This window comes from Uloborus diversus, chromosome 4 (assembly GCF_026930045.1).
Source record: "Uloborus diversus isolate 005 chromosome 4, Udiv.v.3.1, whole genome shotgun sequence".
Lineage (NCBI taxonomy): Eukaryota > Metazoa > Arthropoda > Arachnida > Araneae > Uloboridae > Uloborus > Uloborus diversus.
In genome coordinates, this window is record NC_072734.1 from 103,256,746 (window position 1) to 103,383,220 (window position 126,475).

At 33.9% G+C, this 126,475-nt stretch overlaps 1 protein-coding gene across 1 annotated transcript; it reads left to right on the plus strand.

Moving 5' to 3' along the window:
* The first annotated feature begins 62,242 nt into the window (after positions 1-62,242).
* On the plus strand, positions 62,243-118,863 carry LOC129219640 (cullin-2-like). Its single transcript, XM_054853907.1, has 21 exons — positions 62,243-62,379; positions 67,130-67,257; positions 68,397-68,505; positions 70,495-70,589; positions 71,732-71,831; positions 76,093-76,175; positions 88,047-88,143; positions 89,243-89,353; positions 91,118-91,280; positions 95,793-95,917; positions 97,284-97,391; positions 102,526-102,588; positions 103,632-103,760; positions 104,320-104,406; positions 104,494-104,640; positions 108,133-108,210; positions 110,382-110,448; positions 111,702-111,898; positions 112,830-112,934; positions 116,103-116,222; positions 118,384-118,863. Exons 2-21 carry the CDS (start codon positions 67,145-67,147, stop codon positions 118,513-118,515), a joined length of 2,229 nt encoding a protein of 742 aa, XP_054709882.1. The 5' UTR covers positions 62,243-62,379; positions 67,130-67,144; the 3' UTR covers positions 118,516-118,863.
* The last annotated feature ends 7,612 nt before the right edge of the window (positions 118,864-126,475 follow it).

The following is a 126,475-nucleotide window of genomic DNA, read 5'->3' on the forward strand; positions in this document are numbered from 1 at the left end:
GTTCTGAAACAACTGTATCACTTCCGTCACACAAAAAGGTTGCAGATCAGAATTTCAAAACCCTCGCATAAAAAGTTTCACTTCAAAAATTCCAAAGTATCCACGCTATATTCGCAAGAACGACCAGTGAGAAGAGATGAAATAGAGGGAGTGAAGACTTTCATTCATGAAACAAAGACCCCATGTCATGTGATGGATTTTAAAACAAAGCATTGGAAGAAATCGGGTTTCTTTTGCTTTTTTACGCAAAAACGTGCCCAACTAGGGATTTCAATACCGAACCAAAAATTCAATACCAGTATACGGTATTTTTGAAACGTGATACCGGCATACCGGTATTAATACCGGTATTTGAAACTTCTTAAAAAATACTTGAAAAACATTGTTTTGTTGCCACATTTCATAACTTCGTACAGAAATTGTATTATTTACGAAGTGAACAGACATAAAATGATGGAACAAAAACTTCATAATAAAAAATCAATAACAGTAAAAAAGATAATGCATCTATTGAACTGTCTCTAAGCCTGGAACGCATTTTAGTGCTCAACTTTCCTACAGTTGAAAATATTCTTTTGAGTTCACGCGGGTCGGTGGTTCGTGCTTTTGAAGCCACAGTTTTACATCAATAAATTGATTTTGGTCCTGTGTCATGGAAAAAGAAATGTATATTTAAAACATAAGTAAGTGTTAAAAATTTAAATTGAAAATTCTAAAATTGAAACTATTTATTATTTTCAGCTAATTCCGAAAATATACCGGTATTTTATCTTACCAAATACTGCTACTTCAAAATTACAAAATTGCTCGAAATACCAGTATTCGGTATACCGGTATTGCAATCACTAGTGCCAACCATTGGTCGTTGTTGAGTCACGTGACTTGTGTCCTTGGGTCAGCTGTTGCTCTCTCCATTTTAATTCGTGCTCTAAGAGAATGACCCTAGCTCTATATGAACTTCCCTCTCCTTCCAGATCTCTAACATGACGAAATACTTTTCTGTACTTAAGTAACCTCAAGTGATCTAACAAAATGCAAAGGCCAAATGCTAAATTTGAACTGATGCAAGTTCCTCTTAATTATTATGAACGAAGCAGTTCTATTTTATTGTTTCATCCAGAGAACTTTCCCCTTAATCACTAAGTTACACCATCAAAATCAATTTAAGCACCAAAGCGCAAGACTTAATTTATTTAGAGAACATAAATCTTCCAATGGTACTTACCGAAGGATTAATTTTAAAGTAGAACATCTATTTGCTTGTCAGCTATTGGAAACTACACTGAGCTTAAATTTCTCGATAGTATTTAATTGTTGTGAAACAAAGTAACTCTTCTGTGCATGATATAGTTTAAATCCTCATATCAAAACTTATATTAAGTATCGTGAACAGATGTCTGGTCTAATAAACATTTCAAGAGGTTGCCCAAGTTGTGATTGATCGGATTCGTTTGAAATTTTGCATGAAACCTCACACCCGATGATAATGCAATATTCGATGATCAAATTACGAGTCGTATCCGGAAAGTAAGTACCATTTCGTTCTAATGCCGCTGCAGCGCTGCTGTCGGCGCTCAGTGAATGCGTACTTGTTTCCTCTGTTAATCGGCTACAAACTCGCGCCATTACGGTTGATTTGACTTGTGTTTTGCGTTTACTGTGACCGTATATAATGTTTAAAAAAATCGATGATCCCGCCGACTGTGAAATTCGCTCTGTGATCCGGTTTTTGAATGCAAAGAACGTTAAGCCATCCGAAATCCATCGTCAGATTACAGAGATTTACGGTGAAAGTGCAATGATTGATGGAATGGTGCGGAAGTGGGTAAGACAATTCAATGAAGGACGGACAAATGTCCACGACGCAACACGAAGTGGGCGGCCTTCGCTTGCGACTAATGATTTGGTTAACAGAGTGGATGAGAAACTTAAAGCGAACAGACGAGTCACAATGACAATGCTTGCAGATGAATTTCCACAAGTTTCGAGAACTGTTTTGCACGAGATTGTAACCGATCGTTTAGGTTATCACAAGCTGTGTTCCCGCTGGGTACCAAAAATGCTGACGGATGAGCACAAAACAAAGCGACTTGGCAGTGCTCTGACGTTTCTTACCCGGTACAATGATGAAGGTGAGGAATTTTTAAACCAAATCGTGACCGGTGATGAAACTTGGATTCGCCATCTTACTCCAGAATCCAAACAACAATCGATGGAGTGGAGACACAAAAGTTCCCCCAAAAAGCACAAATTCAAAACAACGTTTTCTGCGCAAAAAATCATGTGCACTGTATTCTGCGACACGAATGGTGTTTTGCTTGTTGAATATTGTCCGAGAAATCAAACCATCAATGCGGAACGTTACCGTGTGACTTTGAGGAATCTTCGGCGAGCTATTCAAAACAAACGTAGAGGAATGCTCAGTGAAGGAATTGTGTTGCTGTATGACAATGCTCGGCCCCATACTGCTCGTGACACTCAAAGACTAATTGAACAGTTCGGTTGGGAGCAGTTTAATCACCCGCCATACAACCCAGACTTGGCACCGTTTGATTTCCACTTGTTCCTGCACATGAAACGAGAACTTGGAGGTAGGCGCTTTGCTTGTGATGACGACGCAAAAAACGCTGTAAATTTATGGCTCTCTTCATTGGCGGCAAGTTTCTTTGAGGCAGGTATTAATAAGCTGGTGAGCCGCTACGACAAGTGCCTCAACAATGGTGGAAACTTTGTTGAAAAATAATTTAAGGTATGATCTTTTATGTAAACATTAAATAATCATTAAAAAAAAAATTTATAGCTTTTTTTTCAAAACGGTACTTACTTTCCGGATACGCCTCGTAGTTAATTAACCGTTAACTATTAGTTTATTTCAATTTTAACCTCATTTTTGCCTAAATTCTCTAATATGAGGCTGAAAAAATGCTTGCACAAATTAAAATTAAATATCCATAGAAACCCCTAATTACATCAGATAATTAACATCAGATAATTTTTTTTATCTAATTTTAATTTTATTAATTAACATCAGATAATTTTTTCCCGATGTTCCAAGGTAAATAGAACGCGAATTATAACTGTTTTTAACTGATTTCATGCTAAAATGTATGTAAGCCTTCAATTGAAAATTCATTGTTGATCAGGATCATTGCTGAACAATGCGTTTATTAAAACTGCCTAAAATAATTAAAACAATATACATAATTATAGCAATTTGTATATGTCAGTGGTATTTCAAAATTGTGGCGAATTTTCAATGTCAATAAAATGCTACGTTTAACTTTTTAGTAGATACTAGCTACGTCGCCCGGCTTTGCACGGTCCACCTCGAAAATAAAAGTTATATCAAGTGACGCGTGTTCAACAATCAGGCTTGAAAAAAAAAATCAGGAACATTTTTCGGCATATTTCGGAAAAATAACCAAAAAGTTTTAAATCCCCCGATTACACTAGAAGCCTTTAAAACAAAACCCAGAATTTTATTTGCTTATATTCGAGACAAAAGATGGCAAAAGATCTTTCGTCTCATTGATTTTTTTCCCGCTATAAATTTAAATCATAGACTAATAATAAGAGTAGACCGAGCTATGGCAACCCTTTTGCTGCTCATAAACCAAACCATGTGACTGGTGGATATCCTAGCAACAGCGGGCGTTGATCGCAGCAGACGACCAACGCTCGCGAGAAATAAAATAAATAGAATTGATGGAACACGGAAGAATGATCTTTTATGAAGTCCGATTTGTAAATTTGTTATTCTAAGTTGTAAATATTTTGTTAATATATAGTAAATTTTTCGTTTAGATCGTATTTTGCATTTTTTATAGTCAATTTCAATAACTCTATAAGCAATTAAAGATGCAAGCGCCCGAAAAGAATCGGCAAACGGTAAGATTTTTACATAAAATTTCAATTTAAGATACCGGTTAGTACATTTTTGCGTCAACGCAAAACGTTTACGCCATTACGTTCACACCAGCGCTGACGTAGCAGTTCCAAATGAAATAAAAGTTACTGAAAACTGTGATCAAAAACTAATGCCAAAATAATGCATAACTAAAAGAAAAACTGTTCATTCTCTGCACCTGGAAAAAAAATTATAATGAAAATACATTAAGTCTTAAAATACATCATGTCGAGTGCCAAACTATAGATAATGTCGCCATCTAGCAACCATGCCGCCAGAGTTTTCGCCAAGCCTTCCACCAGTCACATGATGTATCCATGAACCAATTTTTTCATCAGCTAGTCTGGGAAAGCTCGGTCTACTCTTATTATTAGTCTATGATTTAAATAAAAACATTGTTGCGGAAAGTTGAGATGAAGCACTGAATAATAATTTGAATGGAGGAAAGCCTTCGAAAAATAGGAATTTTATGTCGAAATCTAAGTATCATAATTAATAGTTTTTAATTCGCAACTCCAACGAACTATAGGGGGCACTGAAGTCACTGTCTAATGGCGGACTTGAAAACTAAAACAAACGCACATGGTAACGAAGAAAATGCTAAAAGTGTTGTGATTTTTGTTCGTATGTATCATTTTTTCGCTTTATTCTTTTTAAATTAATTTTCAAAGTCTTGTGGATATTCTGGCCCACGTAGAAAGAAATGAGAATTCAAGAAGCATTACTAAACGTCAAAGATTAATGCAAACTACGTAGTTCGTAGTTCTAAGCAGCTATTTCCACGATGTTGAATTCGATATTTATCAATTCTTGATAAAACTAAATAATAATTGTGGCCTGACAAGAATAACAATTAATGCTAGAAAATTCAATATGACATAACAAATTATTATCGAAAGAAGATGATACTTTTTTGCCTTGCTTGGCTAGCGCTTATTGTTTTGCATTTGTAGCTGAGTTATTTCTCTCGAATTCCCAAATCGGTTAATTTAAAATTTTTCTGTTTCGGTTTTTCTAATTTCTGAGCTATGATTTAATTGTGTCATGTTATGCGAATCATCAACAAAATTCTCACGGATATATGGTGGTAGTTTTCTTTTCAGTTGATTGACCATTATTTCTTTTTACTTATCGAATTCTGTAATCTTTCTACCATTTTATTCCACTCATGATAAAAATTAAAAATGGTTTAACTAAAAACGCGAAATCTCGCCAAGGATACTTAGCTCGCACAATACCAGAACTATAACCCTAAACAAATTTGGCGAAACCTTTCAGCTGAGAATAAAAGGAATAAAGTAAATTCTTTCTCGGTTATTCATTTTGTTCTACGATAATATATTCAAGAAAATATTTTGCATACTGTCCATTCCAACTAAATGCTGCTGTAAAATATGGTAAGTTTAATTAATTTAAGATTAAAAAAACTCCCATATTCTTACAAATTCATACAAAACAATAAAAATTTTTACCTTGTATAACGTTATCCAAGTTTGTTAATCCAGAATTTTCGCTTTCACCTATTATTAAGGAAATAATGAAAACTAACACTATTTTGAGGAGCTCGAGAATACTACTAAGGGACGAATTAATTTCTGTAGCTGAAAGCAAACTAAGACACATCGATTGAGTTAATAAATACTCAGAACAAACTGTCTGTGTTTACGTCAACAGACACACATGGAACGCAACGTGGCAAAGTTTTAGTTTCATTTGCAGTTTTGTAAATCACCGCAAGGTGGCGTATTCGAGCGCTGGAGTTCCGAATTGATAGCTCCGCTAATTATAATCGGAGGAGTATGTTAAATAGCCAAACATAAAAACGGGAAGATTACGAATCCATCGATACTAGATTCGATGGTCAGTTCACTGTCGTGCGAAAGAAGAAGCTTGGACATAGATACATAGGTACTTACGCTCAGTTTTTAATTTTATAAGATAAAATGCTATGTTTAACTGCTATTTTTTAGTAAATATGTGTTTATATTTCTGCTTAGCTCATCTCTGGTATATTTTTGTAATCATCTATGTGTTTCCAGTTCATTCGGAGAGAGAAAAAATGTATAATATTTTTTCATATTTCCGCATAAAAAATATTCTACTTGCACTGAACTTATGTCATACAGTACCTGGACGACCGAGCCTCGCTCGGCTTTAAAAGAATTATTTTTTGTCAAATTTTGTTTTTTTTAAGGTTCAATACTTTTCCAAATATACTTGAAAAGCTTCACGTTAACGAAATATTATGTACTCGACCTTCTTATAACACTAAAGTACCAAACAAAGAAGATTCTGAATGTAATTAAATCAACATTTTGCTTTAAACTATCTGTTACGTTTGTTTCCACTATACAATTTTCTTGTCAGTAATTAAAATATTTTGACCTTAGTTTTGCTATGGCGAAATCGGTTTTTAACCGAAAACTTCCTTTCATATTATGATGCGTTTCACGATTTTGTCCCAATCGAGATTTTCTTTTTGAATAAGTACTTTTAGTTTTTACGCCAGAAAATGCTACATACAGCATGATATCCATCAAAACTGATGATCCACAAACCATTCCAACAAATGATAACAACTGTCTTAACAAAACATAAACAATCTCAAGACATACACTTCTTCGAAATAAAATTTAGATGCGTGATTTAAAAAACATGTTAAACTATTTGAAGTGTAAAAATAAATAAATAAATAAAATAAAATAAAATAGGATGGTCAAGCAATAGTTTCACTTAAAAAAGAAAAAAAAACCTTACATCGACTTACATAATGCTTTTGAATTTGTTTTCAGCCAAGTGTGTTTGAAATTAGCCAAAGTGGCCAATATCAGCCAAGCCTGGCAACCCTAAGCAAGTATAAAATTTTAAAGCGAGAAGAGACAAATTTTCATTGTTATGGTTGCAAATCGTCTGCCTGATGCGTCAACTCACAGTTTACTTCAAGGCTTAACTCAATTTGACTTTATATTAAAAAACTGTTTTTTGTAAAAAATCGCGTTTTTACAGAAAAAACACTGATGTAGATGAACTTGGAATGCAAAACTACAATTAAATCCAAAATTTCATCCGAATCGTTAGAGCCGTTTCCGAGATAAGAAATATATATATATACCCACAAGAATTGCTCGTTTAAAGATATAAGATAGAAATTTAGAAAAAATTTACTAGTTAAAGTTAAATGCTTCTTTAGGGTTACAATGTTATTTACGGTGTTTTAAGCTTTTATTTTACCGACTGAATGAATTTACTTAAACTCCGTCATCGTCGATTTAAAAGTGTCACTCACTGTCTGATCGAAGTATGTAAAATCAAATGGAACATTTTCGACACACAAAACTGAAAAGTTGAAAATAATGTTGAAATAAAAAGTTTTGAAATACCACGTTTTGAAAATGAGCTAAAAGGTATAAAGTAATTTCTCTACGCTTCATGTAGATTTAAAGCCATGTACAATTTCAGAATTTCTTACAGATTGTCTGGAAAATTTGTGATTATGAGTTTTTAATAGCTATCAAAATACTGTTACGCGTTCGATGCAATTTCAAACTTTCTTTAAATGACGACACGGTCTTGAGAAAAGCACAGGAGATTTATTTACAACTATGTACAAAAAATATCGTTAGCAACTGCTAATTTAACCATAGCAATTAGGCAAATATCAATTAATACCGTAAACTCAACGATGGCACACGTATTTACATCGAAAGACGCAAAAACACAGCGCAAAGGCTAATACACACAGAGCTAAATACATGCTCTCAGCGCAACGGCTCAGTCGGGAGTAACTTTGAACTCGCCGCATAGCTATTTATAAACCTCGAAAGAGAGCTCTCAAATATTCCAGAATATCCTACTTATACCACTTATACTCCTTACTCCCTACTTATTCCCTTATACCACTTTCTCATATTTCCTTTTTATTTAATTCACAAATCTTATCATTCAGAAAGGGGGGACCGTATACTTCAGCCGAATGTTAGGGGACTGTATGTACAGTCATAGAAAAAAAAAACGAAACACTCGATCGTATTCAAAGACTATTGACACTAGTGACACGTGTAAGGTGTCATTGTTTCAGAAATAAAAAGTTCTACATAATAATGGTAAAAAATTGTTGTTAAGGGGTCTTCTTCATATTAAAACGAGCATCAACTTCAAATTTTTCAATGAGAACCCCCTTTTTTTATCACATATTTGTGATCAGCATTCTTTTTTAACTTTGTATACAAAGTTTTGTTTAATTCGATCCAGCCGTTACTTCAGAATCAAGTTTTGAAAAATTCCTCTCGTAATGTTAAAACGTATTTTGATATTTTTACTAATAACACAAAAACTATATTAGGCACGGCAAAGATTGTTTTTTTATATCAAAATATGAACCGACCCAATAATAAAAACATAATTTACAACACCTAAAATGAAATTTTAGTTTTTTTATGAATTATTTTAATATTTTTTGAAAAAAATATGATCTGAAACCACATTAAATTTTAACAGAAAAACAATCTGGAAGAGCTTTTATGCGGGAATCCAAAATTTGAGCTCCAAATATTCAGTAGTTTTTGCGCTATGCAAAAAAATTCATTTTTTCCTACTTTAGGGGACCGTATACTTTTTTAAAACAGAAATTATGAAAGTTGGTTTCTTCGTAAAAAAAGAAAAAAATTGTTCAACAAAATAAGCAAACCAATTATAACGTGGATTTTCTACATTAGAGTTCGTCTATGAATTTTTTAAATGCATAAATTTATTCGCTGTCTCTGCAGAAGAACAACACAATATTGCAACCGTCAGTTTTTTGTGGATATCGTTCAGACTTCAATGTGTAAATAATGCGAAACACTACTTCATTGTCTAATCAAAGAATATTTTATAGAACTTTTTAAATTAAAAGCTACACTTAAAATACTTTTTTTAAAAAAAAAAAAGCCTCATTGTCTTGCTAGTCATGTTGCAATAGACAGTGTAGAATTAATTGCTCTTTCCGGTGATAATTTACTAAAAGGAAAAATTATTGCCTTGCCTAAATCGGGAAAAAGTACTCGAAAAATAGCCGACAGTGTGAAGTTTCGCCTTTAACAGTATCCAGATGGGTCAAAAAGAAATATTTGCTCTTTGATAAATTTACTGGTTTTCAGGAATTATTATTATTATTATTATTATTTTTTGTATAGTGTTTGAATAATTTACAATGTGTTAAGATGTAGGAAAGGAAATGTCGGTCGCAGTAGTGGGCCGCTCGTTTTGAGCCCGAATTCTGCACGCAAAGTAATTGTTGTGGCTAATTGTGATTTTTTTTTTTTTTTTTTTTTTTTTTTGACTTCGTCAAAGATTTAACAAAACATTAATTTGGGTGTTAGATTAAGTTGAGTTTTTGTCTATTCTTAATTATAATTTAAATACTATTTTTCTATTTACTTTCTCAGTCATTGTCGGTGCATTTCACATTAAAATCATTCCCGCAAGACAAAAATAAAATTTCAAATAATTTTCTTCTTTTTTGAATAACATGGAAAAATATCGACAAAGAAAGTTATAATAAATTATTGTTATCAATTTTAGATGCCTATCTTATTATATACATGTTTTTCAGAATCCAATATCTGAATATTCGGCTCCAACGTTATGCCACTGGAACTATTTTTACTTTCTGATTTTACTCTTTAAGCAAACAAGGGGCCCCACGGACCGGCTTCGCGGACAGAATGCGTCCCGCGTTTTAACTGCGATGCATTTACGGTTTGGTTATCCCATTCGATGGTTGCTGTGTGTTCTAATAATGAGCCCAACAACCCTGAACTAGGTTTAACCGAACAATGAAGCAGGTGTCATGTCATTGAAGCGAAGAGTGCCTAAAAACTGGTGGATGAAGAAAATTTATCTGACCAGTGAGATGCAGTAAACATACAGCAGATAAATTTACTTTACCTACCAGTTTATTCAAAATCTCAGCTTCAATAAGACGACTTCTGCATCCCACACGATTCGTTCCGATTCCAGTCTGAGAAAGCTATCATGAGGACGAAATTGTAGGCTCTGTATAGATCAACTCGCCTCGCCTGTCAGGTATGCCGCATATAGTATTGCTATAGGTGAGCCATCCTGATACCAGAGAAAATATTAGTTTGCAGGTATATAGATCACGAAACAAAATCAAAAAATGCGAGGTTTTGTTAGCAATCTTACAAAATCGGAGAAATGACAAGAAGTCAGATTTCGGTTCACCTTGGTTTGAGCTAAAATTACTTTTGTCTTTTTTTTTAATTACGGGTTGGACCATCTCGAATCTCGTTGCTAGAAACAGCATTGGGAAATTACTTTCCTGAATTGCTTTTATGAGCCATTACATGTTTAACTAAAACCGCCGATTGTGTTATGCTTTTTAAATAATACCACGCATTATGATCTTTCGCATCAAATTTGGATTTAAAACAAATTCTCTTTTTTTTTTTTTTTTTTTTTTTGATTACAAAAACGCCGCTAGAACAATTACTGTGTTTGTCCACTGTGTTAATTCTAATAACCAAATTTTTCCCAAATAAAGTTCGACTATGAACGGTTTGCTCATTAACGGGTATTTATATTCTTCTGTTTCTGTTTTATTTTTAGATTGATACTTCTTTCATTTAATGTATTTAGAGCAAATTTTCACGGAATAAATTGACCTTGCTTCGCTCGAGTCTTCAATCTATTTAATGCTGCGTCTTCCCACGTAGTGCGGTATATTTTTTATATTTTTGTGTGCGATGACCCATTACATGTTTAACTAAAACCGCCGATTGTGTTATGCTTTTTAAATAATACCACGCATTATGATCTTTCGCATCAAATTTGGATTTAAAACAAATTCTCTTTTTTTTTTTTTTTTTTGATTACAAAAACGCCGCTAGAACAATTACTGTGTTTGTCCACTGTGTTAATTCTAATAACCAAATTTTTCCCAAATAAAGTTCGACTATGAACGGTTTGCTCATTAACGGGTATTTATATTCTTCTGTTTCTGTTTTATTTTTAGATTGATACTTCTTTCATTTAATGTATTTAGAGCAAATTTTCACGGAATAAATTGACCTTGCTTCGCTCGAGTCTTCAATCTATTTAATGCTGCGTCTTCCCACGTAGTGCGGTATATTTTTTATATTTTTGTGTGCGATGACCCTAACTTCTGCCGATGTTCTGCGAAATTAGAAACGCGCAATTCCATTTTACATCAAAAGACTTTCTATTCATTCCAAAATAAACCTGCAACATAGACGCAATACATTTATCAAACATATTCACATCATCTTTCTAGGTATAAGGTTGGATATTTACATTTCTATGAGGCTAATTTGCTTAATATAAGCAATCCAATAGGTTCATATTAAAAAAGGCAAAAAGTTCCATTACTTTTAATTTTTCATTATTCGATTTACTAAACAACGATCTATACGATGGACGAGCCAAACTCCATACATATTTCTTGGGTTAATCCAGATAAATAAAAATCAGTAAATATTTTAACTTTTTTTTTTAAAAAAACGACCTTAAATCGCTTTTTGCCGCAACATAATCGGCTAAAAAGTATCGAAGAGAACTTCAAAAAATCATGAATTGAGCTGGATAATCTCGATTTTTTCTTTGTTTACATTCCATTTAAGCCGTGACCTTGAAAGAAGCGTTTTCAATGTGGAGACGGTCCCTAAAACGTTTTTTTTGTTAATAACTCCTGTTCTACTGCACGGAATACAGTGAAATTTCGTATACTGCCTGTATTCTGCGGTCTAAACATAATTATGTAGCAAAAATTAGGGGTTCCCATTTGAAAATCAAGAGTTGGTGCTCATTTTGCTTTGTATATGGTCCCTTATCAAAATTTTACCTACGTAGTTTTAAAGAAGACTTTAAACCAAGTCGGATGACACCTTTTTTTCCTTTCTAGCATGTATAATGGCCGAATAATTAAAAGTGTTTCGTTTTTTTTTTTTTTTTTTTTTTTTCTATGACTGTACATCACAAGAAGCTATTTACAGGTTACGTTACTAAGATAATTTTAGATGAAAAATAATGGAATAAACGCCTAATTTAGCCAGATTACAACAAATTAATCAAAAAAATAATTACTATTTACAGAATTTGTAACAATACTTATGAGCTTTAAAAGGAAAATCATGGGGCGCATGTACAATATATAACTGTAAGTGTAAAGAACGGTAATCAATGAAAAGAATAAACATCAGTTTATACTATTTGCAGAGCGATAAAACTATTAGTTAAATTATAAATGGATCAATTATCTATTGCGTGCTCCATAAAATTTTCCTTTTAAAGCTCCCAAGTATTTTGATAGCTATTAAAAATTCATAATCGCAAATTTTCCAGACTATCTGTAAGAAATTCTGAAATTGTGTAGGGCTTTAAATCTACATGAAGCTTAGAGAAATTATTTTATACTTTTTAGTTCATTTTGAAAACATAGTACTTTAAAACTTTTTTATTTCATTAATTTACCTATACGTCAAATTTTAAGCTTGAACATTCCTGTCTTTTAATCTAATATCTTGAAGCTATTTCCTGCTTTTCTAAAAACTGCGTTGCAAAACTGAAAGTGCACATTTTAGGATGACGAGAGAAAGAGCGGGGGAAAATTTACATTGGAGATTTTTAATAAAGTTCTTCCTGTGCTTCTCTCTAAAAGGGATTAAAAGAAATTTCGTTTTCAATTTTACTCCGAGCTTTCAATAAATCTGCTCAGTAAAAACCTTTTTGACGTTTATTGGTTCTCAGAAAAAGTGATGTATTCAAATGATGCATTTCAAAGGCATTTTATTCCAGATTGCAGTTATTGAAAGAAAACAATTTTACTCGCAAAAGTTCGTAAAGAAATTGTTGTGCATGGCTTTAAAAATGTCTTCAGAAAATGATCAAAAAAATTAAATATCTTGTCACAACTCCAATGTGAGAAAACTATGCTGAAATTTCAATTTATCTCACTGATAAGGGAATTCCTTGTGCCCGAAACACGTGACTGCAAAGTATTTTGTTTATTTTATAGTTTGTTGGCACTGTTTTATTCCCTCAGATGTATAGCATTGTTGGCACTCGGAGGAAGAGTCAAAAAAAAAAAAGGGATATGGGGAGGGTAGAAAAACTTGATCGGCAAATCCAGTAGCGTAACTAGGGGTTGGCAGGAGTGGGTCTCGCCAGGAACGCAGCAACCAGGGGGGCGGCATTTTTTTTTTTTTTTTTTTTTTTTTTTTTTGATCAAATAATTAGAATTTTGCTTTAAAAATTTAAAAAAAAACTCGCAATAAAAAGAGCTAGAGGGGATATATATATATATATATATATATATATATATATATATATATATATATATATATATATATATATATATATATATATATATATATATATATATATATATATATATATATATATATATATATATATATATATATATATATATATATATATGTACAGTGGCTCCCAAAAGTGGTCGTACACTTTGAAATTTTTTAGTAAATCCAAAATAACTCGAAACTGAATTCGAATATGAAGTCCAGTATTTTTTCACATCATTCCTATGTCATTCTAAATACAAACCATTGGTTTCTTCAAAATATTGACGGATCTTCTTTTTGAAATGGGTCAGAAAACGAAGAGACAGATAAATAACACGCAACAAGAGTCATCGTACATCGAATATTTTCGTATAAATTCATGATTAAAATTATCATATGCCGATTTATTAATATTTTTGCATTTTGTTGTCCCTTATAAGTCATTTGGCTTTATTTTTTTCTTTATTTATTCCTTAATATTGTGCTTATTACTGTAACATCGTTTTTATTCTTAAAAAACCGCAAACACCATTCCAATTCGAATTCTTTTTCCTACAGTAGCGGTAAATTGGTTTGAAATGTCTCTAAATTAGTTAATTTATTTGTTTGTATAGTAAAGTGCTTGATAAAATGCTTTAAAGAAAGGAATCGGACCGAAAACGAGGTAAGAAAAGGTCAACCGGCAAAGCTGATAAAATGATCGGAGAGTTAAAGTTAAAAAAAAATATGAAAAATACACATTTGAGTGCTGTAAAAGTTTCTACAGAGTTAAAAAAAAATTACGTTTAATTTTCACTTAAAATTTTTCGCCAAGTTCTCTGATTAGCTGGATTAAATGGGGCCTCTTCCCGTAGAAATTTTTTTGGTCGTGCGAAAAACAGAAAGCTTACGCTTTTCGTCGCAAAATCAATGATAAATAAGCTCAAAACGTTTTAAAATTACGTCTTACTTACACATAGAAATAAATTCAACATTTTTGGTTAAATTGTTGCATAATTGTAAATAGAAGAAAAAATGAGGAACTTAATCTTAAGAACTTAGTTGGATCAGTTAATCAGGACGGTGGTGGTGTGCTAGTGTAAGGGTGCATATCAGCATTAGGACTTGGTAGTTTGGAATTTTTTGATGAAATAATGAATCATGCTGTTCCTTTACATATTTTAAAAACCAATTTTGAACTCTTAGCCAAAAATTTGGTTATTGGAAACAGCTTTGTTTTTTTTATCAAGATAACAATAAGAAGCACACGGTTTTCAACGTTTGCGTCTAGTGCCTCGAAAATTGTTCTAAAGTTTAGGAAATACCCCCTCAATCTCCAGATTTGAACTTAATGCAACGTATTTAGAGATATTTGGAAGCTAAATTGCGAAAATACGGCTTTAAAACGAAAATAGAGCTAGAAACAGTAAGACTCGAAGTGTGGTTGAAAACTTACTCGGAAAATACGGAAAAAAAAAGAAATCTATTCCCAGACGTTTAAAAGGTGTTATGAATACTGTATAATATTCTGCTAATTAATAACTTAATAAAAAGTTAGATTATTCAATAATATATAGACATTTTATAAAGTGTACGAAGACTTTTGAGAGATAAAATTTCCGGCACTTTTTGGTTTTTGATTTTTTAAAAATTAAGTTTTAATATTTTTAAAAAAAATTTCATGTAGTTTTGTTAAAAATTGATCATAGATCTAATAATTAAATACCTATTCCGAAATATTAATTCTGACCAATGGATTGCGGCCTATTTTGTTGAAAGTCGTAGGTGTACGAAGACTTTTGGGAGCCACTGTATATATATATATATATATAAACACATATATAACATCTACTGAGAAGGAACATTTTGCATCATTGAAAACAATTCTAAAAAAGAGAATGAGAAAAAAAATTACAATGCTGCCTCTTATTTGTCGAATCAATTAATCAAAATGTTCCCAAAAAGCATTTTTTGGGAGGTCACAATGACCTCCGGTAACTTCCCATTTGGGCGACCTTGAGGGTGGTGGGCGCATTTTCTGTAATTCACCAGGGGTGCTAGACCCCATAGTTACGCTACTGGGCAAATCAAGACTTCACATTCGGTGCATTAAAGGGGAGTTAAACGCGAGTTTTTAGTTATAAATGTATTTCTTATTTTAAAAAAACAGGGACACTTCACGAAATAAAAACTTATTTTTTCTCCAACGATAGGGTAAGGTGGGGCAATTGTGATTTGGGGCAAATGGGACCAGGGTTTATTACTCCTGTGATATTATTATTTACTGTATGAAATTACCTCAGTCTTATACCTTAAAATGTCTCATATAACACTCAAAAGTATTTGAGATGCATTTACATTGTACTTTTTAATGGATAGAGCTTTCCTATTACATTACTTTTGAGCATGGATTTCCGGTTTGTTGATAATCTACAAAGGTTTTCACTAAATTTTTAATTTTTGTTTTAAAAATATAATTTTTGTACTGCGCTATTTTAAATGAAGTTTTACATTATAAATTTATAATAATATAAATTTTATAACACATATAACAACTATTTTAAGTGAAATCACTTATGCCCCTTTAAAAATGGGGGTGGGGCAATAGTGATGACAAGTGTGGGGCAAAAGTAATTCCAATATTGCTACCAGTTGGTGTTCTTTTGAAGCATGTTTTTAAACATCACTTAGCTCTTTGGTTTGTAAGTTTCAAATGTATTACTGTTATTATAAAGTATTATCTTTTATTTATTAAATTCATAAGACTCTAAATATAGTGCATAATAAGTACTAAAACAGTGACGAAGTAGATGGAGATTTGGAAGAAGAACTTAACAGAGAGTTGAACAAGGACAGTGATGGTGATATATCTGTGAGTGACTTTATTATTGATGAACTAGAAGAATATGAAGAAATAGGGAAACTTGAAACTTATCCTGAGATAAAGAGTCAAAATGAAAATAGTTCTGTTGATAAAGATGATGGCAAAATTCATGGAACTCAACTAAATTTACTTGGTGATTTAAAAGAATGAATTTTAGATGGACTCAAACAACAGTTGAATAAAGTTCAGTATCATGTCGAGTTAGAGAAATATTATGCTGTATATTTTGAAAAGTGTTATTATATTGGGAGAGTTTTGTCAGAGAATAAAACTGGAACTGGATAAATGTTTAAGTTTCTTCACAAGGCTGAAAACCAAACTTTCCAATAGCCAAGAAGAGATGATATTTCAGAAATTAATAAGCCATTTATATTTGCTGGCCCACTAAATATTATAGGAATTGAACCATTCACGTTGGACTCAAAAACATATGCAATGATTTCTTTAATGTACAAAAAACTTAACAAATTCAAAAATGACATTTTTGCACTGTTTCCTTTATAAATTGTAGGTTATAATATCTTTTTTCATGTATCAGTTTTAATTTTGAAAAATGTTCTAATTTGTGAGTCATAATAAAATTTAATTTCTCAAGAACCTATTGTCATATTAAAACTAAGAATGTAGCTACTTGCAGTTCAGAATGTAAATTTTTCATCACAATCACCCTGTATGATAAAGCACTAAAATAAGTACCTTTAATTGGCAGTTATCACAAATGCCCCTCAAAAAATCATTAATGCCCCAGTCCCGGGGCAAATGTGACTTTTTAGATCATTTTTTAAAAAGTAACACATTTTTAACCATAATTCAAAAGTACATCCACAAATAGCATATTATGTACATAAATATATAGTACATCACCTGGCAGTTATTTTAATACTTTGCTGTAAATAGTTTTCGAGTTAAAAATAATCAAAGATCAACAATGGATTTTTCAGTCACAAATGCCCCACCTTACCCTATTATAGTAGCCTCAGTTTTTAACTGGTTTTTGAAGTGAACTCGTCCAAGGACAGATGCCAACAATCCTGAGGTGTAGTGTAGCTCCTGCACAAAGGCAAACGTTCACTACGTGTAAAATATATTCATTTAACATGCTAAGAAACTAGTGCTGATTGCAAAATCCAGTGGTAGAACCTTGATTTTCAAATTGTTAAAAAGCAGTGCTATGACCTCAAAAAGTGCATCTAATGGAGAATGCACAGGATTGCCTCTCACTCCTCAACATCAAGCAGTTTTATGTTTGATTGTCCCGTGACAGTTCATAGCGTTGTCGCATTTAATTGAGTGAATCAGTGAATAATTGAGTGAAAATAGCTTCATATTGCTTTTTGGGGGTTAAGCAATTAAACCAAATGTAATCACTGTTTACTAATGAAATTTATCGCACAGATGGGCCAGTCACGTGACAGTGCAGGAAGAAACAAGCCTTCATGGAGATTTCTACTGGTTCCAAGAGGGATTAACCTTCCTACTTTCGCACTTTCTCTTGGATTGTGTTACACTAACTGCAAAATGCAGGGATTATAATTAAAGTTATGAATTTTAAAACGCTCAAACTTTAAAAATGCTGATAAGAATGAATTGATGACCACTGGTCCGGTCATTGGTCCAAATGAGAGCGATAGTGAGGCCATCGGATTTGGTTTGGTAAAGGAAAAAAAAAAACAATATTTATTTTGTAAGACAAAAATTATGAACTTTTAAAAATTTTAATAAACAATCCATTCTATGACAGGACATGAGAAATTGAGCTTTTTATTTGAAAAACACTCAATTAATCTTCATATATATAAAAGCAAATTCACTGAGCGAGTAACGCTCCTCACGTCTTCAACAATGATACTCGCGTCATGACGTGATAATTTGATGATATTTTTTGGAAACTTTTGACATACTGTGAAAGGCTTTGTTGTGACAAGGCTGAACTGGATCCGGTAACGTGACTACTTTATTGGTAAGACTCATTTTAGAAGAATACAGAAAAGAAAAAGTGGTCAACAGTGAACGCTATCTACTGGAGCTTAGGGTTCATCCACTGGAGTTACCCATCATACCTTGACTCGCTATTTTCTAGTCTTTAAAATAATAATGCATGTACTTTATTTATATTTACTTTCTGTGCAGTTGCTTTTTTTAAAAAAAAATACTCAATAAATGTTTTTTTACAGCGTCCGATTTCAAAAATTGAAAATAAGAATTACATAGCACCATTTTGTCCAGTGCACAAAGCACATAAGTCATTAGCTGTTCCATTTCCGCCATATTTTGTTTATTTATAGACTGAGTTATCGATCGAAGAAGCCAAATGCTTCGCTTTAGCATTCGTATGCAGAAAGAGATTAGAAACTTAAAAAACAATCGAAGTTTCAAAGGATTTTTTTCCCGCAAAAAAAAAAAAAAATAGGAATAAAATTGGATTTTAAAGTTAGATACGTAAGATTCTTTTTAAAGCTTTTAATGCACTTCAAACAGATTTATTGTCTTAAGTGCTTTTTCAATGCTGTGTTCCTTCTAAAACTTTAAGAAATTAATGACTCTCTAGTATCTAATTTTTAAATGGATGACGAAAAAAATTCTAGTTCTTTTCTCAGTGCTTTTTTATGTATTTATTTACATTTACTTATTTTTACATGATTTCTATCTAGTGTGAAGCCAGGACTGTGGTGCTTTTTAAGAGTTCGAGTACTCTACGAAGTTTTAACTTTTTATTTTTATTTTATTTTATTTATGCATATATTTATTTTTTCTATGCTAAAAGCATTATTACTGTTTATTTTTAATTTATTTTTAAATTCAATTTGATTTTTTTTTTTTTTTTTTTTTTTGAATGATTGTTCAAATTCAGTGGTTTATCTGCAGTATTTTTTATTGTAGTTATTACAAACATCATTTCTTGCGAAACAATACAGTGGATGTTTTTTTTTCCCTTCTTTCTATTTTTAGATTTTGAATACCTGATGCTAACAAAAACATCCGAATTCCTTTAATTTGAAAGTATCAAACTCTATTCTTTACACATTTTATAAGTGTCATAAATATGAATTTTAGAAACATTACTTCGAATTCGCGTCCACGAGTACAGGAAACTATTATTCTGAGTTGTTAAAAAGACATCGAATCTTCATTTAACAGGGGTTAAGTTCCTTAGTGCACACATCAGATTTTTTTTATCCCTTCATTGAATAGATGCGTCATTTTTTACATCAACTCATGTTAATGCTCACCAAGTAGCATCCCTTTACCTAAATAATCTATTGTAAATAAAGCATTAGAATTTTGAAATAAAATCAAATTTTATTGATGATAAAGATTCCCGAGAAATTTTCTTGGTAAAATCCTCTTTAAAACTAAAGTATGGTTGCGATCCTATGCAAAACATTCATAATTTTTGCTTTCTTAAATACCTGGTTATTTTGTGGCACCTGAAAAATTTCCATGCATCAAAAAATTTGTTCAGTATATTTGTAACGTTGCAGTTGATATTGAAAATATTGTCAAGTAAAGTGGTTGTTCCTAAAAGAGGCGTCGTAGTTCCCTAAGTTATTGGAAGAATTAAATAGGACAACTATAAGTTAGCAAAGGTTCTACATCAGGTGTTCCCAAACTTTTCAAAGCCGTGGCACACTTTGAGCAATTAAATTTTTTAACGGCTCCCTAATTATTTATCCGAATTGTAAATCTATCTTTATCAATCCATATTTATACATAATGTTGTGAGATTCCGGGCTGCTGTGCCATTACCTGAGTGTTGTTTTCCCAAACATTTCGACCGCATCTGCGGCGGTCATTTTCAGTGTTTACGTGGTCAAAGCTTCTAGAAAAGCGACTTCCTAGCAACTGATGCAGATTTTGAAGTGGTGTCACTATTTATGTGGGAAGAACTAGCTCTCCCTTCGTTTTGGGCCAGGATTGGCATTATGAACGTTCGTCCTTGTTTTTGGTTGGCTGAAACTTGATCTATCTTCATTCTGGTTGGGCTGCTGGAAGTCTGTCGCTGTTTCTGGTTGGCTAAAAGTATTTCTCGGGATAATCCGTCTAAGTGCAGCATGCCGGAGTTTTTTTTTTTTTTTTTTTTTGAGCAATCACGATTGCTTATTGTTTTCATTTGACCGTTTTTGGTGTCTGTGCCTTTTTCAACTTGGATCAGAAGCCTCTGCAGCAGCACCGCCCACCGTCCTCTGCTGGCGGCGCGGCGCGGCTGCTCCGGTTTTGAGCTATCCGCTTCTCCTGGTCGGAGGCGTCCATGTCCTACACACGCACGTTCACACACATACACACACACGACTTCACACACATACCCTCACACACGCCTACGTGCATACACACAGGTCTAAGAACACTCACAACTATGCACACGTAACCGCCCAGGAGGAGAGGCAGGCTTGGGGGGGGGGGGCCGGAGCCGTTTCTAGAAACAATAACTCCAATGAGTAGGATCCTGTCTCAGTTCGTGATTGCGAAAAACATAATTTGAATTCAAAATTTCAGAATTCAAATTAATTTTTTTTTAAATTAGTTTTTGCCATATTTCACTTTGTGTTTTCATCCCCTAAGCGAGTTATGACCCTTTGAAATGAGTAAAAATTTTGCATTTGACCTTGAACTTTGGCCTGCTGCCATTATTTTAATTATTAAGTTACAGCTACATAACTCAGTGTGTGAGACTATTAGCTTATGTACTTGAACATCAAAATGTAAAATGTTCTGCCATGATTGTTATTTAACTAGATTTGGGCCAAAATGCAAAGGTCTAAAAGTACCATTTTTGACTACGAAAATGACTTTTGATGATCTCTAAAAAATCAAGGGTTAAGGCTAGAGAAAAAATAAAAGTGGTTTTAAACATCATTCATATGCATCTTTTTGGCATATGAGTTTCAAAAAAATTACAAATGGTCGAGCGCACTCATCCGTTGAATCTGTATGGAATGATCCTCCTTCTTCCTTTTTGTTGAAATTGCTGGGATGTTTGAAAATTTCAATCGCTTCTCTGTTTAATCTGGCGTAACAGAGGAAATACTTGAAAGTATTTTGGTTTCTTTGAATTTAATGTCATAGGTTCTTTCTTTGGTGGTCTTTTATTCTTTTATTAACGCTTCTTTTTGTTGTTCCAATATAGGTCGATCCGCAGGAACAGGGGATCTTGTAAATTCCTGCAGCGGTGCAGCGGACAAAGGGTCTTTCTCATCTTTCACTGATCGTAGTAAGCAGCTAATTTGATGGGTAGGTTTGAAAACAGTCTTGATGTTGTGTTTGCACAGAAGTCTTTCGATTCAGTCGGTGACGTCCTCAACGTCAGGGAGGTAAACTGTAGATTTAACCGGTTTTTCTTCAGGTGGTTTTCTTTCAACTTTGGGGTGGAACGCTTTTTAATTTCTTGCTTCGAAAAGCCGTTGACTTGGAAGACATTTGTGAGGTAGAAAAGTTTTCTCTCAATAGCAGTTGATTCGCAGATTCTGCTGGCCCCGACGAATGCAGTTTTCAGGACACCCTTCTTTTGTCGAGGATGGTGATTGGAGTCCTTGTGCAAATAGCGATCCGTATGTGTAGGCTTACGATAAATACAATGGCCTAGAGTTCCGTCAACTCTGTGGTTGTCCATGACGCTCAGGAAAGGCAACTTCCTGTCATTTTCAGTTTCCATAGTAAATTGGATATTCTCATGTTAGCTGTTTATGTGAGTCAAACATCGATGTAGTTAGTCTTTTGAATGGTTCCATATCACGAAGGTGTCGTCGACGTATCTGAGCCAGCAAGTCGGTTGTTTTTCTGCGGTTCTGAGAGCCACTTCTTAAAATTTCTCCATAAAAAGTTGGCAATAACAGGACTCAATGAACTCCCCATAGACAGACCGTCCTTCTGCTCGTAAATGATTTTTTTCCACTTGAAATACGTTGTCGTTAAGACATGATGGAACAAAACAGCGATATCTGATGAAAATATATCCCTCACATACTCCATGACTTCCTTGATTGGCACCCTCGTGAAAAGAGAGACGACGTCGAAGCTCACCAGAATATCTGTCGGCTGGATGTTGAACGCTTTGAGCTTCTCTATGAAATGCCATAACCTCGCCAACTTACCTCCTTTCTAAACATCTTGCCAGCTTGCTAAAACCTCACGTTGGAAAAACACTCTTTTTGTTCGTGATCTCCCATTTCATATAGAAGCTCAAAACGTGAAGATGACATGAAACATGAAATGGGAAGAATCACGAACACTGACGAAACCCTAGACCATTGTATTTATCGTAAGCCTACACATTCGGATCGCTATCTGAACAAGGACTCCAATCACCATCCTCGACAAAAGAGGGGTGTCCTGAAAGCTGTATTCGTCAGGGCCAACAGAATCTGCGAACCAACTGCTATTGAGAGGAAACTTTCCCACCTCACAAATGTCTTTCAAGCAGACGGCTTTTCGAAGCAAGAAATTAAAAGAGCGTTCCACACCAAAGAAACCTAAAGGGCGCACAGTATAGGGCGAAAAAACAAACAAACGTACAAAAGCGCAGACTCGAGAGTGAAAAAAAACCCGAAGGAGTACAGGCTCGAGGGAGCAAAAAATAACGAAATAAACAAACAAAAATAAAACAAAATAAAATAAAAAACCGAAGGCGCACAAGTTCGAGGACATGTTCCCTCCGACTCCGACGACCTGGTAAAAGCACGGACGGTCTTCTGTTACTCAACACGGAATAGGGCAATACGTAGAACTGCTTTACCTAAAGTACTCATTTTGACATTTTCAGAAAAATTTAATCTACTAAAGAGGAGTAACTATATCTTTCAAAGTTTTACTTATGTAGCTACCCCTTTCCCTCAAATTGACAATAGAATCTTTTAACATGACCAAAAGAAAACTATTTCTGCTTCAGTTATTCGCTTTCAATAATGTCCGGATTATTGTTTGGAATATTTCTAAAGGTATAGCGAAGAATATTGGATTTCAGTGAACTATCGGTTTCAACAAATAGATAAATACTTTTCCTCATTTTTCAAGACTCTTTTTGATGTATCATTGAGCTGTAAAAATACCGCAAATCTCAAGGATGAACAAAGGCATCAGGATATTGATTTTTTTCCTTTTAGTGTGTCTAAGAAAGTTTGATTCGCACGGCTTTTTTTATACAGGTTCGTTGCTGGTTCAAAAGTAACTTTTCCTATATACGAAGCCCTAGCAGACGACAAATCAAACCAAAATTTTAGATGTTGTTATTTGTAGGCATGCGCTCAAAATTAATGATTTAAAGCAATGCTGTGCTCACTGTTACGATTACAGTGAATGAAGTTTTAAAATTTTGATTGATAACGTCCGCTTTTTCTTTGTATAAATTGATCAGCGTATTTAAAAACCACAAACGGCTATGGAACGATTGTCGTGTAGCGAAAATTGCTCGTTGGCAAATTTTAGCAGCAGGTTAAAGAAACGCTTTGTCCACTGCATTTTAAAGTTTTTTCCCCAAGCAATACGCTTGCATGCAGTGTTTTGTGATTGGGCCGCAATGGCCTAATCGATAAGGCATCGGACTTGTGACCGGAGCGTCCCGGGTTCGATCTTAGCCGGTCGAAGTTCCACCGTCTTCATGAATGGGGACGCTAAATATACTCGTGGTCACAAAGCTTTCTAAGTGAAACGATACCTCTGGAGGGTGTTAGACCTGGGATTGCTCGACTCTAAAGCCCTGGATCCTTCTCCTAAGTAGCGACACGGGGAGTTGTCGGCCATGTTGGGGCCAAACTCCGGCTGTCTTCCTAATGTCTGCTATGATGAAATAGTGGTTTCTTAGTAACTCCTTCTTAATAAATACTTTTAGATTCTTCGAGATAACAAAAATTTTAATGTACATTACCTTTTTTTAAATTTTTATTTGATAAGGAAACTAATTTTGATATCAAAGCATTTTAATGTGCAAAGATGTTTTACAATAATCTCGATCTTTTTGCGAAATATTTTTTTTTAGTCTCGTTTACCGAAAGCATGGAAATAGGATATTTGTGTTGAAAGAATAGATATTATGATTGTATTAATTATCAGAATAGCACAAATAATTTATCATCCATTGATTAATCGCAGCAGATATACTTTATAAACCAAAAAGTAGATTCTTTTTATCGCACAGACACAAAATTAAGCTGTATGTTACAAGGGTTTAAACTACTGATTCTTTCAATTTTAAAGTAACATAACCAATGTATAAATATGGTACTTGCAGTTCCAGTTTGTATAGAATATAAGTTTTTATTATTAAACTGAAATGAAATTTCGAATTGAAAACAATGTAGTATTTAAAAATAAAGCGGCTTTCTTTTCATCTATAAAACTCATGAATTAAAACAAACTTTCGCTATTTATTTCAAGGATTGAATTCTTCTTTCAAAACTTATAATTATATTTAATCATTTACTTAAAATATAAACAAGCGTCTTCAGCATTAAAGTTTCATTACACAAAGTGGATTTAAATAAAACTTCGAATGAGTAACGCAATGAAATGCAAAGTAAGATTTTCTGCCTTTTAATAAAATAAAATAAATGTTGTCAAAGTAGCATATTCATTAATAATAACACAGCAAAATACGGTGAGTGTTTCAAGTTTTATATTGCAAAATTAAAATGTAAAATATTGGATTAGCATAAATGTTTTTATACAACATCAACTCTCTCAACAACATAGTGTCCGTGAATAATTGATTATTTTCTTTTTTAAATGTCAATGAATAAAAGGAGACATTTGTCATATTAACTCACAAAATCATAGAATTAAAGTAATAAATTAGCTTAAGATTTGAAACAAAAGTTTTAAAATACATATAAAGAGATGAATTAATTGCTCGTGTTATTGATTTTGTACTGCACATTAATGCACACTTACAATTCTGTTAAACATAAAAGTAATAGTTGCTTGTTTCAAAATGTTGCTTTCGTTTCACTGGCATTTTTCCCGAATTCACTAAACAAGCATTCAGATTACAGATCTGAGGTAAATAGAAGCATTGACGATAAAGTTTTAAATATTAACGGCGCTGAAATAACTTGAATTTTAAATTTTGGCCAAATCTATCGATATTGTTGAAGAAAAGTAAATAAATAAATAAGGAACTGGCCATTTAATAAATGCGTGTATACACGGAAAGGTTACAGTAAATACGTTATGAAACACCAAAAATATCAAAAAAATATCCTGTTAAAATAATCCTAAAAGAAGAAATGAACAAAAACTCACTGTAAAAAAATACACTCAAGGAATGCAATATTTTTTACTACGATGCGTTGGGGGGGGGAACAAAAACGTGAGTTTGAATACAAACAAATATTAAAAATATATACAAAAAAAACATTGAGTTATACAGGGATGCACACCGGGGTGGGGGGGGGAGAGATAAAAGAAGTAAGTCATCTTTGCCGATTCAATGCACCCAGATTTTACGTTTTTCTTTATTTCGTTTCCCTCTAAGTAAACGATATGATTTAGTGCCCGGTTCTGCCCTATTTACGCTCTTAACGGCATAGTAAGTAGATGCTAAAATGAACGAAGAAATAAATATACAAATGAATAAATATGAGTAAGAATAGCGAGAACGCATTGTTAAAAGACCGATAAGCACTCAGATTTTGGCCCCAAGATGTCAAATGATTACCCACGTGATCGGTCACATCCAATAAGAATCGGAAGCGGCACCAGACAATAGGGGAAAACGATGTCCCTACTTCTTCTCCGTTCGAGGGCTTTACTCGACTCCTGGTTTGGATCCAAAAAAAAAAAAAAAAAGAGCTGTCTTTAGGGTCCCACATGGGCGTCGCGGCCGGGGGGGTCCAAGGGGTCCGCCCCCCCCCCCCCCAATATTTGAGGACCGGACCCGGACGCGAATTTAGAAACACGACCGCGTACGCAGGTCGCACAAATGGCGCTACGATCGCATTTCATTTGGCACGGTTCGACCCCTGCCATAAATGCTCCAAGGAAGGGATATCGCTTTTGAGATACTTGCGCGTGCGCAATGATGTGATGTCTGTTTATTTACCTTTGTTGCTGGTATTTCGTTGATTATGTGATATGAATGGGTGTGTGGTCAAAATCGGTTGTTTTGCAACTAACTTTGATGTTTTTTAACCTACGAACAAGACTTTTTGTCATTGTATTTCTGAAATATTCTTTTGTGAATTTATTCTTTGCATCTAAAAGTTCTGTGTTGGAGTATCGTTGAGATGAAACTTAAGAATGTTTCAATTTGTTCAACTGAAAATTACAAAACATGAGAAATTAATTCTTTAAAAGCACGTTTGAATAGATGTGGTGTCAAAATGAGTTATTTTGCAACAAACATTTGCTTTTTTTAAACCTGCGGACATATCTTTATTGACATTGTAATATTCTTTCGGGAATTTCTTCTTTGCATCTGAAAGTTCTGGTTTGGATTGCGGTTGCGATGAAAATCAAGAATGTTTCAGTTTTTAAACTGGAAATTGCTTAACATTAGAAATTAATTCTTCAAAACCACGTTTGAAACTGCATGTATGCAATAAATAATTATTTACAGATATTTCATTAATTTAATTACTGATTCTTGCTTGGTTTATCAAAAGTAGTGATTTTATTCGTTTAAAGTGTCAACTGAAATTAGAATTTTCAGCAATTGAAGTATAATTGAGGTGTCAACGAAAAAGAAAAAAAAAAAATCTTAATCTAGTTTGTAGACATACTTCATTAGTATTTAAAGGTACTCAACTGGTTATGTATATCGGATACATTTCATCAACAGCCTCAAATGATTGAATTAAAACCCTTAGTTGTATTCTTAACTGCTTTCTTTTTTTACTGTTTTTTGTGCGTGTATTTTTTAAGTAAAGTCAAATCTCGATAACTCGAAGTCTCAAGTGACCGGTAGAAAGCTTCGAGTTATCGGTAGCTCAAGTTATAAGAGGTTCCAACAGTATTCTCAAGAGTTTGGGGCCCAGTGAAAAGTTTGAGGTGAAGGTATATTCAGGGGTCTCATCCCCTAAAAGCAAGGGCGTACTCCCCCTAAATATTGGGAAGACCCCCCCCCCAAAAAAAAAAAGTGAAAACTACCCCTCGAAACAATCCCCACTCCCTAAAAATTTTAATGTCGCACTCTGCGCCATGACCACCCCCCACCCCCCGCCCTAGGTAGGCACCCCTGGTATATTCGAGTTATAACTCTGCGAGTTATCGAGCCTCAACTGTGAGTAACTTCGATAGGACAATGACCAAACATAGTGACAGTAAATAAAATGAAAATCGTCACCAAGGTTAGAAGTGGGCTGTAAGAATATCACATACAGTCTCGATAATTCGAAACTTATAACTCGAATATTCTTTTATCTCGAAGTTTTGAATGAAGTGTGAAGTGAAAAAAAGGGGGTGTTTGAAACGAGCACGAGCACTGATAACACTGCACAGTAAAAAGCATGTTGCAAGGACAAATGTTTCAAGGGAGGGGTGATTGATTTCATTACGTATCCTTTACTACACATCTTGGTATTCTCCCTTCTGTTAGCATCAAAGATAGCCTAAAAAGGCCTTTTTTGAACTTTTTTGAATATTAAAAATTTACCAGTGGGGATGTACCCAGTGGCGTAGCTGCAGTGTTTGCCGCCCGGGGCGGTTCCTCAATTTGCCGCCCTTTCGTTGTGAAATACCTTTTACATAAAACTGTCAAAATTTTCAACTAGAAAATTTAATTGAAGAAAAAATAAGACTTAATTATTTTCTGTATAATTTAAAATGAAAAAAAAGGGGGGAGGGATTAGGGCCCACACTTGGAGAAAATTGCTAAATTTAAGTCAAAAACCGTTATTTGAGTGAAGTTGTTAGAAAGGGCGCGTTGGGCTTGCTCCCGATTTTTTACAAAATTAGTATCTTTTAGGGAGGTTTTTTGTTGACGTTAGGGGATTGGTGGGTAATGAAAGAAAATTTTACGATTTTAAAATGCAGCTTAGGCTACTTAAGAGAAGTCATGGAAATCGGGATTGGTCAGATACTCAATGCGAAAATTTTAAGCTCGGGGAGACAGGGGCGCTGAGGTTTCGTTCTGAAATGTTGCAAAATTGAAATCAATTTTAAGGAAATCTTCGGTGGTTTAGTTGAAAGGGGAAGGTTCGGGTTCTTTCTTTAGAAAAATTTTTTCACTGAAGTCTCAAAAACGAAATTCTAGGCTGTCTTTGGTAACGTTGAGGAGTTCCCTAACGGCATAAAAAATGTTGTGAAGCCAGGCGTTTCTTTCCTGAAAAATTTGCGTAATTGACATCCGACTTTGGGTTTTGTTTCATAATGTTGGGAGGAAGAGGGGACAGAGGGAGGTTTCCCTCTAAAAATCATTTATAAAGCTGAAGTTCATTTTAGACTATTTGTCAGAAGGAAGGGTTAGCGAGCTCTCCTACTCATGCAAATTTCTGAGAAAGAAAATTTTGGGCAATTTTTGCGGACGTTAGGAAAAAGGGTAAAGAGTTCTACCCTCGGAAACTTTTCAAAATTGAAGTTTTCAAAACGCAATTTTAATCTTTGGAGACGTTAGGTGAAAGAGGGAGGGGCGGTCTCCCTCTAAGGTGTCTCTCTCGGAAAAATTCCAAAACTGAAGTCCTAAAAACGTATTTTAGGTTATATTTGATCACGTCAGAAGATCAAGGACAGTCAGGGTTCAAATGCTGTTTTCACAAATTGATACTGAAGTATCGTAGCTTTGAAAACGTAATTTTAAGCTAGACTAATTTTAAGCTGAGACTTTAGAAGAGAGGTGGGAGTTTTCGCCAGGAAAGTTTTCAGAATCAAAGGCCTAAATATATATTCTTTGGCTCTGTTTGCTACGTTAGGGGAAACGGCAGGGTAAGGGGCTCTGTTCAGAAATTTTTCAATATTGAGAACTAAAAACGTATTTCTGAACTATCTTCATTGATGTCAGAAACAGGGATGAGATATTAAAGCGCTCTCCCGCTTAAAAACATTTTCGCACTGTTAGAATACAGAGTGGGGGTGGGACAGGTTTCCAATCGAAATTATCTGAAACTGAACACTTTAAAACGCATTTTATGCTATGTTTGGATAAGTTGAGGGTCTAAACCAGTGGTTGAAAAATGAAATTCGCTTACCTTTCATAAGGAATAGACTAACAAGTGATCCAAAATTGTCGGATAGATTATCTACTTTCAAAGTAAGAAAACGGGAATCCGTTATACTTCGTTTGAAGAAGAGAACTCTTGTAAAGAGTGGGAAATCAAAGCAAACTCTGACACATATAAAGTGTGATGAGCAATAAAATGTTTCTTGTAACATTTTATACCTCCCCCACTTTTTCTTACTCTTGTCACCATTTTCCTGATGTAAAAAAGGGGGGAAGTTTCTGTTTCACTAGCAGGCTTTGAAGAAACTCTCTTAAAACCCTATATTAGCTTTTTCTTATAACAAAAATTGGAAAAGGTCATTGTTTTCGTCTTTCTGAAGTTAACCTCTACAGTCTAAATAACAAATTAAAAAAAAAAATACTATGCACTTTTCATAATGCACTCAAAATGACAAAATAACTTTTCTGGGTCAGAATGGAATATTTAAGTATTAATTTAGTTTTTAATTATTCCAACAAAATGACACCACAAACAAAGAAAAGTGCGGCTCAAATCAGGTAGAGAATGTATATCGTATATTTTGTATCGTAACTTTACACCTCGGACTCGAACTAACATGAGTCCAAAAATTTGCAATCTTCACTTTATTACTGCAATGAATGTAGAATATCATTCCGTGTCAACATATGAGATCCTTATTCAATGAAAGATATTCCTTCACAAATATTTAGCTGCGTTAAAAGAGCGAAAGTCCCATCCTTTCTATGCCTCAGACAAACGTTTTTGCTCTCTCTTGAAAAATAACGAAAATGGTAACAGGTAAAGGTACTATAACCCTAAATTTGATTTGGTTGCATAAATACATAAATATCAAAATATTTAATTATTTTCGCATAAGCAGAACAGGCCATCAAATTAATTTTGTGTTCATTGTCTTTGGAAATCATAGTCGGGTGTATACACACACACATAACATTAGCAGTTAACCTTGAACAAAATTAGCAAGTTGTTTCTTGCATCCTATGATATGAGGATTCCATTTTTTCCGTCTATGCATCTGATATGAAATAGTTCTTTTTTTTAAACTCATTTACTCTGAAATAATAGATATCAATTAGAAACCTACTGCAAGTAGAATTTACACTTAAAACAATATTCCTTTTATCTCATACAAAATGATTCTAAGGGAGGAAGGAAAAATAGCTGTCTCAGAATCTATTAAAAATGAAGTGATTATTTTATTAGAGGGAGAAATGTGTTGTTTAATTTATATGCTAATTTTATAATTCCATTGAATTTTTAATTGAAATCCGTGTAATAATTGCACATAAAAGATTTAAATGCTGCATATATTTTGCATGATTATTAAAAAGTGCTTTTAGTAAATGTTAATTATGATTTAGAAAATTCTTCTTACCTTGCTTGCCTTTTCTATCTAATATATTTGTTTACGTTTTAAGTCATAACACGTGTATTTTTGTTTTTATTATGATCTGTAGTTCTAAAAAGGAAAAAATGTTTGAAAAATGTTCTTTTCGGTGCACAAGCTACTGTTTTGCAAAATTACTAAAAAGGAGAAACAAATAATTGTATTACTACATGCTTTTATTTAAAAATAATAATAGTAATACAAAATGCTATGCGGCTTTTTGCATTAGCTCTATTAAAATTTATTTTTTGAGTTAGATTACTATTTCTTTTGGCTTTATATTGTGCCTTGCACTTAAACGGCCTCCCAGCGGGGATTCTGTTTGACCCTTTGGGCATTCCACTTCTTGAAATAGATGTCGGTTGAAGTTTTATTTTTCTACCTTTCTGTCTGGGTGGAAAAATTTTACTCATTAAATTTAATTTTTGATTCAATTATGTGCCCGTTTTGTTATTTATCAAATAGCCAACTTTGTTTTATCAATATTTTCATATGACACTAGTCTTTTAAATTCGTCTACAAATAACTGCTTATCTTAAGCTGAGGCATTAATAATTTGAGAATTAGTAGAGGGAGCCTGTATTTCGTTTTTGATTTCTTGATGGTCAAGAATGTCACTGATTTCATTGATTCACTATCTAATATGACATTTTCAAGTTCCATCTCAAAGATGATGTTTCAGTTAAGCAAAGAAAAAAATTAGAGGCGGGACATTTGGGACCTAAAGCAATTTTAGCGAATTCATGCCTATCTATATAATTAAGTTTGGTACTATTAGGCAATATAAGTCCATTTTTATTCTGCAGCAAACATTCGTAAATGAAGTCATTAGTAAAATAGAAAGAATTAGTAAAAAAGTTAGAAATTTAAGCGGCAATCGCGACTTGCGCTTGCAGCTCGAAGGTTGGCGATGAATCTTTTCCCGAACGTTTCTCCTCGCCAATCGATCGTAGCGCCATCTGTGCGACCTGCGTACGCGGTTGTGTTTCTAAATTCGCGACCCGGACCGGACGCGAATTTAGAAACACGACCGCGTACGCAGGTCGCACAAATGGCGCTACGATCGCATTTCATTTGGCGCGGTTCGACTCCTGCCATAAATGCGCCAAGGAAGGGATATCGCTTTTGAGATACTTGCGCGTGCGCAATGATGTGATGTCTGTTTATTTACCTTTGTTGCTGGTATTTCGTTGATTATGTGATATGAATGGGTGTGTGGTCAAAATCGGTTGTTTTGCAACAAACTTTGATGTTTTTTAACCTACGAACAAGACTTTTTGTCATTGTATTTCTGAAATATTCTTTTGTGAATTTATTCTTTGCATCTAAAAGTTCTGTGTTGGAGTATCGTTGAGATGAAACTTAAGAATGTTTCAATTTGTTCAACTGAAAATTACAAAACATGAGAAATTAATTCTTTAAAAGCACGTTTGAATAGATGTGGTGTCAAAATGAGTTATTTTGCAACAAACATTTGCTTTTTTTAAACCTGCGGACATATCGTTATTGACATTGTAATATTCTTTCGGGAATTTCTTCTTTGCATCTGAAAGTTCTGGTTTGGATTGCGGTTGCGATGAAAATCAAAAATGTTTCAGTTTTTAAACTGGAAATTGCTTAACATTAGAAATTAATTCTTCAAAACCACGTTTGAAACTGCATGTATGCAATAAATAATTATTTGCAGATATTTCATTAATTTAATTACTGATTCTTGCTTGGTTTATCAAAAGTAGTGATTTTATTCGTTTAAAGTGTCAACTGAAATTAGAATTTTCAGCAATTGAAGTATAATTGAGGTGTCAACGAAAAAAAAAAAAAATCTTAATCTAGTTTGTAGACATACTTCATTAGTATTTAAAGGTACTCAACTGGTTATGTATATCGGATACATTTCAGCAACAGCCTCAAATGATTGAATTAAAACCCTTAGTTGTATTTTTTACTGCTTTCTTTTTTTACTGTTTTTTGTGCGTGTATTTTTTAAGTAAAATCAAATCTCGATAACTCGAAGTCTCAAGTGACCGGTAGAAAGCTTCGAGTTATCGGTAGCTCAAGTTATAAGAGGTTCCTACAGTATTCTCAAGAGTTTGGGGCCCAGTGAAAAGTTTCAGGTGAAGGTATATTCAGGGGTCTCATCCCCTAAAAGCAAGGGCGTACTCCCCCTAAATATCGGGAAGACCCCCCCCCCCCAAAAAAAGTGAAAACTACCCCTCAAAACAGTCCCCACTCCCTAAAAATTTTAATGTCGCACTCTGTGCCATGACCACCCCCACCCCCCGCCCTAGGTAGGCACCCCTGGTATATTCGAGTTATAACTCTGCGAGTTATCGAACCTCAACTGTGAGTAACTTCGATAGGACAATGACCAAACATAGTGACAGTAAATAAAATGAAAATCGTCACCAAGGTTAGAAGTGGGCTGTAAGAATATCATATACAGTCTCGATAATTCGAAACTTATAACTCGAATATTCTTTTATCTCGAAGTTTTGAATGAAGTGTGAAGTGAAAAAAAGGGGGTGTTTGAAACGAGCACGAGCACTGAGAACACTGCACAATAAAAAGCATGTTGCAAGGACAAATGTTTCAAGGGAGGGGTGATTGATTTCATTACGTATCCTTTACTACACATCTTGGTAATCTCCCTTCTGTTAGCATCAAAGATAGCCTAAAAAGGGCTTTTTTGAACGTTTTTGAATATTAAAAATTTACCAGTGGGGATGTACCCCTCCCTTGTATTTTTCTGTGGTGTGCTGGGACAGGCTGAAAGTTGCAGAGGGTGCTTTTCTGGGTAGTCGAAGAAATATACTGAGAAGCTGTCTGCATTGAGATGTTACAAAGCACCTAGTGCTATAATACTGCTAAAGAAATGCAGAACATGTTGTTTATGCTGACGCAGATTGCATTCTATTGAACAGTAATGAGATGTTTATACTATAGTACAGCATGCTCTATGAATCCACAGCAACAAAAAGGCTTCGTGTTTTAACTGTCCTACACAATGCTGCCCGCTACCTCTTTCACATGGCATATCTGGACTGTGATGCTGTTATATATGCCCTTCTGACCCTTTTCAAAACTTTTCCATATTCCTTGATCACCTTGTATATCGTATATTTTGTATCGTAACTTTACACCTCGAACTCGAACTAACATGAGTCCAAAAATTTGCAATCTTCACTTTATTACTGCAACGAATGTAGAATATCATTCCGTGTCAACATATGAGATCCTTATTCAATGAAAGATATTCCTTCACAAATATTTAGCTGCGTTAAAAGAGCGAAAGTCCCATCCTTTCTATGCCTCAGACAAACGTTTTCGCTCTCTCTTGGAAAATAACAAAAATGGTAACAGGTAAAGGTACTATAACCCTAAATTTGATTTGGTTGCATAGATACATAAATATCAAGACATTTAATTATTTTAGCATAAGCAGAACAGGTCATCAAATTAATTTTGTGTTCATTGTCTTTGGAAATCATAGTCGGGTGTATACACACACACACATAACATTAGCAGTTAACCTTGAACAAAAATTAGCAAGTTGTTTCTTGCATCCTACGATATAAGGATTCCATTTTTTCCTTCTGTGCATCTGATATGAAATAGTTCTTTTTTTTTTTTCATTTACTCTCAAATAATAGATATCAATTAGAAACCTACTGCAAGTAGAATTTACACTTAAAACAATATTCCTTTTATCTCATACAAAATGATTCTAAGGGAGGAAGGAAAAATAGCTGTCTTAGAATCTATTAAAAATGAAGTGATTCTTTATTAGAGGGAGAAATGTGTTTTTTAAATTTATATGCTAATTTTATAATTCCATTGAATTTTTAATTGAAATCCGTGTAATAATTGCACATAAAAGATTTAAATGCTGCATATATTTTGCATGATTATTAAAAAGTGCTTTTAGTAAATGTTAATTATTATTTAGAAAATTCTTCTTACCTTGCTTGCCTTTTTTATCTAATATATTTGTTTACGTTTTAAGTCATAACACGTGTATTTTTGTTTTTATTATGATCTGTAGTTCTAAAAAGGAAAAAATGTTTGAAAAATGTTCTTTTCGGTGCACAAGCTACTGTTTTGCAAAATTACTAAAAAGGAGAAACAAATAATTGTATTACTACATGCTTTTATTTAAAAATAATAATAATAATACAAAATGCTATGCGGCTTTTTGCATTAGCTCTATTAAAATTTATTTTTTGAGTTAGATTACTGTTTCTTTTGGTTTTATATTGTGCTTTGCACTTAAACGGCCTCCCAGCGGGGATTCTGTTTGACCCGTTGGGCATTCCACTTCTTGAAATAGATGTCGGTGGAAGTTTTATTTTTCTACCTTTCTGTCTGGGTGGAAAAATTTTACTTATTAAATTTAATTTTTGATTCAATTATGTGCCCGTTTTGATATTTATCAAATAGCCATTTTTGTTTTATCAATATTTTCATATGACACTAGTCTTTTAAATTCGTCTACAAATAACTGTTTATCTTAAGCTGAGGCATTAATAATTTGAGAATTAGTAGAGGGAGCCTGTATATCGTTTTTGATTTCTTGATGGTCAAGAGTGTCACTGATTTTATTGACTTCACTATCTAATATGACATTTTCAAGTTCCATCTCAAAGATGATGTTTCAGTTAAGCAAAGAAAAAACTTAGAGGCGGGACATTTGGGACCTAAAGCAATTTTAGCGAATTCATGCCTATCTATATAATTAAGTTTGGTACTATTAGGCAGTATAAGTCCATTTTTATTCTGCAGCAAACATTCGTAAATGAAGTCATTAGTAAAATAGAAAGAATTAGTAAAAAAGTTAGAAATTTAAGCGCGACTTGCGCTTGCAGCTCGAAGGTTGGCGATGAATCCCTTCCCGAACGTTTCTCCTCGCCAATCGATCGTAGCGCCATCTGTGCGACCTGCGTACGCGGTTGTGTTTCTAAATTCGCGGACCGGACCCCCTCAATATTTGAAAATCGGACCCCCTCGATAATTGTCAAGATGAAATTCATTATTTTGGGGAAATTATTTTTGCTTTGAAGACTTTAAACAGTTGCATAATACATAATTTACCATGTTTAATTCATATCAAATAAAACGAAATGAACATCGAAAAAAAATGAACTAAAAAAAAACAAAATAGGTGATGTGCATAGTGAACGGAAAGTCGGAAAGTGAACTCCATTGACAAACCATTGCTCTGCTCTCTGCGCACACTAGCTTCAGTGGAGGATGCTAGAAAGGGGACACCTTCTCCCGAGTGCAATGTCAACCATCCATAATCGAGTCTCCAGCGTATATGGATACCCTCCCCCCCCCCCCTTTTTTACGACTCTCGTGCTAATAAGTCAACAGAAGTCAAAGGGGGATCTGATTTTCTGCCCCTTTCTTTCTTATCTCGTTTCTCGACGCTTCCAGGTTTCTGTTTCGAATTTTGCAGTGTTTGTTTCACCGCTTCGATTCAATTTATAGCGACCCCGATGTAACCCAAACAAAATGAGACATCAGACCTCTTTGGCGGTTTTTTGCAGCTGGCAACAACACCCTGGCCAAAGGATGCACAAAAATTTAGAAGACCACTTAGCTGGTCAAAGATTAAGTTTGGGGTAGAAAGGAAAAGGAGACGTGTTGACATTATTCAACACGTGGCTTCAAAGTACCTTACCGAAGCGCGGTTTCTCAAATGTGTTTGCGGCATCTCAAATTTGACCAAAAAAGCGTTACGTTACAGAAAAAAAAGAGGAGGAGTCTAAAAATTAACGTGCAATTTCAAAAGCAAATCGTAAGCCAGCATAACGTTGGATACTGTGATGTCACTTCCGATAGACCAACAAAAAAGAAGCGCAAGATGACCAGAAAAAAAAAGACAAAAATAAAAGGACGTTCCGACAAAAATAAAGATAATTTCATGTGGTCTTTTGGTCTTCTTGAGAGGAGTTGACCTGAAGAGCGCTCCTTTTTTGGTAAAAATACTTTTTTTTACATATTCGATTGCGGCTATGGAGAGGTGGCTTGAAACGGGAAAATGTAGCAAACCTTCTACATCAAATGAACCTGAGCAATTTTTAACAACTGAATCATCATCAACATCCACGGAATCATCTTCAAAAAATCAAAAGACCGTGATAGGTAAGTATCATTCTGTTTAGTGTAATACATGCAGAGGCTCCCCGATTTTATACTATTCAGATGGGGTTACTTCTCGATTTTCCGAATGAAATTCCTAATTACCCACATCACTACATCTAATGAGAATATCTTTTTAATGCAATATTTCGCAAAAAACTACCCGAAATTTAAAGACTCGTCAGACAAAATTTTCTGGGAAAGGAAAGTTTATGAAAGTTCACAGTGACCTCTTATCGAGTAGCCCCTGAATGCCTGCTAATCAGGTGTGCTTTACAGTCAATATTTTGACATTATGAATCCTATCGGAGCTATTGCGTTCAACTTTTTTTTTTTTAATGTTTCTGCTTTTATAAATTTTAATGGAATAAATAATACTCCTTTTAGTTATTAAAGCTTAACAGAAAATTATCCATTAATAATCCTGCTTTACTGAACAAATTTTATTGAACCCATTTTAAAACTTATAGTCACGTGTCAGAAAAAAACAGTACATTTCTCTATCTCTTTCCCATCGTCCGCTGATCAGAATTCAATTATACACCAAATGCTGTTTGTTCTCTGTGTAGGCCAGTACTTAATCTGTGAGGTGTGCCTCTCAAGGCAGGCCTGTCACTTAAAGAGGATCAGGAGGGGCACTTTCCCTGCTGATTTTGAGAAACCAGAAATTAATGTATTTACATGGGCATGGTTTTTGCTGTTTTTTGGTTTTCATATGCATTGAGTGTATGGATGATTCAACAAAAAAGCAAAATTTTGGTGCATTTGTTACAAAAAACCCGGAAAAAATTACGAAAAAACTTTAAAAGGTAGCATTATAAAAATATGATATTATGAGAGCTTAATTATTTGTGTCTTATTTTATTTTTGTAGTTGTGTTTTTCGTAGGTTCGTGAATGTCATAACGGTGAATTATATACTTTAATATTTTAATTTAAAAACATCAAATTAAAATCCTTCGAATCCAACTTGTGCCAAGAAATTAGAGCTGCAGGGTATACCACTATGTAATATAAAAATTTAATTATAAAGTTGTTGCGGCTTATATATATATATATGAGTCACATTTTGTTCTAAACAGCTTTGATTCCATAAAGCGACTGATTCAATAAAGCTGGATTTCGTTTTTGATGATTTCATTCATTAAGAACGGTTAATTAAATTGTCCACTATTTCAAAATGTTGAAAATTTGGTGCGGCTACTCTTGGTGTGCCGCCCTTCGTCGTGTAAAGTTGAAAGAAGCTTCAGTGCGCTGAGAAAGCTGAAATTGTATCTAAGGTCGACTATGACACAAAAGCGGTTGAATCATGTTGCTTTATGTTGCTTTAAGTTCACAAAAACATCTTGGACGAAATTGATCAAAAAAAATAAAAAAATAGCACGTATATTTGTATCCCATGTGCAGTCTAGAAAAAATGTATTTGTTAGTATTTAATTATTTTCTTCTTGTGTAATTATGTAAATCAAGATGTACCCGTTTAAAAAGTATCGTGTTAAATGTCCCATTATATATATATATATATATATATATATATATATATATATATATATATATATATATATATATATATATATATATATATACACACACGAATTTTTCTTAATGCAACTTGAAAATGACAGAGTCAGAATGGTCCCTTCCCCCCCCCCCAATAAATTTCAGCTGACGACGCCAATGGGGTCCCATCAGTGGTGGGTACGGGGGACTGTTTCGGCGATATTCTAAGTGGACTGTAAGTTTTGTTTTCAGTGATGACTAATTGCTTTTAGAAAAAGACTTCATAAACTATTTACAAATATTTACAACATGATTCAAGTAATCATTTATAGCTAACCAATACAGCTGTTCCAATTTTAGGGACGAATACCCTGTTGTAGAAGAAAGCTACGCTCCGTTGCGGGAGCTCTACAAAAACACAACCATATTCGAGCAAGTCGGCGAACAAGCTAAAACCAAAAACAGAGCTAGGCGCGCATGCTGCGTTAAGTTGTTCTTCGGAGGCTCGCGAACGATTTCTAGAGTCCGTTAAACAATCAAGGCTTGTCTGTAACGTAATGACGCAACAGGGACCCTGGAGTGAAAGTTGGAAAACTGTTTTGGAATTGGCACTACTACTACTGTCTAACCATGGTGAGTTGTTGCCTAGTGCGTCAAAAATCCTTCTCTTTTGTGCTGTCATTAAGCCTTAAAAATCTCAACTTTGCACATGCTTTAAGCTGATAATTATCGTCGCGCGCCAATCATTCTAAAATAAAAATGGTTTTGCTGTACGCTGATCAGTTTCTGCAAAAGAAAAATGGGTGCTACCATTTTCAAAATTCGTCCTCTATAATCGTAACCGTAAACACTCCATTGTTCAAAATCATCACAATCTCGTGTACATAACTTCAAATAACCATGCTTAAAATTTTGTCTCGATTGGTTTAGCGGATTGGCCGCTAGGGAAGAGAGGGTAAGGGAAGTTACTTTTGAACAACCCTGTATATCATACCACAATTCAGGCTGCCGGTACCTGCCACTGCTTGTGGTTTAATTGGTTAGATGGAACCTTGAAGACAGCTCTGTTTTTTTAGCCAGACCAGAAGCCGAGCAGTCCTGGTTCAGCACCCCCAGAGGTATTGATTCACTTAGAGGACTTCGTGACCACGGCATATTTGAAGTGCCCCAGTCACCATTGACGAACATGGAGGCTCTTCAACCGGCTGGCATAAAACCAGGGACCCTTCGGTTATGAGTCATACACCTTATCGATCAGCACACAACGGCCTCAACCACACTGGAGGACTAGTTCGTACAGCCCAGTGACGAAAGCACGCTCTCTTTATCAACTAACCAACAAACAACTTATACCCATAGAGTGGTTGACGCAGTGTTGTCCGTCTAGTTTAGGACCACCGTATTTGGTTGTCTGTGATTAAGCCAGACAGTCCTTGGTGGATTTAGTGTTTTGTACAACCTAAAAGCTACATGCTAAGAGGTGATGTAAGTTGGAGAAAAGACAGTCCTGGGCTTTAGCGCTGTCCAAGATAATGTCCAGTAAAACTTCACCAATCCAATACTATAATATAATTTTTTCTTTTAGGATCAGTCATTGAAGCACAGGTAGAGAGGCTGGAACAAGACATCAAAGATGCGGAACGAAAATATCAAGGAAGATTGGACAAATACATAAATAGAAACCCTTCTTGTTTTGTTTTTTGCTGTTTAAAATTTATTTCAAACTCTCATGCACTTTATTTGCTACTATTGGCTAATCGTCCATTATATGCATGTTACACCTTAATATAAACAGATTAAAGTTGTATGTTGATTATTTCTTTCTAGAAACTGCACCATAATCCGATATTCCGTTGAAAAACGTTTTAACTCTAGATTTGCGTTTTTCTCCCGATCAGAGGTGGGTCATGTAATCTAGCAACAGTTATTTTTATGCATTTAAACCAGTGGTGCTCAACCTACGTCCCGCGGGTCATATCAAGCCCGCGAATCTGATCCGTGTGGGGTGGGTCGTTCCTTTGATCAATTTTATAAATCGAAAAGCACGATTAGTAACAATGTAAAAAATTTAAGCCCAACATTTAGAAATTAGTTTCAAAAAAGCATACAGTTAATAACATAAGCATCAAGTGATTGACTAACAACAACTATTGGTTTGTAATTTTCTTTTATTTTCCATATTTTCCTACATTATTTTGAAAAGAATGAAATAGTTTTATTTGTGTTCTGCCCCACGAAAATGATTTTAATATAAGATACGGTTCTCGGGCAAAAAAAAAAGGTTAAGTACCACTTACGTAAGCCAACAAAAAATGATTGATTGCTGGAGAATCAATGTGTGTCATCAATAATAGGTTATTTTCTATACATTTATCGACTATCAACGGGACCCCTGGCCCTCAAACAATGTAGGACTGCGTGCCAGGCGTCTTGCCTTCTGAAGGCAACACAATAGATGGTGGTGCCATCTATGGACAGTTCGAGAGTTTAGAACCAGGCCAGGAGCCGAATAAATTTCTGGTCAATCACCCCCAGAGGTATCGTTTCACTTGGAGGACATTGTGACCACGAGCATATTTAACGTCGCCTAGTCACTATTAATGACGACTGTGGATCTTCGACCAGCGAGGATCGAACCCGTGACCATCCGACCCCAAGTCCAATGTCTTACCGATCAGGCCACCACGGCCCTCCATACATTTAAATGAAAAAAAGAATGAAAGAAGCACTGTTGCCAGATAATACGTACAAAATTGTTCGAGCCGATTCCTTTTGAAGGAGGATTTCAAAAAAAAAATGAATAAATAAAAATAGAAATCCATTTTGCAAAAAACCCTGACGTGATGGAGAAAAATAGAGGTTGCTTTTGAAAAAGGTCCACTAAATAACATAAAGATCAATGAACACTTATTTTGTACTAGCTGCATTGCCCGGCATTGTCCGGTCTACCTTGAAAATAAAAGTTGTGTCAAGTGATGTAAGTTCAACGATCGGGCTTAAGTAAAAGAAAAAACATCATGCAAAATTTCTCTTCCAAATAATGACGACAGATTAAAAGGAGAAAGAAACGATGAATTTAAAAAGCGTAATCACGGAAACACAAAATAAAATAAGTTTAAGAAATTAAAAGGAGAGAAAGAAACAATGGATTAAAAAGCGTAGCCGTGGAAACGCGGAAATAAAATTTGGTTAACAACTTGAAAGGGGATGAGATTTTCGGAACTTGATTTAAAAAAGCTTGTAACTTTTTTTTCATTTGGAGATAGAAGCTTAGTTTTTCAACCGAAGGGCGAGATAGATCTGCAGTAAAGAATGTCGCTTTTTCTAATGGTCTCAAAAAGAAAACTGTGGGGAATTCCTTAACTTTTTATAGTTAGATTTAATGAAGAAAGTAGTGCCTAAACTTCAGCTAAGCCTTAAAAAAATCGAGTTAAAATGCGAATAACTCCTGCCGTAATTAAGTTGGAGCATTGAAATAAATTGCCTAAAACGCAGAAAATGATCCTCTTTACAACGATATATAATATTAATATATGTGCAAGTAATTTCTCACCCCCATATTCGGAAATTCGTGTGAAAATTGGACCTAAATTGGAATAAAAAAAAGATGTATTCATCGATTTTTTTTTTTTTTTTTTTTTTTCGAACTGGTCTACAAACCTTTCCGGTGCTGAAAGAAAGATTCTGTGAACATTTCAGCGAAATCGACCGGGTGGTTCTCGAGTTTTGCGCGTTCAAACAAACAGAGAAAATTCGTTGTAATTAACTCAGGGGTCGTCAAAATGGATATTTCGGGTGTCTGTACGTTCCTAGGCATATATACACGTGTGGTCGAGTCGAAAAAAAAACTCAACATTCATTCGGGGGTGAGAAAAAAGGAAATTAAGGCCGATTTTTGAGTGAAAATTTTTTTGCGAACACTATACTTCCTTTTTTGCAAAAGGAGGTAATAAGAATTTTTCGTCGAATTTTTTCAAACTGGTTTCCAAACCTTTCCGGTGCTGGAAAGAAAGATGCTGTGAAAATTTAAGCGAAATCGACCGGGTAGTTCTCGAGTTTTGCGCGTTCAAACAAACAGGCGTTTTTTTTTTTTTTTTTTTTTTTTTTTTTTTTTTTTTTGACTTCATTTTAAATTGTGTATAGAGATTTATGTGAAAATTGGACCTGAATTGGAATAAAAAAAGAACCGTTCGTCGATTTTTTTTTCGAACTGGTTTGTAAACCTTTCCGGTGCTGAAAGAAAGATGATGTGAAAATTTCAGCGAAATCGACCGGGTAGTTCTAGAGTTTTGCGCGTTCAAACAAACAGACGTTTTTTGGAGACTTCATTTTATGCTATGTATAGAGATTCTTCAATTACACTTTAGTTTAGCAGGCCTGTATGATTAATTTTAACTACTGAATGTCCACTCTTTTACATTTATATTAATGGTTATAAAAATAGGGAAAGGGTCTTACAAATTACAGACAGAATAAGTTTTAAAACAGGGGTTTCCAACCTGTGGGTCGCGACTCCCAAAGGAGTCGCGAAGCATTTCTTTGAGGGTCGCGACATTATCCCTATATTTCAAAATATATCATTGCATAGTTGAAAAAATAAAATACAAAAGGCAAAAATTGCATCATTGAAGAGTAGTATCAATACTTGAGTACTTGAGCGCAATGGCGAATCCAAGAGAAGGGCTATGGGCTACATCAACCCCTCCCTCCTCTCATGCCAGGGTACCTGATCTCAGAACACCCTTTAGGTTATTATAAGCTATGGTTTAGGTTCTTCAATCTCTACAAATATCAGCGCGACAGAGTCCCGAATTCCCTCCCTCTAACATTATCCAAAATCGTCTAAAATTTCGCTTTCGGAACTTCAATTTTGAATTATTTCTGTGAGAGATCTTCTAAACTCCAATCCTTAGCCTGAAAAGTGTCCTGCAGTTGTGTTTTTAAAACTTAATTTTGGAAAAACTCCTTGAAAGAGCCAGGGAATCCCTTCCCGTCCTCGAACTTCAACAAAAATAGCCAAGAAATGGATTTTTAGGATTTTAATTTCAAAAAGCAAATCCAGGGGAGTGCCTGTTGTCTCTCTTCACATAATTATAGATCATATAAAATTTCGTTTTTAGGACTTAAATTTCCGAAAAGTTTCGAGTGAAGTTCACCAAGCATTTCCCCTTTTCATCAAAGGTAACTAACGAACTTACTATTCTGTTTTTCAGACTTAAACTTCGAAAAAAAAAACTTTTGGGAGTAGCCGAGATAGTCTCTTCCGCACACATCCTTAAAACTCGTCTAAATTTTATTTTTGGAACATCAATTCCGAAAAAACTCCAGGGTAGAGGCTCTGAATCCAAACCTTTTTCCTAATGTTTACTAAGATGGCCTATAATTGCGTTTTCAGAACCTCAACTCAAAAGTTTTCCGGGGAAAGGTTTCCCAATCCCTTCCCTTCCCTATATTTCAACAAAGATAGTCTACAACTGAGCGTACTAAGGACATATCGTTTTCATCTTCGAAAATTAGAGAGCATCCCTATCCACTTCCCTCTCCTCCAACGTTAAAAATCGTTTAAAACTTCATTTTTAGGACTGTAAGAAGTTTCAAACGCAAGTCTCCGAGCTTGAACTGTTCATAAAAGTGCCTGAACCTCTCTTCTCTTTCTCCACTTATCTAACGCAATTCTCTTAATTTGATCGCTCATAATGCTAGTAATGACACACCTCCCCCCCCCCCCCCCATCCAAATATAAATCAGGACTCTTTCTCTCTATCTTGCCATACATACGTTGGAAAACAACTGGGGATCTTCCCAATCTTTAACCGACTTTAAAAAGAAGGCGGTTATCAGTTCATACCGTATGTATGTATGTTTTTTTTTTTTTTTTTTTTTTGTCCACTCACAACGTCTCACCTAGTGAACTGATTTTGATGATTATTTTTTTAGTGGATAGGGGATGGCTCAACTTAGGTCCCATTACTTTGTTTGACCATATTTGTCCTTCGGAAAACAAGTTATGGGCAAAAAACAATAAATTTCATGTAATTTCCCTATTAAATGATTAAATTAAAAACCCATTGTTGGGAAAGTTTGGTGCCATACGACAGTAGCATTAATATAGTAATTGTAATGGTAATTTTGAATGAAGGCTTCTCTGAAGCAAGCATCAAGTTTCTTCAGGGGGATATTTCGATAATCCGGAAGCTGGTGCTGTCGTCTAATTTTTGGCATTAAAAAATTTGGCATTATAAATTATTTTATTTTGGTAACCCTGCTGATTTATAGTAACCCTATATGAATTATTGAAATCTTCCCTTCTTCAGTGTTATTGCTCCATAGTGAATGTAAACCTAACCTGGAAGCGAGGTGATGCAGTGATTAGGATCTGCTTAGCCTTAACAATGCTACCATTAGGTTTGCCTCAATTACACACACAGTAGTATTTTTATCGTTATCATCTATGCCAATAACAGATGATCGGGGCTAAGTAAGAAAATACAGGACTGCATCATGAGCAACTTAGATGCTGTGTAATGTAAATTAGTTATTAAAAACGTAATACTTAAATGGTTATAATTATATTAACTACACATGAACTCCAGAGAGGAATAAAGATAAGTTTTTAGTGCCGATCGCTTAAAGTTTAACGAGTGTTTATAGTTTTTTTTTAAAGCAATCACGATTGCTTATTGTTCTCACTTGACTGTTTTTGGCGTTCCTTTGATTTTATTTTCCCACCGCCACCCTCCGCAGCTTCACCGTCGACCGGGTCCTCACGATGCTGCTCCTATAGCGAAAACCGTCTGCAGGTTTCGTCAATATCCTACACTTACACGCATACATACACGCACCTACACACACAACTACACACTCACATACACACAACTACCCACACACTCATGCCTGCACACAACTACCCACACACTCATGCCTGCACACAACTACCCATACACTCATGCCTGCACACAGACACAAACACATATGCCTGCACACAGACACAAACACACATGCCTACACACATACACATACCCCCTACACACAAACATCCCCACACACAAACACACACACACTCGTGATTGCGAAAAACATAATTTGAATTCAAGATGACAAAATTCAATTTTTTTTTTTTTTTTTTAAATAGTATGGAGCATTTTTATGAAAAAAAAATAAGGTGAAGTTCCGTGATTTTCGTGATGGTAACTTCTTAGTATTTCTGAAATACCTACATTTACACTAAAAAGAATGAAATAAAAAAAATTTTGAAAAAAAAAAGTAGAACCGACTTCAAAATTGCCCTAAAAAGTGAAAAATAATTTTATTCTTTAAACACCATCGATAATGCTTTTAAACATAATTTTTGAAGTTGGTGCAAAAACGATAGATAAAATCATTCACAGCCATAACTCAACTACAACTATAAATTTAACCAGGCCCAGTTTCTTCACTATCACTTACATTATGCATTGATGAGAGCATATTTGAATAACGATATAAATGTTTCGTTGGTAACTTTAGATGCTTTTCTGAAAAAAATATGAACGAAGCATGGTTACACTGGATTTTACGTTTTGTTTTTGCGCCAACTTCAAAAATTATGTTTAAAAGCATTATCGATGGTGTTTAAAGAATAAAATTATTTTTCACTTTTTAGAGTAATTTTGAAGTCGGTTCTATTATTATTATTATTTCTTTTTTTTTTTTTTTTTTTTTTTTCAAAAAAAAATTTTTTTGACCTTGCGACGGTCTTGTTAAAAGAAAAAGCCTTCATTCACTTCATTGAAAGTTAGAGAAAACCAAATCCTGCGTTCGCATCGGCTGGGACGCAAGAATTTTAAAAGTACCGAAATGTATATTTAACATTATCGAGACTATTTTTTTACATTTCTGCACTTATTGTAGAAATGAAAAAAACACATATTAAGCTGGAATACAATATTTCAAGCACCTTGAGTTATTATGTAAAATTTCCGCAATGTCTGCGCATAAGCACACACACTCCATATATATAATACATATGTATATGCATAATGTATCATATACAGTCAACTCGCGATAACTCGAAGTTTTTCTAAAGTTTGACTTGAAACTTATTTTGAAAGAACGAAAAAAAGAAAAATATATATAATTCAAGTGACTATGGCAGAAAATTTCATTCACCTTCACTTGCAATTCCTGCCCAATAGACGCTGAAGCAAGGAGAACACCTGTTGAACCAAGGTGCGATAAAGGAGGTACACGTGCGGAAATGAGTATAGCTAGTTTTCTTTTGTTGTACTGTACCGTTTACACTTACACATGTTGCTGGACTACGAATCTACTTTTAAGCCGTCAAGTTGACAAGTCAAATTATTGTGCCTTTATTCAAAGGATGACCTAAGTTAAGATGCGCTCCCCTTCATTCTTTAGTTCAATCATTTGCTGATAAGTTCCCGAGAGTGAGAGAGTTTTCTTTAGATGCCTAAGCGAAAGCTAAAAATCTAGGATTTAGAAAGTAAAGTAAATTTTATTTGTAACATTGAAAGGAATCCAACAATAAAAAAGAAAAATAATGCACTGAAATATGGCTCCAAATACTCTGACAAAGATTTTAAGAGAGAAACTTCAAAAGCGGTGCGAATCCATGAATCCGAATTTGAAACGAATGAGGACGTGCCCCTTTCATGAAGTAGAATCGGCTCTAATCAACTGTTTCCAGCAGTATCGAATTCAAGAACCTGTCATTCAAATTAGTAGACGTTTGGTACGTGCGAAAGCTAACGAATTTTGCTATACTATTACTGAACATAAAAAATTTCCACACCAGTGTTGGATGGCTGGAGAAGTTCAAGACCAGACACAAAACTTCGTCTTCGGAATTTTTCACGGGGAAGCTGTGCGTATTGTGCTTAAAAACTTTTAAGTTCTAAAATTTTGTCTGTTATATGTACATAATTATTAAAATATTCGATGATTTTTTACATTATGACGTCAAAAACTGAAACTAGTGGTAAGTCAAACTTCCGATAAGTCGAAGTTTTCGTCGGTTTTTTTAGATTCCAGTTATCTAGGATTGATTGTATTTATATATATTACATATATATCATATGAATACATTTTTTCTATATATATATATATATATATATATATATATACAGTTGGCTCTCTGTTTAACGACGCTCTATTTAACGATTTTCTCTATTAATGACTTTTTATCCCAGATGGTCCACTATAGTGTTAAAAACATTCTATTTAAGGACGCTTTCTATTTAAGGATTTAAGGACGATTTTTTGTGATCCCTTGAAAGTCGTTAAACAGAGAGCCAACTGTGTATATATATATATATATATATATATATATAACCACTGTTTTAGGACCATTATTTCATTTTAAGCTTGTTCAGTATTTTTTTTTTTTTTTTTTAATGTTTCGAACGATTTTTTGAAAGCCTTGTTATTTCTTCACTCTATTGATTCTCCATTATGATGCGCAGAGCGCCCGAAATATTTTTAAACCCTTCATAAATCCCTTATATGCAAACCATTGATACTTTATTATACACAAATAATTAAGTAATTTAAAAAATACATATGATTAGCAGGTGTAAATAATTAAAATTGATAAACAAAACTCAAATGTTAGACACGATTTAAACTATTTCTCTGAGAATGAATCGATTACATCTTAGTTTCAACTTTTCACGTTCACTAATCAGCAGAAGTAGTTATCTACACCTTATTAGAGCTATGGTGAGTAGAAAATACCGTTCTTAAAACGAGAAGAAAATTTTATCTATCTGCTCGTTTTATGTTACCTGAACGTTCAACCCACAGGTTTAAAAAGGCTGTTAAGTTGGATAACTGTTCTATGCGTCATAAAACTCCGATGAGACGTCCACGATGCGAGGGGTAACGATCCCACCGGAAATAACGATATCGAACTTTACTTGCAGATCGTCTGCCGTGTCGTTCCGTTAATGAATAAATAATTTTTAAACTTACGTGTTGACTCGCGCATTAAGTTAATGGAGAGCAGTGAATACTCGCAACTAAACAGCATTGATTTTTATAATTTCAGGCGTGGTAAAAGATGTCGGGGAATAATGTATTTGATGGCTTATGTTGTGTCAGAAATTGCTCAAACTGACTGCAATATATGACACTAATACCGTGTTTATTCGCCCACACGTTGAACTTTTTTTTTATTGCGAAAGCTATCTGAAAAAATATTTCTTACTTCAAAACAGTCAGGGTAGACCGACCAGTGAATGACACCTCGTTTTTTTTTTTTTTTTTTTTTTTTTTTTTTTTTTTTTTTGTGAAAAAGCTAAAATGAATTTACGCGGTAAGTGGGACCCCCTCCTCTTAAACAGTTATTAATAATAATTTATTCAGAAATTCTAGTTGCAGTATGCACTTTAAGTTAAACTATACATGAAGGTTTAATAATCATAAAGAAAATAATAAAAACTAACCGGGAAACACTTCTTTGAAAAATGTTGCTTGAACTCGCCAAAAAATATTTTTCAGAATTTTATTTCTTTGACTATGTTCTACGACCTAGAAAAAAATTCCACGAAACCCAAATGTATGCAAAACCAATCACTGATAAACTATGCCATGACTAATGTAAAAAATTATAAAAACCATATGCATATTTCAGTTTTAGGGGGGTGACCCACTTCCCCCAACCAACCTTAATTTAAAAATTTTATCCAATTCCTTTGAATCAGTTTTCACGTTATCTTTTCTAATCTTTACTAGTACTAAATCTTTACTAATAATAAAGCTGAAAGTCTGTCTCAGGATATATGTATCTCTGGATGACCGGATGTCGGGATGTCTGTTACGCGCATAGCGCCTAGACCGTTCGAACGATTTTCATGAAATTTAGCGCAGAATTAGCTCGTAACATGGGGGTAGGCACTTCGAAGCAATTTTTCGAAAATTCAATTTTGTTATTCTTCTATTCCAATTTTAAGAACATATTACCGAGCAAATTATCATAACGTGGACGACTAAATTACCAAATTATCATAACATGGAACTGTAACAAGGGCGAGCAAATGAACATAGTAAATTGGCGCGAAATTCATCATCCATTATTTGTAAATATGCAGGGGAACCAAATGATCTTTTAATTTTCTACTAAGGGCAAAGTGTTCGGGTACCGCTATTTGTTAATAAAATTACATTATGTTAATTAGGCATGACATTTAAAAAATATTACGGGGTAGCCTGTGATCAGCAGACAAATTTAGATGCACTTTTAATTTCATTTATTTTTTTAATTACAATCAAGCACGGTTATTAGAATATCGGTTATAAGAACACATCCCACTTAAGCCATTTAATCCAAGCGCCGATCCCGAACTGACAAAATATGGCAACTGGTTGTTGATATGGTGAATTTTGATTACTGTCATGTGTTTAGTGACACTCACAAGGTTAAGACAAATCGATTGACGTAAGAATTACCAAAATTGACCAAGGCGTTTAGGCCCTAGAACACCACATAGAAACAGACATACATACATACATAGACTGATAAACACATTACCCTCCTTTGCGTCGCGCACGCGCAGTCGGATAAAAAGGGATGAACTTTTAATTTTTTAAATCAACTATTAATAGGAACCAAAAGTTAATATTGCGAATTGAAAATAAATCACTGTGATTAACAAATCTGTCAGGCCACAGCCCAAGTAGTGTCGGAAAAGAAATCGTATTTGTCTGCGTTCAGAAAATTACAAACATAGCACAGACACGCTGGTATCGGTAACGTCACCAATCTAGCCTTTTGATTCTATTGGTATAACATATTTCTCGGCAGGAAAGTTTCTATTCCAAGTTAAGAACATTACTTTATTTGATGTTTGAGAGAGATTCAGATGTGATAAACGCTGCCTTCTCTATGCTTAATTTAATGGTAAGAGAAATATTTTGTTTGAAGTTTTAAGATTCCATAATTCCATTATGATCTTTTCACAGCTTTAGCAGGGGTGCCCAGCTCACCTAGGGGATCATTGCGCACTTGGGGGAGGGGGTCTTCATGATATTTAGGGGGCGTCTTTGCTCGTAGGCGGGGGGGGGGGGCACCCCTGACTTTGATACTAGATGACCGACAATAGCGGGTTCACAGGTTTGGAGACCCGTCGTAAAACATTTTTGGGGAGCTTTAGAGATGAATAGAAGTACGAAAAATATTTTTATGTTATTTTTTTGGAACCCCTTCATATAGCCCTTATATCGTTGGGTGCCGTCGTAATTACGACGTGATAAATTCGTAACTAATGGGCTACTAAACCTGCTACAACTTTTAGTTCCTCTTCATCTTCTATAGCCGTGTAACTGAGCCCTGATGAATTGAGTCTGTAATCGTTCGTTTTATCCGTTGCTGAGAATTCCAGTTTTGTACTTCCTTTTACAAAAAAGGAAGTATTGTATTCGCGAAAAAAATTTCACTCAAAAATCGGCCTTAATATCCATTTTGCTCACCCTCGAATGAATGTTGAGTTTTGTTTTCAACCCGACCACACGTGGATAAGTGCCTAAGAACGTATAAACACCCGAAATATCCATTTTGACATTCCCCGAGTTAATTACAACGACTTTTCTCGTGACGTCCGTATGTATGTATGTATGTGCGGATGTGCGTATGCATGTTGCATAACTCAAGAACTGTATGTCCTAGAAAGTTGAAATTTGGTACGTAGACTCCTAGTGGGGTCTAGTTGTGCACCTCCCCTTTTGGTTGAATTCGGGTGTTTCTAAAGGGGTCTTTTGCCCTTTTGTGGGGGGGAATCATTGTTAATTTCGATGTATACTCAAGTGGTGTTATAATTTGGCGGATTTTTGGCGATATATCGCCAGTCTTTTGGTCGCCAAGTTTTGTCGCCCACTTGGCGACAAATTTGGCGCTTTTTTTTTAATTTGTTTTAATTTTGCCACTGTTGGTGATATTTAGAGAGTAAACTAGTGAATCACATTAAAATTGCCAGTAATGGGGAAATGACATTGAATTGGAGTAAAAGGAAGTCGTGAGATGCACACATCAGCTCATTTTTCTTAGCAATCACGAATTGCTTATCCTCACTTGACCAAAGTCGATGTTGCTCTGATTTTTCAGATTACCATGACAACGAGAATAAGTCTAGTTTATTGTTGTAATATTCGAGGAGAAAATTTCTTTGCCATGATTTTTTTTTTTTTTTTAAATCTTGTTTCAATTTGGCCACTGGTGATGATATGTAAAGAGTAAACTATTGAATCACATTTAAAATTGCCAATAATGGGAAAATGACATTAAAATAGGAGTAAAAGAAAGCCATGTGATGCACACATCGGCTCGTTTTCATGTGCTTTTCCAGTTTAAAGTTATATTTTTAGCTTTTCTTTCCTTTTCCAAATCAATCTGAGGGATTTTTCCAAGTTTTTATGCTGAGTCAAAGTAGGTAGTAATTTTTAGATTAGGAGATATGTTGTTATTGTGAAATTTTTAATTAAAAACCCTAACAGAAATGTGAAGTACAACTAGGCTATTGCATAAAGTACTAAATAGTGTTCATAAATAGGTACTTAACAAACTCTTATTTGCTTATGTAGATCTGCTTCTACATGTTAAAGTTTGAGGGGTTATAAAAACACTTGTTAGCACAAGGAACGCGGAACCACTAGTTTTGCTTCTTGAGCAGAGCTATAGAGCAGCTTTGTATACGTTACTGAGTGCTCGGGACTGCTCGTTAGTTGAATCTCAAAATATGTTCAAAAAATTGCACCCTGAAAATTGACAGGGAACGCTAAATCTTTTTATCCATTGGGGCCAAAGATGAACCCTAGGGCCAAAGTAGCCCGCGTTTACGGTAGTAAAGGAAGTATTGTATACCTGAATAAATGTTGAGTTGTTTTTTCGGCCCGACCGCACGTGCATATGATGTGTACCTTACAACGTACGAACACCTGAAATGTCCATTTTGACTATCCCCCGAGTTAGTAACCACGAGTATTCTCGTGACGTCTGATGTACGTTTGTGTGTGCGTATGTACGTATCTCACATTACTCAAAAACGGTATGCCATAGAAAGTTGAAATTTGGTATGTAGACTCCTGGTGGGGTCTAGTTGTGCATCCCCTTTTGGTTGCACTCGGATGTTCCAAAAGGAATACACCTTTCTAGGGAAAATCAGTTTTAATTTTAAAACAAACTTAAAACAGTTATAATTTGGTTAACGCTTGACGATATGTTGTCAAGTTTCTGGTCCCCAAGTTTTGTCGCCAACTTGACGATATATCGCACACGTTGGCGAATAAATCTGACAAAAAAATTCGAATCTGGTTTTAATTTGGCGCTATTGGTGATATTATCCATTGAATCACATTTAAATTGTCAATATTGGGAAAATTAACCTTTGAAAACTGCTTTTTTGCATCGGCAAACTAGGGGTGAAAACATTTGAAGTGTTTCCTTGCTTAGGCACTCTTTATCATTATATTGCCGCAAAAAGAAGTCATGTGGTGCACATAACAGCTCGTTTTCAATGTAAAAAAAAAAAAAAAAAAAAAAAAAAAAAAAACAGAAATAAGAGAAAAAAAAATTTGAAAGTTATGCATACATTTCCTTTCAAAAATCGTTTTTGCAAAGAAAGGCGCCATCTACTGCCATTACTGCTAAAAAATTCCTGCTAGGGCGGAAATATAGTTCTGTTCTCAAGAAATATTTCTAGCAAAATGAGCAGGATCGGATACAGCGAGCGTTTTTAACTCTCTTGCAGAAGTAAAGAATTGCGTTCCTGTGGAGCATGTCGGGATTGTCAACAAAAATGCAATTTTCTAAAAATATATCGAAGCCTATGTACACAATATACTTTCAAAAATCGTTCTTGTAAAGAAAATCGGGAGACAAAAACCTCTCTATCATGGAGATATAAGACCTATAATTCCATGCTCTCTATATTTAAAATTGTATGCGTAAGATATTTGTGTTTAGTGGCGCCATCTAATGCCATTACTGCTTAAAAAAAAGTTTCTTAGCATTAACCCATTAATGCCTGACATTTTATTTTTTTCAAAGATTTTTTGTTTACAGGTTGCAAATAGTGTTTAATAGACAGGAAAAATAATTAAAAATCTAATGCAAAAAATAAATGTTTTATCAAAAACAGAAAAATCGTCCCTAAAAAGGGACGCTAGGCATCAGAGGGTACATGCTTTTTCAACGACAAATATTTTTTTGCCGACGATTTAATACTTGAAAAAAAAAAAACATTTTATAAGATAAAATAAGAACAGAAATTAACATAAATCGTAAATTGAGTTTAAAGGACAATTAAATATTGGTTTCATTTAGTATGAAAGTCAACAAAGCATTTGTCGTGTAAACCTATACATTGCATTTGCTGCATTTCCTATAGACTTTTTTCCCGCAATAAGCACATCTTAGTTGAGTTTTATTTACAACAACATAATGACTTTCTCCATCATATCTAACTAAATCCGGTACCCTTGAGTTTAGTTTCCCTGGTTTACCAACAGGTCTTCCAGGTTTAAAATTACGATCTACATTATATTTTTTAAAGTACGCCAAACATATTTCTCTTCGGAATTGCAGCAGCTGCAATGGGTTTACATTTGATGAAGGACAGTCTCTATACAACTGCCATGCATTCTACACAGCAGCTTCTAAACCAAAAATGAATAGAGGCCACCACCATTTTTTAGATCGGATGGAACAACGGTAATTGCCAATATTTTGATCCCATGCGATCTGTCCCCCCCCTCCCCCCATGCAACGATTGTACTGGGCAACCATATTTGGTTGATCTATTTCAATTATTTTCTTTTCGCTATTTGACTATCGCTTGGCCTTTACTATAGGGTAAACACCATAAACATTCGACGCAATAGTTACGACGTTGTTGTCATTCCACCTAACCAGCATGACATTATTTTGTTTCGCATCAAACATGTATTCAAAACTTCCTCTCTTTTCTTTTTTGAACAACGAAACTTTTGTTAATGGGCATTTTTCAGTCCGATTCTTCCGTACTGTCCCGGTGACATTGAAACCTTTTTGTGACAAATGATCAATTAGTACAGGAGAAGTAAATAAATTGTCACAGTAGAGGTCAAAGTTGGAATGCTCAGGTAACTCTGAAATTAAATCTACAACAACTGAACCCCCCATCCCCAAATTTTCAATAATAGGCACAATTCCTGCTCCTTGGTAAGGTTCAAATAGACACCAAACCTTGTAACCAAAACGGATGGGTTTGCCACGAATAAATTGTTTGCAGTTGTGACGATTATAGTATAGTACCATACTTTCGTCAATCGAAAGCTGTTGCTGTCTAGGTTGGACGAACAAAAATCTTTCATTCAACATGCTAAATAAGGGTCTAAGTTTTCCGACTTTGTCATTTTTGTTGAGTTTGGTGTTGTCAGCAAAATGTAAATGCTGCATAATTTGCTCAAATCGATTTCTACTCATTGCAGAACTAATTGCTATGTTGTTGACATCAGTTGATGGACTCCAGTAGAGTCTCCGCTGGGGCAAGCATGCATATCCACTTGTTAATAGGATAGCCAAGAATAAACGCAGCTCCTCTCGCGTTACAGAAAAGGATGTATTGTTCTTTTGTCGAGCATAGAGGGTGCTCTGAAAAACAAATTCATCCAGTATTTCATCTGTAAAAAACTCTTCCAATATTGACACTAGTGTCCATTCAACATTCTAAAAGCTTGGTGTTTCCACATTCCATACCTTATTATTTTTTTTATTGATGGATGTATCTTTCTTAACCCAATTTCTTTCCGTATTTTTTTTTTTTTTTTTTCTTTATTTTTCTGCGTTTGCTTGGAAGATGCTGCTCAACATCATCACTGTCACTTGACTGACTACCTCCAACAGCAGAAGATTGTAGCAGAAGATTTCAACTGTTGACCTGATATTCGATTAACATCAACTGAGTCATCCGGCCCACTGTCTTCGTCAGTTATTTCACTAACTTGTGAAGGTGGACAAATGCATATATCAGCCTCCTTGAATTCTTCATCATCAGAGAGCTGTTCCAGAAGTGCTAAGGCTTCTTCAACAGTCAGACTAAACAATGAGAAAATCTCAATGAGTTATTGAAAATTATTAATGTCAAAAAATAACTCAGGTTTCAAAGAAGTTAATTTTTGAAACAGTTAGCTTTTCAAATTTACCTAAGTATTTTTCGAAATTGCAGAAAAAAATATTACTGAAATATCTTTAAAAAAGGTAGTTTTATTATTAATTAGTCTTTTTAATTTTTAAAAATAAAACATATTGCCTATTTTTTAGTCTAAAAACATTTAATAACTTCTTTTGAGGCCAATTATGAATTCTGAGCAAGAAACTAGCAACGATTCAACAATGCAGCTTTTACTGCCTAGTGTCCCTTTTTAGGGACGCTCTTAAATTGCTATAAAATCCATAAAATTTTTAAAATCTACAAAAATGCAAGAAAAGGTAAACTGAAATATTGATCAAAGTAACATATGTATCAAATACAAATTGATTTACTTGTTAAAAATTTTGAAAACTTACTTTTTTGTTCTTGACATTGTGAACAATGAAATTCTTCACGCAAATCGTAACAAAATGGTTACAGAACACACTTTATAACGATTATGTGCTGCCATCTGTTAGTAACGAATTGAAACAATACTAAAGTAATAAATGAACACAATTATTGAGTTGAAATGTTTACTTTTGGGAAATACTTTTGGCATTAATGGGTGAATTTACTTTTGAAGCATCCTACTGAGTTACTTTTAAAAGCAATGTTTTAAAATCTGACAACAATCCTCTCTTGTAAAAAACTTTTATTTACCGGAAAAGGAAACTCAACTTTTAAAGATATCATAATTATTGTTTTATTAACAGATGAATGCATATGGGGATCAGCAGGGCACGCTAACACTCAATCGCTCAAAAAAAAAAAAAAAGGAAGGAAGGAAGGAAGATAAAGAAGGATAAGTGGAAAAAAATGAAAAATGAAGATAAGCAGATTAAAAAGAAAATGATGAGATGCAGTGGCGCTATTTTGGATGTTCCATCCCTATAGTGGTGCAAAACCACTAGGCGGTTAGTTGAATGAACTTTTCAAGACAGTTGCTTGTTAACTCGTTGACTGGAGTATTCCATGTCTTCACATGAGGTAACTTCGTAGATTCAATTCTTCTAAAAATACCCCCACAACGCACAGTGGTTCAAGGGCGGAAAAAATAGCCATTTTTAAGTTTTAAAAAATATTTCATGCCGTAATTACTTAGCCTTTGAGTTGTAGTAACTTACTCCATAAAAGTTTTTTGAAAAAAAAATTCCTTTTTACAAAAATAAGCCGAGATTGTTAAACAATTATGTTTTTACTTTTTTCGGATGTACGCCTTATACTTCAGTTTTAATTCATTCGTTCAATAAGGAGGACTAAAATTTAATAAACATCATTTCTGATTGGTTTTTTACACTTATACATCGTAATTAAAAATTAGAAATTCATCAAAGTTGAAAACTACCGGAAATAAAAAAACATTATTTTCTTTAAAATATAATGAAAAGTATTGTGGCATATACTTTTATCGGCGGCTTCCGGTGGGCTAAAATTTACATATACCAATAGTTTAATCCTTCCTGTAAATAAACAACAACATTTTAGCTGCGACCACCTGCGACTGCAGTCGTGGCAGATGTTTTTGTTTGATCTTCGCTATTTACGAATACCAATATAGTAAGTTAGAAAATAACTCGTAACGGTATGACGGGGGTAAATTGTTTTTTTTTTTTATCAAAGAAAATGGTCATCAAATTTGACATGCTCCAGACTAACGTATATCACAGTTTCACTACTTTGCAGGAGAGCCTAAAAACGTTTGTTTACTGTTTCCGAAAGTTGGGACTTTTGAAACATTCATCAATAAATATAGAGGATTTTTTAAAAACATATTTACGTTGAGGATCATTATTCTACATGCAATGCAGTAGTAACCTGAAAATAACAATTTTCGGACCCGTTTGGCTTTAAAGAAGATACATATGAGATAGAAAATTTTAAAACTCATACAGAATAATAACCATTCTGCTCATAAAACAATGAAATTAGAAAATCATTAAACGTTTGAAATTTCTGATTTCCTTTTCGAAATCATTCTAGTATAAAGCTGTTCTCAGTTTGTCAACATCGCCAGAAAATATTTTTCGAGGGTATCAATTGCAATAAATAAACCTTGCGTGTGGCATGCGACTGATTTAATTCATATTTTTCACTAAAAAGAGATATGAATTTGAACTACAGAGACGCCGATTTCACGTTTCTCAGATTCCTGAATCAAACATAAAAATACATAAAATATGGGAAAACGTCAATTCAAATCCAAAAACATAAAATATGGGAAAACGTAAAATACGAGAAATGTATAAAAAGCAAAAATCAGATAAGAAAACAAAAATAGTAATAAAGGTTGCTACGATGACGCTTATAAAATTTAAAAATGCGATATTTTACGAAAAGAACATTATTGTACACACCAGTTTAGATTATTCTAACACATCAAGTAAAGAATTCGGACGTTTAGGTTGAAAATAGTCAGTAAAAATGATTTATTGAATCCAAAGTAAATGCAGCATCTTCCAGGATTGGAAAACTTTGCAAAGTTTTTTCCTGATCTTTATGATAAAGAAAAGAGTCTTTCACTATTATTATGCTCTTAAATGCAGTATTGAAAGAAGAGACGAGTTGTGTTTCCTCTTCTTGTTCATCTTCATTGGCGGCCGAAAAGTCCATAAGGTCAGCTACGGATGGAGCAGAAGCGTTTCTGTTTTCATGGATTAACTTTCAACAGAGTGGATTATGTTTAAAAACGCACAAAGTAATTTTAAATCTTAATTTTAAAACATTTTTCCTCTTTTTTTTTAACTGCCAAGGAAAAACGTAAAATGCGGGAAATTCATAAATAACAAACTTTCCATTCGGGTTAAATTAATATTATTAGTGTGCGGAAAAACTGGGACCTGATGATAAAAAACGTAAAATGTGGGGAAAACGTAGATTCGAGGGACGTAAAATCGGCGTTTCGCAGTGAATACGATCAGCAAGCATGAAGATAAATATTACCATGCAACAATTTTTACAATTTTCCAAAGCATTTTTTGAGAATATTCAAAGTTATTGAATTTTTTCCGCTTTTTCGTCGTTTTGAACCACTGTGCAACGCTGTTAAAACTGAACCGAGTTGACTTAACAAATTTACTAGTGAACGCTTGGCAATGTCCCGAAGAGTTGAATCAAATAAAAAGTTGATTCAACTCATCGGGATTAGAACCTTGTTGTTGTTGTATTGTGCCAGCAAGGCTAGCAATTCGGGGTGCGCTGCTTCACTTTTCCAACTGTATTGTAATTTGGTGTGAAGTCCGACTTCCACAATACACACATGCCATAGGCACCCGTTATTAGGGTAGGCCACAATTCACAGCATAACAACACATTCACACAAAGGAAGGACAAGGACATGAGAGAGGAAGTACATCTATGCCCGAGCCGGGATTCGAACCCGGGACCACCCCATCGCAGGCAGGGAAAATTCTTTTTCGAATAGTTCAGAAGAAGGTGGGTGGATTTATAGGGGGACAGAGGGGAATTACCCCCCCCCCGTTTTGAGAGGACTTTATATGGTAACAACTCATCTTCCAAAATCTTAAAACAAAAAATCACGACTTTTTTCTTTTTTGAATAGTTCAGTGAAAATAAAGAGAATAGCGAATGTCCTTTTCTGATGGGAGAAAAGAAAAGAAAAAAAAACGAACATCAAATACAAATAGCGCAGCTGTCACTGGGGTGTTAAAAATGTATCTAAATTCACTATTTTGATCTGAAAACCATTTGGGCAAGTGTATGAAAATATAGGCTAAACAAGCTATACATTAAGCTGCAGCACTTATAATTATTGACATTATTTTAACAAATTAGAACCTAAAACAAAGCGAGGAAAACTCTCCCCCCTCCCCCCATCCGCACTAATAGAACGATCTACTCGTTATGATTTGTGTCCACATTTAAAGCATTTTTCTGCATAATATTTATGTTCTTACTAGATTAATTCGCTTTCTGAGAGATTCTAAAAAATAGTTTTTTTTTTCCTTTTTTTTCTTTTTTTTGAAAGAGAGAGAGAGAGAGAGAAATTAAATTCTATCGCTAACTGAATAAATTTCAGTTATCTGTCTGTTTTGATGATTGAATCTTTTTACTTACAGGGAAAGTACAATTTTACTTACTTTATAAATAATGTTCAAAAAGTAAGGTAAGTTATAATCATCTAAGTCTAAGTGAGTCAGTCCTGGTCATTATTGAAATCTAAATAATTGAGTCATCAAAAGTTAAAATTTGCTAAAATTTTATAAAAATCTCTAACAAAGATTGGCAAAATCGTAAAAATCCTTTAATCGTAAAAACTGACGAATTTTTGTAAAAATTACAAAAAAATCAAGCAAAAATCTGCAAGTAAGAGTGAATTACAAACAGGGCTGAATTTGCCTATAAGATAAACAAGCTATTGCTTATAGGGCGCATGCTTTGAAGTGGGTCCCTAACTCCCAAAAAAAAAAATTGCGTGATTCGTTCCTTAAAAAATGGAAATTGGTTAAAAAAAACTAATTTCACTTTCAAGTGCTTGAAAACTTTGAATATTTGGAAACATGTGGCTACAAACTTTAAATTTAAAAATTTTCTAACAAATGTTAGAGGGAGAGGAATGCCAAAATTTGCCAAATTCAGCTCCTTGCCACATCCTGCATTAAAAATGTAAAAATCATGGTTCTCACGTGTGCAACATATTATTCGAAATAAATTTTTGTGACTCACATGTTTCATATCTTGCTATATATTCAATCCCGAATGCAGAATTTTGGAAATTGTTTTGTATTGATTGCTTTTATCTTACTTCTACTGCATATTGTTAATTTGTTTTGGCCGAAAAAGAAAAATATACACTATCTCTATTCCTTTTCGTTTTCTGAACTACTTATAATTAAAAAAAAGGTTGTTGTAATGAGAAATCTATAGTTTATTTTTTTCTTTCAAACTTAAAATGGCTGTTTCTTACAAAGTTTGAACAATACTGTACAACTGTATAATCTAGTTATCAATTTCTATGCCTGTCCCATTAACCTTTATAAGGCTTCAAAATGCAGAATTTTATATCCATTTTACAAAATTTCCTCCGGGGGGAGAAACCCCAGGAACCCCTAAAATTGGAGATATTCTATTTCCCACTTAAAAGGGAGCCGCCTTGTGTCACTCTCTTAAGGACAGCATGAAAACACACATTTATGAAAGCAACACACAAAAAAGTAAAGCATGGACAAGCATCACAGAAAACAGACAAAAACATGGAAGTGGGGGCTATAAAAATGTTGCTCAAAAAAAAAAAAAAAAAAAATCTCCCCCCCCCCCCCCCCCAGGAACTCAGTCCAAAATCCGCCTATGGTGCAATTATAATAAAAGTTATGTGTCTTCAAAAGCTACTCCGTTTACCAAAATTCGATTTTTTGTAATGACCCCCAATCAAAGAATATTTGTATTAAAAATTTAAAAATTTGGGGTTTTACTTTTATTACCAAATACTATCTCTGTATAAAATTTTAGAAAAATCGGGGGGGGGGGGGAAGAGTAGAAAAGTAGGAGAAAGTAGGGGTCAGCTTAAAATCTTACTTTTCTTGATCGATTTGATATGGAATGACCCATAGATGGCCTCAAAATACTACCCGTAACACTAATTTTTCGAAACATTAATTTCCATGGGAAAGCCCAAAACCTCTCCTCTCATCCCTATCATCACCAAAGATTATTGTACTTTGGAACTTTTGGTTCGAATCCCATTTTTCCCCTCAGATCAGCAACAGATGGAATACAGTAGTGTTTTTGAGAGCGTTAGCTCTAGAAAATTTTCCGGGGGCAGCCACCTTTCCTTAAGTTTTCGAAAATGGTATTAAATCCTACAAAATATTTGAAATCTCAGTTCTAAAAACTCTGTTGACCATTTTTGATGAAGTTAGGGGGGAAAAGGAATACGGATAAGGATTTCCCCAACATTTTTCAAATTTGAACTTTAGCAAATGATGCTTCTTCAAGCCGCCTTTCAGGGATGTCAAAGAGACAAACAAAGACGAGGGCTGAAAAATTCCCCGTGAAATTTTGGAAATTAAAATCCTATTATAGCAATAGATGATAACTTTAGGGGGAAGGGGGAGGTTTAGAGCTCTGTTAAAGACATTTTTCGAAGTTTAAAGTCCAAAAAATACAATTTTTTGGCCTCCTTTGATGAAAGGGAAAGTTGGAGTTCGGTGATCTCCTTCCGAAATTTTTAGAAATTGAAACTCTTAAAATGCAATTTAACATTATCTTTGCTGACTTCATACGAGGCTTTAGGGAATTTCTCTCGGAATTTGATCTTTATTTATGTGCAAAGTTATATGTAGGGCATCAGTCACAAAAGGTTAGGGCATTGCTCCCTCATACCACCCCCGAAGCTCGAAATGGGACGATTGGATGCCATTGATTGGATGCCGTCAATTGGGCGTCGAGCATTTTGGGCGCCAGGAACATTCTGCACCGAGCACTTTGGGCGCCGAGCATTTTGGGCGCTAAGCACAGCAATCATTTTGGGCGCCGAGCACTTTGTGCGCTGGGAACATTGGGCGCAATGTTCCCGGCGCCCAATCTTCCTAGCCGCCCCAAGCTATGGCCCTGGATCCATGCAGTGGACATACTACACTGCTTGTTTCTGTAAATATAAAACCAACAATTGAAGTCCACCAAACTTCCCCTCATATTTTAAGCAGTTAAATTGTACAGAATAATTTCATGTAGGGACACTAAAATTGACCGGTGCTACAATGTTAAACAGCTCTCTAGCGGTGAGTATGAAAACTATGCTTCAAATTTGTAAACATTTTTGTTCCATAGTCCCTCTACGAAATTTATAATTCTGTCTTGTCTTCGCTCTTCAATGTTGTGTTGTGATGTGATGTTTTGAAGTTTGTTGGGTATTTAATTTGAATTTATGTAAAATTCAGTTAATTAAAAAACTGTAATTTCCTGAAATGTTTCATTGACTGTTTTTCATTGGTTCTTTGGTGCCTCTTTTTTAGTAAGTAATTCGTGAACAGTAAAAATGTTCAAATCGTGTTGTTTATTCATGATCGTGTTAAAATATGAGATATATCCAAAATAACCATTGCATGTTAAGTTGTGTTTTCGTTTACGGTAGTGGCGTGTAAATAATTGATTGCATATTTGTTTTGGATGCATAATTTATTTCATTGTGTTATAGTTGGAAGTAGCGAAATGTAAATAATTTTATACATATTTGTCTGGTGGCATAATTTATTTCAATGTGTCTCATATTTTATAACACTGATAAGTATACGTTTCTGATATAAAGGTTTGCAAAGATGTATCGTTTATCAACAGGAATTCAAGAATCATTTTCTCTGCCATCTTAAGAATTATTTTAACAAAAAATATGGTTAGGCAATTTTCAATATGAAGGTAATTTGAGACTGTTATATTTTGTCATTTTATATAGATTTACTTTAGCTTGAAATACATACTGTATCATCTGCCTACTGTTGTAAAATACACATTCAAGATAAAAAAATATTCTGTGTTTACTGAGAGAATTTTATACATGGTCAAATGTCACCCAGTGTGTTGATCATCACCCCATTCACTTTCTGAAGCAATTTTAGGCGTTTTATCAACGTATTTTTAAAAATTGTAACATTTAAAATTGAAATTTATATTCCTAAGTGTGTAAAAAATTAATTTTCATTGTAAATTAAGAAGAAAAACACAGGCAAACTCTCTTACAATGAGTGAGCGTAAAAGAACTGTGATATTTGCTTGCTATAACCAAGTTCTTGTAATGCACAAGTTGTGAAAAAATCCTTCAAATTCATACATACTTTATTTGTTTTTTAACTTCTAGTACCATACGAAAGAAGTTAATTAATTTGCTATGACCTGTCTTATTGTGTCTCACGACCCATGAAAGCATCGTCATCAACCCTGACTTCAAAAAGTATTTGAAGTTTTTCTACCTATCAAAAACTTTTGAATCTGTTGAGGATAGTTTAACTGCATATTTATTGTTATCATTGCTGTTTTCATAATTTTTTTCATCTGCATTTCATTGAACTTGAGCTACAATATCCTCAGGAAGTATGTCAGAAGAAACTTTTAGGCTTTTACTGGATGTCTTTACATCTAGAAGCTCACACATTTGAATTGCAAAAAAAAAAGGGGTTCCTGCAAATCCCGAAACATATACAAATACATAAGTGAAGACCAGCAGCAGGCTCTGGGCCCAGCTAGACTGGTCCTAGTCAATTTACAATCTCCAGTGAAGATCAATGGCCCTCTTAAAACTATCTACTCCCTTGCTCATTACCACCTCTTCTGGTAAGCTGTTCCAAGGTTCTACTACCCTGCTAAAATAATAACTTTTCCTAATATCCATGTTAGCTTGAGATTTAAATAGCTTAAAACAATGACCCCTTGGCTGTTTTCAGTGCTAAACTTCAGACCCGTAACATCTTTCATTTTTATAAATTTAAACAATTGAATCATGTCCCCTCGGTCTCTTCTTTGCTCAAGACTGTACATTTTAACCTTCTAAGCCTTGAATCATAGTCTAAATGAGAAAGTTCATTTATTAGCCTTGTAGCCCGCCTTTGAACCCTTTCCAATACATTAATATATGTCTTTTAAGATAAGGAGACCAAAACTGGGCAGCATATTCCAAATGAGGTCTTACCAAACTTCTATATAAGGACAGAAGAACTTCTTTAGATTTGTTTGAAATAGATCTATTGATAAACATGCTAAATAAACATTGAATATTTCCTGTTATTATCTCAGAAGTGCTTTCATTTTCTATCTCAGCAATAAATAAATCATCAGTTTGATTTTCGACCATGAGTTTCATTCAATATTTGTTATTGTCCCAGATTTTTTGAAAATATTCAATTCATTAACGTTTTAATAGAACTTGGTGAAGTGGACCGAAGTGCCCTGAACCGGGGTGTGTTGGTAAATATTTAATGTTCTTTCCTGGCTTTTTAGGAGGGTCCTGCTCCCCACCACTTTTCAGTTGAATTTCAATGCGCTCTTCTTGCCCCTTAAAGTTTTAACAAATCTTCATCACCGATCCACAAGAATCTGATTAGAATATAGATGTGAATGTTTTTAGCAGGGCTGCGAAAAGGCTCGCCTTTTCTAAAAAAGTGCCAAGCTGCCTGGCTTTTGTTAAGGCTTATCTTTTTTGGCCTTAAAAAAAAGCTTTTAAAAATTATGCCCTGTACTTGATATTAATGCGTTCTATACATTTTAATAAGGTAGCCAATGTCACTTTAAGTAATAAAACAATAACTTTTCTGAAAGTAAAATGATAGAATGAATGTATATGATGTATATAATACATGTATACAAAAACTGCAAATCATTTCAAATATCTGACAAAATTCTGATGCTTTTGTTGGATAGCCTTCACCTAAGCTGATTTTTTTAGCATTGAAAATGACTTCCTTGTGTGAGAAAATTGCCGTTTTTCATGCTTTTTTACTTTCTTCTATATCTAATACATAGAAGAAAGTATTGGATTCGTGCAAATTTTCGAATTTCGAATTTTGACGGATTCGAACGTTTTGAGGTGTGCTGAGTCCATTTCGACTATTTTTGGAAAATGTCTGTCTGTCTGTGTGTATGTATGTGTGTGTATGTATGTGTGTGTGTATGTGTGTGTGTGTGTCACGTCTGTGTGTGACCAGTTTTTTGTGGCCGCTCTACAGCAAAAACTACCACATGAAATCGAACGAAATTTGGTACACATATGTGCCCCATGTGAACTTGTTCCCATTGGTTTTTGGCGCGAATTCCTCCAAGGGGGGTGGAGCAATGGGACGTTTTTTGAGTTACGCATGCTTGCTATTCCTCAGGAAGTAACTGGCGGAATCAGACAAAATTTGGTCCATATGTTGCCATTAACAGGAACAGGTGCTGATTCAATTTTGGTGTCAATAACTCAAACGGGGGTTGAGGTATAGAACGTTTTTTGTCGTCAGTTGTGACTGCTGTATCTCAAGAAATAATGAACAGAATGAAAGAAAAATTTATCGGCAAGTAGTCCTTAGTGGGTATAAGAGCTGATTTTATTTTGGTGTCAACAGCTAAAAAGGGGGTAGCGCAATCGCCCGTTCTTTTTTTCCATTGTGAGTGCCCTATCTCAAGAAGTAATGCTACGTTCTGGTTGAAATTTGGAACATATGTGAATCCATATGTAAACAGGCTTTGGTTCAATTTGGACGCCAATCGCTCCAAGAGGTGTTGATTTTTTTTTTTTTTTTTTTTGAATAAAAATAGCTTTATTAATGCAACAATAAGAAAGATAAATTGTAATAGATTGCCGTCTGCGTATTTCTCGTGATTTTAATTGAATGGAAATGATCGGAAATATTATCTCAATGATTTAAAATTTTTAACTGTTGCCATCTTATGTTTGTTAACAAATAAAATATTTGTAATTAATTCAAGCAAGGCTTTTAAAATAACTTTCAATTTTCGCTCTTTGCTTTGCTTTTGCAATAATTCAGACATTGGGATGGTAGTCAAGTTTTTGCATGTGTTATTTTGTTTTTGTTGGGAATATTGCTTCCTCGTCGAGCATAGGGAGGGATCAGAAAAAATAAATAAAAATATAGAAGAAAGTTTCGTGATGGCCACAACATACTAGTTTATTGTTATTTTTTATCAATCTATTTGTAAAACAAAAAAAAAACTCACTTTAAAATAGGAATCCAAATTATTGCTCTTACCATTTTTAAAAATAAAGTTACAAACTGATGAAAGTTACTCATCACTGACAAAATAACAATAAAGAAAAATTCTGAAATAAAATTTGTTTGCTACAACTGCACCATATGCATACATTATAAGATTTGTATGATTACAAGTGTCAATTATTGGTCATAAATTAAAATAAAGAAGTGTTAATAACATTAAAATTATCAAGCCTTTTCAAATGTGCCCCATGGTCCACAGGGCTGCCAAGAACTCAACCCGAGTTCTTGGCAACTCGGCCAAGTTCTTAACTTCTTCCCGGCCAAAATAGTGCGGGGCTCGGGGGGCGGGCCCCCTCCAACCACTAAAAAAAATCCTGTTGACTGCCCTCACCATTTCAGTAATTTCAAATGCGCATTCTGTACCGTGATATCTGATTCATAGTAATCTTAGGCGTTATACCTTGAGTCAGTGTACACTGGAGAAACAAAATTGTGTTTGGTAATTTTTCTTCGTAAAAAATATTAAAAAAGCGATTTAAATTTAAAAAAAAGCTAACCACTCTTATGTTAAACAAACATCTCGACCTCGACACTTTCAAAATTCTTGAAGTCATTCAATTTTTTTTTCAAACGTATGTTATATAACAAGACAGAGGGTCTACATATTTGTTTGAAGGAGGGGGGAGCACTGTCATTACTAGTATTGCACAATCAAATTTAGAGAATTGCGTAGAGCAGGGATAGAGTCATGAACTCGAAACTTGGAACATTCATGACATTCTTAATAAGTGTTTGCTGAATTTTGTTTCAGCTACAGGTCTGTTTTGAGACTTGTATTTGGGGATCAGCGTTATAGATCTCTAGTTGAAGTGCTTGGTTCAATTGAGCCCTCCTTTCTTTCATTTTATTTTACACAGAAAGTTGGAACAATATTGTTACTTTTTGTTCTTTCAACAAAAATGTATGGTCTCGTCCTCCCCCCTCCCCCACCCTCATTTAAATTTTTGAAATTTTACCCTTGTCTCCATTTTTATAAATTATATTTTCTCTTTGTTACAGGCCTAAGTGTTTCAAATGTCTCTGAAGCCAAAAGAAGTTGATTTTAAAGCTACTTGGGCTCTGCTTTCTGAAACTATAGAAGGAGTCATTACTCTTGGACACGTAGATCGCCATGTTTGGAATGATCGTTTTACATATCCTTTAGTAATAATTTAAGTTTGTTTATGGGCAATTCTCTCCAAATAGGCCTAATAACAGCTAAGATTTTTTTTTAAATCAACTTTGATTTATCATATGATTTATTTTTTTATGAGTTAATCTCAGTTGTCTGTTTTTTAAAAAAAATATTGACTATGATCAATCACTTTTATTTATTTATTTATTTTTTTTTTTTTTTTGCATGATTTTTTTTTTTTTTTTTTTTTTTTTGCATAAGTGAGGAAGTGACTAACATAACCTTTACTTAAGTACAAATGGCTGCAAGTGTGCTCAAATGCAAATTGGAAACACCTTAATTAGGAAAAAAAATTAGAAGACTTATTTCTTGAATAGACAACTTCTTTTTTTTTTTTAGTTTAATCCCTTTTCTTCTTCTAAGTAATTCATACAATATTTTGAATTTAAACTATTACTTTCATATTGCTGGAATGTTTTTGCTCTTTAAAGTATTTAGCTTTTTTTAAGTGTATATTATGCTTCCCCCCCCCCCCCCCCTTACGTATCAATGTCAAAGTATATTATGATCAAAACACAGAATATCTATTTTTAAAATTTTACGAACAATTAAAGAATTTTTTTTTATAACACATGCAATTGACAGTTAATGCAAGACCACATACTTTTAATTTAATTTTATATATTTTGTTTGTTTGACTGATTAATAACATAGTCAACTCTTTTCTTTTTAATTTTGACAATTTAAATGAATGCTATTGCAATTTTAAAATGTGTAGTCAGTCATATAGAAGTGAATATTTTTGCCATGTGCATGTTGAAAATTATATTTGAATGCTTTGTCTTGCAAAGCAAAATTTAAAAATATAAAAGAATGATGAAAAAACATTGATTTGAAACATTGAGAAATTTGAAAAAGTGAGGTTTTATTTTCTTCTCCATTTTAATTTAAACTATTTAATAATCTTACATTAAAAGTAGATATGCAGCATTCCTCATTGTATTATCAAAAAGGGGAAAGGCTAATATCTTATTCTCTGAATTTCTAATGTATTTATATTTACACCTAGCATAATGAAGCCTGATAGTGAACCATTGGTTCTGTAATTATCGAGTAATGTTTAAAATTCTATGCTTGAATTATTTCTTAATATTTTACTGAAGTATATGCTCTCTGTGTTGCTTTGCCTGAACCCTTGGGAGATGAACTATATCAAGAAACCAAAGATTTCTTAGAGCGTCATGTGAATAAATTACATGAGGTAATTGTATTTCCTTAGCAAAGTTGTGAAAAGTATGAGCTCGTAACAAAATTAAATATAGAAATAACAGTTCAAGTTCAACGTTTTTTTTTTTTTTTCATATTGACATGGCCAAATAACTGTATTTTTCAATGTGTATGTACGAAATATGTTGATCAGGGTTCGTACGCTCCTTCAAAACTCCTCCAATACTCCTTCAATTAGGAAAATTTTTTGAAGGGCCCTTCAAACTCCTTCATTTTTCTTTTAACTCCTTCAAAACTCCTTCTTTTTTAGTTCAAAACTACTTAATCTTCCTCCTCTGTGAAAGTAATTTAAAATACTTCTATCAATAACTTAATTTTGTCACAAGGGCGATGTTATGCGGGAGATTTTAATGTAATAGTAATTTTGAATATTTATTTTTTCATAAAGATGTAATTTACAAATTGATTATGAAAGTCATAAAAGTTGAGGGTAAAAATATTATGTGGCTAAGACATTTCATAAGTGAAGTAAATCTAGTTTTATGATTATTACTTTTCCTTTCACCACTCTCAGCAGCAAAAGTCAGTTTATCTAATTATTATTTTAGTATTTAAAAATACATAAAAGTAGATGTAGTTGTGCTAAAAGAACAATTGTTTGGTAAGAACAATTGTTTGTAAATTGCAGTTTTGACAATGTAAAAAGGGTCATCCACAAGTGATATCATGCCTTGAGAGGAAGAGGGGTTTATAAAATTGTGACAAGGGGAAGTGAGAAGGTGATAAAAAGTGACATCATGCAGTTATTATGACAATATATTTATGAAAAATTTGGCATGTGACAAGGGGAGGAGTAAGGTGAAATGTGACACTTTGTGACAAAGGAGGAAGTCGATCGAATATGTTGAAAAAAATGTGCCATCATTTAAGAACAGCCCAAAGGTACTCCTTCAAAATCTCATTTTATTCCTTCAAAACTCCTTCATTTTATTTCTGGAGTCGAGTACGAACCCTGTTGATAAACCAAATAAATTCTTATATTATTGTATATTTTTTAGAGGAAAAGTAGCTTTTTTGTAATTCGGAGCCTCACTAATGTTAAAACATTTTGAAAACAGGTGAAATAATTGGTTTTAGTTGTTGTATTTCTGTCAAACTATCTTTTTGTGCTGAAAAACTAAACAGAAAATAATAAATAAAATCAGGCGGGACACACTTAGTAAGAAACAAAATAAAAAATATTGACGACCTTTAAATTTTTAAAAGAAAGAAAAAATCTTTGCTAATTTTGATGCATAATTTGGCTGTTTGTCCATTATTTTCAATTTTTCAACGTTACTGTAGTCCCAGTTGCGTTGGACGATTGAAGTTTTTACTGTGCATGTGCATTGTGTGAATTGAATTGAACAAATAAAAATTGTTCTACAGATTCACTGCAGTAATAGAGTCAGTTAGAGGTAGAGATAGTATTATTTTTATCTTTATTGTTATTTTTCTTTTCCTAGAAATTGAAACCAAATAGATAAGCTCATGAAAATTGTTATCTTGAAAAAAACACACTAATTGCATAAGCTATTTAAATTATAAAAATCATTTAAATAAATTATACTTAAATGCTGAACTTCCAAATGGGGATTGCATCATGGACTAAATCACTAGTACCAGTCATGCCAGATTAAAGCAGCCAAGGTTTTTATTCTGCCTTGCACCTCTAAGGAGATGGGATATATGTCAGTATTTTGCCACAAGGTCTAGTTAAGCTCTAAGTAGTGTTAACTATGCTTAAAATTATCACCTCTCGTCTGTGAAAGACTTAATCCAAACAGAAATGTTTTTTTACCTATTCTTCAGTTTTATTTTAGAAGCATTTTTGAAGTGAAAATTTATTGGCATTTGTATTGCAAAAAGACGATTCATACATTACATACAAAGATGTTCCGACAACCTTTATTCATATAAAGTTCTTTTATTTATAATTTCTACATCTCTGGTATGTAAAAAGTGGTGTTTTATATGTTTTCAGCTTGTCCTTTCTTCCCAAGAAGGTTTATTAGTAGCTTATCATAAATATTGGATGCAGTACAGTAAAGGCATAAATTATTTAAATAAACTATACATGTAAGTTTGACTTTTCAATCATATTTTTGCTGTTTACTATCTTATCTGTTTAAAAAAATACACTCACACATATTTTTGGAAAATGTCTGTCTCTGTGTGTGTTTGTCTGTATGTGTGTGATCAGTTTTTTGTGGCCGTTCTACAGCAAAAACTACTGCCTGAAATCGAACGAAATATGGTACACATATGTGATCCTATGTGAACTTGTGCCCATTGTTTTTTTCGCGAATTCCTCCAAGGGGAGTGGAGCAATGGAACGTTTCTTGAGTTATTCGTGCCTGCTATTTCCCAAGAAGTACCTGGCGGAATCAAACAAAATTTGGTTCATATATTGCCCTTAGCATGTACAGGTGCTGATTCAATTTTGGTGTAAATAGCTGAAAGAGGGGGCTGAGCAATCGAATGTTTTTTGTTGTTACTTGTGACTGCTATATCTCAAGAAATAATGAACGGAATCAAACAAAAATTTATCAACAAGTAGCCCTTAAAGGGTGCAAGAGCTGATTCTATTTTGATGTTAATAGCTGAAAAAAGGGTGGTGCAATCGAACATTCTTTCTTTTTCATTAGTGTTATATCAAGAAGTAATGCCATGTTCTGGATGAAATTTGGAATGTATGTGATCCTATATGTAAACAGGCGGTGGTTCAATTTTGGCGCCAATTGCTCCAAAAGGGGCTGCTCTTTTTTTTTTGTGCAAATAAAAATAGCTTTATTAATGCAACAATAAGAAAGATAAATCGTAGTAGACTGTTGTCTGCATGTATCGCGTGATTTTACATTTTGGGAAATCATCCGTAATATTATCTCAATGATTCAAAATGTTTAACTGTTGCCATCTCATGTTTCTTAACAAATAAAAATTTGTAATTAATTCAAGCAAGGCTTTGAAAATAACTTTTTTTTCGCTCTTTGCTTTGCTTTTGCTACAATTCAAAAGTTGGGATGGTCGTCAAGTTTTTGTGTGTAATTTTATTTCTGCTGGGAATATTACTTTCTCATCAAGCATGGGGAGGGATCAGAATTCATAAGAAAGATATGGAAGAAAGTTTTGTGATGGCCACAACATACTAGTTTAAATTGTATCGTAGTATTCTTATTTGTGTTCAATTATTCTGTTTAATGCTCATTTAACTTTACTAGGTATTTAAATACTCAACATATCAAAAAAAATAAGTTTAATGAAGCCGATTTGCAGTATGGACGTGCTGAATTGTCCGACCAAATGCTTGAAATTGGAGAAGTAAGGACTTTTTGAACTTATGTAGTTCTTTTACCATGAAAAACTGTTCTTGAAATTAATTCTCTGTCATACAAAATGATTATATAATAATTAGAAAAACATGGTAATAAAAAATTAAATTTGTAGCCTTAAAAAGAAATATCTAGAAAAAATTCAAACTTTTAGGCGTGAAACTAAAGAAATTAAACTTTTTATTCAATAATACAAAGTTAAATTTAAAATGTAATTCCAATCCAACAAAATATTGTTTAAAAAATAATTTAGGCAAAACTATTGCAGTGCTAAGACAAGATTCTATTGTTAGCGGGATATGATATGAATATAAAAAGAAATGATGAGTTAGCAAAAAAGTACCTTATATACTCAGTTTAAATCGAGAAATTTAACACAAAATATGAGATTGAAAAATGACGAAAAAATTAACATTTCCCGATTTTAGTCCAACTGTTTCATATAGATGCTAAAGAAGTAAATACTAACACATTCTGCTATAGTTTTACATGGTCTGACTGGGAAACAAAGACTAATTATTTACTGTAAATGGTGGACTACACAAGAAGTGCAGGAATTGCGGTACTCGCAAGTTTTCCCGATACTTGTGAATTAATGCACATTTTAAAATGTAATATAACATGGCTGCAGCAGAAAATTTAATTGGTATTTATTCAGACTAAAAGTAACAAGTAACAAAAACCGTAACTGGAAAATTGAACCCCTGAACAAAATTGCGATCGCAGAACTGAGCCCTTTTTATGCAAAAGAATAAAAATCTGATGTTTTGTAATATAAGAATGTTCATATCATTTCATTTACCTACTTTTTATAACATTTTTATTCAAAAATAGCATCAAAACATGCCCGATTTTTTAAAGAAAGTTGGAGCTCGACTTACATGCGGGTTTTCGATTTTTTTCTCAAATTTCCTACTTAAAGTATGGGGGTTGACTTATAGGCGAGGCTATATGGTAATCATAATACAGTAAACTCCCGATTATACGCGGATTAGGGTGACACGGCAACTGCAGATAAGCGAAACTGCGGATAATCCAAATTTTTGGTAAAAAACGACACTGATGTATACAATAGCTAAAAAATAGGAATAAAACCCACACATATTGAAAAGTTATAGGTAAAAACAATAACATTGATTGTAAAAAATATATGAAAAAGCTAAATACAAACAATAACACAATCATAAGCCATCACCGTTGAAGAAAAAAAATTGTTAAAAGACCCGCGGATAATTCGACCGCCGATAATCGGGGGTTTACTGTACCAAAAATTACAAACTGCATTATACAGCAAAATCTTCTGTGAAAACCAATGAAATTGATGTAATCAATTGGATGATCAAGACTGAATTTTATCTGCTAATTTTGATAGATTTTGTTAATTTTTGCTTGTTGAAATTCTCAATATTGATTGCAAATGCTCTGTATATTTACTCCGTAATTTTAATTTGTTTATGTTCTTCACATTCAAAAATGTTTGCTACTGAATGTTGTAACACCTATACTTGCATTTTCTTTAATATTGATAAATCTTGAAGGTGAGGATTTATAGAACTCAAAAAACCCCACTACTCTGAAAATTGACTTGCATATTTTAGAGGTCTGCAAGTCAGTAAGCTCCAGTTGTTTGCTTTCAGGAGCTTCATCCACTAAAACTCCAAGTAGTTTTATATAGCGCTTTTTAAAATTTTAGACCTGAAAATATACGTAGTGAATGAAGGTAAAAAAGAACAATCAACCAGTCTTTTCCCGCATTTTTTTAATGTATATAGTATGCCTGCTGATGTTACAGATTCATAGGGATGTGTATACAAAAACTGCACTAAAACCTTGAAAAAATTCGATAAAATCAAATATTTACATGTGATCTCAAAATTGAGCAAATTATATTTATTTTTGCTTGTTTATTTTTGGGATACATTCGCATCTCCCATGAAAATTTTCTACACCCCCATAGGAGGGCACCCCTCCCAGGTGGAAAACCCCTGCTTTAAACAATGTTTTTCCACAGATATGTTCTGTGTCATAATCAGTGGTTGGAAATAGTGCCCTACAAGTAGCGACGCTACTGTAGTAGCTACATTTTTTTATTAGTTTGTAGTGTAGCGCACTACTTTTTAAAAAAGTAGTGTAGTGCAGACCCCAAAGAGTTCCTATTTTTCCTCCTTTTTATAGCTCTCTCCTTAATTTTCTACTTTTCCTTTTTTTCCTACTTTTACTTTCTTTAGTATAGCACTTCTAATTGTGCATTGATTCTTATTTTTACAATGCCGCACCGATAATTTTCTGCATGTTTCAATTTTGAAAAGAAACAAGTGGATCCAGAGCTTTTCATTGGCTGACTACAGCAATTTCTGGAAGGAATGCCGCTGCATCTGCGTGTTTAAAAGTTAAATTTTCGTAAGTGACTTTTTTGCCGTTGCAGCGTTTATGATCGACTTTTCTTTTTATCGCCCCAACTTCAGTCCTACTGTTTTATCAAATCAATAAAGAAATAGAATCTGGCCCATTCTGATGCAATTATATATTATTTACTCATCAATTAGAAGCTTTATTTAAAGTAAACGGCCGACTGTTCAGAAAAGGCTGGAAAAGCTGAGTTTCCTATTCGCCAATTTTTCGTATAGATGATTACAAGTGAAATGGAGCTCTATTTAAACAGAAATGCAATGTAAAACCGTAAAAGGAACGTAAGGAAGCAAAAAATTAAAAACCTGTACACTGTACATATTTTATTGATGTTAGTACAAAAAAAAAAGCGACAGATAGCAGAAATTCGCAAAAACGAACCATTTCAAAAATAATTGCAGAAACTGACTTTTTTCATGCATAAATATGATTATTGTTCATTCTAATTCATAAACATGAGTATAAAATTTATAAAATTTCGTTTTCTTTTCTTACAAAGAGTGTATTTGCAAAAAAAAAAAACCATGGCAAAACCTTAGATGGGCAAAACCTTCCCGATTTTTGGAGAAAAATCGGAAATCAATTTAAATGCGAGATTTCGTTTTTATTTCTTCACATTTTTAAAAGTTGTTGGATAGAGCCACAAGCAAATATTTACTGTATTTTTTTTTTTTTTTAAATGGGTGTTTTCTACTCTGATATATCATCATCATCAATATCGAGGCGTTGCTGATTATTTTTATGTGCTGCGTTTATGGCAATGAGGCATTTCTGAACATTTAAAATTTTTTGGCTGTCTCTTTCTCTTTTCGGGGTGTGGCAATTATACCGATGTGTCGTATCTACTGTATGTTATTGTACTCAGGGCGCCTGTTCAAAGGGAAGGGGAGAGAAAGAGATATATGCAGGCTGCTGCGCCCTCACTCTCAATTTCTTGAACAATTTCCGAATGAATATTTTTGTTGTATGGTAAGGATTGAGAGAAACTACATGCCTTCCCTTTTATGCAAAGAGAAACATAAATAACTGATCTTTGTCTTCGATAAAAATGTTATGTTTACTGTGCAAGGATTTTTCCTTTTCTTTCCATGACAAAAATTTTGAAACAATAAGGAGGTAAAAAATCATCAAACCAATAAAACAATATTTGTTCTTATTTCTTGATTAAAATTAAAACTGGCCCTTCATTTCGATTTTTCCCCCGGGGGTGGCTAGTGAAGGATGTATACTGAATGCAACAAAAAACGCACAAACTTGTATAATTAAGCATTAATGTTCCAAAGACAGGGAGGGAAGAAATTGACCCCACTGGCTCCCATGTGCCTGAAACAAAAATTTATGTTGAATGCTAAAAACACATTAGGTTGCAGTTGTTAAAATTATATGAAACTTTTTTTCACAATAGTTTTGACATAAGGGGAAAAATATAAGAGAGTCTTGAAAAATCGACTTTCATTTTTTGTGGTGCACCCTAGTGTGTATGCTTTTCATTTACAAATTTTTTGAAAAATGGCAAAGTAGTGATTACATTTCAAAAGTAGTTGTAGTTGTTGTTGACTGCATTTGTAGCAAAGTACTTGTAGTTGTAGTTCGCTACAGAAAAAAATGTAGTTTTTCCAACCACTAGTCATAATGCACTTTTCAATATGCTGATCAATGCAATTAAACAAAAAACATATTTGTTCTAAAAATATGTTTGTATTTTTTGCTCAAGTACTAAACTTTCATAAAACCTCATTTTTGTGTATTTATTTATTCAAATGTTTATTTTATTATATTTACGTTATCTTTATAGAGTAAATAAAACTGACGAAAATGTTCTTTTGCTTGTATTTTAATAGCTAGGATTAGATCTATGGAAAAAGAATATGATAGAGAAATTAAGAGAGAACCTTGTTCATCTTCTCTTGGAAGGGATTAGAAGGTACAAATTAATCTTATTACCAATTACTTCAATTGAGCAATTTGAATAAAATGGGAAAAATAGATGCCTAGTAAAGTTTTCTCAAGTATTTGTTGCTGGCTAAATGTATTCAAAATAAATGGCCATGTGCAAATTTTAAAAGATTTGAAATCTACAAAATCCATTAAATGATTGAAAATGAACCTAATGTACCGTCAAACCTTGATATCTCAAACCTCCTTATCTCAAAACCCTTGATGTCTTGCAAACAAAAAAAAATTTCCAGTATTTTCTATAAAAAATCCCTTTGTATTTTCCATAGTTATCTCGAAATTTATTTTTCAAAACCCTTGATATGTCGAAATTTTTGCACAGAAGCCAGTTTCAATTCTTGTTTTTCTTTTGCAATTTTCGTACTAAAACCCGTTCCAGGGACAATTGTTTAAAGTTTTTCGTTCATTTTCTTGGAAATTTTGGGAATAGGGGATTAGTGCAAGATAATAGGGGAGTGTTGGTATGAGGGGGGTGCTGTGTTTCCCCCAGAGTTTAGAATCTTTGTGCCTTTCTCTGGATCATGTTGTCCACTTTGAGGAAAGGAGGTCAATTTTTCATCCGTCAGTTTTCAATCGAAAACGGAAAATACGTTCCTCATTTTCATCATTCTGCTTTTTTTAACTCCTACAAAATGACTGCTTTGAACTTTTTAAATGTGGGGTTACTGGTTAAAGGTAAAATTAGAATTTTTAAATTTTTAGGTGAAAAATAAAGTTGAAATTGTTGTTCATTTCGAAATCTCATCCTGTACATTTTTGACAATTATAAAATTTCAAATCTAGTAAAATATTGAAGACTACTTTATTCATCGTAATTCCAAGTGGTGGCATAGTACATATATAAATGCATATAGCGTATGTGTGTGTAATTGTGAGAGTTACTAGTGTAATTTTTTTAAAACCTTGATAACTTGATATCTCGAATATTTTTCCCATCCCGAGAGATTCGAGATACCGATTTTGTACTCTGTAAGTCTATAATTGTTCAAGTCCAAAAATTTCATCGGATTCTTATCGTCTTTTTTTCTCATTGTTATCTGTATTTTCCTGTGTACAATCCGCTTGTCCTAAAATCAGCCCAAAGGGGGGGAAATCTTCGTATAATCCAGGTATAGTTAATACAATGTAAAAAATGAAATTTTGATACAATTTTAGCAACTAAATTAAAAATTTTAAGAAATAATAACTTTTAAGCTATAATAAAAATTAATCTGAAAAATAATGATTTCTTCTTGCAATTGTGATTATAGTATGCTAATTACTTGAAGACAAAGAGTCATGACAAAGAAGCAAACGGCCTAATCTTGTGCAAATGAAGGCATCTTCCTTGACTCTTTGAACACCAGTATAAATTGAAAACCAGTCTGATCAAACTTCTATTCCACTAAGCTTATGTACAAGTACAATATTTACAGGAGATTTGGTGCTGGTTGAATGCATTGCTAAGAAATTCAAAAAGTATTTTATTGCTAAAGTTCCAGAATCTTTAGATACTTGTGCTTATGTCGTAAAAATTCTTAAGTTTTTGATGGGAAATGTTTTTATCTTCCCTAATAATGTGAAAATGATTCAAGTTTTTCAAGATGAACAGATTTTCAAAAAACATGGGTCTGCCAATCCTCAATAATCGTGGACATTATACATTTAATTGCAATGAAGTTACAGACTATATTGTTCAATAGATTTTTACCCTTTTATGAATATTTTTTGTGAAAAAATAATAAATAAATTCATGTTTTCACTCTGAAATTTAATTTAAAATGCTACCCATTTCACCCCGCCTCATGGGGTGGAATGGGTTTAAAAACAGACTTTGAAATAATAGCTTTTTTCACTAAACAATAAAATTATTTCAGTAATAATAACTATGGATATGTGAAGTGTATTGTTGAAATGCAAAAACTCAGTTATGGTTTTTTAAATCTTGGGCATCAGATTTGAATAGTTTGATAATCATTTCAAAAATACCTATTTTTATACCCATTCCACCCCACCTGACCCTATCTAACTTGTTTCACATTTGTAAGTACATTTGAACTCAATTAATAATGAAAACCTACCCATTATAATTATATGGGTGCAAATATTAGTCTTATGTTTTTTAATAAACATATACCATTTAATTTTTTTCCATTATTTTTATCTTACTGAATGTAAATAAAACTTTAATGTGTAAGTGTAAATTAAAGGTTTTTGATTGCTTTAGAATTATAAGTGATTGGGAAATTAATAACAGCGTTTAGAGTTTTTTTTTTTTTTTTTTTTCTTTTTTTGAAATTTAAAAGTCTGTTTGTACCTTATAAAATAACTAATGTGTGTTAGCAATGCTTTGAAACAGAAAAGTGTTAACTGCAGTTCATATCATGGTAGACAGCATATGGTATCTTTACAGACTTGGGTTATCCATCAAATCATGTAGGGAAAATCATCAACAATTTTTAATTTATACAATGGGTATACAGAATTTTAGGGATGATAAGTTACTTCTTTGATTAGTACTTGAAGGAATTTTTTTTAAACTTTATGTTTAGAGACATTTTAAAAAAAAGGAATTACCAACTGTAATGTTCTCATTGTTTTATAAATATCTCTGTATATGCACAACTTTCACAATCTTATCCTTGAAATAGTACGATTAGTATGAAGTAAATACGATTAGTATGAAGTACGAAGTATGAAGTGAAAAGGGGGGGCGCTTGAAAACAGCGCGAGCACCGAGACCACAGGTCTATTGTACTATCCCCGCTTAGACTACTAAAGGAGCCCAGTAACAGAAATAAATCTCAGCAGTTGCCTAATTGAAATTCTAGGCAGTTCCCAGGGATCTACCTAGTGGTATCCCAAGTGCTCAAATCTTTGTGCAGAGTAGAAGTCACATTCACATAGCACATGAATTGAGCTTTCATCAGCCATATGACATCCTCTACACGAAGGGTTGTCGATAACACCCATCAGATTAAGGTGCCTATTAAGAGAGCAGTGTCCAGTTAGTAACCCAACAGACTTCTTGATCTTATTCCTGCTCAAATTAAGCAGTTCCTTGGACCTGAGCCAGGGAGGCTGCTGGTTCAGAGTCTTGGCCTGTCTTTGAGACTCGGACTGAAGCCACATGCCATAAGATTCCTCCATAAGGAAGGTTCTTTGCAGTGGTCCTTACTGCATTGTAGGGCAGGCAGAGGACAGGCTCGGGTCCCATAAACGGTACATTGGAGCCCTGTTTAGCTAACTGATCTGCCAATTCGTTCCCTAAAATGTCACGGTGGCCAGGAACCCAGTAAAGGAAGACCCTATTACTGCCAGCTACTCTTACCAGTGCATTATGGCACTCCCAAACTGTTTTGGTAGTAAAACAGTTATAACTGAGAGCTTTCAACACAGCTTGGCTATCAGAGAATATTCTGATAACCTTCCCGCTTAGGCCTCGATCTAGGCAGTTGTTTACACAAGCCAATATGGCTAAAGTTTCTGCCTGGTAGACAGTAGCTAGCTTCCCTAAAGAGAAGCACAGATTAGTGTTATTGCTGCTGCAATATGCACCAGAACCAGTTCCAGACGAAGTCTTGGAACCATCTGTAAACCAGATTTCATGTGCATTGCCAATGATATCCTGTACATCCTTCCATTGCTCTCTAGACGGAAACACAATGTTATAATTGGCATTAAAGCTGAATTGTTTTAACATCCAGTCAGAAGGCATCATAAAGTAAGGATGCTTACTAGTCTTTGCACACAGTTTATCGTACAGAGACAGGTAACGAGGGGACTTCCAGAGACCCATGAGCTTGAGGTGGTATGCACACAGAATCGCCTCCATTTCCACTTGCTTATGCAACGGAAGAAGGCCTAGAAGTAGATCAAGGCTATAGGAAGGAGTAATTCTCATGGCACTAGTGATAGTAATAGTAGCCATCCTTTGTACTTTGGCGAGGCAACCCTCAGCCGAAATGGTGCAGGTTTTACCCCACCAGGCAATTGCCCCATACGTAACCGTAGGTACAATTACTCTAGTATAAACCCAGTGAGCCCAGTGTTTGGAGAAAAGCCCCAATTAATACCAATTGCTCGTCTACAAGACCAAAAGATTCTCTTGGCCTTATCGGTAATTTGCTTAAGGTGAGAATTCCATGTCAAAGTTTTGTCAAAGATCACACCCAGGTACTTGACCTCACTAGAGTAGGCAAGAGGCGAACCAAAGAACTTAATTATCTTCAAGTCTTTGAGACGTTTAGGAGTGAAGGGAATCAAATAAGTCTTATTCAGATTGACCGTAAGACCTGCCTCCAAACACCACTTTTCAATTTCCTTAAGGGCAGACCCCATGAGATTTGTAACATTTTCATGGAACCTACCTCTAATAACAAGGGTTATGTCGTCCGCATAGCCAATGCAGTGCAGACCTTAGTGACGAATTCTTTCCAGAAGTTCATCAACCACCAGGCACCAAAGCAAAGGGAAGAGAACGCCCCCTTGTGGGCAGCCACGGCAGTTGGGTCATTTTCCCTAAACAGCGCAATTTGGACAGGGCAAGGAATGGCATTCACTGTGCCAGGGGAATGACACTTAGAGGAAATGTGTTTTACTGACGATATTATAATTTATGTAGGAAAAGGAAACACTACTTTTATGAAATTGAAAAAGATCCAATGTCGTGGTGTCCAAAAAGTAGTTATTGTGGTTATTTGTTTCCTTTACATTTTACAGGGGAATGACAAAAATTAAAGTTAACTTATATATTGTCATAACTGCAAACAACAAATATCAATGTCACTTAAAGTAAGGGGGGGGACTCTATACAAACAAAAGTCAATCATTCATTGAGCGATTATTACAAAATTAAATGAATTATCAAAGACAGGGTAATGACAGTCATTAAAAATACTTATCAAGAATCACCCGAATAATACTCGACACCGTGTATTTATTCAAAAAGAACTAATTAAGATTATTTCTATGATGAGACCAGAATTCAAAGATTAAATTATGAGTTAATACAACTATTACCAGGTGTGAGAAACGTTCATTCCATTCCTCGACAGGGGAATGACAAAAAACCAAAGGACATTTTTTACTATTTTTTTTAAATAGTGCAAACTTTGAAAAGTTTTTATTTTTCTATTTTACAACATTGCATAACACTTGTTAAGAGGTTAAACAACAATTTCTGTACAAATATGCATGGTTTCCTGAATCTTTAGAGCTGATTTTGCTTTAAGGTGGAGGTAGGGACACACAGGGGAATGACATTTATCCTATCAAAAAATTATTTAAATGTATAATAATAATAGAGTGTTTATTTTAACTTATTTTACAAACATAAAAACATGTTGTTAAAGCATTCTAGCGTCAGTTTTATTTCTATACTAGTTAGTTTGTTATTTTTGGAGCAAGGACAAGAATTTAGCAGTTTAGAGAAAATGACCCAGTTACCCACCATCATAGTTCTGCCCAGCATGCAAGCTTTTGCCATATGGGTTGTTAGCAGACTATTAACCCAGGTACATATCATGGGATCAATTCCCTTGTGTGCGAGAGAATCGTTAATAGTCTCAGTAGGGACCTTATCAAAGGCACCCTCAATGTCAAGGAAAGCAGCGAGAGCTACTTCTTGTCCATTGACTGCATTATCCAGAGCTGTTGTCAGCTCATAAAGTGCAGTCTCAGTGGACCTTCCAGGCTGATAAGCATGCTGGCACTTGGAAAGAGGGTTGGTTTTCAAAACACAATCCCTGATGTGAAAATCAATCGGTTTCTCCAGAGTTTTTAGGAGAAAAGAGGTAAGACTGATGGGTCTAAAGGCTTTCGCCACATTGTAGTTTGGCTTACCAGGCTTGGGTATAAAAATTACTTTGCAAGTTCTCCAAGCATAAGACACATAGCCAAAAACAAGACAGGACCTGTAGATCCTACAAAGATGTGGTGTGATAATATCCACACCTTTCTGCAGAAGAGCAGGTATAATATCATCTGGTCCAGCAGATTTAAAAGGCTTGAATGAATTAATGGCCCACTCAATTTTACCAGGGATCACAATTTCACCCGCTAGTTTCCACCTTTCCTTACTACCACGTAAGGGGTGTAGCGGAATATCAGGATGACTTTCGTCATCTTTAATTACAGAGCCAGGAAAGTGTACCCTAAACATCTCTGTTAGAGTACTTTCCCTGTCATCAGTAAAGGAACCATCTTCCTTTTCAATGGAACCCAGCTGACAAAAATTGTCTCTAGAGAGTATTTTCGTGAGTTCATATATAGCAACGCGAAAGATGCTGTCCAAATGGCTACAGAACTGTCTCCAGTTATCCTGTTTACTGGTTCTTATAGCCTTATTGTATTTATTGCGAGCTTCATGGTACTAAGACCAATCGCCCGTCTTCTTGGCTTTATTAAAAAGTCTTCTGCAATTCTTTTTTAATTCACTAAGATTTTTACACCACCACGAAACTCGTCTTGGTAAACTAGTGGAGATTGCATTGCAATTATGTTGATAAGATTGGAGTATAGAATGTTGAAGTGAATCAACTGCTAGTTCCAAGTCTAACAACGAAGTAAGTTTGAAATTCTTACCTGATAGGGAGACCCTTAGATCTTCCCGATAGGAATCCCAAGATGTTCGTTTGGGATTCCGTTCCTCCTGCAGTACGCTTAGTGCAGGACCTGAAAAAGTCATAAGGATTAGTCTATGGTCAGATAGGGTAATCCGGTCTGACACCTGTCAATCACTTACGCAGTTCAGTCCTCTATCATTACATATCGTTAGATCAATGACTTCACATCTGTTTCGGGTAATAAAAGTAGGTTTATCACCTCTGTTGAGGATATTTAGGTTGTTACCTAGCAGGTACTCTAAAAGTTCCTCACCTCTCTTGTTGCAATCACTGCTTCCCCATACAATGTGGTGAGCGTTAGCGTCGCAGCCAATAATGAACTTCAGCCTTGCATGCACACAGAATTTTACAAAATTCCTGGCTGAGGTCGCTAAAGGAATCTCATCCTCATAGGGTAGATAAGCCGACATGAAACATGCCGAAGCACCATCTTCATTAAATTTTCGGATGGCGACATTATCACCGTCAAGAAACTTCGGTAGGCAGAGAGCATTCAGGCGCTTGTTAACAACTACGCAGGCTCTCGGTCTACTACAAGTCAGATCATAGAAGAGATTACCACAGCTACCCAGACCGAGGATTTTCCCGTGGTTAACCCAGGGTTCCTGTACTAGGGCAATGTCAATTCTTCCTTCAGCCAAGTCTTTACTGAGAAGAGCAGTAGCAGACTGGCAATGATGAAGGTTAAGCTGCGCAACTATGATGCCAGGCACCTCCATTGCAGAGAGCGGGGACCCGCTAAGGGGCAGCTTCTTTGTTAGGATGAGTATCCTGCAAGAGGGTCTCATCCGTTAACGTGACATCTGAATCTGCATCCGAAACGTTAAGATTTTCCATAAAGTTTGTAATCGAACTTGTAGTGGATTTAGGAGAGTTAGAACCATTATCTTTGCTCTCAATACTTACGGTAGGAGTGGATTCAGATGGTGTCCCATCCACCGAAGTTTCCACCCCTTCCATCTTTGCAGGATCTTGAACATTGCTCCCAGCAGGAGTTTCAACTACCTCCACATTATCCTTGGGCTCCAATGAAACATCTGAGTCCTTGGATGAGGCAGTTTCTACACAAGGGGCATTTTGCGTGTTGGGATCATGCAGGATCTTACACAGACCCTTGCCAAAACCCCCAACAAACAATTCCAGGTTGGACTTCTTAATGAACTCGGCTGAACCAGAGTCCACCTCGAAGATCCACCTGACATAGTTGTCTTTAACAACTGTTTTGTCTCTAGCCCTCCAGCTGCTCATGTTGAGGCCGGGGTTGAGACGAGCAAGTCGTTTCAAGACTTTATCTTGCTCCAGGGTGTAGATATCCCTTGTCTTAAAGGCGATCTTCACCGGTTTCACAAGATCTTTAAAGGGCAACACTGCAAGTTCAGAGTCACCTGCAGTGCGTCCATTGAAGTGCAAATGTACTCAATCTGCAGCAAAGTCATTGGTGCACTGGATAACCAGTGCACCATTTGAAAGACTGACAGCTGCAAATTGAGGTACATTGTCGTTGGGGGGATATCATCAATGATTGCATCGATGTCCCTTTGGATACCAATGGCATCATCCGGGGAAAGTTGATCCCCCAGCAGGGTTTAAGCTGGGTTCAAAAGTTCTTTAGCATAAAAGCTAAAATTAAGGGAAAAATGTTAGCAAAATGCTAAAATGTTACACATTCTCATATGTTTATATATGCCTCAGTGTGTTTATCTCCAGTTGAAAATAAAATTCATATTTCATCTGTGACATCTTTGAAGAAATAAGTACAACAGCTATTTTTTTAAAACATAAAATAAAAAAAGAAAACACGATTGGTGTTTAGAACGTTGCAGTCCCCTCCTCCTAATAAAGCAGTTATTGGGGGGACATAATGCTGGATAAGACTAATAGTTATTGAACTTAATTGTAGTTTAAACATCTTAGCTAAGATTTAAAAAAGATTAAGTTGATTATCGCCATACATGCTTCCTCTCTAGGATCATAGATTTCTTCTTTTTTTTTTTTAATTAATTTATTTTTTATGTGAGCAAAAAAGCGAAAATGCATTGCTTTATTTTCGCAATTCAGTTAGTGTTTTCGCATTATGCGAAAAATGCGACCGTAGCGGAAACCCTGTCCCCCAGGTAACCTTTCTTGGTGATAGCCAACTTAATGGCAGATGTAGCCTAGCTATAGGAGACTCTAGGTCTCTTGACTTGGGCTACATTAGATGGTGAAGGGGTGGAACCCTCCATTAGGACCCTCTTTGTAGATGGGGTACCCTGCTGTCCATGTTCCAGGCTCTGTTGAAACTTGATGGCTCGCTGCCGGTTTCTTCGTTGCCGGCTGGACAGTTTTTTGGAGGTACCGGATGGACCAGGTACTTCAGTGTTCATTGCTGCTGCAGGAGGTTCCTGAAAAACAGTTTTATTAGTGTTGTCTGCTGACCCCTTTTCAGGAGCAGAGACAGTTTCTGTGAGGGTTGGCTGCGTCCGGATATCCCGGGACGAGTCAACTTTTTTGTTTTGGGCGGTTTTCACCGCCAGGTTTTTGTTTATTTTTGTGTTTACCCGTGTTTAGGGAAACAAAGGGTAGGTAAATGGTCACCGCCCAAATTGACCCTCTCTGCAGGCGGAAGGCAGAATTCAACGTGGTTTGCCAAGCCACGAGGGACCGTTTGTGACAACCTATAACCCTGGTTGCCATATGGTAAGTCATATTTCCATCGGCACGGTTCCACACTTTAGATTTGGGTTGTCTTTCCTGGTTGGTCGAAAACCTTTCGGCTCTACTGACCAGCACCAGTTATGCCATGGAGCTTTTGGCACCCTCCTCTTTTCTCATCCGGGCTTGGGACCGGCAATGGCAGAGTTATTGGCATGAAACCATGTCGGGTTTGTGTGTAATAGGAGAGAGCTCCGCTTGTCCAGGTGATCCCGATAAAATACCATGCAGCTGAAGTACTGTCTGTTCTCGAACTCAGCGACTAGCAGCTGCGAACGGTTCCAATTGAAAAAGGGGTGATGGTTTAAGGAAGGGCACTTCCCGATGCATTCTGTTTTTGCTTGCTCGTTACTTTCTTCTTGCTATCATCCCTGTTTTGATAAAATCAGAAGAGATTTGACGCATGCGCAAATTCAAGTAAAATTTCATGTTAAAATATTGGACAATACGTCTATTCATCAAAGAATATGTAGCATGATTTAATATTAATGCTATGTAAATATAATGGGAAACTATTTTAGATACTATTTTTCTTGTTTGGCGACTGTTTTGCAGACTATTTTTCATTTAAGAGGCTACTAAAACAATTATTTTTGGGACCATAACTCAGTGGCAGTCATGCTGTCTCTATTGGTTAATCCTACTGTAAATATTGAGGTTCAATGCATTGGTGTTGAGAAAAGGAAAGCACGGATATTCCACTGCAGTGTATAATCTGCACCTCATTAACTTTGTACTTTTGAAACAGATAATCTGTGGATTACACACTGGATAATACGGTATTTCTTGCATAGGAGATAGGGTATGATTGTTTTATTGATGGATTGTTTTATTTATAGTCATCTAAAATGCTGACTAATTGTTGAACTACAATATCAGACACAGTATACTCTTGATTATCCGTGCACAGAATATCTGGTTTGCAGATTACCCTAGCATTCTTTTGGTTTGTGTAAAAATATCTTTCCAGTAAAAAAAGGCTTCATAGAAAAGAATAAGTTGTTTTTAGTACAAATGTAAGACATTTTGTTAAATTTCAAAAATAAAATTGGTCAAGAAAAGGTGTGTACTGCCAATAATTGTAATATACAAATCAATAAATGTCTTTTGTTTAGTTTAAATTAAGATTATATGAGATGATAATTTATCATCTCACATTATTGCATGAAAATAATTTCATTCATATGTAACTTACTGTAACTACTGTAAAATAAATGGTTTTGTATTATCTATGTTTCCTGATTTTCGGTGTCATTATTCACAGCGCTTAGCCTGTATTATGAGGGAGCATACTATAGATCCAAATTGCTTTTGATATAAGTTAAAAATCAGGGTTGGCAAAAACCCGGGTTTTTTTAAAAAAGCCCATGGACCCAGGGTTTTTTGGGTTTTTTTAAATAAAACCCAAAAAAAACCCAACTAAAGCTGGGTTTTTTAAAAGAAATGTGGGTTTTTTTCTTTTTTGTCTTTTTTTAGGGAAAATGTGGGGTACTTGTAGCATATTGTAGCGTAAGTATATGGACAAAGCGCAAAAATTGTCTTAGGGTAAAAAAACTGGAAAACTAGTTAAAATTCAGCGTTTTCTGAAGAAAAGTATAAAAGACGACAAAACCCAAGAATGGTGAAGTTTCAGATTTTTTAGTTTTCATGATTACCAACAGTTAATGCAAAGTTACTTCTCGAGTGAGAAAATCTATTGTTCATTTTTAATTGCTACTACTTTTTTTTTTTTTGCATTTTACTTTCCTGTATTTTATTTTGTTATGAAAAACTACTGTAGAACCTCAAGTAGTTTTTACTCCCTTTTTACTGAATTCCAGCTAAATTCCAGCTAATCAAGATATTTCTTTCAATTTTATGTTGCCAGTTTTTCTATTTATGAGTACAAACTAAGAAATATTAAACTTTTTCGTAAGATAATGAAAATACTGTACATCCTGTTCTGTTTTCTGCCCGACCGTTTGAAAAACCTGTTAATTTCTAAAAAATATACCTTGTGTTTATTCGAGATTTGCGAAGTGTTTGTTTGCAGGAAATAATTCACATGAAAGCCTTTTAGCTAGAGTAGTATCCTCTGTACAATCTGCAAATATTGGGAAAATCAGACGTGACAGGACTTAGTCAAAATAATTTGAGTCCATTTATTTATCAGTTAAAGAAAAAAGTTAAATATATTTATTTAAAATCTTTGAAACATTTTTTTAATGCTGTTAAGAGTTGAGAAATACTATTTCAAAAAATTCATTTTTTATGTCCAATGTCTGTGGTGAAGAAGAAATGAAAAAGAAGTTTAAATTGTGAAAGTATTTAAATTAATTTTTTTAAAAACTTCCCAAAAAATTAAAAAAACCCAAAAGTGGGCTAAATAATGGGTTTTTTTAAATGGGTTTTTTCAAAAAAACCCATTGGGTCCGACCCAATTGGGTCCAATCCGGCCAACCCTGTTAAAAATTGTTTCTCATTCTTTGTTTCATTGCTTTATTATTATAAAATACTTTCTCTTTTGTTCAGTGTTCCGAATTATATTTATCATTTTTTAGTGATCGCCTTGGAGATACTCCTAATCAACCAGTTTTTCATGGTGTAATTCAGTCCTTTGTTCAAGTAGAAGAATACAAGAAAAACTTACCTTTAAGTGTAAGTTTCTATTTTATATTATTATCAATATCTTATTGTCTTGAATGTTGTCATCTTAATCCCTGTCCATGACAAAACATATTGAAAAAAAGAAAAGAGGCTAGTGCACATGCAGTACAATCTCTCCTTATCTGTGGGCCAGTTCAGTAGAATTAGGGAATTTGTGCTCAAGTACTCAAAGGGGAATAGACTTGGATATCTGAGCTATAATGGGAACGGACAAATTTTAGTTTTGAAAGGGAAAGTTTAGCACATATTTAGGTTTGAATTACTAAGTGCGGATCAAGCAGCTCAGGTGCTGTTATTTGTAGAATTGGGTATTGTACTAAAGGAAAGAGGACTGCATCCACTTTGGCCAGGCCTCATTCCTACACTACATTCTTCCAAGATAATCTGCAACTGTGCAAAATGCACCTGTAATTTCACGAGTGCCTACACTGGCACACAGCCTTATGCAGTTACAGCATTTGACATTGTACACACTTTTATGTATTGTGGGCTGAGTACTGTTGCTAAGCAATTACAAATTCGGGAAAAAAGAATGATTCACAACTTGTAAATTTTTGTTCAAAAGAAAGCATGAGACATAGCATCATTAAAGCACAGCATTGCTGGCTTAGCACTTTGTTGTAAAAGCAGCAGTTTTTAAAATTTAAGAATAACATAAGTTGCAGCAGTAAAGCAAAGCAAGTGACGTGGATAACATTTAGACTTTCCACATTTAATAGCACATTAAAGTTAAAGCTGTCTCATCTACAAGCTAGGAATGTGTTTCCCAATTAGGCCTGCTCTTAACTAAACTCTGTAGTCGAGAAGGTGTAACGAAATGCCATTTGGTTGTGAACACACAATAACATACTTTTGAAACATAACAAACTTTTGAAAATAATCCTGCTTTTTGACACCATCTTCAATTCACGCCATCAATACTAGCATCTTTCTATCATATACTTGTTATAACTAATACTTAAATTTCTGTATTGTGTATTGTTACAGATATTTTAATCTGTCCATGAAAAAAATGTTTTACGTTATTATGAGAGTTTAAACTGAGTTAAAAATTAAATTACTTTTCTGAGCTTATTTTTCTTTCTTTCAGCTTTATCAAACTATTTTTGAAATGCCTTTTTTGAAAGATACAGGTGAATATTATACTCTAGAAGCAAATCGCTTGTTACAAGAAAATGATTGCTCTCAGTATATTGAAAGAGTAAGTATACATTTTATTTATTTTAAAATACTAGGAGAATGTTGCTCCCTGCTAGGAGCATGCACAGGGGGGAGAAGGGACACCTATTGGCCTGGGCCCGATCCAGAAGGGAAACCGAGATTTTGAAAATGAGGCGTAAAATATAATTATAGAGGTAAGAGTAAACAATATGAAGGGGGCTCGTAGAAGTCATTTGTGACAGGCCCTAAAATTTCTCTTCATGCCCCTGCTCACTATCACTCATCAATCCTGGGAACTGCAATCAGTTCCATTAGGATCTCTTCACAATCCTAACTCGCCACTCTCACCACATCCCACCCTGGCATTGTTTTAGAATAACAGGTGTGGACTTGATAGTATGATCATAATAACAATACATTGTAGGATCTAGCTGACCGGGCAGCTTTAAACGATAACTGCTTAAAATTTTGCGATTGTGTCAAGATGTCAAGGATCAAATTCAGCTTTGTGCAGCTCCTACTTTAACTTTAAATGATTTTGTTGAAAAAATGCATAAATATCATGCAGCATATTTGTACGGCTGTCCAACTCCAAAACTTTAATCTGTTGAAAACTATAGCACTTAATCTTGTTCAGTCTTTTCTTGAATTGAAAATTTTACATCCATTATGAAATTTTTAGCATGAATTATGAAATTCAACTCAACTTTTCTGAGGCGAACCTAACATGAGAGCATTGCTGCACGCATCCTAATCACAGCATTACGACGCTGCCGGGTTAGGTTTGCCCCAACTATAGGTCATGACATTTCAACAATTTCATTGGCTGCTACCATCATTCGACTTTTACTATAGTAAGATAAGTGCATTAAAATTGTCGATAGTTATTTTTTTAGCTTGATTTACTCTCTACTGAAGGTGGTGTTCATCTCATTACTATAAGATTTACTTAAACTATATTCTGATGAATTGTATAATAATATAGTGTGAGCTAAAGATTTACAAAGATATGCTCAGTTTTTAAAGAATCAAATTTGATTTTTTAAGTGCTCAACTCTTAAAATATGATGTATATGTGCAATGAAATTATTCATGTTATCGTACCTCGCAAAGCAAACACAGTTTTTAAAAAAAATAACAACAAGTAAAGATATAACTGGAATAACATTAAATAAATTCTGCCAGCCCATGATTCCAAACAGTAGATAAAAATTTACTATCCAAAAATACTCTCAACAAACCTATTTTAGATGCAAACTTATCATACAAGCCATGTAATTATTTTCAAAGCCAATATCAGAAAACAATATGTTTTTTTTAATACTTAATAGGGTAACATTTTATATTTTATGTCATTTTCAAATGGCCTAATTATTTATTTTGTAAAAACCATTCAAAGCAGATTGGAAAAAATCTTTTATAAGTAATGCTGAAGGTGTCATAGAATGTGTGTTAATATATAGACTAGTAGACTTTTTTTGTTCTGGAGGAATTTCTTGTTCATATATCACTCATTTGGAAGAAGAGTGCCACAATAGGGAGAAATGAAATTTTACAGGAGAAGTGTTTGAAGTTGAACTCTTCAGGCAATTTGCATTAAGAAAAGTAAGTTTGCTGTGCTCTCCAGTGGTTAATATTCAAACAAAAAATTTGTCATTATTTTCCAAAGAAGATAACGTCCTTTTGAAGACCTTTAAACGGAAAAAAAAGAAAATAAGAAATTTCGTATTGTGACACTCTTTTTCCATATGTATTGTGTTCCATATGTTTCAATATGTTATTGAAAAACATATATCTGTTTCAGGTGTTACAAAAACTAGATGATGAAAATCTTCGTAGTCGAAAATATCTTCATCCAAGCTCTTATCCTAGAGTAACACAGGAATGCCAACAAAGAATGGTAGCAGATCATCTACAGTTCCTTCATGGAGAATGCAAAAGAATGGTTCAACAAGAAGCTTGCACTGGTATAAAGCATTGCTTTTTCAATATTCTACCAAAAGCAAATAGAATTATGCTGTCTCATTTTGTTTTTTAAATGTTAACACTCCCATACTGAAGGGATGATTATAGGATTGTATATATATTTGCGCTGGTCTTGATATTTTAAGCATATTTCTTGACAGTGACAAATTTGCCATATTGCTAATGTTGCAATTGCAAGGGGTTATCGAAGTGGAGCCAAAAAGGCATGTGAAATATTTTTTGTAGTTCTGCTCATCTCTAAGGGGCTTGCAAAACTGCACTGCATCTGGTCCTCTAACCAACAAATCTGCCACCGTTTCTTGGAAGTCTTAACAGCACTCACAAAATTTAAGTTATTTAACTATATATTAGTTTCAAATTTCATGAGTTACGTTGTGTCTTTTGGGTCATACACTAACTCAGTGATACAACTAGGAATTTCTCCTGGTGTAAAGGAGGGGGGGGGGGATCAAAACTCTTTACATAAATATTATCATACTAACATTGGGGGCTTAAAAATACCAAACCCCCTTGTTGTGCACCTGTATCTTTAAATATATGTTAGTTGTAGCAAAGGACTTTATATGATGAGTTGCTGCTTTTTTATGTTGCTTATATTTTATGATTAAAGTGAAAAACCAACGTAAATAAAGCACAAATTTTGAAGAAAAAATTGTACTTAATTTATGTTGGTTTTTCACTTTAATCATATTGTAGCACAAAGCTTATATGATAATTTTTCATTTGCTTATATTTTAGTTCATTGGATTTAATGCTGCAAGAAGCTCAATTCTCTACTGAGCTAAACATAGTTCATTTTGTAAAACAATTCATCCGAGGGCACCTGAAGAAATAGCGGCTTTTCTTAGAACTTCCAAGTTTTGAAGGGTGCGCAATTGCATATTTTGTGGGAGAAAACCAGGAAAACTCCTATTAAGCAACTTTATAAGGCTTTCTTGATGTGTTACAGAACCACTTCGCATCCTTGTTTTGGTACTAATTGGCCTTAAAACTTCAGGAGCTGATGACAATTTTTGTAAATGATCAAATTATGCATATTTGCATGGCCTTTTAGCAGAAACAACTGTCTGAACTGTAAGATAAATGGACACATGAAAAGAAAAAAAGTTCATGAAATGAAAATCATCTCTTCTATCAAAAAACATGAAAACATGTATTGCTGACTGGGCTGAGTGTTTTTTTAAAAGATGGCGTGGTTTCTAAAAATATATGGTTTGGTTTTTAAAAATATATAGTTATGCTATATTTACTCAAGATAATGGGGACTAAGAAAGTGCCAAGTTTGCATATCAATTGTTCAGAAGCATTTCAAATTTAAAATCTGTTGTTTGCAAATCCGCAAATACAGGGTGCAGTAGGTATTTGAGAAGAAAGTCTAGAACTTTGTCCGTAGAAAAAAGGGATCAAATTGATTGGAAAGATCATTTATTACATATTAAAGTTTTCGTACAAGTGGTCAGATACATAAAGGATGTGATCATTCAATAAACCCATCAACAGTAGCAATAACTGCTTTTATACACTTAAGAGCCAAAACATTATGACCACCCCTAAGTTTTTCAAAGAATTTGTCTGGTTGACGTGGAGACTACATGATGAAGTGGGGTTGGTATATAACTAAGGCTGGAGAAGGCCAGGCTTCATTCGAGCACTTTCTTTTGCGAATTATGGGAAAGGTTAACGATCTCAGCGAATTTGATAGAGGGCAGATTGTGATGGCCTGAAGACTCCAAACGAGTATCTCAGAAACTGAAAGACTGGTAGGTTGTTCATGATCTGTCGTTGTTAGTACTTATGCGAAGTGGAAAAAGGACGGTGAAACCAACAGTAGGCGTACAGGTGTTGGACAGCCATGCATCCTCAAAGATAAGGGACGTCAGAAACTAGGCCAATTGGTAAAGCAAAATAGAAGGCAGACAGTTGATCAACTGACAGCTCAATGCAATGCAGTTGCGAGTGAAAGTGTTTCCAAACACACAGTTCAGCGGACACTGTTGGATATGGGACCGCGCGGCAGACGTCCTACTTGTGTGCCTCTATAGACCAATCGTCATCGCCAACTACGCCTACAGTGGGACCAAGAACACCGAGACTGGTCCTTGGATGACTGGAATAGAGTTGTCTGGTCCGACGAATCATGATTTCTCGTTCATCACATGGATGGTTGTCTCAGGGTTCGCCGTCTTACAGGCGAACAGTTACTCCCGTCTTGTACCGTTGGTCCTAAACAGGCTAATGGTGGCATTTTTATGGTCTGGGGGACTTTTCCTGGCAGGCTCTGGGACCCTTAGTTATGGTATAACATACCATGAAGGCTGTCTGAACATCGTGGCAGATCAGATGCTCCCGTACATGGCGTCGGTCTTCACTACTGGAAATGGCATCTTCCAGCAGGACAATGCCATATGTCACAGGGCTATAATTGGGTTGGAGTGGAACCAGCATGATGAAGTATTCCAATTAATGCCCTGGCCACAAAATTCACCGGATTCAAATTCTATCGAGTACATTCGGGATTTCACGGAAAGGCAGCTCAGAGCTGAACCATCTCCATGCCTAGAAATCTCAACTTTGCGTGACCGCTGCATTAACTTTGGGTACAATCTATCTCCAGACGTCGACCAAGAGCTTGTGGTATCCATGCCAAGGCGAGTCGCAGCTGTTTTGCAGGCCAAAGTTGGCACAACGGGTTATTGACTGGGTGGTCATAATGTTTTGGCTCATCAGTGTACGTTGTTGAAACCGACTGCAGGCAATAATGAGATGAGTCCTCAGAATTTTGGTCATTGTTTCCTCAATAATAGCTCTGGAAGCTGCAACAGTGTTGTTGGAGAGACTATTGAAGTTTGAAGTTCGTCTGAACTAAGCCTCACACATAGCAGTCAATTCGAATGAGATCTTGGGAGCTGGGGGATCAAAAGTTAGGCGTAACAAAATCGCGAAGTTTTTTGCATATCCTATCTTGGGTTGTTCTGATTGTATGGGATGGTTCTGAGTCTTGTTGGGAAATACACGGCTTCCCACATGCTACAGTAGTGATCCAGAGATTGACAACTCTGTCTAATACCTTGGTATAAGCAACGGCATTAACTCTATCACCTTGACAAAAAAATGTGGAAACATCACCTCTCCTTCACTACCAACAACACCAAAAACTCACTGGTGCTGAAAATTTGGTATGCATAACCGTTGGTATCTCATCAGGGCTCTTGCACAGTCAATGATCATTTTTGCGGTTTACATTTTGCTCTGAACAAAGCTCCTCTCATCTGAAAAAAAAACAGAGCCATCCTGGCTCCTCGTCATGTTTAAGTTTGTTCAGAAGGCTCTTGGCCCTAGTCAACAGTTAACCTTGGTCCTGTCAGACATAAATTGTCTTCTCCGCATCACGTATTATTTGTAATGAAAGTCCTCATGAACCACATGCCGGATAGTAGCCTCATCAACCTCCTACTCATTCAGGAGTGCCCTCATCAATTTCCCAAGGTTCTCATCGACCTCGGCTTGGACCGGCTAACGAATTCTAATGTGCAGACACTGTCAAAACTTCGACTATGTCATTTTCTTTGCGAAATTGCTCTCACATTCCCCTTTGCAGCTCCTAATTACCTACGCGCTTCGTAAATAAATGATCAAGCTAACTTCAAAAATGCAGCAATTTCTGCATCAGTCTACCCTACAGCGAAGGAGACAGAAAAGGCATGCCTCTTCATTTCATGAGTAAGAACAGAGTCTGCAACGTCTATCTCCTACAAAAAAAAATCTGTGGTTCTCTAAAACACAGAAAAATTTGGCTCCTATAATGTGTGGCGTCAAATAGCTGCCACACCCTGTATGTGTAAAAATTTTAAGTACGAAGATTTAAGCTTTGAGGGGAAAAAAACATATAATATGGCTGGATTACTAACTATTTAATGAGTTAATACAATACTGCCGTGGGCATGTAAACAGCAGTATCTGCAAAAATAGTTTTTGAGATATTTCAAGAAACTCATTTTGGATTCAATACTAACAGGAAAATGTTGGAATTAGACATTTTTTCAACCTTTTTTTCAGCGAAAACCAAAATAGACAAGCTTGTGCTATAAAGCCAACGTACAACGGACAACAAAAATGCAAGAAAAAAAAGAGAGAAAATTGAAGAATTTGCAGTTAATGCTCGTCACTTGCTAACAGCAGATAGCAGTTTCATTTTTTTTTTTTTTTTTTTTGCAAGTCACCTGAATTGCTGAAATATTGAGTAAAAAGACTGTATTTAAAAAACAGTGAAATGAAAGTTTTTTTTTTTTAAATTTTATTGTTTGCTTTTCTCTTTCTTTTTTCTTCTCTCTTTTATTTATTTCTTTATTTTTTGTTAAATATTTTAAGAGTATTTGATTTTTTTCCTCCAAAAATAGGCTTGTTTTAAAAGAATAAATAAAAGTATAAAATTTTAATTGTACATTTGAGTCATATTTTTTTTAAGTTCTCTCATACATTTAGTTTTTTTACAGATCTTCATCATATGTATCTCTTACTCAAGTCCATCCCGAGTGGTGCTGAAGCATTAATTTTAGAAGTTCAAAAGCACATTACTAAGATTGGTCTGGATGTTGTAAACAATTTAAGAGGCGATAATGTAAATATGTCTTTTCACATTAATTTATGTATTTTTGAATCTCATTTATTCTTTAAAGTTTGTTAAATTTTCAGCTGAAGAAAAAATCAATGATTTCCGTTCATGCAATTGATGTTGCTTTATTTCAATATTAATGGCATTAGGAAACAATTTGTTTTTATTAAATGTGTATTTTGGTTAAATACTGTTTAAGGCTTTCACGGCCGGCGTCAATATGGGAAGATAACATTTCCGGGCTTATTGGCCGTGGTCTAATTGGAGTGGAAATTCCAGACGTTTTGGCTTGCTTTGCTGCAGCCATCATCAGTGGTTTGAGTTTGGTGAGACTGATTCCTGACTCCGGTGGCTCCGGTATTTAAGCAAACTGCTGCTGGGCTGCTGGTCCTGATTGGGATTGTTAGAAAGCTCTATTTTTTAGCACATTAGTTTTTTGAATTTTCATTCTACTTTAATTATGAGATAAGTTACAGTCATTTGTAGGGGAACACTTTTCATTTTCTTCGCACATTTTGAGTTTTTTTACTATTTTATACTTTGAACAATTTTTAAAATAGAAATCTAAAAACAGGACCAATTACTTATTTTGTCACATGTATCCTTCATGCCAAATTTTATTGAAATTGTAATTGGTGAGATTAAAAAGGTGATTTTTCTGACATGGAATTGTTCATGGGCTAGCCGCTCGAGGGGGTAAGATTGGGAGGGATTTTTTATAGCTGTAAACAGTATTTTCAGAAAAATCCTGAAACACATTGACTTTAAATTGTTAAGTTTTTTCAAATTGTCAATCAGGATTTGAGTTTTTCTTATCAAAATCTTAAATAAAGGAATATAATGTACTCTTTAATATCCAATTATCCAATATTTAGGGGTAAATTTCACCCCGTTACAAGTGTTTGTTGCCTTTTAAAAAAAAACACAGGTTCAATATTTTTAAGTGTTCTATCGATGTGCGAAGTTTTATTCCAAAAACTTCGGACAAAGTTTGTTCTCCAATCACAGAAACACACTTGGGTAGGGTTACTAAGCTCAATTTGTGAAGCTGTACTTAAGTGACATAAACTCAGTTCAGTTTACCTTCTCTCAAATGTGAACACTGCTTCTTGTAAAGAAATATTAAGCAAATTTCTGTAGTTTCTAAAATAGGATTAATCCTAAGGAGGATACCAAAAGAATCTTAAGAGTTACAAAATTTATTGTTTTATGCTTTTGTTAAGAAACTTCCTAAAATATAAACTTTTCATCGAATCCACTACCCTGTTTGGCTATATACTAATAATGTTTCTAAAATTAGTGCATCTATTGTACATTGTATATACGGTATTTTTTGATTGTATGTTTTTTTTTTTTTTTTTTGTGATTTCAGATTCCTCAACTTTTTGTTGAATCACTCCTTGCTGTACATGGAAAGTACAATACCCTAATTAAAGATGTGTTTAATGGAGATCAGCAATTTATAGGAGCATTAGATAAAGTAAATTTATTTTTTAGTTATAAATTCTATGTAGGGTCATTCCATAGTGACAAGACTCTGTTTCGTTGCGTGACATAAGTTTTAAGTGTCTAATAATCATTAACTTGTGGTTTTGCAGATTTTTGTGAATGAATATAACTTCTGCGTAATATTCATGCAATAAAACAGGGTATAAATCACATAAATTGGTTTTTAAAACTAAATTACTATAGTTTGAGGTAACATTTTTGCAACCTTGAATTTGCAACATGAAATTACGCTCTCAATTTATTAAAAGTTTAGGTAGATATTGCTGTAAAAACTGCAATGCCTTATTTTCATTCCTTAACTTTATTTTCCATGCAGAATAATACACATTTTTCTTTTAATGTAGTAGAAATGAATATTTCTTCAAAAATATGACGTGTGACGAACATAACTCTGAAGTTACGTTCCTCACGGTGAAGACTTGTTTAGTTTTTTTGACCGTTACGTGACTAAATAATGATTAATAAGTAAGCACTGATACTTTGTCTTAAAATTAACACTTATTTCAACAAATTCTCAACATGAATTAAATAAATGATATTTTATTGTTTTGTAAAAATGAGAGTATTTATAAATTTATTTTTGTTCATAAAATTAACAATTTAATTTCAAGGCTTAAGTAAGCACATGTTCGTGGATTTTGGTCACTTTAAACATTTCCAATAATGCAGGTTTTTGAGGATTTCTTTGATTTAAGTCAAGTCACCAGTTTAGGAGCGTAATCCCTATTACAGTAGCCCCTCCTTATATTGTGCCTCGATATATCGCTCCTTTCTTCTGTCTCTCAAAATATTACAACCTAAAAAAAACCTTGCTTTAAGCTTGAAACCGTTCACAAAAACATATGGTATTACGCAGAAAAGGTCATTTTCTTCTTTATTTTCTCAATGAACAAAACGAAGATGCTCCTATTCTTCTGAATTTGCTGGAGAAGCAGCAGCAACTCCTGCCATCCAAATGTAAATACATGCAGTATATATCAGTTTGAGGGGGGTTAAAAATTGTCCGCATAAGAGGGGTGTTCGCCTTTTAGGGGTGTGTGTTAGGAGGGATTTTACTTTATTATGCAGTGACAACTGAAAACAACTCCTCCACTTCTCCCCTAAATGGTAACAAGACCTTCTCGATTTTGGTGGGAGATGTGAAGTGACTTTCCAACGCCATCTAACTAAGAAACCCAGAACAACAGCTGACTTGATTGAAATTTCGACAAAATACAATAACACCATCAAAATCAACATTTTGTGTACATAATTAAGGTTGATTGCAATTTGTAGAAAAACATATAAATGATTTTTTTACGTACAATTTTAAAGAGAAAATGATGCTACTTTCGAAAACAAAAATGATAAGGAGAATTAATAACAAAATGATCAAAAGTTATTTAACATTTTAGAAACAACATTTTTCAAAAACATAACAATATAAGAATGATTAAAAATATACAGCTACAGTAACAAAGTCATGATCAGTAGAATGTCACAATTGGTAATATGGTCATTTTCAGTAAATTTTTAGCTTTAGTAAATTGGTGAAAAACATAGCTCTTTTTTTTTTTTTTTTTTTTTTTTTTTTTTTTTTTGAATTTCATTAAAGTAATAGTTTAAGAAGAAAACAAAAATAACAATTCCTGTTTACAAAAAATTTAAAATTCTCAGACCCTAAATATTTATTTTTCTTTATTTCAATGAGGGGGAAAATAAAGATTTGTGCTTGTAAATAAAATTGAGAAGGTTTTGAGCATTTTTAAACACATTTTTATAAATAAAACAGTAGTTTTCCAGTTTGAGTCGCTGTCATGAAAAAAATTAAATTATTTCAAAATATATATTTTACTAGTCGACCCGTGCGGAACTCCGCACTGTGCTTCAAATCGTTTCATAAGGCATTTCGCTCTTTAAGAATTTCAAAGGAAGAACATTATGGCGAAGAACCGAAAAAAAAAAAAAAGTGAGCGCAGAAGAGAAGGCATGTAATTTTAAGACATCAGTAACAAAACCTCGTTAAATACAACGTTGTGATAATTTGATCATAGCTCCCCTTTTAATCGTACATATTTTCAATGCAAACATAAATGTCATTAAAAGTGTGGCTGAGTGGTGACTCGTGAAAAAGCAATAATTGTGCATGTGAAAAAACAGGTTGTGGCAAATACAGTCCTGCACATGTCAGCATCTGACGGGAAAAAAAGAAACATTAAAGAGATATTTATTGGCACGTATTCGAATTGGCGCCATTCTAACTAACAGCCCGACACCCCAACAAACCTCGCAATTGCGCCTTCCTTTTCGAAAGCTATTCATTAAAGGAATGCGTAGTAAAAAACAGCAAAAAAAGCTTTTTGCCAAAAAAAAAAAAAAATAATAATAATAAGATCATGCATCTGTGTTTTGTCATTAACCAGCATGATACGATTTAAAATTATTCGCAAAGCATGGAATTTGATTAAAGAATGACGAAGATCTCACGTAGCGATTGAAACAAACATTCTAGAGAAGTAATAAATTTGATTGAAAATAAGTGTTTTTATCTTTGAATATTGCACTATTTCACATAGAAGGTTGTTTAACCGTTACGGCTTAAATGCCCTCACATGTTTCTCTTTTAATCGAACACTTAAAATTCAAAACCAAAACCAGTTGAACTGAGTCCATTCTTAAGTGTAATTTTTCGAACGTAGACAAAATGTATTTTTTTTTCAGCAGAAAGCAGAGGAGTAGAAAATAATTTCTTGCTAATGAAGTTGATAATACTTTTAATGCTTTATATCGTATTCGCGCGAATAAAAAATTCAAGGTTTACTGAGTGAAACTCGTAGTTTTAATCGGGCGTAGTATTTTTTCATTTGTACAAAAGGTCGAACACTGCTATTAGAAACATCTACATTTTAGCATACAATAAAAATGTTTTTCGGCACAAAAAGGATTTCTTTAGGTAAATCTAATACTTTTTTATGCTTACATTTTGTTGAGTTGTCTGGATGTAGTCAAAGAACACAGTTCGATTAACAATCAACTTATCCGAATGATAACTGTAGCCTGCATAAAGGAGTCGAAACACCAAGTAGCATTCCCACTGCATTTATTTTATTAGGTGTGTATGTTATGAGCACATGTAATGCGTAATACTAATATAAATTTGATATTATGTCGGACAGCCCAAGCTTGCCCGAAGTTCAGATAGTTTATACCCGAACGCTCTACCGAAAAAAACTTATCAATTAAACCGAGCAACTAAGTCCAGTGCTGTTAAGCTTTATTAAAATATGAACACACACACAGGCTATTTTTTTTTTTTTTTTTTTTTTTTTTTTTTTTGCCGAAAGCGAAGTAAAAAATGGAAAACTGCATTAGAACTATGCTTTAAAAAATGCACAAGAACTACAGGCAGCATCAAGGTTTTGAAACATCAAGAGGCGATTTCGAAAACTTGAATTTTCGACCGTAAGTCTCTTTTTTGTCATTGGCCAGCCTAATAAGTTTTAAAATGAGAGGGGATTAATATGTAAGATCAGATATTGAAGAAAAATGTTTTTATTTTTGAAAATTTTTACAATTTGTTATCGCAGGCTGCTTAAACCGTTATAACTTAGATGGCAGCACGTGTTCATCATTTAACAGCACGGTTAAAATACAAAATAAATTGAACTATGCTTTCGAATGTAGTAAAAATGATAAGCTATTTGTTTTTTAGCAAAAAGAAGAAAAAATATATATTTTACCCTTCAAATTGAGGTAGTATTTTATTTATTTGTACAAAGAGTCACAAACTCATTAGAAGAATATATATTTCAATATACGATTTATTATTTTTTTTTCTGAACAAAAAACAATTCTATTGTAGCCTGAAATCTTAAACCTGTTACTTATATTTTCGCTTACATTATGCTTTAATTTTCTTTCCAGAGCCAAAGCTTCAAAAAAAAAAAAAAAAAAAAACACGTGCAATTTCGAAGTAATTTAGCACAAAATCACGGAGTGTTTTCATATCAGCAAGGAGCATTTCCTTCTCATTTATTCTATTCCCTCATAGTTGTTATTCATTTAATTCAGTGTTCATGTAACGCGCGATATTTCTTTAATTGTTTTGTTGCAGATTGTTCGGACGTGGGCCCGAACACGTAATCTCCTGGTTACGAAGAGAACGCTCTGCCGATCAAGCTATTCAGCTCTGTCGGTCATATCGCAAATTAAAGTTATAAGTTTGACCGAAAACCTTATTCTGGTTCTTTAAAACGGGTTTTTCGGCTAAAAGAAACAATTTTCAGACCTTGGGTCTATTTTTCGTCAGTAGCCAGCACCATAAGCTATAAAATAAGCCGTAAATCAAAGAAATCGATCAAGAATTGAGGGAAATTTGGCGTAGAAACCAAAAACAGGCTACAGAAATAATATATAAGGATTTATTTTGTATTGATCTAAACGTTTGAAAGATGCAGTGTTTGTTTCAAGCAATATGGATTCACAATCAATTTGTTAGGTTGGTCTCACAAATAACTAATTGTTTAAATAATTTAATAAAAATTTAACATTTTAAATGCATTCTAGGTAGCTCTTGGGAAGTGGATAAAGCAAAACTTTTATTTTTATAGTCCTATAAAAAGTGTAAAAGAGAAAATACAACGTTTCGTAACGAACGTAACAGGCCATTCAACACAGAATTCAAATTAGGCTCAATGAAAAAAAATAAAAATTCAATGAAAGAAATTAAAGAAACTGAAATCTCAAAATGTAAGCAATAACTGAAAAAAAAAATTACATAAAATGTATGCTTAAAAAATTACAGGTTGTGTTTCTAGAATGCTTTTTAGATAAAATTTACCTAGTGTTGTTGAAGATCTTCAAGCAGTAATTATTCTATGCAGGGCATCCATCTTGAAAAATGCTTTACTAGGTTCAAAAATTAAGAATGTTATCTCTAAAATGATATATAATACATTAATATTGATTGAGTTTGAAATTTTGGCCTACAGGTTGGCATTTTTGTGGAATGTCCCTCTATATTCATTTCTATTTCAAATATCTACAGTAGCTTCTAATATAGTCTGCTCCAGACTTTTCGATAATGTTCTTGCATAGCACCTCATATAGTTTGTTTTTATTTTCAGGCATGCGCTGCAGTCATTAATTTTAAAGGAAATCCAAAGCTTGCTTGTCGCTCACCGGAATTAGTAAGTTATCTTCGCCATTATTTGATTCATATGTATTTATGAATATGTTCAAACACATAGAATTATTTAAATCTTATTATCAACCTGTAAGTAACTCTTAGCCTTCGTAAGTAATGGTTGTGATTTTAATTAATGAGATAATTTTATTCCTAGCATTGAACCCTTCTTCATTGATGCATCTCTTTGTTATTTCATGTTCAGAAATATTGCTTTCCTTCATATTAGGGGAGACTGAAGATGGTTGAATCATTTTTGGCAAAATCACTCTCTGCGACAATATTTTGTTTCAACCGGTACCATACTTATGGCAGTTGAAGCAGTACATGGGGTTATTTGAAATATTAAACTAATAATGAGAAATGTGCCACTACATGCTTATTTAGTAAGTAAGAATAATAGATAATTGTCTTTTATCGATACAGTAGAAGACTATAATGAGCACCTTGGGACTAGAGGTTTTGCATTATATAAATTTTGGCATTATGCAGATCATTTCACAAATCCGTATGCTCTTTTCATCTGCCAATGAGGTTATTACTACTGGTTAATGATACAGTGGACTCTTTCTATCTGAACACTCTTTAATGTGATATTCTGAACACATTTTGCTGGTCCCAGTGAATACATATGCATTATCCAGTCTCGCTCTATAATGATCACCACCATAATCTGAACCTTTTTGTTCGATCTCATGAGTGTTCAAAATAAAGAGAATCCACTGTAATAATAAATAAGTAAAAAACATATTTGACCATAATACACTTCATGGGACTAGTAAAACTTATAGTTGATTAAAGTTTACAAAGTTTTTAACTGTTTCAGTAAAAAAAGCAAGATTGACATTTATTGCGTGAATTGATTCAACAGAAGCTAGTGTAATATGCATTGTAAAAAATTGTTTCCCTAAAAAAAGCTTTCCCTTTAAAATGTTGTCAAATTTTCGTGTATTGAATGCAGGATATTTAATATTTCCATGTGTGCTAGCAAGTAGTAAATATGTAATTTGTTTAGTTAACTAATAATGCTTTGCTTTTATTCCTTAGTTAGCAAAATATTGTGATTCTCTTTTGAAAAAAAATGCCAAAACATGTACAGAAAATGAAGTGGAAGATAAACTATCACAGTCAATAACAATATTTAAATACATAGATGACAAAGATGTCTTTCAAAAAGTAAGTATTTTGATCCTGAAACTTTTAAGCATTATTATTGTTGAATTTGGTGTGATATGCTTCATCTGTACTTTTTTATGTACTTAAAGAAACTTTAGTTTTTGTATTACTTACTGCAATTTAATGGAAGGTTTCTATTTGTCATTAAAATCAATGATTTGTACAGAGAAATTAATTTCTCCATAGTTAGTCATAAAAATCTTCACATTTATGACTGAAACTTTTGAAATATTTTCAATCAGTTGACGAATTTTTCACATACATTTCATCTTTTAATGTAATAAAGCTTTTACAAATTTGGCAATTTCTATCTCTTTTTTTTTTTTATAAGTGTTAAAGTAGAGTAGTATATTTTGTTCACTACTATTTAATTTTTTTTTTTAAAAAAGTTATTTTTTTATTAAAACAGAAAACTTTATGTAACTCATATTAAAACCTAATCCATGCAGATTTTTTAAGCAATATAAATAGGAAAATCAACATTTTATTACAACATTTTTTTAAATTAATGTGTTTAACTATATAGTTCTGTTGTTTTGATTTCATATCTTGTTCTTAGTTTTATGCCAAGATGCTTGCCAAGAGGTTAATTTATGGCCAATCTATGACAATGGATGCAGAAGAAGCTATGATTAACAAACTAAAAGTCAGTTTTTATGTATTAATTCACCATTACATTTCCTTGAACTTTTTACGTACATCATTAAAACATATGATTCTTTCTTGTTGTTAGCAAGCTTGTGGTTATGAATTCACTAGCAAACTACATCGCATGTTTACTGATGTCAGTGTAAGTGTTGATTTGAACAGCAATTTTTCAACTTATCTAAGGACAAACGAAATTGACCTAGGTGTAAATTTCAATATTTCAGTTCTTCAGGTTAGTGTGTGTGTTTTTCTTTATTGATCTTGCATTTGATTTTTTTTTTTCTTTTTAATGTCCTGTAAGTATTTACTATAACGCATAAACAAGTGTATAAATTAACTATAATGTGACTTTCGACACTTTCCTTTTTTAAAGTTTAAGAAATTAAAATATTCAGATATATTTTGGTACATTGTTTAATAGAAGATGGTTACCCCCACCAGCATGCCCGTTTTACTCTGGAAATTTTCCTTTCCCTATATTGTCGACATGGATTGAATTGGCAAAGGAAGACAAGCTAGGATAGGAAATACAGTGCATATCGAAATGATAGGTCCACCCACATTTTTCGAAGTTTTGACTCTTAATTGAGAATAATAATCTTTTTTTTTTTTTTTTGGTACAGATAATTAATCAGTAACTATTTATGAAGAAATTTCGTAAAAATAAATTATTCCTTTTTATTTTATGCAAGTTTTCATTTTTAGACCGTTTCAAAAAGATAGGTTCACCTTCAGAAATTTTGCTCTAACCACGTTTATTTCCAAAAAAATTTGCATAAATCTCGTTCCTTAGTCTTACTGCGAGATTATGCTGGCTGCTGTGAAGATGTTTAAACAGATTTAAACATCACGTGGTAAGGCAAACAAAATGGGTCGTTGTTGCAGTCTTTCGCTGGTTGAGCAAGGAAAAATTGAAGCATTTAAAAAGTGTGGAAAATTGAATAGAGAAATAGGTATTCTTTTAAATAGATTGCATAATGTTGTAAACAATTTTTTTTTTGACTTAGAAATGTTGTTGTTGCTTGTCCCACTTGGCAGACAGAAACATCATACCAAGTCCATGAAGCCGTGCAAACAAAGTCCCTCCAAAACAGCAGAAGGGTCGGAATACTGCTGATTCAGGGTGTATACTCACTTAGAAATGATTATGGTAGTAAAAAAGCATCTGGCCACCCATCAAAAGTGACACCCTGACAAAGAAGGACTATCGTAAAGGACTTAAAAATCAAGAAATATAAGCTTATCCACTTTAGGCATACAACAAAACCCTCCAATATCAAAATCTACAGTCCATTGAGTAGTAAAGAAGTTTGTTAATTTAGTTTACATAAAGAGGAAAGAGGCTCCAAAATTGACTGAAAAGCCCAAAGAAAGGAGATTGAATTTTGCAAAGGAAGTGATGGACTAGAATCAAGATTGGCATTGTGTGATATTCAGTTATGAAAAGAAATTCAACCTGGATGATCCAGATAGCTGGCAGTATTACTGGCACGATCTGCATAACAATAGACAGATATTCTCGAAGAGGCAAGCTGGTGGTGATTCCGTTATGGTATGGGCCGGATTCGGAGGTGCTGGAAAAACTGATATAGCATTTGTATAGACAGTCATTTGAATGCTGTAGGCTATCAACAGTTGTTTGAACAATATTTTCTTCCACAATCAGAGTACATTGGGGGGGCCCATTCTTCATGTTCCAACAAGATAATGCTACTGTGCACACTGCAAAGTCCACTTTTGAATGGTTTCTGGATAATGGCGCACATGTTATCGATTGACCACCTTGCAGTCCCGACCTGAATCCAGTAGAAAACATGCAGGGTATACTTGCAAGAGCGGTGTTTGCAGGCTAAATGCAGTACAACAGTATTGCAGACTTGAAAAAGGCTATTCCCTCCAAATGGTCGAAAATCAGGACAAATTGTATACAAAAACTTGTAGAAACCATGCCGAATAAGATTTATGAGCTTATTCAGAAAAAAGGTACAAAAGTTTCTTATTAATTAAGCATTAATTTGATGTTTGGTTTAATGGACCTATCTTTTTGGAATAGCCGTTTCATATAAATTTTGTTTAACTTATAATTCCTATTATATGTATACTCTTCATGTATTATTTTACATTGAATGAAGCAATTTAGCTTATAGAATAGTACTTTGTACACAATAAATACTTTTTTACCAACGTAACTTACGATTTTAAGGGTGGACCTATCATTTCAACACACACTGTACAGAAAAGGCTGTCCCCCCCCCCCCTAAGATGAAGCAATGTATACTTTATTCAAACATGATGATTTGATCCATTAAAAGTGAAAATTTCATTACTGACTTTCACTTTTCTAAAATAGATGTGCAAATGAAAAATATAATTTAATTCTTTTCTAATATTCAATAATTTAGTCATGAGCTTTATCAAATATGAAATACTCCATAAACTCAAAGTAAATACTTATTTACTTTTTTTAAATTTGACTATTCAACCATGAGCCTTTTTAAAATTTTGATCCTTTGTAAGAAAGATTCCCTTTATGACCCTTTATAAAAAAAACACCCATTCATTACCATGGGAGTTTTTAATTTATTTTGCATACTTTGCATGTCTAACATGACATTAGCAGTAATGTTTTTTAAAACGAGGTTTTAAGCGGGAGTTTTAAGCGGGGTTCCTCAAGATCAGTGTTAGGGCTTGTTTTGTTCATTATTTTTATGAATGATATTCACAAAAATATTTCTGGGAACATGAATTGTTTTGCTGATGATGTCAAAGTTATGGGGACTGTAGATAATGAAGAACAAGCAAAACAGCTGCAAGAGGATCTAGATCATATTACGGAGTGGGCTGATAAATGGGGTATGGCTGTTATTGTTGGGAAATGTCAAGTGCTGCATTTAGGGCATGGAAATAAGTATACAAGTTATTATTTGCAAGGTTCAGTCATTAGTCAGGCAGACAAAGTTACTGATCTGGGGGTCTTAATAAGTCAGGATTTAAAGTTTAGCCAACAGTGCAGCATTGCCAGTAACAAGGCCAATAAGATGCTTGGTTTTATCAATAGATCTATTTCAAACAAATCTATAGAAGTTTGGTAAGACCCCATTTGGAGTATGCTGTTCAGTTTTGGTCTCCTTATCTTAAGAAAGACATTAATGTATTGGAAAGGGTTCAAAGGCGGGCTACAAGGCTAATAAGTGGACTTTCCCACTTAGATTATGATTCCAGGCTCAGAAGGCTTAAAATGTACAGTCTTGAGCAAAGAAGAGACCGAGGTGACATGATTCAGCTGTTTAAATTTATTAAAACGAAAGATATTACGGGGCTGAAATTTAGCACTGAAAACAGGACAAGGGGTCATTGTTTTAAGCTATTTAAATCTCAGGCTAACATGGATATTAGGAAAAATTATTATTATAGCAGGGTAGTGGAACCTTTGAACAGTTTACCGGAAGAGGTGGTAATGAGCAAGGGAGTAGATAGTTTTAAGAGGGCCATTGATCTTCACTGGGGATTGTAAATTGACTAGGACCAGTCTAGCTGGGCCCAGAGCCTGTTGCTGGTCGTCACTTTTGTATTTGTATTTGTATAAAACTTTTACTTATCAGATTATTAAACTAAATGTATGAATCTTTGTTGTAGTTATTGTATGAATAATCCTATTTTAACTTAGAAGTTATTCCATTAATATTTATCGTATTTTATTTTAAATCTTCGTTTTTACTAAAAGGCTGGAGCCTGGCCATTAGCTCAAACTTCTGTCTCACCATTTGCCATACCGCAAGAACTAGAAAAAAGTGTTCAAAAAGTAAGTACTATTGCTTTTGTATTTTTAAAAGTTTTCAGTTTTGACAACAAATAACTTGTGATTTGAAATTAAAAGTGAATTTTATTGTGATATAAACATACGTGCTTTTTATTGCATCTTATATTATAAGTAGGACTGCGGAGGTGGAGTTCTTGAGTTGGAGTTACACTGATTTTCGGCTAAAGAAGTCAGTGTCTTTAAAATTCCAGAAGTCGGAGTTAGTCATTTTCCCTTCGACTCCATAGTCCTAATTATAAGTAGTACTTAAATAACATTTAAAGTGTAAGGAAAATGCTTTTAAGAATTGGTGGCTCCTGTTATGCATTTCTTATATTAACATATTTCTCTCCCCCCCCCCCTCCCCAACAATTTCCTTTTCTTTTTTTTTCTTTTTCTTTTCTTTTTTTAAATTTCTTCTGTTACTGTAGAATTTGCAACCAGTTAACATTTGAAATATAATTTTTGACAGGTATTATGCTTTCTATTATTATTTTTCTTTACCAATAAATAATGACTGTCTGATTTGAAATACACAAATATTAGCTGTGGTATTTAAGTTTTGTAGTAAACACTATGGACTTAAAAAGAGTTGTCGTGAGATCTCAACATATATTTATTCGAACTGAAATATATAAGTAGATATTGTTTAGTAGATCAATAAGTTTTTCACTTTGAAATGGAAGGAGAGGATGTCCAGTGACTTAGGAAATTTAGAATTTAGAAAACAAATACAAAAGATTGTTTAGTTTTCTCCAATGCATGTTTAAAACAACTGTTTTAGTTTAAACGGAAGAAGTTTTCCATTTTAATAGACTGAATAACAATGGGGTTGTTTCCTTCAGTTAAAAATACTTTTATATATCTTTGGCATCTGTCTGCTGCCATTCTACGTTATGATAATCAAGAAACTTATTAAATATTGCGCTCTACGCTTGCTATCAACCATATTCAGGGGTGATTGTGTTTCGGTATTTTACCGAATTTCCGGTATTTTCGGACGTATTTCCGGTATTTTTATGTCCGAAAATACCGGAATTATGTTTTTTTGTTGTGCTTTTATCTCCCTACCTCCGCAATTTCTTTTAATTTTATAATACTCATCAAATATACCTGTAAGAGCCTTAAGATGGACACCTATCCCTTAAGATGTACAAATGTCAAGATAATTTGTACAACACCAGCTCAAAAGTAACTTTTTGTAACCCATTAAAAATTTAATCAAATGTACACACAATATTTTGACTCAGAACTATTTAATACTATGGCAAAGGTGCACTTAAGAAATAGGGCCCAAAGATTACCCCCCCCCCCCCCACCCGTTCTCACTTTGAAACTTTCAGGTATTTTTTGATGAACTCACAATCACCCCTGACCATATTGTTGCCAATCCATGGCAGTAAAGATGCGAATTAAATGTATTGCTTTACGCTTTGGCATCAGTGAATGGCATTTCATCATTTATGATGTCATCGGCAGAAGCATAAACAATGAAAGCGCACTGATTAAAGTAATTTTTTAAAAATATTAAACTTAGTCGAATTATTTAAAAAATGGTCAGATCCTATGTTTTTAAGCATGCTCTTTCAGAAAAAATACTTTTAAAATTTTAGAAACGACCTCATTGCTCAAAAATGACTTCATAAGTTTATAAATTTAAGCAGGGAGAAAAAAAACACCAGCATATTAATCAATCCTTTTTTCCATTTTAGAGTTATGGCTGTATTTTAGATCATTATGCTGATTTACATTGGAAGCAGTAGTAACAAAAGTCCCATTGTTCAGGTTTAATGCTTACACTCCTGTTGACCAAAGATAAACTAGACTAAACATAAGGATTACTTTTAGACTAACAACCTGAAACTGTTTCTGATGCAATCACTCAACCATTTACCAAGCTGAATGGTCCACCTATCAGCCAAGAGGTTTTCCTACAATACTGTTTCTTGCAATGTTAGTTTAACAGAATATATATAAACTCATATTAAAACTAAGAAATGTAAGTGAAGTGTTTGTGTAGCAATATTTTAAGTTAAAAAAAATGGTTAACTAAAATCAAAAAGTTGTAAGATGTTAAAATATCTTAATTGCATTTTTTTTTTTCACATCTTGTAAATAATATTGAAGAATTTATATTATTTAAAAAATTAACTAAAATATTTTTCTTCTTATAGTTTGAAACTTTTTACAGTACAAGGTTTAGTGGTCGCAAACTAACTTGGCTCCACCATCTTTCACATGGTACTAATACTTAAACTTGTCTTTATATATATTTTGTGGTATTAACTGCCATGCATTAAATCAAAATACATGTGCTATAAAGTCTGTTTTTATCACTGCTTTCTGAATACTATTTTAAACTACATTATTAATAATTATTCTTGTTTTAAATTATAAAATATATATATATTTCTTTAATCCTATGCCTGTCTCAGGCAATTCTGCCATCAGTCAATGAAAAAATCATTTATCTGAAACAATTACTTTTGGGCCGAGCACAAAAGGTGCTTTGTGGTAAAAACACCCCAAGAGATCTTCATTTTCACATTATGGCCAATCCTAGTACATTATTTTTTTTTAAACATGTAACCACTGTTTTAATCAAAAAAAAAAAACCTCCAGAAGATAATTCTTGTTGCTCTAGTGACATGTACCTCTTTAAATTTTTATAAATTCTAGATCTGCCTGTTAATTTATTGCAACACCCAACAATTAATTTTAATCAAAAATATTAAGAAAAAGTAAAAACTTGAGTATAGTTTAACATATTTCGCTATTTAGAAAATGAAATTTTCTAAATAGCTTTTTAAAAAAAAAAAAATAAGTCAGCTCAATGTGGTGGTTTGGCATTGACCTTCTGCGCCATGGTCCCGGTTTCTGACCCGAGGTGGCAAGTCGGTGGATTTTCGATATGCAGAAAATCATTGGCACCCATGTTTTATGATTATGCAGCATGAAAAAGATCCCTTGGGTGTTCATTTGGCTTTGAAGTCCTTGGCAAAATACAATTCCTAGTGCAGTCTTGCATCGAAAAGAGCCTTGATGGTGACACTTGAAAGACTGGATGCTGTATTTGGGGATCTTACTAGGTCTGCAAAAGGGGGAAAAAAATCTAAAATAAGAATTTGGAACCAAATGGAGGCACAACAGCTAGAGTTCAAAACTATTGGTTAAGTGTAATAAATTCATTCAACTATTTCTTGCTCTAAGCAAAAGTAATTTTATCATAGAAAATAACTATCAGCTGATTAATCAGCTAAAGTTCGATTACAGATAATCAGCAAAGTGGCCAATAATTGATTACTGCCTATTAGTCAGTGCATCCCATCAGTGAATAAAAATAGATTTTTTTTATTTCTTACTACTATGATATATTTGTTCTTAAATTATGTGTTTTTAATTGGTGAAGAGTTGTGTTTTGTTGAAGATATATGTATTTTTATCCTCCATTATACCATCTAATCTTTTTGTGTTGTTTTAATTTGATTCAATAGCGGAACTGAAATTGTGTTATCTGAAGAAACCCTATATTGTAACAATGGGCACTTATCAGATGGCAGTGCTTTTACTATTTGAAACGGCTGACTCACTAGCATATACAGAAATAAGTGAAAGTACAAAACTAAATGATGAACAGCTGACGAAGCAATTGCAAAGTCTTCAAGAATCTAAATTATTACTAGGTCCCAGTGTTAGTATATTTATATACTTGTTTTGTAATGCTTAGATTTATAACTAGTTTAAAAAAAAAAACTAAGTGTGAAATTAACCTTAATGTAACCCATTTTAGAAAGGTCTTATTATTGTTGATAATTCAGTAGCTGGAAAATAACAATGAAAAGAAAATTCTGATGCACGTAATCATGATGCTGAATGTTTTAAGAAATCACCCCTTGTCTCCCTTCCCGTTAAAAGAAAAAGTTTATGTTTACAACTCTGGTTTAATTCTCACACAATAACCTAGTTACTTAAAAAATTATGTGGAGGAATAAACTAATTGCTTAACGTAGGGTAACAAAAGTCATCAAAATTCCTAAGATATACTTGAAATAGAATCTATTTTTTTGCATTTGTCACTTTTGTAGACTTTGGTTTTTACCTTTTTTTTTTTTTTTCTTTTATATTGGTTACTTTTGACAGTGATAAAGCACATTAATGAAGGAAAACTCCTTTTCTCCCCCTAATCAAAACCCAATAAGTGAACCATTTCCTGCTAATCTCTCAGTATTGGAAAAACATCTTGAATAAGTTGAATAATAATGATTAAATATATTAAAACGTAATGGTATTTATATAATACATATTCTTAAAAATCTGAGGAATTAAATTATAATTACTGAAGATAAAATCTCCAATTGACAGAGAAGGAAAATTTGATTGTTCCTGCATCCAAAGCCTGTGCTGGGCCTCTGTAAAATTCAAGTTGAAATCAAGGTTTTTTTTAATGTTTCCAAAGTGCCCAGAGTTTTGAGGGGGTAAAAAGGGGAAAAATGTATGCATTTGCCTTTTTTCTTGCTTTTTTTTAAATTTAAACTTTACATTGCATATGATTAAACCATTCATTTCGAATGTTTTTTGCGTATCATTTAGAGTTCACTTCAAGGTATTTGTTTTCTTTTCAGGAAAAAAATATAAGTCAACACAGTTCATTTGCTTTAAATAAAGATTATTCAAATAAAAGAACCAAGTTTAAATTGACTGCTGTTCTGCAGAAAGAAACTACACAGGTTACCATTTTAAATACTTGTTCCTTACTTTAAAAAAATCAGCTTGTTTAATGTGTTATACAAAATAAAACCATGTAATTGCACTATAAGTTTGTTATTGATGCAATTGGGAATCATTGAGAATAAGATTTGTATGTTTTTGCTTCTTAAACTGGTTTTGCTTTTTTGAGTGCTGCAAAAGATTTTTTTTTTCCTTAATTGCCTGTATGCTTGTTGCTCAGGCAGTGTCTTACTGCCCAGTACCTTGAATTTTATCTGGTTTTGGTTTGCAGGGTTTCTAATTATTGTCTATAATTTTTCAGTAATAAAATATTTAAATTGGAAAATTAGTGTAAACCAGTTGCCAGGTAACTTTTCCAGTTTCTTGTTCAATCAATGAAAAATTAAAAAGTATTGAACGGAGAGTGAGAAAATGAGATAGACAGGAATTTTGGCAAACCACTTATTGCCAACTGAAAGACATTTCTTTGAAGTGTTTCACCCTAAAAAAAAAACCATGTGAAATGACAGACCAAATACTTTTTCTTGATTTTGATATAGGACTGGGATGGGGAACCTTTTTCTAACAATTATAAAAAAAAAAGTTCTTAAAACCAATAAGCCCACATGTTACTTTTAAAAAAAATGAAAACAGTCTATGAAAGACTTAGATGTTCAAGAAATTGTATGATAAATATTTTAAACAAAATTTAATTTTTTATAATTTATTTAAAACTATCAACTTCATTAAGAAAGAAGCATGATGCACAGTTATGAAATTGAATGTGACACTTGCTGTCTTTTGGAGGATAATTTATTTATTCATGGTTTGATGCTTGAAACTTTTAATGTGCGTATGTAACAGACAAATCTACACCTAGGCAGTTTCTGTTCTTGTTTTTTATAAAATTTATTGTCGAAAACAACTGTTTTCAAACACAACTTTATCCAAACAGTCAAAAGATCTCTTGCCATTCTTTTCATTGACATAGCACAACACCATTAAATCAAAATAATATTTCAATTTTTTGTTGAAATATATTCATCACAATTATCCATATCTAGCATTATTTATTTATTTATTTTTAGTTTATGTTTAGTTTAAATTCATTTGTGTACACAGCACCAATTTGAAATTAAATTATTTATTTTATAAATTAGGTTAGTGATAGCCAAGAAGCAGCCTGCAGCCCACATCCGGCCCACAAGCTGATCCGTGTGGCCTGTTTAATGTTACAAATCAAAAAGCATGATTAATGATACTGCTACAAATTTGGAGCTAAACATTCAGAAATTTAGTTTATGAAAAACAGATGCATTTAATAAAAGAAGCATAGTAATCAAAAAACATTTATTGGTTTTCCATTGTCTGGTCCTTTTCCATGTTTTTCCATATTATCTAAAAATATTTTAAACATTTTGAAATTTTATATGTGTCGTGGCCAGAGAGAGAGGGCCTGATTAATGAATAGGCCAACTAGGCTGTGGCTTAGTTCCCCTTTTTTTAGAAGGCCCCCATATGGATAAAATTGTTTAAGTTCTGGGTTGACTATTCAAGGAAAAGAAAGAAATGAATTTTCTCTTTTATTTTTTTCACTTTTCTTCGACTTATTTAAGATGTAGGATGCTCTGCACTCCGAGACATAATTTGAGTGAGCACTTGACCACTGCAGCACCCTTGAAGTCAGCACTATGAATACTTGTGTTTAAGGTTTGACTATATACAGGAGCTTCGAAAATGTATTTGGCGTAGGGCCCCCTAATATCTAAAACGGCCCCTGGTCTTGATCCACTAAAGTCATTTTAATATTAGGTGCAACCCTCGGATAGAAAAAGGTTGGGCACCACTGAATTAGGTTATGGACCTTTTAGTGTGATGAGTGGAAGTTAAAGTTTGAACAAATTAATGTAAAAAAAATGTGAATGCTCATATCTTCTAAAGTAGCTTGGCAGGTAATGGAGTCATCATCCCTAATATAAGACTTTGTTTTGAAATTTGCCGGTCAAGTCTGAGTTTTTGAAATGTAATAAAATTGTGACTACTATGAAATGTGCATGCTCTATGTAAAATCCATTCCTGTAAAAAAAAAAAAAAATTAAACGAAGTCATGAAAAAGAAAAGGGTAAGTTGAAATATAAGTTCTATAATTAAAGGCAACACTTGTAACATGTTGACTACTGATTTGAATTAAAAATTAATTACCAAAATATGCCCTTTTTTCGGACACAGTGTGACAAAATAGAAATAATTTAAATTCTTCCCAGCACTTCTCTTTCTTTAAGTATTTTAAAATAAATTATTTCTTGAAAACTTAATCTGCTTCTGTAGTTAATATAGTCAGAGTATTCACATTAATTTTGTGATGTACTTATGAAATTCCTTTCATTACTGTGTTGGACTTAAGTTTTATAACAACAGATTAACCTTTGAGTTGGACAATTACAATTAATTATGTTTCCTTACTTTTTCAAAATTGGTTTTTTAGAACTTAACTATTGAAACATGTTAGTGCTCATTTAAAAAAGTTAATAAATCTATAACTGGTACTTGAAACCCCTTGCCCATTATTCAACAATTGTGAGTTTTCAATAAACTAAAGGATTGTGTACAAAAGTTTAGAGAAATCTGAAAGTTAGCAAGTGTACTGAGTGTAAAAATGTTTCCCATTTAAATGTAAAACCTCTTTAAATCAAATTTCAGTTTTGACTTGAAAAAATATTTCTTTTATTTCTCATTGTACGTAATTATTGACTGTTCAGGGATTCATTTAAGAAAATTATTTACGTTTGTATGTTAGGTATATAATGGATTTTGAAAGAAATTGTATAGAGTATTATTTTCACTAGCAGTAAGTTTACTAACTGAATAAGATGATCTTCTCAGAGAGGTTCATCAGACTTTTATAAATTTCGGAGTTATATTCCTTAAGGGAAAAAAAGTAAATTCTAGCTCATAACAGTAATAAATTTTCTGTTGTACCATAGTGAAAATTGGTAGAATATTTTCGCTGTGTATCACTTTGGTTCTGTAACTGTCTTAGTGATTTTTTAACATGCTGATTGTTCTTATTTTCATGCCATTTGTTTGATTAAAAAATTTAAGTTCTTGATTTTTTTTTTTTTTTTTTTTCAAATTATATATTTTCTAAAATGATAAATTATTTTATTCTTATTTGTTTTCATTTGCAGCAAGAAACAGAACAGACGCATGTATCTGTGGAAGAAGATAGGAAGTTATATCTGCAGGCAGCAATTGTGCGTATAATGAAAGCAAGAAAAATTTTACGGCATAACGGTTTAATACAAGAGGTTTGTTTCCATTACTGTGTCCAGATATGAAAGAGAAATTACATACACAGACTTAGCTTTATTATTTTGCATCTATTTTTTAGCATTGTTATGTAATTTTGTGTAGAAAAGCTGTAGCTCATACGTGTTTTAAAATTCAAATTTAGTATCTGCGGCGTATCTGAAGAAATGTTTCCCCCACCCTTCTTTCTTAGTATTTCTCACGTTTGCCCAATCAAGTGGCAATATTAGAATTCATTAAAAAACGCTAGTACAGCTCTCAAATTGCACCATGAAACAGGTTTCTCATTAAACTTAATTTCTCATTCCTTTAAACCTGCAAGAGGATTCGCTGTTTGCTGTGTTTGTTCTTTCCAATGTTGCCAGATTCATGATGGTACCATATGTTTCACAAGGCTGAAAACTAGGAATCGCGAACTTGTTTGAGTAATTTTTTAAAATGTCTCAATGATAAATTTAAAAAAGAATCAATTGATAAAAGTTAAACAATTTTGTGTTTTTACTAAATAAAACACAATGATTTGAAAACTTCTCATCCAACCAAATGTAAAAGCAACTTTGCGTAATCGTAGCGTTTTCCGATCTTTTTCTTTTTTACACCTAGTTCACTGCATTTCTATCTATCAACAAGTGCAGTCGCTTGTTACAGTTTCGTTCTTACTGTAGTAAATGATCACATCCGTACATATTAAGTTGTTACAGAGAGAGATATGTGGAGAAGGAGCCGCGTCACGTTTTGATACGCTCTTCTGTGGCGTATAGGAGGGGGCGGCTTATCTGATGAACTTTCATTTTTAGTTAGTAAATTATTGCATGTGTGGCGTATACGATAGGGCAACTTATCTACCCAACATTATGGCAGTTTAACTCTGCATTTAGAAAATGTGTGTGTACGTATATATACAATCCACTTGGGACCACTCAAAATCCCATGGGACTGGCTAAAATCTTAGAGTAATCAGTAATTTGATTTATCTAAAGTTCCTTTCCCAGCCCCTTCCCAAGAATAATTTTTATTTTCTTTTTCAGGAATAGTGCATAATAAGTAGACTATAACACTTATAGTTTGGATAAAATTAATAGTAATACATAAAAATATCTTTACAGAGAATAAATTTTATTAAGATACTTCAAAAAAGAAAGTTATTTATGACTGCTTACATTACTTTTTGCAGCATCTTGAAGTCTCATTAAGTTTGTAAACACAATTCAACAAATCCAGCTGTTCAAAATTTTCCAGATACTGTACTAAAATATTTACTACTCGTACAATAGACCTCTGCTCACAGTGTTTGGTTCAGTTGGTTCTTTCATTTCATTTCAAAATATATGCTAAATCTGATACTTACTGATTAGTTAGAGGTGGTGTAGGTTCTTCACCATCATCTTCATCAGAATCCGCACAAACGCTCCACTAACAGCTTGCACAATCACTTCATAGAGCAAAGATTCATACGTATAATTCAAGCAAACCTAACCTGGCACATTTTGTAATGCTATGATGTGGGTCTACGTAGCCTTCACAGTATTCCCAGGTCAGGCTTGCGCCAACTATAGTTAAATATTCAAGTAATCTTTTATTTCTGAAATTCCACTATTTGATTCTATTTGTCAGGCACTTTAGCTTTGTTATCATTATTGTTTATGAAACCCAGCTCTTAAAGCAATTTTATCTACTGTTTCTGTTGTAAGCCCAATTTATTTTCTCTCGACTTTAGTTAGCATTGCTTTCAAATGCCTTTTGTACCCTAAAATGACATACAGTATAACTTCAATTTAACGATTCCCCAATTTAATGATACATTTCACTAGTCCAGATCGGACTGCATTGTGTGTCTATATTTCTCGATTTCACAATATCCTTGATTCAATGATAACTTTTTCCAGTCCTTTGACAATTGTTAAATCGAGGTTATGCTGTTAACTCAAATGATTTATTTTTTAACTAATAGTGAATTTTTGAAATTACTGGTCATTCCTCCCATACATTTTCAGGACATTTTTAATCAGACTGATTTCTGAACTCATCAAAAATTTTTGAAAAGCAAAATGTTTCAAAACTTTGTTTTTTTTATTTACTCTTAGTGTGGTTTTAGAATATCAAAATGTCAAGTTTCAAAAACTATGCAATCTGATTCTAATGTTCAGCTTTTCTTAACAGGTTATAAATCAAGCAAAAAACAGATTTGTGCCCAATATCTCCATGATCAAAAAATGTATAGAAGCCTTAATAGATAAACAGTACATCGAACGGACTCCAAATTCTACAGATGAATATAGTTATGTGGCTTAAAGAATTAAATATTTCAATGAACTATGTTCAGGTGGAATGTGATGCAAGTGTAAAGTTTGGACAGTGCTTTATGTTCCATTTCACTCCATTTCAAATTGGTGTATAAAAACAAATTTTTTGCAGTGCACAATAAAAAAAAATAATAAGTTGAAAGAAAAGACAATCATGTGTTGTAAAATGTCATCTTTTATTACATATTTTTAAAATATGCAATGTATTCTAATATAAGACGCCTGGTTCTGTTTTTATGTTGTTGATGAGTTTCTAAACCTAGGATTATATTTAAAAGAAATTGGTTTACAAAAAGAATGCAGAATGAGGTCAATAAACAGATTGTTTTTAAACTAATCATGTTATATTTCATTTGTTTTTGTTCATACAAATTCTAGTTTTTTAGCTGCCAAAAAGTTTATATTCCTCTACTTGTAGCAAAAAATATTTAACAGATTTCACTTCCAAAATTTTATACAACTTATGACTTTGAAATAAAATTAACCATAAGTTGAAAAAAACTGTTGATGAAGTACAAAAAAAAAGGAATGCTCCTGTGCAATAATTTATGATGTTAGTGCTTCATTAAACATTAATTTTGTTTTTATCATATTTTAATTTCAACTGAAAAGTATTTTTTTAGAATTGAATGTAGTCTGGAAAATTACCGTTTATTTATTCCAAGGATTTATTTGTTTTATCTCTGTATTTCAAAATTCAGCACCTACTTCTCAAAAAAGGGATTTAACAATTTATGATCAATATTCTTTTAACACCATCAGCATTAGGGAGATATATGTCAAGGTGCATGCTAAAATACTGTTGGTGTATGTTTGGTTTGAGGCAGGATAGTTCTTAGATACTAAAGATACTCAAGTTGTTTTGTTTGTTATATAAAACAGGGAAAATTGATGAACATTTGTCATGGAAAAGCCAGGATTTTTGATCAACCACGATTGCTTATTGCTTTCATTTGACTGTCCTCGATGTCTGGTCTTTTTCTATATCTAATACATAGAAGAAAGTATTGGATTCGTGCAAATTTTTTAATTTCGAATTTTGATGGATTCGAACGTTTTGAGATGTGCTGAGTCCATTTCAACCATTTTAGGAAAATGTCTGTCTGTCTGTCAGTGTGTGTGTGTCACATATGTGTGTGACCAGTTTTTTGTGGCCGCTCTGCAGCAAAAACTACTGCATGAAATCGAACTAAATTTGGTACACCTATTGAATTAATAGGGAACCTAATGGGTACCCTATGTGAACTTGTGCCCATTGGTTTTTGGCACTAATTTCTCCAAGGGGGGTGCAGCAATGGGAGGTTTCTTGAGTTATGCGTGTCTGCTATTCTTCAGGAATTAACTGGCAGAATCAAACAAAATTTGGTCCGTATGTTGCCCTTAACATGTACAAGTGCTAATCCAATTTTGGTGTCAATAGCTCAAACGGGGGTTGAGCTATAGAACGTTTTTCTCGTCAATTGTGACTGCTGTATCTCAAGAAATAATGAATGGAATCAAACAAAATTTATCAACAAGTATCCCTGAGAGGGTATAAGAACTGATTCCATTTTGGCGTCAACAGGGGAAAAGGGGGTGGGGCAATCAAACATTCTCTTTTTTCCATTGTGAGTGCCATGTCTCAAGAAGTAATGCTACGTTCTGGATGAAATTTGGAATAAATGTGAATTTATATGTAAACAGGCGGTTAAATTTTGGCGCCAATTGCTCCATGGGGGCTGATTTTTTTTTTTTTTTTTTTTTTTTGTGTGTGTGAATAAAAATAGTTTTATGATTGCAACAATAAGAAAGGTAAATTGTAATAGTGCGTATTTCGCGTGATTTTAATTGTTGGAAAGTGACCAGAAAACCGCGATAATTTAAACTTTTTAACTGTTGGCATCTTTGCGTTTGTTAACAAATAAATGTTTGTAATTATTTTAAGCAAGGCTTTTAAAATAATTTTCAGTTTTCATTCTTCGCTTTGCTTTTGAGATAAATCGGGAATTGGGATGGTCGTCAAGTTTTGGCTTGTGTAATTTTGTTTCCTCGTCAAGCATGGGGAGGGATCAGAATTATAAGAAAGATATAGAAGAAAGTTTTGTGATGGCCACAACATACTAGTTTCAGAATGGACCAGGAGCCTCTGCAGCACCACCAGTCCATGCAAGAGCTGCTCCTCTGGTCCTGAGCGGCCACTAGCAGTATGTCTACCACTATCCCCTCCTCCTGGGAGGTGCCGTCCATGTCCTGCATACACACACTCCTACATACACACACGTCTACATCCATACACGTCCTTACACACATGCGTACACGTAACCACTCGGAAGGAGGGGCAGGCTTGGGAGGACAGGAGTTGTTTATAGCCCCCGATCCGTAGGGTCCTGTCGCAGCTCGTGATTGTGAAAAACATAATTTCAATTCCAAAAGTCAGAATTGAAGTTATATGTACTTTTTTTTCCATTCCCTGTTGCTACTATGATTGATTACTACAGCCTGAATTATATACCCTCTAAAGTTATTAAAATATACAGTTGATTTTCTATTTAACAACTTTCATTGGAGTACAGAAAATCATCCTTAAGTAGAATTCGTTTTTAAATAGAATGCTTCTAAAACTACAGTGGAGCGGCTGGTACGTGAAAAGTCGTCTTTAAATATAGAAAGCCATTAAATGGAGTGTCATTAAGCAGAGAACCAATTGTACATACAAGTATGCTCTAAAAATATCTGAAATATACCCTGAAAATGTAAACATATGTTTTTTTTTTTTTTTTAATAATGTACATAGAGAAAAGATAAAATATTTGAATTCTAAAAAAATGCTTGGCATTTCAATTTTTTGTATTTTGTTATTTAAGTACAGTAAATCCTGTAAAGTTGACCACCTGTCTATGTTGACCGCTTTTATCAGGAACGGACTTAGTCTTATCTTATATAATGAAGGAAAACCTCTGTAATTTGGCCACCACTATATCTTGACCACCTGTCTATCTTGAATACTAATGTGCACCAAATTTGGTATGAAGTATTGTAAAAACCCTTTGTAAGTTGACCACTTGGTTTATTTTTTAAAACTTAATTTAGCAAATTATTTTATTGTTATTTTTTTATAGCTTTTCAAGAATATTTTTGATGCCGGACCAGCATTTTACCAACTAAATAAAACAGCAGCATAACTAAACCTCCTTGTGTGTTTAACCACATGGGAAAACAACTAAGAACCCTTTTATTCTCCAAACTTGTTTTTCTTTTGTTGTTCTATTTGAGATTGCCTTTTGTACTCTCTGTTCAATGAAAAAATGTGTCAGTAGAAAAGTACAAAGTATTTTTTCAAGTTGCAAGATTTTGTGGCAACACTGGAATTATGCTGAAGATTAAGGTTACTTGCATTGCAGTATTTCTGGTGCAAGGGATTAAGAGATAGGACATTTTCTTTTTCAACTGCCTTTTTATACCATGAGAGTCCAGCTTGTTGCTCTTTGTGTTATAGTTTTACATAAAATGGCTTCAAAAAGAAAGTTAGTTGAACTTGAGGTTGATTAAAAGCATGAAATTTTAAAACTAATTGAAAAGGGTGGAATCCAGAGAAAATTAGCTGACGAATATGGAATTTCCAATACTAGTGTCTAATAAGTGCGCCAAACTTCAATAAGGAGTTATTTTGTTGAAAAGTAGATCATTATAGTTATAAATGTGAGAAAAAAAATGAAGCGAAAAATTTGTCATTTTTGATTAGCTATGAATTTTTAGGAACTATTAATATCAAATAAGTAACTTTTTATAAACAATATGATTTTTTTTTTTTTTTTTTTTTGATCAATTAACTGAAATTTTAAATTTGCATGACACATATGTCATTCTGGGAAAATAATCTCTAAAAATATGTTAAATACCATTTTAAATTATTGTTTCAAAGTAATGTTGAATAATGAAAGTGAGTTGAACAGGGTGAGTAAGTGCCAATTAGTCAAAAAATGAATACGTTGTGCAAAAAATGACAAAAAAAAAATCATTACCCCCTTTACAAGTTGACCACCAAAGTACAGCACCGCAAGTGGTCAACTTACACAGGTTTCACTGTAATAAATTTATGCCCGTCATTTAGGGGGTAAGGTAATTTTCCCTGGACTTTGTTAAAGCAATGTATTTCTCATATATTTGATTTTTGTTGTTTTTAAATATAATATACTTTGGTTTTTTGCCCCCCCCCCCCCATCGGTCCATTTGGTAGTTAGATTTGGTAAGAAAGAATACCACCACATGCATTTTCAATTGAAATTTTGGACGTATGTTACAAACAGACGTATGCAGTGGCCCAAGAGAATACCCAACAGCTGTAATGCATCCATTGAATTTCATATTATTATTTATACTTTATTATATTTGCCTGTAGTATACCTGTGTTTTCTGAGTAAAGCACGTTAATTATAGTGTAACTGCTATGTTAAATAGGAAAAAAAATGCAGCAAAAACAAATATGTGATACATAATATACTGATTAATTACAAAAATACACTACAAATGCATATTAGCAACACATTATGAAAACAAATAATGATTTAAACTGGGGGTCGAAAATATGCTGTGTTAAAAAATACTGCTAAAGTACCCCCAAGTTTCGAGTTTTAGAAGCAAATACTATTTTAACCTAACAGTTCATTTATAAATCAATTCCTTTCTTTGTTCATCAGCTGCACATCAGTATTAAATTATAGAATCGAAAAAGGTGATTTCTCTCCTTCTAACGGTTCACATTTATTCGAAATCAGTCCAAGATTGGAAAGCCACTTTTATCCTGTCAAAAGCCAAGAAGCCAGACAATTTTTTTCCTGCCATAGGATATCTAAAAGAGCCACTGGCAACCCTTCAATCAGCCCACGCTTGGAACTGCTTGCTTGGTTTCCCAACTGAAGAAGTGCTTAACAGCAGTTTGGGAGGGGGTAGGAAATGGGCGAATTGGTTAAAATAAAAAGATATGGATTAGAATGTTTTGAGATAATCGTATAAGTTTTTCAGGGTGGGGGGGGGGGATTTTTTCACTTTTTGGGGGAGGGTTTTCGCGATATTTAGGGGGTGCGCAAGGGCGCCCATATCGGGGGTAAGTGGGGGGCTCGAGCCCCTTAAAGAAATTAGAACTTCCTTGCTTTTAGTACTTTTTTCTTTGCAAAAATGTAAAAACATTTCTTCTCCAGCAATTGATGAATAAGTTATTAAAAATATCAAATTTTAATAACTCTAATCTGTACTGAAATCGGTTTCTATGGGGAAAATATCTGAGCATACCCCCCCCCCCTTTAAATTTTGCATATGGGTGCCCTTGGGGCGCTGACTCGAAATGTTTCTCTATCAACTCTGCTCTTTCAAACCAGTGCTGCTGTCAGGGCCGTTCGAAGAAGTGAGCGAACGCCCCAGTGGTTTAAGAGGACGCCGTAAACTGAGCTTTTACTGCATTACTTTTTTTTTTTTTCATTTTTATTATGTATCACTCTTTTTCTTAAATAGTTGTTAAAATGCTAGCACATTAGCTTAAATTCTTTGTCTTTTCTGATACACAGGAGATTTATTTAATTATGTAATTCACAAAATAAATAAAAATACAGGGGCGGATTTACAGTCTAATTCAAGGGGGTGGCGGTCGAAAACTGTAAAAGCCATATTCCTCCCCTCAAACCCCTCAAGTTGGGGGGGGGCAGGGAATCAATTGTCCCCCCATAACCTGTATTTTAAATACCAATCGCCCCCTTGAATAAGTGTTAAGTCGCCCCTTTGGGGGCTATCACCCCCGAGGTTGAAAACCACTGTCCTAATGTCATAGCAAAATGTATTATCATACCAGAGTGTAGTCCATGGAAGAAAAAGGTTGGAAGACATCACATATAGAAATATACAAATTATTAAAGTTCAAAAAAGGGGGAGGGTTGAGCTTAGGTCCAAATGAAAAGGTGGGTAACGCTGTGTCCAGCATCCTCGACTGCTGCACTAACTGTCTAAATTTAAAGCAAATTTGTGAGATGAACTTGATTGAAATTAGCAGCGATAGCTTAGTAATTCCTTCAATTCTATATTACTGAAATGACGGTCATAGAGGGGGCGATCGCCCCCACCGCCCCCTTAGTAAATCCGCCACTGTAAAAATGTTCGGGACTTTTCCATTAATTGGACGCCCAATGCTCACTACAGTTGTTAGCGCGAGTTAGGCGATTACGAATAATTTCTGTGAGAGAATATCTCAAAACTCCAACTCTTATCCTGAAAGTTGTCCTTTGATTTTTCGTTTTTGAGATTTAATTTTGGAAACATTCCGGGAAGCGCCTCAAACCCTAACTTCATCAAAAAAAAAAGCCAAGAAATGGGATTTTAGGATTTCAATTTCGAAAAAGATTTCAGAGGAGTACCAACTTCCCTTTCACATAATTAAAGATCGTATAAAATTTTGTTTAGAGAACTTTAATTTCAAAAAAATTCCTGGTGAGGGTCTTCGAACATTCTGCCTTGTCATCAAAATAATCTACTACGATTCTGTTTTTGGGACTTAACCCTAGTAGCACATGTCGTACTACGATATCGTAAAAACCATCAATACTATGTTGTTACATCATCGGGTCACGATATACAACGATGTCTAATCCCACACCGGGCGTGATGTTGTGCCGACATCGTAAACGACATTGTGACTAGGAAGTCAGCGATATCGTGGCATCATTGTTTTGTCGACAGGTCCGATATCTTCCTGTGCCGTTTATGCAGCATTGTGACGGTATAGTAAATATAACGGCTTGAAGTAACCGTCATCGTGTCGTCCTTGTTTAGCCAACAGTCCTGATGTCTCCCTATATCGATTAATAAGGCTTCCCGTCGTCTCGCCGATGACTTAATCGATGTATGCCGTCATCGAAAATTTTTATGTCTCAATTTATCATTTAAGTAAGAAAATTATACATTGACACTATCTTATAAAAATGCATTCAGTCAAAAAGAAAAGAAAATGAAAAGCAGGAAAATGACCTTGCCCTACTTGTTCTTTTTTTTTTTCGAAATTTACTTAAAAATACATAGAAATTACAGAAGATACAAGAAATTGGCCCTTTCCAAAAGGTGCGGATTGGCCGTGGTTGTTTTTTCTGGCAAGAGACTGGCCCATCGGTCTGCGGGCCGATGTGCCTTCCCGCCTATGCACCCTCAAGCCTACAAACATTTTTTTTTTAATTTTTAATTTATTCTATTTTTTGTTGCAATTTTCCTATTTTTTTTACTGTTTAAATTTGTCTTATTTTTTATTTTTTGGTGCAACTTCCTTATTTATGTATCTGTTTGCGCTCACAAACCTGTGCGACTTCACTCCACTTTTTTTTCTTTTTCTTTAAACTCGTAAACGTGTGTGCCGTTGGTTTTTTTTCGACCTCTTTCCATTTTCTTTATTCACTTTTTTTTTTGCGCTCTTTGGAGCCCAAGGTTGGTGCCCTCTTGCGGGACCCAGTCCGCCACCCCTGATTGTGAAGGGTACTACGATCGTTGCAATGTTAGGTTTGCCCTAACTGTAGTGCTGCACATGAAATACAAATACAGTGAAGCATCGTTTATACGTTTTTGAAAGGACCGTATGAAAAAGCGTATAAATGAAACAACCATATAGTAAGTATACATCAATGTGTATTAAACTCTGCAGGGACCAAATTAAAAAATATATAATTGATACAAACTGAAGAAAAAAAAAGACTTTTTTTTTTCAGTATTCGACGCAATTAATACAAAAATTTAAACCGCAGTTAAACCGTTTCACACCGAAACTCACTAAATTTTGTGACTTTTCCTAAAAATTTCGGCAGACTTTAAGACTTTGTATTTCAATAACGGAGGCACGAGGGCAAATGATTTATGCGTCAAAAAAGTCTCAATGTGCTCTCTCTCTCTCTCTCGATTGCTACCTATTTAAAAAAAAAAAAAAATCGTAACATCATTCGTGT

Excerpts from the sequence above, each read along its gene's own strand:
- LOC129219640 (XM_054853907.1), top strand. The coding sequence starts at position 67,145 with ATGTCTCTGAAGCCAAAAGAAGTTGATTTTAAAGCTACTTGGGCTCTG. Across the intron at positions 91,281-95,792 it reads TCAACAAGAAGCTTGCACTG|ATCTTCATCATATGTATCTC; the intron begins GTATAAAGCATT and ends GTTTTTTTACAG. Across the intron at positions 104,407-104,493 it reads CTATGATTAACAAACTAAAA|CAAGCTTGTGGTTATGAATT; the intron begins GTCAGTTTTTAT and ends TCTTGTTGTTAG.